Consider the following 144,179-nt stretch of genomic DNA (forward strand, 5'->3'; position numbering starts at 1 on the left):
ACCTTCCCCTCTGCGCCCTGCCTGCGCACTTCCCCCTCCTTTTCTTCCCGTCCAAGTCCCCTCCCTGCCACCACGGCCTTGTCTGCGAGCTTCTAGTCTGCCTGGCCACCAGACACATGTGGTGGTGCTCCACCTTCCCAGTGCGGCCAGTGAAACGGGCCAGCAGTGCGCCCTCGGCGGCTTGGAGAGGCCTGGGGATTCCACCTCAGCCGGTGGGCGAGCCGCCGTCCTTCACCTTCATTGTGCCACAAAAGCTTTTGTGTGAGCCCCTGACTCTGTGTCTCCCTTTGCCGCCCGGTTCCAACAGGCAGGCAGGATGGGTCCCACCTGGCTGCAATGGGTGGGATCTCTGGATCCCTCAGAGCCTCTCCCCCTCCTTCCACTCTGCTCACTTCTTCTACTGATAAGCCCTTCCCCTCCCCCTACTCATGCCTCTCTTCTCCTGTCAGTGCCTCACTGATCCCTCTTATCAGATAACTCACAGTTCCTTTGTTCTCTCAGGGAAGTAGCTGGTGCTGAAGGGATAGTCCGAGTGCACATCCCATAACTGAACCTAACTGGGACTGCATGAAAGCAGTTTCTTATAAGGTAGTTAACTTTGATAAACTGAAAGACATTACCCAGAACCCTGATGAAAATCCATCCTTATTTCTCAACCACCTTACAGACCCCTATCTGAGATCTGGTGAAAATGGCTCTTAAAGCAGGCTCCATTGCAGAAAAGAAGGTAACACCCCAAACTCAGGCCTTGACAGCAGCCCTGAGGCCTATATCTCCAGCAAAAGTTTCAGAGGGGAACCAGCATGCCTCTCCACCAGAGGCTTGCCTCAAATATGGATACGAAGGTCACTGGGCTCACCAATGCCCAAACCCACAGCCTCCTTCCAGGCCATGCCCCACCTGTAAGCAGACAGGACATTGGAAGATTGACTGCGCAGGGCTGGCCCTTCCTTGGCACTTCTACGCAGGGGGTATGACCAGTCAGGCAGTCCCCTCTCCTGAACTTTTGAGGTTTGCAGAAGACTGAAGAAGCCCAGTTTCAAAGACCCCCTCAGCCCTCTCCAAGCCCAGGGTAATGCTCCAGGCAGCAGGTAAGTCCATAACCTTCCTTGTGGACATGGGGGCTACCTATTCTGTCTTGCCTGCCCATTCTAGGCTTCTGTATCCTTCACAGGTCTCAGTTATAGAGATTGATAACAAACCCTTCTCCCCAAACAGAACTGTAAAGCTGGCCTGTGCCCTGGAGGGACACCCATTCACTCACTATTCTGGTCATTTCATCCTGTCAGTTCCTCTCCTAGGCAGAGATGTTCTCCAATTATTAGGAGCCACCCTCCAATTATACCCCAAGAATACTACCACCCATCTCCTTTGGCCTTTAACTCTTACCCTCTCTAATGACCTGACAGTACCTACTGTGCCATTGCCCCCTGATCCCTAGGTCTGAGACATCTCCATGCTGGTTATTGCCTCCCACCACAAGCCAGTCCATACCCAGCTGAAACACCAAACTAAACTTCCTTGTGTTCCCTATTTCCTATCTCCAAAACTCATAGGGAGGGATTTAAGCCCATTATACACCGGTTGCTGGCCCAGGGACTCCTTATTCCTACTGACTCCCCCTGCAACACCCCCATACTGCCGGTGCACAAACCCTCCGGAGCCTATCGCTTAGTCCGGGAACTCCGCCTAATTAATGAGGCAGTTATTCCCATCCACTCGGTGGTTTCCAACCCTCATGCTTTTCTTTCTCATATCCCCCTTCGACCATTCACTTTACTGTCCTGGATCTTAAAGCTGGCTTCTTTACAGTGCCTCTGCATCCTGACTCTTATTGCCTCTTTGCCTTCACATGGGAAGACCTTACATTCTTTAGGTTTCAACAGCTGACATGGACAGGCCTACCCCAAGGCTTCAGGGACAGTCCCTACCACTTTGGTCAGGCCTTGACACAGGATGTAACTGTTTGTAATTTGGGGATAGCACTCTCTTACAGTTGGATAGAAGCCTTCCCTACCTCCTAGGTTCAAACTTCCTGCCTCCATCCAGTCAGACAACGGTCCAGCCTTCACTTCTCAGATTGTTTAACTAGTTTCCAGAGGCCTTAACAGCACTTGGAGGCCCCACATCCCCCACTGACCCCAATCCTTGGGTAAGGTTGAGAGGCCTAATGGCATTCTCAAGGATCATCTCACTAAACCTGCTACTGAACTCAGACTGTCCTGGCCCGATATTTTGCCATTGGCACTCACCCAAATTCGAGCAACCCCTAGAGCCCCCTCAGGATTTTAGCCCCTTTGAGCTGTTCTATGGATGCCTTTCTTAATCAACTAAAACTTTCCTGTCACTCCTCCTCCCCTTGTGTCCTACCTGCCCTATCTCATGCTTCTATTCAAACTCCTAAGAGAACACGCAGACCGGTGTCTTCCTGCACCATCTGTTACTTCTGTTCCAGCACAATCGGGAATTAAATTGGACCCTCTTCAACCGGGTGATGCAGTTTTACTTCGAGAGCTACATTCTCAGTCATTGAAACCTTGCCGGACAGGACCCCATACAGTCATATTTCCACCATGCTGGGGCCCACCAAACTCAAAGTTTCTTGCCAACCCTCTCCTATTACTAATCATTAATCTCTTTCAAGCTTCTATCCCAACCCACAGATGGCACCTCTACATCCAAGCGACATGGCAACAGGATGGCACCATCCACTCTCAGTCTATGGGCCAAGGCAATTGGCCTTTCACTGACTGTAATCGGGCCCTTAATGTTACTGGATTCAACTGGGCCACCTCATCCCACTTGTGTTCAGCAATGCTATGCTTCATAGCAGATCAAACTGAGGAATCCTGTTGAAGCCATATCACCCTTTCACCCAACGCTCCATTATGGGAGCCTGAGGAGTCTAACCATACTGTGATTCCCCGGCGCTGCCTCCTGGGCTTGGGTGTCTCCCAGTCAAAGTTTTGCCACTCTAACATCACCTTTAACTTCACCTTCTATGCACCACCTGGCTCATTCTTCTGGTGTAATGGTTCTCTCATCACTATCTTATTCACCAACACCTCTACCCCATGTATACTGGTGACGCTTGTCCCACAATTGATTCTCTATATCCCAGCTGAAGTGCAGGCCCTCTTGTCTCCCCTAGCGAGGAATAAGCGGGCTGCTTCCCATCCAATACTGGTGGGTCTCTCACCGGCTGTATCTGCAGCAGGAGCCGGAATTTCTGGTGGAGCTCTAGGACACTCCTTATGGGCTGTACAGGACTTAAGTTCTGAACTTGAACAAGCGCTCACTTCTACGGCAGAATCTCTAGCATCTTTACGAAGGCAGGTCACATCCTTGGCTCAAGTTACTCTTCAAAATCGACAAGCTATAGACTTACTCACAGCCGAAAAAGGTGGAACCTGTCTTTTCTTGAGGGAAGAATGCTGTTACTACATCAACGTATCAGACCTTGTGGAAACTAATGTAGTCAAGCTCACCGACTTGGCTACCTCTTTGAAAAATCCACCAAACCAAAACCCATTTGCCACCTTCTTTTTAGCCCGCTTCCAATCATGGCTGTTGCCTCTCTTAGGGCCCATATGTCTTCTTTTCCTGATGTGTCTATTCCTGCCCTGTCTGCTTCGCTTCCTACGGGGCCAATTACAGAAGATCTCTAACCAAACTTTCAACCAGCTTCTGCTTAGGTACTACCAGCCTCTGATGACCAATGAACCCCCAACATCCTCAAGAGAACAGCTCACTCATTGCTGAAGCTCACTACCAGGCATGATGGAATGCAACGGACATCGGACAGTGGGAGACAACGAGCCCGGAGAACCTCTTAATCTGCCATCCTGGATTCTTGAGCCTTTATGTCCTTTTAAGCCTCCTCATGACCCTTGACCTCTTCTCTAACAGTCCCCCGACATGGAACTTCTACCAAAAACTGACATTTGCTTTAATTTTTATCTTCATCCTGCTTTTGTTTGCTCTGATTTTCTTCAGGTGCTGGTGACGCCATGTCAAGGCAACGCTTCCAATATTTCCTAGAGTCTCTGTTACAGGACCAGTGGCTGATACCAACAATCTCCTCCATCCAGGACTGGTTCGACGCCATCGATGACTTGTGGTTTCAGGGAACTTTCATAGACTTCACCCCTACGGAAGTAGCTGTCTATAGCCACTGGGTTTTATTTCTGGTTGCCATGATATCCCCAGACCTGCCCCCCCCCAACATTCCTCCACTTCCCCTTCTAGGCCCTATGCTGCCCCCGCAGAGCCGGAAGCAGCCAGATCTGACTAACAACGCCCCAATTCCTAAGAAAACAAAAAGGGAGGAATGTTGGGAAAACATATAACGGCGGCAGCACCCCAGAGAAAAACCCCAACATGTCGTCTAACGACCCTCTTTGTTTCTTTCACTGGTGTGAAATGTTCCCACCAGCGCCAATATTCAAACCCTGCTGGTGGGAAGCCTTAGCCCCAATTAGAATTAACTTCTTGGGCTCCGGAACTGACATATGGAAGAGCTTGCCAATAAACGGGCGACCCATTATCTACCTCAGCCCTGTGACCTCTCCTTAGACCTATATAAACACACAGCCTTTTGTAATAAAGTGGAACCTCTTTGGTGATCTGTGTTGTGTGGTGTGGCGTCTTCCAGTCTTACAGGTAGACCTAATTTTGGTGGAAGGGGTTCCTCAAAGTTGAGCCCTAGGCCAAGGAAAAGTTTGCTGGATGGCACTTCTGGGAAATGCCTTTAAATGGGGGCAGATAATATGCCTCTGGTATGTTCCATCATATCCTTCACCTTCTTTTTCTTTCTGGGAATGGAGGGGCCATCCTGGAAGCATTATTAGCCATCTTGCACCCAGAAGGCCACAAACACATGCTCAAGATGACTAAGAAAGACAGGAAGATCCTGAGTCTCTGATGACACAAACATGGGCCCTGTCCTTCCAGACTTCCCAGTACTTGAAAAACAAAATTTATCAAGTCACTGGTATTTGAGCCCTTGTCATTCCTATGCAGATGATCATTACTATGTATAATCACTATTTGATACAAAAATCAATGAACCTAATCACAATGTATGTAATTAGCAAGCCAAATTTTTACACTATCTTATTAGCAGTCAGATAACAACCACTACAATCCCTGTTTGAGTATGAATTCCCTGACACAGCACAAAATACACTGACATCATTATAGAAAGCTAAAAATTAAATACCAAATGATCAGGCTGGGGATGTGGCTCAAGCTGGGGATGTGGCGCTCACCTTGTAAAGGTTAAATTTAAGTTTTTTTCTCCTGTTAAGTTTAAGTTTTGCTTTTCTGTAAGTTTAAGTTCTGTTTTCCTAGAACCCGAAACTTATGTTAAAAACAGTTACTTATGTCAAAATGTACCCTGACCCAACACCCCCTGACAAAACGCATAATTATTCTGTAATGGTTACTTTGTAACAATCCCACTCTTGCACCCTAACTGCCATATGAGCTTCCCTGTTTAAACACTGTATAAAAACTCTGCTTAAGCTGTACTCGGGGCTTCAGTTTCTCTCAGGAGAACTCTGAGCCCCAGCATGCTGGTCCCCCCCCCCCCCCCCCCCCCCCCCCCCCCGCAATAAACCCTTTGCTTTTGCATGAGACAAGTCTCTTGGTGGTCTCTTCCTCCGACGTTTGCTCGACCCCAACAGCCTGGCATGCGTGCGGCCTGGGTTCGATCCTCAGCACCACATACAAAGATGTTGTGTCCACTGAAAACTAAAAAATAAATATTAAATTAAAAAATAAATAAATAAATACCAAATGATCTTTGGCTGTATCCCGTCCCAGTCCCCCTTGGTCTCACCAAAGCCTGGGACCCTCCTGGACCAATTTCCTCTTCTCAAGGTTAACTCTATCTGCCTAGTCCTTCCTACTGAAGCCAGATTTAAAGTTAGGTAGTCAGTGTAGTTAGGTAAATCGGGTCTAATATCGAGTAAGATCCCAAAAGGAGGCCATGTTGAGAATGAATTCCGGGAAAAGCAGAACAACTCTTGGAATGTTAATGTCCCCAAGGCCCAGAGCCCATCCCAAAGAAATGTTAATGAAGATTACTTCTTTGCCCCACCTGTGCCCCACCCTTCGGGCCTTCCCACCTACATTTCATCACTGAAAGAACTATAAAAAGGGGAAACAACCGCACTTCCAAGGATTCCACCTCTTGGGTCCCTTTCTTCCTCTGGGAGAAGTCTTTTCTGCTGTCCTTTAATAAACTTCTACTTTCAGCTCTGACCTTGCCTCAGCATGCTTCTCTGGTGTTATACTTCAACACTGGGGAAGCAAGGACTCGCCACAGGTCAACAGCAGTAACACTACCACCTCAATCACCAAACTCCTTCACAATGTAAATCAGTTTATCATTAAGATTCCAAGCCTAGCTCAGCCCCGATGGCGATGTCCTTTCTACCCTCAAAAGATATCTTGCTTATTAAAGACCATTTGTTCCCTGGAAGAAGACTGCTCTGTTAACTCAAACTACCATTTTCCTCTGCTGTATTTGTTACCTCAAAATGTTGAAGCTTCCTCAACCAGCTTTTAGCTCTTTATTGAAGTTCTTTTCATTTAATATTAGTGGAAAAGTTTAAACCACAAGGAAAACTCCTGATGGGAAAAAAAAAAAAAAGTGGAAGGATTGAGGTTTGGGGGTTTTTTGTTTTGTTTTGGTACCAGGGATTGAACTCAGGGGCACTCAACCACTGAGCCATATCCCCAACCCTATATTGTACTTTTTTTTTTTTTTTTTTAAATTTCGAAATAGGGTCTTGCTAAATTGCTGAGGCTGGCTTTTGAATTCTATCCTCCTGCCTCATCCTCTGGAGCTGCTGAGATTACAGGCATGCACCACTTCGCCCAGCCAGAATGACTGAGTTTAATCAAAGTCCTAGCAGTTTCTTAGTATTTTGTTTGCATAGCACAAATCACTTTTCTCAGTCTATAGAATATGCTAACTTATATTTATGTTATATGTGTTTGTACTCATATAAATTAAGTTGATGTGCAGTCCTGTTCAAGTATCAAATTCATATTATTGTAAGGAATCCAGAGACAAAAATGTTAGAATTATAAGCTGGTAGGAAGGTATTTTGAGCAGAAAGCCCTAGAGCCCCTGAGTTTCTAATATATAAGTTCCCTGTGCAGTGCTGGCTCTGGCTTCCACATACAATGAAGTATGGGGGAGCTGAGAAAGGTTTTGATGGAATCAGAGAGTGGTGAATATCCTAGCAAAAGCAGTGGATAAATTCTGGGTCTTGGTTCTTTTGTTTTTATTTAATTTTTATTTCTGTAATGCTGGGTATCAAACTGAGGGGCTTGTGCACGCTAGGCAAACACTGAATTGTAACAGGGCTTCACTGGATGTTTTGATTATATCCCTTGTAGCTTTGAAACTTACATGTTTTTTTCTTTTCCCCAATCTTCTTTTCCTCAAACTTCTCCTCCATGATCTTCTTTTCCCTGATTCTCTCCTCTCTAATCTCATTTTCCCTGAATCACCTCTCTAAAAACTCCCCTGTTGCTGATGGTGAGCAGAATCACAGCCTTTGGGACAGGAGTCCCCTGAGTTTTATCTTTGCTAAGCAAAGCAATAAGCCTTCTTTCTCCTTTTTTCTCAAGACCTTGTCTTTGTAATTAGATGGGCATGAGGACTGAGCTTTCTTTTGATTACAGTACCACTGAGCTACACCCAAGCTCTATGGTTCCTGAGAAAGAGCACAAGGTAGGTCTGTACATTTGCAAAGTTGTAGAGAATCTAAAAGAGAAATTGTGTAAACATTCCTTCCCAAGGCCACTTCATTACTGTGATTTGGATTTGGAATGTCCCCAAAGTTTCATGTGTTGAAGGCTTGATCCCCATGACAGCAATGTTCAGAGGGAGGTAACTGGGTCATGAAGACTCTGACCATATTGATGGGTTAATCCACTGAATGATTTGTACTAGAAGTTATGGAAACTGGACCAGTGGAAGTGGTGGAAACTGTAGGAGGTGGGACTTCAGTTGAAGGGAGTCAGTCCTATGGAGCAGGCCCTTTTGGGAGTCTCAGATGCCTATCTCTCTCTGATTCCCTCCCTCCCTCTCTGCTTCTAGGTTGCCATGAAAGGAACAGCTTTCCATCATGATGTTTTGGCCTCACTTCAAATCTAAAAGCAACGGAGCCAGCTGACCATGAACTGAAACTCTGAAACTATGTTTCCTCCTTTAACTTACTTTTCTCGGGTATTTTGTCATAGCAGTGAAAAGCTGCAAACACTCATTTTCTTATCTCTAACTCCCTGATTTTAATTGACCTCTTTCCTCTTTTGGCTTTGTCCACACAGGCCAAGATTCGATGTTATTATTTTTAAATTTTTATTTATTTATTTATTTTACAGGGGATTAAACCCAGGGCACTTAGCCACTGAGCCATATCCACAACCCATTTTCTTTTCTTTTTTTTTTTTTTTTTTTTGAGACGAGTTCTTGCTAAGTTGCTGAGGCTGGCTTTGAACTTGCAGCCCTCCTGCCTTAGTCTCCAGAGCCACTGGGATTACAGGTGTGTGTCAATGTGCCTATCCTCTCGTTTTTATTATATCCATAATATTATTATTCAAACATATAAAACACATTACCAAATTGTGAGGTTTTATATATACGCATATATGGCAAGATCTTCTTATTGGAATCTATATAGAATTACACAGAAGTAACTGTAAATTTTGTGAATGAGTTTGGGAGAAACAGTTTAACTGGAAGATCAATGAGAGTTTTTAGAATGTGAACGTTAACAGAAGTGTGGGTTTAAAATAGTATATTTCAAACTTTAACTACTCCAGTACCATCTGGATCTCAAGAATGTCCCTATTTCTGAGGATATTTTTAAAGCTCCATGATCTGCCTACCCCATACAACCAAAAAAAAAAAAAAAAAATTGGAGGAAAGTATAAAAATGTTCCCAGCCTTGCAGAGTCACCAACTTTAAATAAATTTAAACTATTAAATAGAACAGGCCTCTTTGTGGCCAGGCTGTGGCAAGGTATACAGCTGAACACAGATCAGAGGGAAATCAAGAAACATCCAGGGGGGCTGGGGATGTGGCTCAGTGGTAGAGTGCTTGCCTCACATGCACAGAAGCAGAGAACCTCAATCTCTGCCCCTACTCCCATTTCATTCCCCTCTCTACACTTCCTCAAGCCAAAGGAGAAAGCCACAGATAGAGACCACGCTAGCCTCATTGTGGAAATCAGCAGTGGCACAGTCAAAGGAAGGGGATCTTTTGCAGGAAACCCCTGATAAGCTTTGGTTCTGATTTTGGCAATGGCTCAGGGAAAGGAGGTAATTCAACATGGGACCCACCTCAGTAGGATCCCAGTTTAACCACTCATTAGTAGCTGTGAAGTCTTGAGCAAGTCCCTTAATTTCTCTGTACTTAATTTCATCTTCTAGAAAATGGGACTCACAATATCCTTCTTGTGAACTGCTTAGATGATTTTTAAAAAATATAACATATGGTGTGATTCTGTTGATAAACTAGACCAAGATAGTGGCTGTCATTGAGAGGAAGGGAGGCCATGCTCAGGAGAGACAGAGTGTGAGCCTCTGGGGTGTAAGAATGCTTGCAGACAGTGTTACTTTGTGTAATCCACTGATAATTTTTTTGGTTTTGTTTGGTTTGATATTTTTACTGTACTGAGAATTGAGTCAAGGGGCATTCTACCACAGAGCTACAACCCCAGCTTTTTTTATTTTTTTCACATTGAGGCAGGGTCATGCTTGGTCACTAAGTTGCCAAGCCTGGCCTTGAACTTGTAATCCTCCTGCCTCAGCCTCCTGAGTAGCTCACGGTGCCCTGCCACTCAGCTTTGTTGTTTTGTTTTGGTGTACTTACATATTCTTCTGTATATAAATAGTACTTGAATTTGTTAAAGTTGAAAAAATTAACACGTGCAATTAAAAAAATTAGCACTGTGCCTAACAGACTCCAGGTACTTGGTGAATGACAGTTTGCCTGCCATCCATTCTCGAAACCAAAGTCTGCTGAAAATGTGTAAACTGAGAAATCAATAAGAATAAAGTCCAATTTGAAAGCTCCCAAAGGTTTGTTTTTCTGACATGTTATTAGCAGCCTGAGAAATATTGCTTTTAGCCTCAGAGAAGGGTATAAGTGGAAGTTACACAAAGAAGGGGAGATCTTGCTGTTACATAGTACTCCTCCTAGTTCCTACATCCTATTGGAGATTTTTTCTCTCTAGTCTTCAGGCCACCCACCATGTAGGTCCACATTAAATTAGAATTGAGTTGTCATCAACTAAAAAACCAAGTTGTCCTATTGAAAATCTGGGGCAAACAAAGTCTTATGAATCTTGCCAAACCCTGAGTAGTGGCCCTGTTTTTTTTTTGCCTCACAGAGCTTTCTGTCCAGGCTGAAGACATTAAACATGAAATCCTCATCTAAATAAATTTTTTTTGGTCATTGTCCCAGCTTCCCAATTAGTTTAAGTGGAAGGTTTTATCCCTTTGGTGTAGAGAATCCTCAGAAATACACTTACCCTTGACTTTTGTGTAAGTCAGCTTTGCGTTGCTATGACCAATATACCCAAGAAGAATAAGTTAGAGGAGGCAAAGTTTCTTTTGGCTCATGGTTTCAGAGGTTCAGTCCATGGTCAGCAGACTTCATAGCTCTGGGCCTAAGGTGAGGCAGAACATCACAGCAGAAGGGCATGGTGGAGGAAAGCTGCTTAGTTCTTGATAGCCAAGAAGCAGAGAGAGAGCTCTACTCACCAGGGACAAATTATAAACCCCAAAGTCATGTCCCCAGTGACCTACTTCCTCCAGCCACACCCCATCTGCCTGTAGTTACCTCCTGGTATAGTAGTCTCTTTCAAATTATCAATCCATCCAACAGATTAATCCACTGAATAGGAGGATTAATAACTCATAATCTGATTATATCACCTCTGAACATTCCTGCATTGTCTCATACGTGACCTTTTGGGGGGACACCTCATATCTAAACCATAACAATGTTTTGTTGTTGTTGTTGTTGAGGTCCTGAGGATGGAATCCCGGTTGCTCCACCACTGAGCCACATCCCCAATCTTTTTTACTTTTTATTTTGAGACAGGGTCTCACTAAGTTGTCCAGGCTGGTGTTTGAACTTGAGATTCTTCTGCCTCAGCCTCCCAAGTCTCTGGGATTACAGGCTTGTGCCACTGTGCTTGCCTTGACCCTTGACTCTTAACTACTCTCGCCATACCTCAGTCCAAATTTTTTAGATTGACTCCTTCTATTGTGTCAAAATCACACTGAACATTTACCTATGGAAGATGAAAATAGACAGTTACAGAGGAGCAAAATGTATCATGAAATAGGATCTTAAAATGAGCTTAATTGGGCTTAGCCTAAACCCCAGTGAAAAAGTAAAAACTGGTCACTATTGCCAAGTGAAAAGAACTGATTAGAATAAACGGTTACACTTAAATAAATAAACAAAAAGAGATGATTCCTGGGGCTGGGACAAAAGGAAATTAGCGGAAAACAGCACTTCATGTTCCTGGTCTCACAGAAGTTTCCTAAGGCTCTTGAGAGGAGAGAACTGTTATTCCATTTTGTAGAAGAAACTGCATTTTACTTGCAGAATATCATGATTTGTTTGATTCCCAAATCTGAGCTAGACCACTCCACCCTTCTAGCACCCAATTGAAAAAAAAAAAAAAAGAGTCCTGTTATCAGTAAGGTTTCTTTCCAGGTATGGTACCCGTCTCCGCAGGGCAAGAATGAGGAGCTCCTTTCTGACCACTCACTGGCTCTGTAAGACCCTGGATTGACAGCCATGAGCCCAGCTGCTCACTGGATGCTTTGTCCACATATACTTGCCTACCACCTTTCACCTCATCTCTAGATCCCCCCGAATCAAGCCAAATTCTAATGGCTGCCCATTAGTGTCCATATTGTCATTGTCCATTTGTACTTTTGTCCAGAGGGATCTGCTTTTAGGAAATCTCCTCTCCCACTTCCCTTTCACAACTTCCCTGCTCTAAATACCAAAGAAAATTCATCTTCCTCAAGCATCCAATGTATTTCTATAACACACTGCCCATCCTAGGCACCTCGCAGAGAAGCAGGCCAAACCGTTGACATCCATGTGCAAAGTGAGTGACAATGATGACTGGGTAACCCTTTGTAAGTTGATTGTTCTTAATTATTTGCTCTCATCAAAATTAAAAGAGGGCCAGGGTGAGATTATAGCTCTGTGGTAGAGCATTTGCCTAGCATGTACAAGGCCCTGAGTTTGATACCCAACACTACAAAAGAAAAAAAAAATCAAGGACCTAACTATGTCATCAGCTAATAGATCATTTAAGATAATTTTTGATTACATATTTTTTCACATATAACTTGAAAGCAAGAGAAATAATAGAATTGCTAAAACTTCAGCTAATCCCATCTATTCAGTGCTTATATTTATAAAAACAAATTGAATACAATTGAATGGAATAGAATTATTTATGAATCTTCTTAGTCTCAGTCCAGCAATAAATAATATTCACTCAAGGCTACATGAATATAATGAGGAGAGCAGATGAGTTCTGCCATTAAGGAATTGATTTCCAACAATACTATTATTTAATAGTCATCAAATTTTGTGACATATATTTTGTTGTGGTACAAAATATACCACTAATAATGAAAATAAAACACAATCCAGAATAACTTAAATAATATCTGAGCTCTAGGTCATGGAAAATATTCCTTAAATTTGTGCACAAATTCCTTTTTTTTTTTAAGTACTGGGGACTAAATCCAGAGGCACACTACCACTACACCCCCAGTCCTATAAAAATGTATTATTATTATTTTTTTGAGACAGGGTTTCATTAAGTTGCCCAGGGCCTCTAACTTGCCTCAGTCTCCTGAGTAGCTGGAATTATAGGTGTGTGCCACCACACCCTGCTTTTATTGACAAATTATTTTCAGAGCCTAATCAGAGAAATTATCAGGGCTTTGGGAAAAGTTCTGTGGAAGGAACGTGAATGGAAATGCCAGTTTAGGAAGAAAAATGAAGAAAAGTGCTTACTAAATGATATGTATAATTAAATAATAGAGAAAACAAAGGGACATATTATTTTTATTCCTTTGACTGTTCTAAAAATATTCTTATACTTTGTTTTAAAGTCAATGTTTAAAAGAACTACAGGCTAAGGGTTAGCTCAGTAGTAGAACATATGCTTGGCATGCACAAGGTCCTGGTTCAATCCTAGCATCAAAGGTGGGCAGGGGGAAAAGACACTACAAATTATATCCTTTACAACTATTTAATCTTATAAAACTTGATTATCAGTCTAACAATGTGTGTGTGAAGCACAGGAGAGTTGGAAACACATAAATTTCAAAACTTCTTTAGGAGATACTTTAGCAAAAAATGTTTGTCAACAGCTTGTATGGAATTTGGAAGCCCTGGACCTACTCTCTGCAGTACGATAGTCTAGCTATATATTGTTGCTAAGCACCTGAAACATAGTCTGAATAAGATGTGCTATAGGTGAAAAATACATCCCAGGTTTCAAAAACTTAGGATTGAAGAAAAATAATATAAAATATTTCATCAATAATTTTATACTGATTGAATATTGAGTGCTAATATTTTGGATATATTAGGTTAAAGTATATTATTAAAAGCAATGTCACCTGTTTCTTTTTTAATGTAGCTTCTTGAAATTTTTAAATTATATAGATAGCTTGCATGGGTAGCTCACATGATACTTCCACTGGACAGCACTGTGCTTACACAAATGTTACCCAATACTCAGGAATCCTGGTATTCCTTTAAGATTTTTGTGATATGTGCTGATGGTATTCACTGATGGTATTCACTCACCTTTTAATTTAATTTTTAAAGAAATATATAGGCTGGGTGTATTGGCACATGCATGTAATCCCAGCAACCTGAAAAGCTGAGGAAGGAGGATTACAAGTTCAAGGTAGCTTCAGCAATTAGTGAGACCTTAGGCAACTTAGCAAGACCCTGTCTTGAATTCAACAATAAAAAAGAAATAAGGCTGGGAGATGTAAAGCACTCTTGGGTTCAATTCTAGTACTTCAAAAAAAGAAGAAAAGAAAAGGAATCTACAGATTTTAGTTCAATTTGTTAAAGTATATTAAATATATAACTCTTAAAAGAAAAAACAACTCTCTCTAATCTCTCAGCCAACCTCTGAAACCAGTAGTAAAAGGCCCACCACTGTGTACTAGGAAACCTGGCCTGCACTGAAAAAGAGAGGTTTGTGGGAATTTCTCTGGGTAGTAGAAACTTCTTGGCCACCAAAGGACTGGCCAGTTAGAGCCACGGCTTTGGGAACAGCTGTAAGGCAACTCTGTACTTCAGATCTGAGCTTCAGAGCTGTGATGGAATTGCCTGCCTTGGGGTAACTCAATGGTAATAAACAGAACTGCATAATAAAGACTTCTCTCTGTTTTCCAAAGCAGTCTCCAACTCCATCTTCTAGTGTAGTCCTCAAAGAAAAGATTGCCCCATCTTGACAAATAGGGATTGAGGTCAAGTAAATTTATTTAGAAAAATAATGACACTCTTACCCCAGGATTGTGGATGAAATTCAGACCCCTTAAACACCTCTGCAACATGGGTGCCATGATCCTCATGACTCCCCCAAGGTCATTCAGTAAACAAATGACATCTCACTGGTTCTGACCCTGGAAACCTCTTTACTCCCATTTACTCCTGTTTTGCACCAGCTATCGAGAGCACAACAGAGATGTGGTCCGGTCCTCCACATACTTGAACTGTAATTGAGACCTTAAATGTACACCACCACCCCCATTTATATTAGGAAAACACCAGAAACAGTTTTCACAGGTGTTAAATTCCATTCCCACAAATAGAATCTAGATCCATATTCAGCATCCTTCAGCCTCTACAAAGAAATTGCATGTTGTCTATCTTAATACTTTCCTTTGACCACAAGGATATGATCATTCAGCAGCTTCACTGATAAGAGCCCAGGCTCAAGTCCAACTTGACATGGATTTCAAATCCTAGCTCTTCTCTTTATTACATGACCTTGGGGAGATACTTAACCTCTCTGGGTTGTAGTTTTCTCACTTGTAGAAAGGGAAAAGTTGGCTGGAAAATTAGGAATCATGTATGCAAAAGGCCTTGGTAAGTGTATTATTAATAATAAATAGTAGGACAATCAGATCAAGTAACCATTCTTTAGTCTTCTCTTTCCTCAAAATCTTCTATCAGCTTTCAAAACAAGAGCAAACCTTTCATCTAAGGAGAAAAAAAAAAAAAGGCTAAGTGCTGTTTGTGTGGCTGCACCTGTCTATTCACTTACTTAGTGTCACCATTTCCAGGGAATCGATACGATTATTTGCCTCTGGACATAGTTTCCCAGCAACACACATCTTGAACCAATTCAGTTGAATCTCCTCTGTCATTTATGGTCACCTGGCTCTTGCTTCAAGTGGCTTTTTGTAAGCATCCATAAATATTAGTATTATGCCTGCTCAAGGGAAATGAGCAAATGTTATGTATATACACCATCTTCCTCCTGGGATTGTCTAATACCCAGCAAAGAACCAGCAGCAGGGGCTGCCACAGTCTTTTTGAAGCCTGTTGGTGTTTTTGTGCCATGCAAACAGAGCAGGACAGATTTATTCCCAGGATTTTCTGATCCTAAGGAAAAGGAGTAGTCTCTCCATGAATACTCAACAGTCATTTTTGGTAGTCAGTAGAGACCCAGGGAATATTCTGATTTTCCGGTATAAGGATCCACCCTGACATTTTCTCTTTCTTCCCAGTGGGAGCAGGCCGTCAAGCATCTTTAAGGCAAAATGACAGTCAAGTTATTGCCAAGCCATTTAGCAAACAGTATAGAAATTTTCCATGTTTTAAATGTAAATATTCTTCGCTTAAATTTCCCTGTATCCTTCCAAGTCTGATTAAAAAACAAAACAAAATTTAATGTTGTTTGAACCCCTACAGACAGGACCTATACTTGGTTATTCATTAAGTGAATTTTGGGGATTGCTAAGCAAGCTTACAATATTTTTAATAAAATAAAATTTTACTGGAAAAATAATGAGTACTACTTTTAATAGGATTAAAATCTCCCATAATCTTATCACAATGTTACAATCATTTTGCTCTACTTCTTTTTAGTCAATACAGTTGTGCTTTACTTTATACTGTTACCTGCCTTGTTGTGTTTTTTTACCACTATATTAATTTTTCCATGTTACAAAATTTTCAATCACTGTTTATTTTTAAAATATTTCATAAGGTAGCCACTTGGATTTTTTGTATCATTGAATTATTAATTTTAGATTAAATTTAGTTTTACCTGGTATATAAAAACATAAGTACATATGAATGGGGTAATGTGATGTTTCAATACATGTATACATTGTGTAATGTCTAAATCAGATTAAACATATCAATCTCCTCAAACATTTAGGGGCCCAGGTTTGGTCCCTAGCACTGAAAAAAACAAAACAACAACAACAACAAAAACCCATTCAGACTTCTTTCTGTTAGCATTTTTATGTACTATGCATTTATCTATAGTAACCCTATTGTACAATAATAAGCCAGACCTTCATGATCCTATCCAACAGTTACTTAGAACTCATTGATGAATCTCTCCACATACTCCCTCCCCACTCTCCCCAGCCTCAGGTAACCAGTTGTTCAACTCTCAACTTGTATGATATCAACATTTTTAGATCCCACACATGAGTGAGATCATGTGATACTTTTCTTTCTGCGCCTGGCTTATTTCACTTAACATAATGATTTCCAGTTCCAACCATCTCACAAATGGCAGTATTTCATCCTTCTGTATTGGCTGGATAGTATTTCACTGTAAGCATACACACCACAATTTCTTTATACAGCCACATTGAGAAAATGGTTTCTTACTATCCAGTTAATTTGATGAAGTATCTTATTAATAAGAGTTCTTCAACATTAATGATCACTCAAGGACAGTCACCAAGATGAGACAGGGCAATAAATCTGTACCAGCTATCGATAAGCAAATTAGTTTTGCTTTTGAGAGACTTTAATTTGTACTTATAAAAATCTGAAGCCCAGGCATATCACAAGTCATGTGACTTTAAGTAAATTATTTAGCCTCTCAAAATGAAGCCTCTTTTATGTATAAAATAAGGGATGACAATAATAGTTTAATGGTTCCAGTTCAAGAAGATCTGAGATCAGGGCCTCTCACATACTGAGCTGCTGATAAATGTGGTATATGCCTTAAATAAAATTCATTTCTAGTCAAAACAAGTGAAAAAGGAAATATTAGACTTGGACTTAGGAATTAGGTTATGTTCTTGGCCAGTGTGTTGTGGGGGCAGCCTAAAGATAGGCAAGTCATGTGCAGTTAATGGAAAATGTTATCTCCTGACCCAGTGGTGCCACGCTTGCCTTTGTCAGCTACTGCCAGCCTCTCTCCAGCAGAGCCACAAACAGGCGACAAGTGGTTCTCTGTGCCAGCCATGGCAGCTCAATGCCTCCAGGCAAGCTCAGCTAGCCTGCATCTCTCAACCATCAGGCAAATCTAGATGCTCTATCGGACAACACACTGTTTGCTAAAAAGAGCAGGACATTTTGCTTTTCTTTAGCCCTCCAATGTCTAAATGTTATTTATTCCAAGCAAAATTTTGTCATGGATCCTTCACTTTAAAGCAACTGTTTTTCAAAAACGCTGAAGTGCCTAATGTAGAGGAAAAGGAAAACGACTAGATTTTCCAGGAATTTTAAAAGAAATATTTAAATTTGTAATTTCTGATTTAAAAAAAAAGTTGAAAAAATAGTCTAAGAATCTCCATATACTGTAAACTTTAATCAAATACCCTAAATACTAATAGGCTTCATCATTTGTTCTCTCACTTTTTTTTTTTTTTTTTTTTTTGCGGAGGTACTGTGAATTGAACTCAGGGGCGCTTCACCACTGAGCCACATCCCCAGCCCTATTTTGAGTTTTTTAAATTTTATTTTGAGACAGGGTCTCATTGAGTTGCTTAGCACCTCTTCGTTACTGAGGCTGGCTTTGAACTCATGATTCTCCTATCTCAACCTCCAAAACTGCTGGGATTACAGGAATACACCACAGCGCCTGGCTTGCTCTCTTACTTTTTAAATCAACCATTTCTGTGTATAAATTCAGATTTTCTTCAGTGCTGGCGATTGGACCCAGGGGATCCCTACCACTGGGCTACACCCTCAGCCCTTTTTATTTTTTTGAGACCGGTCTCTCTTTACAATCCCCTGCCTCAGCCTTCAGAACAGTGGGGTTACAGGTCTGCACCACTGTGCCTGGTGAAGCTGCATCTGTATAAAAGATTCTGCAGACTGCTTGACCTTGGCTAACTACAATATCATGATTGTGGAGAGATGGAATGTTGAAGGTCAAAAGCCAAGATCATCTTGGGCTATCTTACACCCTTTAAGAGTCATTTATCAGCTGGTCACAGTGATATACATCTGTAATTCCACCTACTTGGAAGGCAAAGGCAGGGGCAGCACAAATTCAGGGCCAGCCTGGGCAATTTAGTGAGAACTTGTCTCAAAATAAAACATAAAAGAGGCTGGAATTGTAGCTCAGTACTTGCCTAGAATGTGCAAAGCCCTGGGTTCAATCCCCAGTACTGGGGGTAGGAAGTCATTAACCTGAACTTTTGTATCTAACTTTCTTCTGACAAAGACATAAACTTCCCCAATTGTATCACCAAGTTGAGCAGAAGCTAAGAATGCTGTAAGATAACATTGGAAATCTATAGAAGAGATTTCTCCACTTTGCTGTAGCTGCCTACCTAGTGTTCCCACCCACGAAACTGGTAAATTCTTGATTTATGCCTTTTTTTTCCGTTCTGTGACTAAAAAAGTTCATGTGACCTCTTCCATGATGGAACATATCATTCAGGGTAACTTGAATCCATATTGCCAAATTCATGATCACTCATGTTTGCTTCAGAATAAACCATTTTCTTATTTCTTTTAAAACAGAGTCACTATGTTACATCAACACCACCACTGAGATGGTCATAATTTCTTCATCTTACAAGACAGAAAATCATGTGGCCATGGGTCACTACAGAGCAAGCAGCATGCTAAGATTCCTTCTCCGCAGGGCCAGTATCATGATCATGAGGAGAATACTCCCCCATGTGAAACCAAAATGAGAATTTAAACATTAACTTCCATCAGATCCCTTAGTCAAATTCTCATATTTTCCCATGTTATTTTTTTTTGTGGGGGATACTAGGGATTGAACTCAGGGGCACTCAACCACTGATGCACATCTCCAGCCCTATTTTGTACTTTATTTAGAGACTCTCTGAGTTGCTTAGCATCTCACTGTTGCTGAGGCTGGCTTTGAACCTACAATCCTCCTGTCTCAGATTTCCAAATGGCTGGGATTTCAGGCATGCGCCACCGTGCCCAGCTGTTTTCCCCCATTTTCAAAATTTATTTTTATTTTTTAATTGTCAATGGATATTTATTTTATTTATTTATATGTGGTGCTGAGAATTGAACCCAGTGCCTCACACATGCTAGGCAAGTGCTCTACCACTGAGCCAAACTCCAGCACCCCCTGAACATTCTTAATATGACGGGATCAGTCCTCATCCTGGCAACCACCGTGACGTTTCACATGGGCTCCTCCTTCCTTGACAGACTTGTGAGCTTATAGGAATCCCTGAAAGGCTCTGGTTCTCTCTAGAAAACGTGTTCCTTTCTTTGAGAACAGAAGCCTTCTACGAGTTGCCAAGAATGAAAGGAAATCTCGATATTTTGATTTTTTAAAAATGATAAGAATGGACAGCCCTGGATCTTGGCAATAGTCAAGATGCAATCATTTTAGCTCCCTTCCTCTTACTTGAGTGGGCCCTGTGAGCTATGGGTTTTCAACTCCCGCAATGGAGAGCTGCAATACATCTCCTTGGCTCCAGCCCCACGCCTCACATCTCCAGCAGCATGAAGCCCCTCTCAGGTTCCACAGGGCACTGGTGATTCAACTGCCACTCACTCAACATGTGATCCACCAACCAGAAGAGCCCACCATGCAGCAATGCCTGGGAGTTTCTTAAAAACACAGAATTTTGTGCCAGACTCTTGTCCAACCAATCAGATTCTGCATTTTAACAAGTTCCCCAGTGAGTCCTATGCCCAAGAAGGTTTTGGATGGGTCTAGGCGGTTAGCTTATTTACTTTGGTTGGTTGGGGTTTTTTGTTTATCTTCCTAAATTTACCGAATTTTTTCATGTATGAATCTCCCCCAACCCCCTTCATGTCATTATTCATCATTGATTTTGCGGATTTATTTACTCTCTATTTTCAATTGTTTAATGGGATCTCTAGAGAGGGGAAGGTAAAATTTTGTAGGGTCAATAATTCAGCAAGTGATTCGTCAGTTTTGGGAATCCAGTCTTAAAACACTAGGGTAATAGAAAATTTTACCATGTCCTGTTTTTATTTTGTTTTATTTTTATTTTGTAGCTCTCCCCTCAAGTACACAGATGCAAAAGGGGATGACATGTTTATGATCTTAACGGAACAAGTCCTCATGCCAGGGTCTCCTGACGCCCTTTGGTTCATTTCTTTGCACCTGGAAAACACAGACAAGCTGCTGCCTGTAGGATCAGTGGCCACCATCCTGCCAGAAATACCAACATTCAACAAGCAAATGAGAAATTACAATCAAGACAAGGGGAATAAACAGCTCAGCAGAGTGGTGCAAAGCCATGGTTCTCTGTTGCTCTGGCTGTGTTTTTATTTTTAGAATCACAACTGCTACTGTACATTTGTCTCAGCCAGCCATCCAAGTATTTGTGGAAATTAACTTCGATGTTATGAATGTTTCACATATGGATGAATCAAAGGCGATAAGGGAAACAACCTGGCTCTGATCTTTTTCACCATGTGGGGGCCTTGAGTTTTATCTGGCTGAAAATAAGTAAGTTTCAAAAATAAACTATGCCATGTAGATTTTTTTGTTGTTGTTGTTAGAGATTGAATATTCGCTAAAAGTGGCTTACACCGGGGATTCTCAAAATTAACTGCACATGAAAATCACCAGGAAGCCCAGCTCCCATTTGGTGAGACCTGATTTCTTTGGTAGAGGGTGTGGTAGGGCTTTAAGTGTGATTCCCACCTGCTTCCCAGGCTGAGAACTGTGTTCACACACTCACTTCCCCACAAGTCTGGAGACGGCATCTCAGGCATGGGTTAAGCGTGCAGTAATGTCATCAAGGACTCCAGCTCTCGCCAGCTTCCTCCTTAGTCATTCTTAGACTGTTGCCAGTGTCTCTACTCAGACACAGGAGCTGGCATAGCTCTGAGGGTAAAGAGTTCATCATATACAGCAGAAAAAGTGCCAGGCGCTGTGGCACATGCCTGTAATCCCAATGGTTCAGAGACTGAGGCAGGAGGATCACAAGTTCAAAGCCAGCCTCAGCAAAAGCAAGGTGCTAAGCAACTCAGTGAGACCCTGTCTCTAAATAAAATACAAAATAGGGCTGGGGGTGTGGGTCAGTGGTTGAGTGCCCCTGAGTTCAATCCCCAGTAAAGACCCCGTCCCCAAATACAACAGAGAAAGTGAGATCAAAATCAATTCCCCATACAGGGAGTTAATAATAGAAATTATCTCCCATTCACTACAAATGCTAAATTAGGGGGTTTCATTGCCAACTGCAGGACATCCCTAATAGTTATTCCCACCATCCTCTCCCATTGTGAATATCTTACTCAACTGGACTATAATAATAATATCAAAACCAAGAAACTGACGTTGGTACAATTCATAGAACTTATTCAGATTTTACCATTTCAGTCTCATTTTTGAGTGTGTGGGTGTGTGTGGGGGGTAACATAATCACACATAGCCTGTGAAACCACCGCAGTAATCAAGCTACTCAACTGGACCATCCTTACATGGCTCCCTCTTGTCACTCCTTCAGAGCCATGTCTCTTCTCTCTTCAACTCCAATAACCATTAATCTGTTTTCTGTCACTGTAATTATGTTGTCATGAATATTGTATGAATGGAATGATGTAGTATATATCTTATTGAGATTGTCTTCTTCCACTCAGCATAGTTTCTTGAATAATCCAATTTGTACGTGTCAACGATGTATTTCTTTTTATTGCTGAGAAGCACATACTATGGCATGGATGTACCTGCCCTAGTGTTTAACCATTCACCCACTGAGAGACAGTTGGGTAGTTTCCTGCTTTGGAGTATTACAAAAAAAGCTACTATAAATTTATGAACAAACTCATGTATGAAAATAAGTTTTCATTTCTCTGGGATAAATGTTTAAGAAGGAAATTGCTGTGTCACATGGCAAGTATATTCTAATTATGAAGGAAACTGCCAAACTATTTTCTAGAGTGCCTGTACAATTTTACATTCCTACCAGTGATACATGAATGGGTCAATTTCTCTTCATCCTCACTAGTATTTGGTGTTACCTGTTTTTCATTTTGGCTTTCCTAGTAAATGTGTAGTGATATTATAGTTTTAACTTGCATTTCGGTAATGGCTAATGATATTGGGCATCATTATATGTGCTTCTTTTCCATCTGGCTTTCTTTTTTTTTAACCTTTATTTTATTTATTTGTTTTTATGTGGGTGATGGGGACCAAACCCAGTGCCTCACACATGCAAGGCAAATACTCTACCAACTGAGCTACAACCCCAGCCCCTCATCTGATTTTCTTCTTAGTGAACTGTGCATGACTTTTGCTCATTTTCTAATTGGATTGTATGTTTTTGTTTTGTTGTTTGTCAATGTTACATTTCGGAGACCTTTATGTATTCTAGATACACCCAACTACTATTTTTAATCAGCTGCTCTAACATTTCATTTGTGGAGGGTGGGGAATGATGTGATGGGGAGTCTCTATCTTATGAAACCACATTCCTGCTCCTCCCTCCAGAAAAAACTGTATCAATTCTAAGCCAGCCGTTTGCAGAGGGGCAGATTCAAGGCTGAGCAAAACATTTTATATGCCATTAGTCCCCTTTATACTGTTGTTTTAAGAATTAGAATGCCAGCTCTTCACCCTTTTTTCCTCTAGGTTTTTTTTTTTTGTTTGTTTTTTGTTTTTGTTGTTGTTGTTATTGAAACCACAACAGCAGTCATGATGATGGTGATGTGTTAAAATTTTTCTGTGTATTCTTAATTTTGCCCCTACTTTTCTGCTTTAACTAGATTGGTTTTCTCTGCTCATTGATGATTTCTCTGTATCCCTGCCACTTGAATTTTCCCTTTCCGTAGCTGTTGCTTTGATCATAAAGTTTTGTTCTTCAAATGAAATGATTCTGTTTCTGTGTCCAAATTTAAATATCTGGGAGACATATTAGCCTTCCCCCCCCCAACCAATAATGGGGTCAACTGTGCACTTTTAGCACATGGTAACCTGGGGAATGATGGCAAGTGATATGTGAGTTTTTCTTCTGGGTATGTGGACCATGCAGGTTGTCTGAGAATGATTTCTAAGCCGGAAATCTCTGTCCTCTTTCTAATAAAGGGTCATAAGAAATGGAAATTCGGGCTGGGGATGTGGCTCAGGCGGTAGCGCGCTCGCCTGGCATGCGTGCGGCCTGGGTTCGATCCTCAGCACCACATACCAACAAAGATGTTGTGTCCGCCAAGAACTAAAAAATAAATATTAAAAAAAAAATTCTCTCTCTCTCTCTCTCTCTCTCCTCTCTCACTCTCTCTTTAAAAAAAAAAAAAGAAATGGAAATTCAAAGAAGCGAAGTTTCCCTGAAATCGCTCCAGAATCCTAAACCCATCAAGCTCCAAACCTTGTACTGTGTCAACTAGGCCAACCACCCTGCCAACATAGTCTCTGCCCTCAAAAACCTGGGTTTGTGGTTGAAATAAACAAATAGATATCCACAATTACAAAAGAGACATAAAATTCTAAACAAAACATGCAAGGAGAAAACAAGATAGAGATTTATTAAATAAAATGTACGAGAAAAAGAACAATAGCATCAAACAAGTCTTACAGTAGTTTAAATCTTTGCTTGTACTATTTTCCTCTGCATAAAAATATTTCAGTGTGTTTTTATGAGCCCTTGAGTGAGATGGTTCAGTGACATACAAAGTTAATTCCACAAAGTGACAGAAATATACCAGAGTACATATATAAAGTACATATCTATGCAAAAACACTTTTAATTTTATCCTTGAATTAGCATAAACTGAGTTTCTAGTGTTAAACCAACTTTGTATTCATAGCTTTAAATCAACAGGGTAGCTAAAATATATTTTTTATACATTGTATTGGGGATCGGGCCTACTAAAATTTTACTTCAGATTTTTCAACTATATTCATGAATGAGATTGGTTTAATTTTCTTTCTTTTTTTTTGGTACTGGGGATTTGGGGATTGAAGCCAGGAACACTGAGCTATATCGCAATCACACTCCTTTTTATTTTGAGACATGGTCTCACTAAGTTGCCCAGGCTGGCCTTGAACTTATGACCCTACTGTGTGAGCCTCCTGAGTCACTCACTGCACCACCATACCTGGCTCTAATTTTCCTTCCTTCCTTTCTTTTTTCAGTACTGGAAATTGAACCAGGTGTGCTTTACCAGTGAGCTTTATCCGCAGGCCTTTTTTATTTTGACACAAGGTCTTGCTAAATTGCTTAGGGCTTCATTGAGTTGCCCAAACTGGTCTCAAACTTGCTTCCTCCTGCCCCAGCCTCCTGAGTTGCCAGAATCACAGGCATGTGCCACTGCACGCATTCAATTTTCCTTTCTTGAATTAATCTTGTTGGGTTTTGATATCAAGATTATGACAGCCACTATATTTAATACTTTAAAACTATAATTTTTACTTGACTGATGGAATTTTATTTTTAAATCATCTAGTTCAGGATTTTCTTTTTGAGAATTATAAATATGAACTAATTTTTTAAATTGGCTCTCAGCTATTCTTATTTTCTATTCTTTCTTGAGTCAGATTTTTGTTAATTAATTAATTTAAGAGACAGGGCCTGCCTCGCTGTTTCCCAGGCTAGCACTAATCGCCTGGATTCAAGTGATCCTCCTGCCTTAGTCTCCTGAGTAGCTGGGACTACAGGTGAGCACCACCATACTTGGCTTCTTTATGGTTTTGATTTGCCTTTTCCTGATGACTAAATATTTGGAACATCTTATCATGTGCTTCTTGGTCATTTTTTTTTTTTTTAATCTTCTTGGAGCAGTTGTCTATTCAAGTCCCATTTTAAAATTGGGTTGTCTTCTCATTATTGATTTGTGAGAGTATTCTATTGCTGAGGGCCATTGCCAAGTAGGATTGACGCATCGAAATTTCCTTGCCAGCGTACCCCATGTTGCTTAGAGGACATTCGCTGGGACATTGCATGTATGCTTTAGTAAGGTGACCTTGCTCAAGGACCAGGGCGGATCCCACCAAATGCCAATGTCTTGGCTTTCTATACAGTATAAATATACATGATCCTTATAAAATATGATTTGCAAATTCCCCCTACCCCAGTCTATGGGGTGTGTGTGTGTGTTACTGGGAATTGAACCCAGGGGCACTCTACCACTGAGCCACATCCCCAGCCCTTTTTAATTTTGAGACAGGATTTCACTAAATTGCTTAGGGCCTTGCTAGGTTGTTCAGGCTGGTCTCAAACTTGTGATCTTCCTGCCTCAGAGTCCCTGGAATTACAGGCATGCACTACTATGCCTGGCTTATGGTTTTTGTTTTGTTGTTTCTTTTTCAATCTCTTGATATTAGAGATTGAAAAAAATCAATCTTTTTTGATAGAAATTGCATTTTTTGATAGGATAATGGTTCTTTAAGGCACAAGTGTTTAATTTTTATGATGTTGACTTTGTTTTTTCCTTGTCATTTGTACTTCTGGTGTCACATCTAAGAAACTAATTCAAGGTTATAAGGATTTACACTTTGTTTTCTATGAATCTAATAGTTTTAGCTCTTACATGTAGGTCTTAATCTATTTATGATTCATTTTTGATAGAGTGTGAGATAAGGGTCCAACTTCATTCTTCTGAATCTATCTAGTTGTCCCAGAAACATCTTAGAAAATACTATTTATCATCTCCCCATTAAACTATCCCAACAACTTTAAAACATTGACTATAAATGTGAGGTTTATTTCTGGACTATTAATTTTGTTCTGTTTTTCTGTGTGTCTATCCTCATGCCAGTACTTGATCCCCATGCCACTATCTTGATTACTGTAGCTTTGTGGTAAGTATTGGAGTTGTGTCTAAGACTTTTTTTTTTTTTCAAGTAAAAAGAATTTTACTCAGTTGGTAGAGTGCTTGCCTCACATGTAAAGGCCCTGGGTTCAAACCCCAGCACCACAAAAAAAAAAAAAAAAGAATTTTAAAAATCCTTTTAAGATTGTGTTGCCTATTCTAGGTCCCTTGATTTCTCAAAAACAAACAAAAACCAAACAAAAAAGAAAGCCAACTGGGTTTTGATAGGAATTACATTGAATCTATACATAAAATTTGGCATTTATTGTCATCTTAACAGTATCAAGTCTTCTGATCCATAACCAGAGGATGTCTTTTAATTTATTTAGGTCTTTTTTTTTTTTTTGGTCTTTCAACAATGTTTTGTAGTTTTCAAAATGTAAGTTTTGCACTTATTTTCTAAAATTTATTCTTAAATTTTTATTTTTGTTGTTCTCTTGATTGTTTTAATAAGCTCTGTTTTCTTGTCCTTTTCCATTTCATCAGTTTCCCAACTTATTGTTTTAATTTATCACCTTAAGTCAGTCAGTATTCAACCAGAGAAAAAGAACTAGTATGTGTGTGTGTCTGTGTATGTTGGCTCTATTTGACTGATTTATATATAATGTTGACTAATATATATATGTATATATGTAAACATATATGCAGTATCTATGTAAACACAAACACACACATTCAGAAAGTATTACCATTCTAACAGTATTAAGTTTCTCAACCCATTACTGTAGCCCTATTGGGTAAAGGACAGTCTTTTTCAGATTTTACTCAGAGAGAGAGAGAGAGAGAGAGAGAGAGAGAGAGAGAAGGGAGAATATTATTGCAAAGAAAGAAACTGCTCATATGGTGCAGGCAAGTCTGCAATCCTGATTCTATGAGGGCATGAAATCTCCAGCTGAGTGTGGCCTACGTCAGTAAGGGCAGCTTGGAAATATTGGGCATGAGCAAATGCTGTTATCCACATGGTAAATCCTTCTTTGTCAGTGGGGCCTCATTTCTCCTCCTAAGGCCTTTTTAACTGATTGAATCAGGCCTATATATATTATCTAGAATAATCTCCCTTATTTAGAATTCCTTGATTATGAACTTTAATATGATGTATAAAATACCTTCATGATAACACACATGCGTTTGCATAAGGGCAACTGTAGCTGGCCTAGTTGATGCTAAAATTGACCACTACCAGCCTCTTCTTATCTGTACCATTTGTAGTTACTAAATTCCTTTCTATTTCTAAGATCACTTATTTTTTCTTTTTTTCTTGACTAATCTTGCCATAGATTTTTCTTATTAGTCTTTCAAAAAAACCTGAATGGGGGCCAGTGATACTATAAATTTATTAATAGGACTATCACATGTATTATCATATACACTATTGCCAGTGTTTGAGATAAGTGTTTACAGTCTGTGAGGACAGGAGCCTACTTTTGATTTACCCTTAAACTCAAGAGAAAGGTTAAAGGTACAGATCAGTAGTAGAGAACCTGCCTGGCATGTGTAAATCTCTGGGCTTAATCCCTGGCACTGCCAACAAAACAATAACCTCAGCAAGCCAGTTGTCCTTTAGGATCCTGACTTTATGAAGGGGAGAATTTTCTCTTATATACCTCACTATGGATGAGCCAGGGGCTGTCTCCTGCTGACTGTACTCCATGAGGCCATGAAATCTCCAGCTGAGTGTGGCAGTTTGTATTTTCTAAAGATGGGCACAACGACACATTCAATTCCACATGCTCTTCTTACACGTCAACATTCCTTCTTAGGAATGAACTAAGTTCCTTTCCCTTGAACATGAGCTAACCTTAAATGATTTGCTTCTAAGGAACACAATGAGGCAGAAGTGATCCTGCTGACCTCTAGAGGCTAGAATGGGAAAGGTGATACAAGGTCTGTCTTTTGGGGTGCCGTCATCCAAGTCACTACTTTGTGAGAAAGTCCAAATCAGGCCATGTAGAGACTACATGCAGAGGTCAAGATGAAAAGGATCCAACATCATTTGCCAGACACAGCTAAGGGAGAGTGACTTCATTAATCCCAGGCCCTGCTTTTCATTCCTGATAGCCAGAATTCTCCCTTGAATGTGTATCTACCTTCCTAAGTAAACCTCTGCCTGTACCTTTGACTCATGCTAAAATTCTTTTCTGTCACATATGCAAAGAACCCTGTTGGTCTTGAGTTGAGGTCCCCTTCTCCTCTGGGAACTCCTCGAATCCTTCTCTGGGGACATCTCTTCTCCCATGACATCTCTTGGTGACCCTGATGGGACTTAGAAAGCATTGATTTTGCTAAGGGTTCTCCAGTATTTTCTTTGTCTTGACTATGACTTGTTTGGTTAGTTCCTGTACCTATAACCTCTCTCTCTGCCTTCTCCCCTTTCAAAGACCAGAGAGCATAATCTCGATTGGCTCATTTGCCATGGCTCCTCTTTTGGATGGCTGGGAAATCCCTAAGCTGGGTAGACTCAAGTGGCAATAAGGTGAGCCATTCTAGGGATCTGGTAAGACTCTAAACAGTATTCTATAATTCAAATAAAGTTACTGAAAGGTTCTAAACTGGTCTTCTAGTGCTCTTGACTATAAACTCAATTATGATTTTAGTGAAAATCTCTACCCTTATATTTGAGCAATTGCCCAACAATGCTCTGCAAACTAACACAATGCCCTTTTGAAGAATGTAAAACTAAAATAACCTCCTTTGAGAAGCTTTTGTTTTGGGAGAATGAAATTAAGTATATAAAACTTTCTGTGCTATACAAAAAGCTCAAAATAGGGAATATTGTTGATATGATAATGGCTAATATATTAATTTATTTCCATTTTCTACTATCTCTTAGTTCTCTGGGAAAAAAAAAGAACTGGGGGAAAAAGAGATTTACTCTTTTATAGCAAAGAAATGAAGATGTTTTTTGGTTTCTTCTGATTTGTAAGTTAAACCAAATCAATATAAAAACCTCTTTCAACCAAAGAAAAGTAGATTTAAAAAACTTGCAAATCCTTGGTATTACTTGGTTCCTAAGGTTCTAAAATTTAACACTCATGGATTATATCCTATACTTTGAACAGTAAACAAGTTTGTTGGCAGCGGGGTCAGGTGGGGTGAATCCAGGGATACTATATCACTGAGCAATATCCCAAGCCTTTTCAAACTTTTGTAATTTGAGGCAGGGTCTTGCTAAATTGTCCAGGTTTGCCTCATGCTTGGATTCCTCCTGCCTTGGCCTCCCAAGTGGCACAATATGCAAGTTGAGGAAATGAAACCCATCTATAAACATGTTTTTCAAATATTAAAAAAAACCCTTTACTTCAGAAACTTGAAATTAAAAATTAGTTCATAAGTATTCAGAATCAAACTTGATTACAGCAAGATAAACTAAGCAATAGCATAGGAATAGCCAATACTTGTACAAAATATTACTGTGTCAGGAACTAAGTGCTTTTATCTCACTTAATTCTTAAAACCTGTGCTCCCAACCACTGTGCTTTATTTCTCTCCACATCAGCTACTGATCTAAAAATCAGATATGTAGCCTTCCTAACCTTACTCATGGTGGGATAAAAAGTATCCTTTGACTCCAGTTCACCTAAATCTATAAACTACTCTTAATTTTGAGTCACCTGATTTTATTTTGCCATTTCCCCAATCTATACTTTGCCATTATGTTGCTGCATTTAATCTCTGCTTAGAATAGTCAAAATGAAATAAATAATTCAAATTTGTTTGTTCAAAATAAAAGAGGAGTTAAACATTTTCCCTAACTCTACCCTTATTAAGCTTTTAAAGATTTGCTCAGCAAAGTATTGCTGATGGCTGATAATCAGTGCACTGGGCTGCAGTACTCTCAAACAATGCCTTCCAGTCTCTACTGTATAGACAATGCAGAGCTAGTGGTACAGGGGGTTTGGGGTATAGAAATTATGGTGGTAAATGTGTAATATATTTTCTAGAAGCATTTCCACTTCATGGAGATACAATATTAAGACCATAGCAAGCCACTTATGGAAAGTGAGAAAGTTTTATTTATCAAAAAAGCCTACACTATACAGAAAATTGAAAACTGTATATAAAGAAATTTCTAAAACAAAGTTTTATTTGTAAGATTATTTACATATCTGAGGTCCATATTTAAAAGGCATGCCCCCCCAGGTCTAATATAGACAAAAAAAAAAAAAAAGAGTCTATGCTAACATACTTGGGAAGAGGTCTACTGTGGTATTTCCCAGTACATGACATAAACCAACTGAAGAAACCCCTAGAAGATAACTTCCTTGTGCAGAAGTTTTATAATCTTGGTTTTGATGATTTTTGAAGGTAAGAAATAAAATCAAACTGACTTCTATTGGGATACAATATGGCCTGTAGTTAGTAATTACAATCATAATGCTTCTGCTCCATGTGGGGACAGAATAATTTGCACACATGCTGTTTCCTATATCAATATAATTACTACATTTTGTTTTTTTCTTTTTTTGTGCTGGAAATGGAGTCCAGGCCTTTCCTTTTGCTAGGAAAGTGCTCTACCACTGAGCTAACACCCCACTATCTTATTAAGAAAAACTGTTGTCTTTAAACCTTTAAAATATATAATAATCCATTTCCTCAATATTAAAAAAAAGTTCATATTTAAAGACGAGCAAAAAAATCCATAAGGTCACTTTCTTCCTTTACACCTACTTAAATGCAAATGCCGATAGCTTTTGATTTGTAGAAAGATCTAAGGGTTTTTGCTTTTTAGGCAAATTCAGATTCTCCTTTGCTGCTTCCTTCTGGTTTTCTGCTTCAAGACTTTCATCAGCTGCATGTTTTCGCTTCTTTCCTTCAGTTTCATCACTTGGAGTTCCTCCCTTGGCCTTGTTAGTCCATGCCTTTGGAAAATATTGGGGGAGAAAAGACTTTTTACTAATAACAAGGAAATAGGATGGGAGTTATTACTTTTCTAGGAACACTTACATATATGTATATGTATATACACACACACACATATATATATATATATATATATATATATAAAGTTGTCACTTGAATTGTTAAGTTAATCATTAAAGGTTCTAATTGTTAACAAATCTTTTATTCTCTGGGAGAAAATATTTGCAAACTGTCCACCTGACAAGGTGTGATATTCAGAATACTTAAAGAACTCAGAAAACTCAATAGCAAAAAACCCATTAAAAAATGGGCAATAGATTCTAAATAGACATTTCTCAAAAGAAGACATATAAATGGCAAACAGGCATACGAAAAAATGTTCAACATCACTAATCAGGAAAATTTAAATTAAAACTACAATGAGATATCACTTTACCCTAAGAAGAATGGCTATTATCAAAAAGACCAAGAATAACAAATGCTGGAGAGGCAGTGGAGATAAAGGAAAGCTTTTACACTGTTGGTGGGAATTTAAATTAGCACAATCACTACTGAAAACAGTATGGAGGTTTAAAAATAGAACTGCCACATGATCCAGTCATTCTGCTACTCAGTATATAAAGGAAATGAAATCAGTATATTGAAGAGATATCTGTACTCTCATATTCACTAAAGCATGATTCATAATAGCTAAGAAATAAAAACAAGTGAAGTGTCTGTGAATAAATAGATAAAGAAAATATAGTACATATACATACACAATGGAATACTACTGAACCATAAGAAAGAATAATAGCTGTCACTTGTGGCGACATGGTTGGAACTGAAGATCTTTTTTTCTCTTTGGTACCATGGATTCAACCTAGGGAGTGCTTAACCACTGAGCTACGTCCCAGCCCTTTTTGTTTCTATTTTGAGATAGGGTCTCTTTAAGTTGCTTAGGGCCTCACTAAGTTGCTGAGGCTGGCTTTGAACTTGGTTTCTACCTCCCTCAGACTCCTGATCAGCTGGGATTACAGGTGTCTGCCCAGCTGGGCACAGAAAGACAGGTACTGCAGAATATCATTCATATATGGAATTTAGAAAAGCTAGAAATGTAGATCAGTGGTAGAATGCTTGCCTAAAATTCATAAGGTCCTGGGTTTGATGCCCTGCACCACAAAAACAAAACAAATATATAAATACATTAAAATTTTAAAAAGCTGATCTCATAGAAGTTGAAAATGGAATGGTGATTACTGGAGGCCAGGAAGATTAGGGGCTGGGGAAAGAATAGGAAAATGTTTATCAATTGGTACTAAACTATAGATGGCTAGAAAAAAGGAGTACTCTTGAACAGGAGAGTAACTAGATACAATAATAATGTACTGTACATTTCAAAAAGCTCAAAGAAAGGATTTTGAAAGTTTTCTTCACAATTGATAAAAGAGATAAATGCTTAACCTGGTTTAAACACTACACAAGGCTTATATGTATTGAATCATCATGTCGTCCCATTAATATATAAGATTTTTGTTTTCATGCATCCCTTAAATCAATTTTATTTAAAAATTTAAAAACAAAACTCGATGGACATCATTACCCTAGGTAGATGTATGACTGCATGTGGTGCAATGCTACATCATGTACAACCAGAGAAATGAAAAGTTGTGCTTCAATTGTAAAAAATGAATCAAAATTCATTCTGCTCCTATATACCTAGTTAAAATAAATTTTTTTTAAAAAAAATTTTAATTGGAGAACACATTAAAAATTTTGCATTCTATTTCTGTTATTTCAATCTAAATTCTTCTTGTATTTAACCATATTAAATGCAAATAATAAAACTGCAGGAACTTTTTGAGATAATTGTGATTTACTTGGGATTATAGGAAAGATCCCAAGCAGCCTTTACCTAATTTTCCCAAGTGGTAACATCTTGCAAAACTACAGCACAATTAGCACAATCAGGGTGTTGACATTGATACAATCATCAGTTTTCCTTTTACTTATTTGTATGGGTATATCCATTTAATTTTATTGTAGGAATGTGCATTTTCCAAAGTCAAAATACAGAAGAGTTCTATCGCCACAAAGATCCCTCTTGTTTCCCACTCCACTAAATTTCTATACAGGTTCCAACCCCAAGCAACCACTATTCTGTTATACATCCCTATCACATTGCCAATTTACAAATGTTAAATAAATGAGTTATATAGTATGTATTATTTTATGATTGATTTTTAGTCACTCTGAAAAAGTCAAATAACATCCACATCTATGAAGTCTCATTTAATCTATAATAGTTCCTTTCCTCTTACTGTATTTTTCTGGCCATTTATTTCTTTGAATATAAAGGAGACATTTGACCTGTAGAATTTGCTACATTAATAAACTGGATTAAAGAGAACATTTAGCATTTACCTTAAAAATATTGACTACATCATGATCAAAATGGTTCAAGAAGAAAAAAAAATGTTGACTTCATTTTTAAATATTCAAAAACATAATCACAGGTGGGGATACAGCTCAGTGGCAGAGTATCTGTCTAGCATGTACAAGGCCCTGATCCCTGGCACTACAAAACACCCTACAAAAAACCAGAACTGATCACAACTTTTGCCCCATCTCTTCCCCTTTTGCAATAAAAGGTCTTATACATTCATCTGCTAATTTATCTAATCCTTGAGAATTTTAATCCCTTTATAATAGTTAACAAAAATAAGACACACAAAACTACTAAAGAAGTTCTAAATGAGGTTAGAAGTGATTAGACCAGTTTCTAGTTTCCTCATTAAACAATACCTTCATTCATAAAACCCAATTCATTAAAGCAAGTATCTGTCAGTAGGTGCCCATGTGGCACAATGCTTCCCTAGGGAAGTGAAGCCTGAGGATTCTTGGTATACCAGACACATTCCTTTCCTCGTTTCTTCACAGTGCAGCAATTCACAGGAGGTGTAAGCCACCAGACTTAATTTACAATGAAATGTATTTTCCTCCCATCAAAAGGAGAATACTCATGTGTAAGTAGATAGAATTTGTTAAAATTCTACTTGCAAGGACCCTGAGGTAGTAGTCTGAAAGTATGAGTTAACTTTGTATTCAATTTTCCAAACATAGAAAAAGGCATTTCTATAAGAATTTTTTAAGCCTGGAAAATTCAGTTAGATCTCAATCTCCAGGGTCTGGGATTATGGCTCAGTGGTAGAGCACTTGCCTAGCACTCGTGAGGCACTGGATTCCCAAGCATCAAATAACAAACTATATAAAATAAAGGTACTGTGTCCATCTACAACTAAAAAAATATTAAAAAAAAAAAATCGTCAATCTCAGCACAATTTTCCTTACCTTTCTTTCTTCAGTTGACAATACTCTAAACCGAATCATTCCTTCTTTTATTATGTCTGCTTCATCTGAAAAGTCAGGATTGTCAGTCAAAATATTACTTCTGTTTTCTTCCAGCCACATTTGGAACCCAGTCTTTGGCCTAAAATAGTAATTATGAAATAAATTTATGCTTGATATACAGCTTAAAGTACTTTATGGCTTTTTAAATTAGCAATTAACAATTCATTTTTTTGCAAACCTATATAAAGAGAGACAATTATCTCTGTTAATATTCATATTACTTCAAACTGACTGGAGACTGCTGGATTAATTAAATGACAAAATCTACTACAAGGCCAATTCAAAAGGATTACCCACATTTGTACTTTCTAAGTGCAGCAACAACCTTAATGTCATACTTGGAACTTTTTATGAATGCTGACAGGCTCAAGGTCTCCAAGCTCACTTAGCCCCTCTGGTATGATAAAACTCTTCCAACTGTCCTTAGAAGGCTCTTTCTCCATTTCCAACGACAGCTATTTGAAATCTTTCTGATTTCTCTCAAGCCCCTTTCCCATTGTCTCACCCTTGTGCTCACAGCTGACCTGGGTCCTCCCCTGTATTATCTTTATGTAAAGCATGGACAAAAATCACACTTGTAAATTTTACTAGATTCTGCTTGTGACACAGATTGTCTTTAGGTCTTAAATAAAAGTTTAATATAGCCATTTGATAATTTCTGTGCACTTATTTCTGCCAGTCATTGTTCTAAATGCTTTATGTGCACATTATCTCATTGATATAGCAACAACCCTATGAATACTTGGGAACAATTAGTTATTTCCATTCCACAGATGAGGAAATTGAGGCTTAGAGAGATGAAATAACTTACCCCACATTAGAGATAGTAAAAGTTAGACCTGAGACTCAAAAGCCAGGCAGTTTGACACCAGAGACCCCCCATTTAACCCAACAGCTATTTTATCTTTCACTATGCTGAAGCTGAATAGATTCTAAATGACGAGTTTAAATATACAACAAAGATACCAGTGTAAAATGTTAATGATAAAAATGTTGTGTCCCCCCCCACCCCACAATACTAAGGATTGAACCCAGGGGTGCACCACAGAGACACATCCAAAGCCCTTTTTTAAAATTTGAGACAGGGTCTAAGTTGCAGAAGCAAGCCTTGAACTTGCAATCCTTCTACCTCAGTTTCCTGAGTCACTGGATTACAGATGTGCACCACCATACCCAACAATACCAAGTTTAAAATACCAAATTATTTTAAAATATTAATATTAATTGGGTGACTATAACCATTTGTCCAATTTCTGAAAATATAGATCCCAAGTAATCTTTTAATGTAATTCTTTTTCCAGAAAAATAATACAAACAAAAATCAATGCTAAAATAAACGCTGAACAAAGATTCTTGAATTTGCAGAAAATAGTAAAGACTTATTTTAATTAAATTTGGAGAAATGTCACAAGTCTAATAATATACAATCATCTGCCTCTAAATAGAAGTTTTAATTTTTTTAAAAAAGTATTTCTCTTCTGATTTATTTTTTCAATATCTGTGACAGAATATTTGGTTAAAAATGGTAATGCCTTGGGGCTGGGGTTATAGCTCAGTGGTAGTGATTGCCTCTAATGCATGATGCCCTGAGTTTGATCCTCACCACCATATAAAAATAAATAAATAAAAATAAAGATGCTGCATCCATCTACAACAACAAAAAATATTCTTTAAAAAATGATAATGGCCTTAATGATATTCCAAAAGATATGTTTTCTGTGTAATCAGTTAATATGAAAAGATGAATTACTGGGGCTGGGGTTGTGGCTCAGTGGTAGAGCATTTGCCTATCATGTGTGAGGCCCTGGGTTCAATTCTCAGTACTACATATAAATAAATAAATACAATAAAGGTATTGTGTCAACTACAACTAAGAAATATTAAAAAAAAGATGAATTATCAAATTTTTTTTTGTGGTACAGAGGATTGAACCCAGTCATCCCATATACTAGGTACACATTCCACCACTGAGCTACATCCTCAACCCTGTCTCAACTTCCTTAAATAATAAAACTTTCACTATTTAAGATCTAAATCAAATTCAGAACAAAATGGGAAATAATCATGAATTAAAACCACAGGTACTATAAGATCCAATTATCCCAACACACTGAGGAGTATTTATCCAAAAGAATTAAAATCAGCATACTACAGTGATATATCCACATCAATGCTTACAGCAGAAAAATTCACAACAGCCAAGTTATCGGACCAGCTCAGATGTCTGTCATTAGATGAATGGATTAAGAAAATGTAGTATATATATATATACAATGGAATTATGCTCAGCCTTAAGAATGCAATTATGGCATTTGCTAGTAAATGAATGGAAAAGGAGAACATCATGCTAAGTGAAATAAGCCAGACTCAAGGTCAAATGTTTCTCTCATATGTGGAAGCTTCAGCAAAACAAAGGGAAAGGGGAGGAGGTGATCAGATATCATAAAGATATAGAAAAGATCAGTGGAACAGGAGATCAAGAGGGAGGGAGGAGAAAAGAAGGGTGAGAAAGGGGAGGAAATATATAATAAATTTAACGAAATTATCTTATGTGCATGTATAAATATACCAAGTGAATTCCACTTTTATGTAGGTCTATAAAGCACCAATCAAAAATAAACAAGTGAAAGGAAGACCAGTAGACTAAAGGAAGGAGAATAGGGGGAGGCAAAAGAGGGAGACACCAGGGATTGAAATGGAATTCCATGCATGTATGGTTTTGTCCAAATGAACCCAACTATTATTATTTTTTTTAGAGAGAGGGAGAGAGAGAGAGAGAGAGAGAGAGAATTTTTTTTAATATTTATTTTTTAGTTATTGGCAGGCACAACATCTTTGTTTATATGTGGTGCTGAGGATCGAACCCAGGCCGCATACATGCCAGGAGAGCGCGCTACCGCTTGAGCCACATCCCCAGCCCCCCAACTATTATTTATAATGATAATGTACTAATAAAAGAAGGAAAAAAAAAGAATTATCCCTGAAAAATACAAAAACAAGCTATTCCCTTTATTAAACTGGTTAATATAAAGTCATTAGAAAAATTAGATAATGCATTTAATCAATGCATTTAAAACAAATCGAGAAAGCAGAGATCAAAATATTTAGAAGGCCATGTGTCATGGTGTATGCCTGTAGTCCCCACTATTTGGGAGGCTGAGATAAGAGGATCACTTGGATCCAAGAGTTTGAGACCAGACTGAACAACACCGTGAGATCCCCTCTCAAAAAAAAAAAAAAAAAAAATTTAGTAACACACTGTGTTGATGAGTAAAGAAGATATGGGCAAACAGAAACACTTACATTAATAGTGGTATATAATAAGACATCATTGTAGAACAATTTTGCATTATCTATAAAATTATTAATATTAGTGCATATTAATTTGAACTATATTCGTTGCAATACTATTCATACTAGCAAAAGTCTAACAACCACTTTTCTGTCCACATGAAGAGATCTAAATGAATTAGGACTTATCTATTCAATGGATGTTAAAAATTAAAGAAGTTCTTTATGATCTGTAAAAGCTATTAAGTAAAAAAAAGTAAGGTCTGTTATCATTTGTGTAAAAATTTTAAAAAACAAACAAATGTATCTGCACATGCAAAGAATAATTTTGGAAAGCTACATAAGAAATGTGTTACAATGATTGTTTTTGGAAAGAGAAATGGGTGACTAGGAAAGAGATTTATTTTCCATGATTTATCTTTTTGTATCTTTTGCTGTCTACCTTCCAGTATAACTACATTATTAAAAAACAAATAAAACATGAATTATAAAATAGTGTCCCAATAAAATGAATGTGCAATTTAGAACTTAGAAGTTTATTAAGGCAAATTATAATAAGTAAACAGCCATTGGTCAATATTTTTTTATGTCACAAGTATTTAAATACCCACTATCGGTGATTATAATAATAGTTGTAAAAATTTGTACTTTGAATAATGGGTGCCTACTGTATGCTTTTTTTCTGGGATACTTAGAATACAAGTCTCCCTATTACTGACCTTTGATTTTCAGTGTTTTGGGGACAGATAGCTGGGGTTTCAGATGATTCATTTTTAGGATTTTCTTCTTTCACTTCCTCAGTCTTACTGGCTTGAGAAGTTCTTTTCTGGAAATAGGATGCTGCAGATGCCTATAAAAAAACAAACATCTTAAGTATCACATGTAGCATTTTATGTTACAAGAAAGTTCTGAAATATGTGAAGAAACATTTATAATTATTTATTATTTAGAAGTATTATACCAACAAATAAATCTTGAGTTCTCAGTTGAAATTAACATTTACACACATAAAATCAAGAAAAAAAAGTACTTTATTTCATGTTCTGTTTTTCAAATTACATGAAATGGAAAAGAAAAATAATGAATGTATTTAACTGATGAGAATTTTGGGGTGAAGCACATATGAGAGTGGACAGAGTCAGAATACAGAAGAAAGATTAGGTCCGTATACTAGAATAGTCATTAGTAAACAGGGATATGATTCAGAACCTCCTGGGAGGTATTTCTAAAATATAAGTAGATAGCTAAGTCCCTGGGGATAGGGATGTGTGTGTGTGTGTGTGTGTGTGTGTGTGTGTGAGAGAGAGAGAGAGAGAGAGAGAGAGAGAGAGAGAGAGAGAGAGAGAGAGAGAGAGAGAAACACACACACAATATTCTGGAACAAAACCATAATTAAATCCATTTCCATACTAGAATGATGAAAGACTGGTTCCTCCAATCCTATACCTGAAACAGCAAACAACGTTGAAGACAAACAGTTCACATGCACTTCACTGAAGATGTGGGGAGATGAAACACTACCTGCTTAGACTTTGGCTTTGGAATCAGAGGTTTTATAACTGGAGACCTTTCATTATTTGCTGCCCGATTAAGTGCAGAAGATTTCTTGGATGATTTGTTCATACTGTCCAAAATATTAGTTGAACGTGTTGAATTCAATGACACAGCTGGCTCTTTGGAACTGGCTAATACCTAAGAGCAAACTAATGTTAGCACTTTATGTTTAAAGAAGAAAACAAAAATTCTAAGAGGTTTATTTTTCCTTTAAATTTCTGTTAAGTTTACATTTTGGTCTCATCTTTGGAAATGAATACATATGATTCAAATTAAGATTGATGCATATATTCTCAAATAACATCTCAAAGAAAAACATCGAGTATCTTTTAAAACCATTGGTATATAATTAGAAAATATAATTGGTTCAGATGTGAACCAGGGCTGCTTTCTTCTTTGTTTTCATAAAGGTAAGTCTTCCGTGCTTCTAAAGAGGGTCATCTGATCATTTGGAAATATTTTTTGTATAGTCATGTATTTAACAGAAAATAATGCTGGAAAAAAATTTACCTTGAAGGGGTTTACTCGTCCTTGGTTGCTAGAGATAACTGCACCTTTCACAAGAAAGAAACCTTCACTTAATCATGGCAAAAACTAGATGACTTATGACTTTTAATACTAGAAGAAATATTTAAATCTGTATTATATGAAAGCAAAGGCACTTTGCAACTTTAAAACTTAGTAACAAATATGGATGACTTTTGTCCTACTTCCCCAGGCAAAATAATCTCAGATGGGAACTACCTAACTTGCCACTGTGAAATATACCTGATATGTACAGACCTATCCTTTTCTCCCATTACTATTACCTTATTTTAACTAAGGTTAGTAATCCCTTTATTCTGGATTCCACCCCCTCCTGCTTTGTCAAGAAACTTGACCTATCAATCCATTTTTCATCTTTGGCTTTTTCCTGTTATAGTATCCTCAAGTTTCTCAATAAACAAAAAAAGATACCCCACATTCCTTACAGCCACCACTTTCACTTTCCATCCTATCCAACCAAATTTTTCAAAAGTTGTCAGCACTGCTATTCCCATTTCCTCCCTGCTCTTATAACCTACCATATAATAATGTAGCTTTCAACCCTATAACCATACAGAATCTCTTCTTGCTAAGGCTCCCAAAAATCTCTGTATGATCAAATATGGTAGATACTTTTCAATCATCTTATTTGACCTCTCAGTGGTATTCCATAATCGTGGAATATTCCTTTCTTCTTCATACTTCCCTTGACTTCTGAGATATGACAACCCCTGAGTTAGCTCCTTTCTCCTTGGACCAATGTGCTCATTCTCTTTCAACAGTTCCCCCTATTCCTCTATTTGATGCTGACACGTTGGGGTTTTCCTAGGCCTAAGTTCATTTTTCTTCTTGTTTCATATACTCTCCCAAAGTGTGCTCACCCATGTCCTGGTTTAAATTGCTTTGCTACTCCCAGTTATTTTAATGTACATTATCTAAGCCAGACTACTTTCCTAAATTTCTGATCCAAATATCCAACTGTCTGTGTAACATTTTATGTATCTCATAATTCATCATCATACTATCTAAATCTGATTTTCCCTCATGTTTCCTGACTCAGTAAGTGGTATCACCATTCAATCAACTATTCAAGAAACAAGTCACCAGCTGCAGGGGCTCAGGCTGTGATCCCAGCGATTTGGGAGGCTGAGGTAGGAAGATTGTGAGTTTGAGGTCAGTCTCAGTAACTTAGTGAGACCCCGTCTTAAAGGACTAGAGATGTTGCTCAGTGGTAAAGTGATCCTGGGTTCAATCCCCAGTACCAGAAAAAACAAAATAAAAACAAAAATACCTAAGAGTCATTCTTACACTCTGAACTCCTGTACTCTCCACATCAGAAACACCTCTATGCTCTACCCATTCTTTCAACCAACACCATCACCACCCTAGTCCAAGCCACTATTCAATCTCACTTGGACTGCTTCAGCAGTTTTTGTAAACCCATTCCTCCTCCTCAGCTGTATGCCAGGCTATGCCCCTGCTTAAAACCTCTAACAGCCTCCCAGTGTCCTTATGATAAATATCAAAATCCTTAATATGGCCTACTATGCCTGCAGAATTTCTCTCCTGCCCAAACCCCTTCAGCACCACTTTCTCCTTGCTCCCTGCACTCTTTGTAACTTCCTCTACTCCTGCTCCTGTTCACCTTTGCCTGGCTGACATTCATCCCTCCAGTTTCTGCTTTAAACACTCCTTGAGACCTTCTTTGGGATCTCGACCACTGACTGGGTTATGGTCAACTGCTATATGTTCTTTTAATAATATATACATGTTTGTAAAGTTAATATTTTTACATAAGTTAATATATGTACACAATTTTAAAAGCATGAAATGTAAATAGTTTTAAAAGTCATATGGCAGTGGAAGTTTGTTTTTTTTTTTTTTTTGGGGGGGTGGTACTAGGGATTGAACTCAGGGGGGCTTGACCACAGAGACATATGACATATCCCCAATCCTATTTTATATTTTATTTAGAGACTGGGTCTCACTGAGTTGCTAAGGCTTCGCTTTTTCGGAGGCTGGCCTTGAACTCACGATCCTCCTGCCTTTGCCTCCCCAGCCACTGGGAGTACAGGCATCAGTATAAGTTTTAGATTAAAAAAAAAAAAAAACCCAGCAGTCCCCTATTCCAACCTTCCCTATCTCCCAGTCCCACTTCTCAAAGGCAACTACTTTCAACTGTTTCTCCAGCATCCTCAATGTCTCCTTAGTGATTTGCACATCTGTCTTCAACATGTTGTGCCAGCTAATCTGGAAAAGCATTAAGGCAGGGATCAACCATGCATGTCTGCTTGAGTCCTATACCATCATTTAGCAAAATATCTAGCACACAACAGACATTTTAATAAATGTGTTCAACGATCAGTTTCACAAACTTCTCTGATAAAAACAAAAACAAAGCAAGTTCTGAAAGGGAAGGTGTTTTGTGATTTAAAAAAAAAATCCTTTAAAAAACTATCTGTAAAATTTCCTTGACATTACAAATTTACAAATATTTCTCACCTGACTTAATAGCTGACACATCAGAGGAATTTGAACTTTTGGCAAATGAGTTCTGCACTATAATTAAAATAAAAAAATACAATATAAATGAGGAAAATAATCATACTTGATAGTCAACAATCAGACAACAAGGATGCCTTGAAAAAGTATGGGAATTCAATTTTTAGCCTAGAAAATATATCTCACCATGCTTATGTAGTTCTGGTTTTTCTTTTGTATCATCAGCTTCTTCCTTATCCTCAGCATCTTGTTCAATTTGATTTCTGGGCCTTGGCTGGCTCCACTCTGTAGCAGTATTACTGTAACTAAAGGCAACAATATTATTCAATAACAAGCTAGTCAGAGACCAACTTAATATTCAGAATGGTAAAGGAAAATTCAAATGATTAAGTAGATTTTACCCAGCATTCAGCTTTTCCCTGAAATCTTCTTCTTCCTCCTCTTCTGCCTGGGTTGCTGCCAATTCAGCTGCCTTCTCTACAGCAAGTTCGCTAAGTTTTTGGGCCAATAGTAATTTCCGAGAGCGAGAAGCATATTTAATGGCTAAATTCACAGCATTTTGAGTCATTAGATCAGCAAGTTCCACACAACGAAATTCTCGCTCCAGTTTACAGGAAAGCTAACCCAAAAGGGGGAAAATCACATTAGATTAAGCAGAACTTTTAAAACACACTGATACTACTAGCAAAACAGAGAAAAGAGTTTTCTAGATACCTTATCTCATTGATGTAAGATGCACACTTTTACATATTTTACATCTCTAAAATTGGAAAGCATTTTACAATAAATGGCTGCATTTTTCCCTTCTTTCTCAGTGGCTTAAATGAAGAAAATAATGTAAAAAAAATTTACAATTAAAAGCTTAGGTTTGATGAAATATAATTTTAAGTTGTGAATTGCAAGGAAAGTAAAAAAATTGCTTAAAATTTAAATGTGGCTCTCTTTAAGTTTATTTTCCATCAGCCACCCACCCAAATAGGGTAATAAGTTCAAAGAAAAAATAACTGTAAAAAGAATCCATCATTACTTTGCTCAGAACTAGCAAATAAATAATAGTAAGCATATTTGGTGGGAAGAAGTTCTATGATCTTCAATGATCAGAAACAATTATATAGCTTCTAAATTAACATTATTTCATTTTGTTTTATTTTTCATGCTTACAATATTAAAAAGAATATTCATGTAAAATGTCTTTAGAAAACACTGACTCTTCTCCATTTTTTGAATTTTCAAAATTTAAAGTAGGACAACTCTAGTTCAAAGTCAAGCACACTCTTGATACTTTGAAGACCCTCAAGGGTCTTGTAATTAGAAGAAGTTTATTACTTACATATCCCACATCTGATCTATTAGCATAGAAGCTCTAGAATGTCCTCAAGATTTCTGATATCATTTATCTGCAAAAAGTAATTCCTTTTTCTTCTCCCTTTTGTTTCTTTTGTACTAGGGATTGAACCCAGGAGCGCTTTACCACTGAGCTAGTTCCCAGCCCTTTTTATTTTTTATTTTGAGACAGGGAAACTATTTAAGTTTCTTAGGACCTCACTAAATTGCTGAGGCTGGTTTTGAACTTGTAATCCTTCTGCCTCAGCCTCCCAAGTTACAAGCATGCACCACTGCATCCAGATGTATGCAGTAATTCTTAAACCGAGTGGAACTCTGCCTCACAGTATTTGGAAAAGAAAGGAAGACATGGTCATTGCCCTCAAAGGCTGACAGTCTAGCCAAGTCCAGAAGAGGAAAAATATATATTCTTTCCCATAAACCAACGCGGAGGACATAATCATATGAACTTTAAGATACTTATACCAAAAACAAATATACTTAAAGTATACAATGCACCAAATCTGGCCACTGGCTATAGCAAACTTTTACTACATGTAGGTAACTCAAAGACAGTAATGGGCATAGCCAAAATACCACCCAACCCTGCAGATCTAAAACCAGCTCAAACCCAAAATGAAGTATGGTTTGTACAGGAACCAGAGCACAGGTTCTCAAACTTTATTAAGCTTCACAGTTACCTGGAGAGCCTGCTATAAAACACAGGTTGGTAAGTAAAAGCAAAAGGGATGTAGCATGAGCTACATCCAAAGTCTATGTCAGCCTGTGATCTCAGCCACAAAGTAATGTTTTTAAATATTTTAACTGAAACATCAAGTGGGAAACAGAATTTGTAAGGGAGAAAAACACCACCAGATAAAATTTGAGAATTCCTCTTAAGAAATTCAACATATAGAAAAGCATTAACTTTCATTTTTCAATATATTTATTGAACTCACCGCAAGCATTTTCATTAAAAGTTCCTGTTGCTCTTTTGTTGCTTGATTTTTAGTGCTCTCTTCATATTCATAACCATTTTTAGCTAAGTACTCAAGGTGGTTGTGAAATAAAACTGAACGCCAAAATTGTTCCTACAAAAATGGATAAAATTACTTAAAGCCAAACATTACTTTAACATCAGGCAAATGTTAAATACTTATCTCAAGATACCAGTTTTTGAATAAAATATTTTCCGAAATTCTTTCTTTATTTTATAATTCAAATTCCAATGCAATATTACAGCTTGACTTTATCTTTGGTTCTTAAAAATGGAGGATATATGTATATATATGGTACAGTACAGTGTTTTAATTAAATAGTTCCTAGCTATCATGGCTAATGATCTTTTTAGAAGATGATTTGCTTCTCACTTAAAATAACTAACTGCAAGATTTCAAATTATTTATTTATTTATTTATTTTTAATTGTAGACGGACACAATGACTTTATTTTATTTATTTATTTTTATGTGGTGCTGAGGATCAAATCCAGTGCCTCCCCAATGAGCCACACCCCAGCCCTAATTGCAAGATTTTAAATGGCATTTAATGACACAGCGCTAGGATCAAGATGGGGCAAACCAGGTGCTTATTGCACAAAATGTATGGAGGACTTGCCTAATCCTGAGAAGGAGGGCCTTACAAATGGTTATAACCATTTATCTTGTAGATAAAGTCCCTAAAAGCAAATTGAAGAGTACTAAATACTGAACACTAGACATCATAATAATTTAAAATTGTCTGTGTCACATAGATAGTGCACTGTCAAACTCAGAGTGACAAGGTAAGGCTTTCACATACCTCCATTTGTCCTTTCTCAGTTGCCATCTGACAGTATGGAATCTTAAAGGATAATATAGCTATAGCAGGGCGTGGAAGGGTGGGAGGAAACCGAGAACCTTTACAAGGGATGCACCTGTCAGTAAAGGAAAAGTTCTATCATAAAAAACTTCTAATATGTCACAAAAGCTGCTAGAGATACATAATTTTCAAAAGTCAGCAACTCACTTTAGCTTTATTAAATAACAATGACTCAAAATGAAATCAGTCCTCTTTATATTTTTCTTAGCAAACCACCCATTTTAAAAAATCTATGAACTGTGCCATAAATACATGTCATAGAGCTCATGTAATCAGCACTTTATCTTGGATATTCACTTGATCTCATTCATCTGTTACCCATGGCAGAAAAGGTCAAATAAGGGAACAAGATGATGAAATGTCCAAATACAGGTGTTTATTAGATATTGGTGAGAGTGGCACAGGAAATGCAATATCATAAAGTTTTAATCTAGACCCAACTCTGCTAAATCAAAGATTGCCTTTAGATGGTAACACACTTTGCCTAGTTTTTTTTCTGATAAGGCTACGTATAAGACATTTGAAGACACTCATTAGTAAGACTATTAAGGTTATTTAATTAAAAAGAATTCAATACACAGAATAATGTGTATATATGTATGACAATCTAACTTATGCACTCAAAATGATTTCATAAAGAATACCATGATTGTACACTCTACCACACACACATTTTCTATTTTCATAAAGTCATTTTAAAAAACAGTACTTTGGTCAATGCTTTCAAATAGTCATCCACTTAAATTATAGTAGAGGTTTTTTGTCAGAGCTTTAAGTCAAGGAATTCCTGAAGGCTTTTAAATGCAAAATAGAAATTAGGCCCCTGGGTGTAAGATTGTTTTCATAAACATCTCCTACTATTATTAAATGCCCAGTAAAGTAATTAAAAAATTAAGCAGCAGCTGAGTGTGGTGAGGAACACCTACAAACCCAATAATCAGAGGCTGAGGCAGGAGGATCACAAGTTCAAGGCCACCCTCAGCAGCTTAGTGAGACCCTGTATCAAAAAATATATTAAACTGGGCGCAGTGGCGCATGCCTATAATCCCAGTGGCTAGGGAGGCTGAGACAGGAGGACTGCAAGTTCAAAGCCAGGCTCAGCAACAGCAAGGCACTAAGCAACTCAGTTAGACCCTGTCTCTAAATAAAATACAAAATAGGGCTGGGGATGTGGCTCAGTGGTTGAATGCTCCTGAGTTCAATCCCCAGTACCTCCCAAAATAAATGAATGAATGAATGAATATTAAAAAGGCCAGAGATACAACTCAGTAGTAGAATGCCACTGAGTTCAATTTCTGGTATCTCACCTAAAAAAAGAAAAGAAAAGAAAAGGAAAAATAAAGTAAGCTCCAGGCGGGCATGGTGGCACATGCTCATAATTCCAGCAGCTTGGGAGGCCGAGGCCTTAAGTAACTCAGTGAGACCTTATCTCAAAATGAAATATAAAGAAGGGTTAGGGATGTGACTCTGTGGTTAAGCACCCCTGGGCTCAATATCCAATACCAAAAAACAAAAACAAAAAAGTAAGCTCCAGTACCCAGAAATGTTTTTTTTTTTTTTTTAATATTTACTTTTTAAAAGTTTTCGGCGGACACAACATCTTTGTTTGTATGTAGTGCTGAGGATTGAACCAAGGCCGCACGCTTGCCAGGTGAGCGCGCTAGCTTGAGCCACATCCCCAACCCCCCAGGAATGTTTTTGAAACTACACTGGAACTTCTTCTTATGAGACTTGAATACCTTTCCTTTTTTTATGTGACTATACAATAAAAATACAAATGTTTTCAAAGTTCCAATTTTTTTGACATATAATCTTATTTTCTTTCTACTTTCCTCCCTCTTATGATTTTATAGAAACCAGTGATTTTCAGAACAGAGTATAAGGTGGCAGCACAAACACCTTGATTTTGAAAAATTTCTGTATCAACTGCCATGCAACTATCCACAACAACACAACCACCACGGACTTAATGCTTGGGCCAAATATAGAAGAACATGTGCATTCACAAATGTAAGTATAATTACATACATACATATACATTAACAAAATTAAAAAGGTTGCTGATTTTTGTCTACATACTTTTTTTTATAACACGATAAATTTTGTTTTAAAACATTTTATAGCTCAAATACTCCATTAATTTATACACAGCAAACAATGATCACAAAAGATGCTGAGATTTTATTAACACTTTAACCCACATTTACATTAAAGCAGAGCACCAATTCATATTTCTTATAATTTTCTTAGCTTTAAAGACTTGAACTAAAGACTTTTTCTTCATTAAAAATCCCTCTGATGGAGAAAACAGAGGGAAAAAACACATTTTGATTGTTAATTTGATGGGTTTTGCCTACTATGAATGAATTTCTTAGAAACCATGTTCCTAAACCATTTGGAAGAGGAAATGTGAAAAAAATAAACCACTGTTACTAAGGAGACAAAATTACTTCAATTTCTTTGCAAAATAATCTCCAAATCTGTTTTCTTATTATATTAAAGGAAGAGTTAAAAAAAAAAAAAAAAACCAGCAGATTACAGAAAATTGGGGCCAATGTCCAAACCAATCTTCCCTAGTCAGAAAATTTTGCTTTCTATTCTGTGTTACAAAGAACTTTGTTCACAACTTTTTTTTTTTTTTTTTTCGACAATACTGGGGATTGAACCCAGGGAAGCTCCACCAGTGAGCTATAACCCCAGCTCTTTAATTTTCATTGAGACATAGTCTCATGAAGTTACTGAGGCTTGTGACCTCCTGCCTCAGCCTCCCCAGTAGCTGGGATTCACAGGCATGCACCACCACCCTTGGCTGTTCACATCTCTTTTAAAGCACTTCGTTCAGGATTAGCATAATGATTTTACAAACCTACCTCTTCAGGGTTGCAAAATTAATTTTTGTGTAGTATAATACATATAGTCAGTACTATACTATAACAAATGCTTGTTAAATGAACACAACTAAAAAAATCTGATATTCATGTTCAGAGTTTCTAAAAAGAAGAAAGGAAGATGGCTGTTTATATAGACCAAGTCAGACAGTAGCACAGCAAAATCAGTTACCTCTGTTATATATTAACCAGTTGCGATCATGACACAATAAATGCAGTTTTCCTAAACTGAAATTCAAGTAAAAGTGGGTAGAGGTGACAGATCTATAGATCAATAATTTCTTATTTCATAATTATAGAGAAATGTTTTGCACTGGCAAATGAATTTTTTAAAAATTACTTTTAACTAACTATACTCCCTTTTAAAAGATCCTGAACAAAAAGAAAAATTATGAATTGGGTTAGAAAATGCATGTAAAATGAAAAAACTAAAGAAACAAGTATCATTAACATGAACTACAAAGCCTTTTAGGAAGAAAACCACTGTTAAATTAATAGCTATCATTTAATGAACATTCACTAAGGGTGAGTGTTCTACAACTTCATCTTCATAGCAATTCTGTGAGAGGAGCACATTTTGATATTAGAAATGAGGAAAAGAAAAGAGGCTCAAAGAATGTAACCAGCATGGCCATGTCAAATAAAGAACAGAACAGTAGAGTAGTCATACCATACTGCAACTCGGAATCTGAACCTGGGACCACTAGGACATCTTGCTTTCCAGAGAAACACCAACACTAACAAACAGAAGCATCAGAAATTTAAATAAACAGAATAAATTTCTTGATAACAAGAACAGGTAAACACAGGACTAGACTACTGATGGTGGGTGTAGAATCTCTAGACTTTCTTGTATCTCTTTCCACAGGAAGGAAATCAATCATCTCTGAGTGTCTCTAAATATAAGACAGCTGGTATGAAAAGTACAATAGACCATACTGAGTAGTATAATTTCCAACCTTTGAAAATATGCAAGCCTATTTTTTTCCAGAATAAACCTGGAAAAAATGAAAACACCCTGAAATAAATCAATTTATTACAGTAGATAAAAATTAAATACAATTTCATAAGCAGACTTTTTAGGACATCTTCTCGGTGTTTCAAATGTCTGCTTTATAACACTCTCCTAAGAAATTCAACTATAATAGACTGATTTTTAAGAAGTAATGTACATATCAACTCAACTGCCATTGTTCCTTTATTTTGATACAAAACAATGGTTTTGTTTTGTTTTGCCATTAACTGTGTGATCCCAAATAAGTTACTTCATCTTTTTTGAACCCCAGTTTTGTCATATATAAAAACTGGGGGTAAATGCAAAGATGAAGGCAGGGGATGCAGGACCTGAACCAAAAGAAACCAGTAGTTGGGGCTAGGGTTGTGGCTCAGTGGTAGAGCGCTTGCTTACCATGTGTGACATGCTAAGTTTGAGTCTCAGCACCACATACAAACAAATAAAGGTCCATTGACAACTAAAAAAATAAAAAAATAAATCCCTGAAGGGCAATTGAGTTATTCACACAGGAATCGTGAATTATTCATAGACTCAACACAAAACATTTTCCACATTATGTATCAGAATTTTCATATGCATATAAATGCTATGATTTATAAATACAAATTTATATTAACATACAACTTTGAGCTGGATATGGTGATACACGCCTGTAATACCAGCAACCTGGGAAGCTGTGGCAGGAGGATCAAAAGTTCCAGCCAGTCTTGGCAATTTAGCGAAACTCTGCCTGAAAAAATAAAAACAAAGGGCTGGGGTGTAGCTTGGTGGTTGAGCACCCCTGGGTTCAATCCCCAGTACCAAATATTAGTTAATTAATTAATTAATATAGCACTTCTATAGGTCTATAGAAGCTTCTGTTATTATGAATTATCTACCAGCTGATTGTAGAACTACTACCATTTGGAGATCAAGAATGCCCAACACTTAAAAATGGCTCCTATATTTGAAAATGTCAGGAATCATTGGCACAGACAATTTCTAAAATCTTCCCAAGTCTAAAAGCTATAATTTTAAGTCCATTATTTCTTTATCCCATGTTAAATTTAACAGTTAAATGTTACCAGCTATAATTACCATGGATTCTAATGACAATTAAACTCTTTAAAATCTTAACAGAAAAGCAGGCAAGAAAAGACTTGTTGTATAAATACTAGGGGTTTAAAAATTGAGCTTCAAAAAAAAAAAAAAAAGCTTGATAATTTATAATATTAAATGAAAAACCAAAATTACTCATGGCAATTGAATAATTTCACATACCTCCTTAAGATAATAACATTTGGGCCGGGATTATGGCTTAGTGGTGGAGTGCTTAACTAGCATGCGTGAAGCACTGGGTTTGAAACCTGGCACCACATAAAAATAAAAACAAATAAAATAAAGGTATAGTGTCCATCTACAAAGAAAAAAATATTTTTTAAAAAAAATCTTTCTTAAAAAAAGATAATGAAATTCACTAACAAAAGGAATTATTAACTTAAAGAAAGGTTCAAATCTTAACTCTCTAATAAGATAGCACATAAGTTCTTTAATTCAAATTTCTAAGCAATATGATTCCTAGAAATGAACATGCAAAAAACTCCTAAGAACAAGCTATAGCCTAAGACTGTTAACTAATATAATCTTTCCTTATTTTTTGTACAGTACTGGGAATTGAACCCAAGGGTACTCTACTCCAGAGCTATGTCCCAGACCTTTTTATTTATGCTTTTTGAGACAGTCTTGCTAAGTTGCCCAGGCTGGTCTTGAACTTGTGAATCTCCTGAGTCACTGGAATTACAGGTGCCAGGATCTTTATAATGCTAAATGTCAATAATGTAATATCTGGAGACTCTGTAAAGACAAAACATTCATAAAGAACAATTCCTCTATAGTTCTCTATGAAGTTTTTGCATTTGTACCTATCTTTTTCCCTCTCATTACAAGTGATAAGATGTCTATCATTTAGATAGATAGTCTAAAATCTATCACCTTTCTTTTTCTTTATTAAAGATTTCATTCCTTTGGCTTTCTCATGTTCTTACATTGTCAATCTCACCCTCTTTATTAAATTCTGTGGCAAAAGATCATAAAAATGTTGTAAAGCTGGACACAGTGGTACACAGCTGTAATCCCAGCAACTCAGAAGGCTGAGGTAGGAAGATTGAAAGTTTGAGGGTAGCCCTAGCAACTTAACAAGATCCTAAGTAACTTAGTGAGACCCCGTCTAAAAAATAAAAGGACTGGAGATGTGGCTCACTGGGGACGTAAAAAGTCCCTGGGTTCAATCTTCAGTATTCCTCAAAAAAAAAAAAAAAAAAAAAAAAAAAAAAAAAAAAAAAGCTATAGAATCATCTAAGCTAAAGAATCCCCTGCTTGACTTTTTTTTTTTTTTAATATTTATTTTTTAGTTTTTGGCAGACACAACATCTTTGTATGTGGTGCTGAGGATTGAACCCAGGCCGCATGCATGCCAGGCGAGCGCGATATGGCTTGAGCCACATCCCCATCCCCTCTGCTTGACTTCTTATCCCCGTTTAGGTACCAAAATGTGCTCTTCTTCACAGCCAAACTTCTTGAAAAGTGTTGTTTACATATTCTACTTTCATTTCCTTACATCTCATGCCTTTCCTAATCTGGAATTTAGCATTTTATTATGCCACTAAGACCAATTTTATGAGTCACCAATAACCTCCATGAAGCCAAAAAGACAAGTTTTCTTGAACTTGACTTCTAGCCTTAAGCGATTCAGCTTATTGAATTGTTGCTTTCACTTTTTAAAAAGTTCAATTTATTTAACTTTTGAATAAGGAATACATTTATATGTTGAAAAAGTATAAAAGGAATATAGGTCCAGCACAGTGACACACGCCTGTAATCCCAGGTGCTCGGGAGGTGAGGCAAGAGGATGCCAAACTCAAAGCCAGCCTCAGCAATTTAGCAAAGTCCTAAGCAATTTAGTGAAATCCTATTTTAAAACTGGAATTTTTTTTTTTTTTAAAGAGAGAGTGAGAGAGGAGAGAGAGAGATAGAGAGAGAGAATTTTTAATATTTATTTTTTAGTTCTCGGCGGACACAACATCTTTGTATGTGGTGCTGAGGATCGAACCCAGGCCGCACGCATGCCAGGCGAGCGCGCTACCGCTTGAGCCACATCCCCAGCCCTGGAAAAAATTTTTAAAAATAAAATAAAAGGGCTGAAGATATGGCTCAAGTGATTAAGTGCCCCTGGTTTCAACCCATAGTACCAAAAAAAAAAAAAAAAGAAAGAAAGAAAAAATACAGAAGTCTCTTCTCTATATTATCCCACTGAACTTTTTTCTACCAATTAATGACTTTCCTTTCTAGAATTTCAAGAAATTCTTCAGCATATATAATTAAATAAAATTATGTATTCTTATGCTCTCCTCTCTTTCAAACAAAAGGTATTAATTTCACTGCAACACATCTTCCAGATCCTTCCACATCACCACAGTGTCCTTATCCTTTTCGTAAGTTTTACCGAGACATAATTAACACATTAGAGTTCACATGAAATGTACCTTAGTTGTGTCACACCACAGAGCATACAGGTCAGTAGTTTCCAGTAGATTCACAGAGTTGTACATCAATTATCAACTAAATGTAAAATATTTTCATCATCCCCAAAAGAAATCTCATACCCATTAAGTTACTCCCTATTCTGTGCTCCACTCTTCCTCCCAACTCTCTACCCTTTGGTAACCACTAATATATTTGTTTCTGGATGGCCTATTCTGGATACTTCATCTAAATGAAATCAAACAGTATATAGCCCTTTGTGTCTAGTTTCTTTTACTTAGCATAGTTTTCAAGGTTCATCTGTTGTAGTATTTATTTTTACTTTATCTTTTATAGTCCAATAATAGATTAACTTTTTACTTATCTATTTATCAGTTGATGGACATTTGCATTGTTTTTTTCAGCTATTACGAATAAATCTACTATGAACATTTACATGCAAGTTTTTGTATGAATGTGTATACACATTCTCTTAGTTACATAACTAGGAGTGAGTAGCTGGGTCATATGGTAACTCTACGTTTAACCTTTTGAGGAACTACCAAACTACCATTTTGTATCCTACCAGTAGTGCCAGTGGGTTCTGATTCTCTCACACTCTCATCAACACTTATTATTGTGCCTTTTCTGATTACAGTTATCCTAGTAGATATGTAGTAATATTTCTTGGCAGTTTTATTTTCATTTCCTTAATGACTGACAACAATGGATTTATTTTCATGAATATATTTGCATTCTTATCTGCCAGTGAATAGCTTTTTCTGGAGAAATAACTCCTCAAATCCTTTGCCTTTTTTTAAATTGGGTCTCTTTTTCTGAGTTATAAGAGTTCTTCACATATTCTGGGTACAAATTCCTCATTACATATATGATTTGCTTTACTTCTTTAAAAAGCGGTAGTATTCTAGGAGTCAGATATACAGAATGTATTTGGAAATTTAGGTTTCCAGTCTTCTGCTAATAACAACCCCATCTGTAGGATACCATTTTTGGGTATCACACCTCAGGTATAATAATAGTAGTAGCTTCCCAAACTTTCATGTGTACATGAATCACCTGGGATCTTGTTAAAGTACAGCTTCTGATTCAGTAGGTCTGACACAATCCCTCATATGCAGCATTTCTAACAAGCTCCCTGGTTAAGTTGATGCTGCTAGTCTGTGGATCACACTTCAACTAGCAAGTACTACTACTTCTGTAGGACAAATTCTAAAAGCAGAATTGATGGGTCAAGGAGCGTGTGCATTTCTAATTCTGGCAAATTGTTCTCCATGGCGATATTACCATCAGGAATGTATGAACATGATTACTTCCCCCAAATATTTACTAATGAAGAATATTACCAGGGGCTGGGGTTGTGGCTCAGTGGTAGAGCACTTGCCTGGCATGTGTGAAGAGCCTCAGCACTGCATATAAATAAATAAAAAATAAATAAAAAGATCCATTAACAACTAAAAAAAAAAAAAAAAGAATATTATCAAACTTTCAGATCTCTCTGATAAATGTTTAAAAATTCTTTAGTTTTGTATTTATGTTCAATGATATTAATTATCTTTTCATATATTTGAAAGCCATTTGTATTTTTCTTCCTGACTACTGTGTCTATTTCTTGAATTTGTCTCCCCTACAGCTTCTATGATTTGACTCCTTTTAAGTAATTTTTTCCTTACTTCTTGGTATCTCAATTTGGATATTTCTCAGGCATTTCAAACTTTTAACATCAAGAAAGAATTCCTTTCCATCTTAAATGGAAAACGGTTTGACATCCAGCTGTTAAAACAAAATCATTATTAATTCTTCTTTCCTATTTCGAACCCTTAATCTACTATCAAGTCTGATGTTTCCAAATCTGCTTCTCTTCATTTCCACTACATTCTAAAGAATAGTCACAGGAGTTGTTTTTTTTTTTTTTAAGAGAGAGAAAGAATTTTTTAATATTTATTTTTTAGTTTTTTTTCGGCAGACACAACATCTTTCTTTGTATGTGGTGCTGAGGATCGAACCCGGGCCGCACTCATGCCAGGCAAGCGCGCTACCAATTGAGCCACATCCCCAGCCCAGGAGTTGGGGTTTTGACTCAGTGGTAGAGCACTTGCCTAGCATGTGTGAGGCACTGGTTCAATTCTCAACACTGCATATAAATAAATAAACAAAATAAAGGCCTATCAATGTCTAAAAATATTTTAAAATATAAAAAATAAATTATAGTCAAGAGTTAGATGATTGCAAAAATCACCCTCAGTGTTTCTCGGTGAAGGCCCACACAACATTTGGGGAGGGACAAACTATAGTATGGAGCTGTCCTGAATACTACAGCATGTTTAACAACTCTGGCACCACGGCTCCAAATGCTAGGGTGGCTCCTGGTCACCACTATAAGAGTTAAAAATAATAGCCCACATTTCCAAATATTCCTGAAGGAGGGGCTAAATCCCCTCACTGAAAACCATCTCTCCAATTCCAGTCTTTTTGTTTCTGTACTGGGAATTGGACCCAGAGATGTTCTAACATTGAGCTATGTCCCCGGCCCCCCTTTTTAAAAAAAATTCGAGACAGAGTATCCCTAAGTTGCTGGGACTGACCTTGAACTTGCAATCCTCCTGACTCAGTCTCCTGAGTAGCTGGAATTGCAGGTGTATGCCACCATGTCCATCTGCACTTCCAGTCTTAACCCTTTCAATCCATTTACTACACATCTAGTTTTCTTTTTGTACCATAAATCAGATTACATGATTTCCCTGGACAAAGTCCTTGATTGTTTTCTGGAAAAATGACATAAAATACAAACTGCTGAAGTATGACCTATAATACAGCCTCTAACTTTCTGGTATCACCTTGGATTTATGACTCCATTATCCCTTGTTTCTTGTATCATAGCCACATTTAAATCTTTTCAATCCTTTTCTAACTTCAGAGCCTTTGTCCATGTTGCTTACTCTGCATGGACTACTTTTACTTCATTCTACAAAGAATGTAATCTCCTATAAAGACTCGTACCGCTGGCCAGAGTTTTTCATAATCACCCTTCCTGGAATATACCTTTTTATTAATTCTCCATCATGGGTCTGGTCAGATTAATTAGAATGTATCCAAAGCAGTAATAAATATTTTACTTATTTCTGTTATCTGTCTCTCCAATCAAACTATAAGCTCCATGAAAACAAAGATCTCTTAAGTCACCAAATACCTATAAAATGTCAATTGACATTCTTTGCGACTAAGACATCAAATGTCAAAAAAAGAGGACAATCTTCAATACAATACTGAGTTGAGTCTATATGAACTGAGAATTCTACATTTATAATAAACAAATTTCTACTAGCTCTATCCCCTACACATGATCATTAAGCAAAAACAAAACACAACAAAACAACAACAACAACAACAAAACATATATATCTCAAAAAGGAATAGAATTATACAAATTCCCAATTTAATGACTATGTGTTATGGTTTGGATGTGAGGAATCCCCCCAAAGCTCATGTGTGAGAGAGTGCAAGAAGGTTTAGAGGAGAAATAATTGGGTTATGAGAGCCTTAACCCAATCTGTGAATTAATCATGATGGGATTAACTGGATGGTAACTGAAAACAGATAGGGTATGGCTGGAGCAGAGAGGTCATTGGGGGCATGGCTTTGAGGTATATATTTTGTCTCCAGCAGTGGAGCCTCTCTGAATGGAGCCTGCTGTCTATGGATTGAGACCTCTGAAACTGTGAGCTACCAAATTAACTTTTCTTCCTCCATAATTGTTCTGGGGTCTTTTAGTTGCAGCAGCCAAAAAGCTGACCAAAACACTATGGAAAACAAGTAAATTCACTAAGATGAAAGATAAAGAGCCTTTAAGAAAGAATTCAAAGCACTTTTAAAATAATGGCCTACCTTAGCTGCTGGGGATTTTCATGGACACCAATCACCCAGTAGTGATCAGACTTTCCTTTGCAGTGTTCTCTCGTGTTACACACAGGAGTCCATGTATTACCAAGCCCTCTGTTAAGCATTCGAACACAGCCTTCAGAATCCACGTAGCAGGGGGTACCTATATTCCAACAAAAAAGAAATTACTTGGAGATATAGCACATATTTGCTAAATAAATCCTGTTTCAAAAAAAAATACATACCAAGGACTTAAGTTTTATATATATATATCTTTATTTTATTTATTTATTTTTATGTGGTACTGAGGATCGAACCCAGGGCCTCCCATGTGCTAGGCAAGCGCTCTACCACTGAGCCACAATCCCAGCCCCACCAGGATTTAACTTTTATTTCAAAAAGCAAAGTAAAAAAAGGAAAATAAACCAAGACTGCCTTCTGTGAAATTTCATGAAGCACACAGACTATGACCTAACAGAAGAAAAAAACTGCATGCGATGACTGAAATTTACCCATATAAAGAGAAAAAAACACAGTTTCAATGAAAACTCTGCCATCTGCTGGAACGTAACAGTAACTACTTTAAACCAATTACAGGGAAAAACAAGAAAAACATTAATGACAACAAAAAAACCCAACATCTGAAGGCTCCTTCCAGGTAAAGAGAGATTTGATAAAATGATTAGAAACTGATAGAAGGTAATGATATAAACAAATACCTTTGTTACTCTTTTCTTTCATAGCAAAAATGTTTCCTACTTACTATGCTCCCACCTCAGGAAGTGCATGACAAGTTATCTAATTAACCCTTTTCATACCTGTAGCTTCATACCTCTCTCACTCTGAAAACATGAATTTCCTCAGGGATTACATATGATCGGAACTTGGGAAAAGAAAAAGCTATATAAACGGGAACTATTATTATTAAAGCATAAATGACTAATAATATCCCAATAGAAAACAAATCCAAAAATGGTCAACACTTTAAAGACATATCAACCGGGCACAGTAGGGCATGCCTGTAATCCCAGGTACTTGGGAGGCTAAGGTAGGCCAGGTTTGAGGCCAGTCTGGGCAACTTAGCAAACCCCTGTCTCAAATAAAAAAATGAAAAAGGTTAGGTTTGAAGATAAGTAGAGCACCTCTGGGTTCAATCTCTGATACAGCAAAACAAACAAACAAACAAAAAAAAAAATTGAGGTTTTCAGTGATGTAAACAAAGACCATACATTGCTAATAACAAAAATATTTAAGCCTCAGAGAGGAATAACAAATGCTTTAAAATATGGTATTCTTTCCTGTCTTTCAAATCATATCATAAGCCACTATAAATGGGTCTAAAATACACCATCCAACAGAAACACGTGAGTCACAAATGTAATGTATATAACAAATACATACATATGTTACTTAATATATGTGTGTAAACACATTGCAAATTTATTATTTGCAGTACTAGACCAGGGCAATCACTGCCCATGTTAGGCAATTGCTCTACCACTAAGCTACTTCCTCAGCCCTACACAAATATTAATTTTTAATTCATAATGCCTCTTTTAAAAAAGGAGAGATAGTTAATTTTAATGTCTTATTTAATCCAATATATCCAAAATATCACCACTTAAAAATGTAACAACAGAAAAAAGATTAGAGTTTTTTACATTTTTCTTTAATATTAAATTTGGAGAATATACTTACAGAACATTAGCCACATTTTAAGTGTTCAATAGCCACATGTGGCCAGTAGTTAATTGCAATGGACAAGACAGTTCCAGAAAATTTTTAATTTTGTGTACAATCTGCTAGGAAAGATCCTACTTTACTGTTGATTTGTATTTCCTCCTTGTTGTCTAATAAATAAATATTAGGAAACCATTTCCATTAGTAAGTTTCTAATGTGAATTCTCATAAAAAGAAATCTTGTTCTTTACACATATTACTTTACCTAACAAGTGCAGTTTCAAATTCTGCCAACATGTTAAAATACAGAAATTAAATGTAAAATATAGACAACTTATCTTTAAAGAAATTAATTAAATTTATTAATGATTTTCTTCTTGAAAAGTGAGCTTAATAAAAGAAAAAAAATTAGCTTGCCTTCAGCTGAAAAACCAACCCAGACAAGGTAGGATTTCCTTGTAAGAGGAAGAGGATCACCATGTAAAATTTGTTTCTTCTTTTTCCCCAGCTCTAATAGTTGAACTCCAAGGCACTGATCCCCATCAAATCCTGTACCTAGTGAGAAAATGTAAATATAAATCAAGCATTGAAGGTTATTCAGCAATAATGCAATCTAAATTATTTTCTTGATTGATTTTATGTTTCAATTTTAGAATAACTAGTTCTATTTTTATAGACAACCCATGTGAGGCACCATTCAGGTAAATAGAAGTAGAATAACATGTTACATGGACTATTTATACAAAATGATTATAAATGATATTCACTTAATTAAGATTTATTTATAAAGAACTTATCATGTAACCCTAGGCACTGGTCTAGACAATGGGGCTACAATGGTAAACAGTTTTTTTTCCCTCCATGAAATTCATACTCAGGTTGAAAAAGAAATTTAAAAGATTCAAGAAGAGAAAAAAACGCTACCAAAGATTTGAAGCAAATATGTGCTAGAAAGAACTGAGAGATTAGTTTAGATTATAGTTAGAGGTGGCCTTTATGAGAAAGTAAAATTTAATCTGAGATATGAATTGCAAGTTGGGGCCAGCCATGCAAATGTTAAGGAAAGGAATACTACAAGAGAAAGAGGGAATCACTGATGGAAGGTCCTCGGGCAGCGGCAAGCTCACAGTGTTCAAAGTACACAAAGTAGAACATGGCAAAAAGAGAAAGTGGCAAGAGATGAGGCTACAGAGGGCAAAGGTCAGCTCGTGTAGGATCAGATCACCTTACCAGCTACAGTAAGAAGTCTGACTAAAAGTGAAAGAACCTCAGAGATATTTGAGCAGAAGAGAGAGATGATCTGATTTTCATGCTGCTGTGTGAAAAACAGACTGTGAAAGGCCAAGAATGAGAGCTGAAAGAATAGATAGGCTATTATGGCAGTCTGACATGACATACTGGTTGGTCCAGGGTATGAGTGGAGAACATGAAGAGACTGATTTGGAATCTGTTACTCCATAGAACTGACACAACTATATAGCTTTTCTAATAGAGCTGACTTGGGAAGTGAGGGAAAGAGAAGAATTGAGATGCCTACATAGAGGTTTCAAGTGAGCATACTATAAAAGATATAACTTTATTTTATTAACTTTTTTGTTTTTAATTTCAATAATATATGAAAATCTAGACATGCAATAAGGTACTACTAGTGATATCAATTTAGAAGTCACAAACACACAGGAACTTCAGAGAAGCCAAGAAAGTATATCTGATGGAATTGTTAAAGAAAAAAAAAAAAGTGCAAATTTATCAATGGTAATCTTGGTAAGACCAGTTTTAAGACCACAAAGTGGTGGGGACTGAAGACAACATGAAGTGAGGAAAAGGTGGCAGCAGCTTTTGAAAAGTCACATTTAAAGTTGTTTTCATCCTTTACACTAGGAGTGAGTTAATTTTTGAGTTTTTTTTTTTTTAATTATGAAAGTTCACTGATACGCTTGCCCAAAGATGCGATTTAGACATGTAAGTAATCAATCAGACTTGGAATTCTCTTGACAATACCACTTAAGTTCTATAAAGTTCTCATTTTCTTTGCTATTAGTACATACAACAAAATTCTCCACATTCAAAGATTACACTGATGCAAATACTAAATAAATGCAAAAGCAAGATAAAAAGTACCAAAAAAAGCTCAATAATTTCCATATTACTGCAGGTCATAATATAATTTATGAAAGACTGAAAAATCTACCTCTGTGATAAATAATGAACAGCTGTTCTCCATGTCCTGCCATTGACACCACAGGTCCAGGAAGGCTGAAGACCTCTTTTTGAACACCTCCAATAGTAAATAATCGAAGGAGCAAGGCACTAGTGGCAGCAGCAGCCCATCCCTGACCCAGACATATGGCTTCAATATCCTCATTCTGAGGCATGTCTACTATCCACTCTTTGCTTGAATCCCAAGAACTAAAGTGCAGGCAGTGAAGTTTGCTAAAAAATAAAAAATAAAAAAAAAGAGAGAGAGAGAGACAACCCAACTTTTTTGAGATGTTTTACATATACAACTAATCATGAAACCCAATAACAAAAGTTTATTAAGAATATTCAGATACAGGAAAATGCTCTACAATATAATGTTAATTAACTAAAAAGGCAAGCTAAAACCATTAAATGTGATTCTATGTTGCAAATGTAAAAAAAAAAAACCACAACTAAGATTTTTTTATATTGATTTTTTTAGTTGTAGTTGGACACAATAACCTCATTTATTTTTTATTTATTTATATGTGGTGCTGAGGATCGAACTCAGGGCCCTGCACATGCTAGGCAAGTGCTCTATCGCTGAGCTACAACCCCAGGCCCACAACTAAGATTTTTAAAGATAGGAAGTATGAAAATATTAAGCAACAGTTCTCTTACAAAAAAAAGTAACCAAAAGAGAAAAAAGAAAAATTATTACACATAGTAGAATCAGAGACTACCAATCACTGCCAAAAATTTCATGTTTCAGTTTTTTTCCTTTGAGCATACATATATAAATGTTAAGTTCTTTTTTTTTTAAAGAGAGAGAGAGAGAGAGAGAGAGAGAGAGAGAGAAAGAGAGAGAATTTTAATATTTTTTTAGTTCTTGGCGGACACAACATCTTTGTTTGTATGTGGTGCTAAGGATCGAACCCAGGCCGCACGCATGCCAGGCAATCGCGCTACCGCTTGAGCCACATCCCCAGCCCAAATGTAAGTTATTCTTTAAGCTTCAGAATACAGATACCATAAGTATTTGGAATCACAAACTGCAGTGACATTCTGAACAATAATTTTAATATCTAATCTTATAAAAAAGGTAATATTGTATAGGGTTGTGAAATATATTTAAGGAGAACAAAAAGGATATCTAAAATCAAAACTGCACATGGAAATATATGTTCTAATTATGCAAGATATTCTGTGTTGGAGTCACTTACTCAAGAGTATTTTTGTATTTTTGAGGTTGTTTTTGTGGTGCTAGGGATCAAATCCAGGGCCTTGCGCATGCTAGCCAAGTATTCTACCTCTGAGCTATATCCCAGGCCTGTGATTATTTGAATAACCTGATTTAACTCAGTAATAAATGAAGTATTGAATTAATTTTATAATGTGTAAATTAGCACACTAATCAAAATGTTAAAATGACCTAATACAGCATTCACTGGATTTTAATTAATGTATTCAGTCCCATGAGGATCTCTTTAAAATGCAGATTCTGATTCAGAGGGTCTGGGTGAGATCTGAGATTCTGGGTTTTCAACAAATTCCAGGTGACCCACAAAGCTAGGTTGTGAGCTATACTTTGAGCACAATAAGCAATTATGTATCATTAGAAGCATTTAATTTCAAATCACCTAGGAGAAGTAAAATCCATCCATCAAGTATATCAAGAGTATCAATAAAAGAGATCAAGAAAGACTAATCTGGCTATAATATTTAAAAAAGAGAAAGAAAAAAATATTTTTCCTTAAAAATAAAAAAACCCTCAAAAACAGCTGCATCTAAGTCCTTATCGTGATTTTTTCCTAGCTACCTGCGTATTAACTACTATCAAACATGTAAAGACCAAAATATATTAAAAATAGCAAATTAATGAACAGTACTTTTGTTTTCCTTATTCATACAAAATAGGGCTCGTAATGTGGCTCAATGGTCGATTGCCCCTGAGTTCAATCCATGGTACCCAAAAAAAAGAAAGAAAAACAAAACAAAACAAAAACATATAAATAGTTGTAGTAGTAATTACATATTTGTCAAACCATCATATCATATACCTAAAATAGGAACACTTACTATACGTAAATTACACTTCAACAAGGTAAATTTTAAAAGGAGGGTTCATACTGATACTTTCATTTTCTAAAAATTCTGTACTTTTTTCCACTAATGAATATATGTTACCCTTATAACAACACCAACAGCGTAAAAATTAATCCCATCTTTCTTAAGCTACAAATTTTGTCGTGTCATTTTGTTTGATATGTACTTAAGAGAATGTAATTCGGAGATAATTAGAGCAAAATCAGACACATGTTCTGAAGTATTATATGTAAGCCAGTACTTGTACCAAATGCTTTTATCTGAAATTTCATACTATAAAAGATATAACTTTATTTTATTAACTTTTTGTTTTTAATTTTAATAATATATCTAGCAGCTCACAGGTGCCAAATTCTTCCTAATAATCTTGAATTTACCTTGCTAGTTCATCAGTGCTTTCACATGCCAACAAAATAGCTTCATGGGATAGATCTGCTACTGTATAATTCAAAGCATTTGACAAGTGTGTTGCATGGTGTATTGAGGTATCGTGGAACTCCACATCTATGGCATTGTCATGTTCATCATTATAGCAGCGAATAATTCCAATTGAGTTCCACACCTACAAATATATAAGATAAAATACAAGTCTGAGGAAAACTGGAAATAAAAAAATCAGTAGGCTACAGGAGTATGAATTAACAATACTGTAACTCAATCTGTATCAAGGTTTAAGTTATAGAAGCTATCACATCTCATCTAACTCTAGTTTCAGGTAGCAGTAGCAGTATCAGAACTATAATTACTAATTATTCTTTTCTTCCTGAATTATAAGCATATTTATTAACAAGTTGAGTATTTAACGTTTAAAAATAAATTACATGACTTTTTAAAAACCTCAAAAGAAACATTTCAAAACTTTAATTTATTTATGCTATGTCTACAAACAAAAAAATTTTTTTTCTGTTCCAACTAACTGGTTTACATTATAGGATAAATAATATATTTTAATAATATATGGCAACATAAATTGACAGCATTTGGAAAACTAATCTTCCACTAATGTCACTACAGGCTCACACTATGCCCTAGTATTTCTAATAAAATTATCGCCAATACTTAATTATATAGTCATTTTGAATATACCTATGTATTTATAACTATAAATAAAACTATATATACTTAACTAAATAATTATACATAAAGTATTGACATTAGTAAGAAAAGATATTACTTGATGATTACTGATGGTAGTAGTTTTGTGAATATTAAACATCACCATTTTTATTTACAAAAAAAATTATGCCAGGTCTTTATCTTTCAAAAAGACAATAGGTAAAATTCCTCAGAGAATAAAACCTCAAATATCCAATAAACAGGATACTAAACTTCTTAAGCTCTCAAACTTGAAGCAAAAAATAATAGTTCATCAATTCAAAAAGTATATATTTAATGCCTACTGTGCAATATCTTGTTTTAAATGCTATCAGTTTAAAAAAACAGGGTTGGGGGTATAGTGCAGTGGAGAGCACTTACCCAGCATGCTAGAGGATCTGTGTCCAATCCCCTACCACCACACACACACACACACACACACACACACACACACACACACAGAAACAAAAACCAGAAAAATCTCTATCCTTGCAGAGTTTACATTCCAGGAAAGTAGGGTGAAGAAAAGGGGCAGATTCCCCATCTCCATTAGTACTTATCACTCTCTAATACATTACTAGGAATCACCATCTAAAAAGTATCTTCTAACTAGTAGTTTGGAATCAGAATAATCTTCTACATAATAAATACACGAGAAACAAGGTTTGGACATCCAGCCATGAAGTATTTCAAGATATATAGTCATATTTATTTAGGTTCATTATGTCATTTTGCAAAACAGAATTTTTTCACATAATTTTCAATAATGTTGAAATAAGAGTAAAACTGAGTTAATCATAAAATAAATCAACCACAAAATTATAATCAACCAAAGTGTTCCAATCCATTTAATCAAGGTTTTGAAAAAAATGTTTTTTTTAAAAATCCAACACAATAAACTATCATTAGAAAAAAATGCTGAGAAATTATTTTAAAAGTTAAATGTAGATCCAAGGCTTACCATGAATCTGTGAGTGAGATGTAAGGGTGTAGAGCCTGACTGGAATGGCTTTTGCCGGGGAGTTGGAATGGGCCCATCATAAAATGGCCTTTGGGATGTTATAAGTGGTAGATTGTGAATGCTACCTGCCTGATCTTCCTCCTCCTCTTTGAGAAGACCAGTTTTTAGCATTGTAACATCTGCAATACAAAGAATATAATGAAAAGAATCATAAATACCAATAATCTTGGAAAAGAAAAGCATTATGGAATCTAAAAACCTTTCTATTCATACTTAAAAGTATGATGGTTGCCTTAAAGTTTTTTGGAAACTATTTAATGTTTAAAAATAAATGATAAACATCAGCTAACATACGGTTATGCAGACATGAATATGTGGCAAACATTTTCTTGGAAAGGGTGAAGTGAGACTGTCATTTAAGAAAAATAACTGACAGAATTTGTTGCCAGTGATTAAAACTGAGAAAATCAAAATATTGGAAAACTTATATTTGCTACTATAAGCCTGACAACTTCCTAATATTTAAAAACTTCTAGTGAGGATTGGGGATATATATAGCTCACTGGTAAAATGCTTGCCTAGCATACATGAGGCCCTAAGTAGTCCCCAGTACTACAAAACACAAACAAAAACTTCTGATGAGATTGGTTATGATATTAACAAATATATTTTATTTATTTATTTGTTGGTGCCAGGGATTGAACTCAGGGGCACTCAGCCACTGAGCCACATCCCCAGTCCTAATTTGGATTTTTTAAATTTAGAGACAGGTTTCACTGAGTTGTTTTTCCTTACTTTTGCTAAGACTGGCTTTGAACTTGGGATTCTCCTGCATCAGCCTCTCTAGCCTCTGGGATTACAGGTGTGCACCACATGCCCAGCTATATAATTTTTAATGTGCCAATGAGGAAGGTCTATAAACCTCAGTGAACCATTATTTTCCAAATTACAAAGCATGTGTTAAAAGTTAAATATGGTTTAAAAAACAAACAAACCATTCAAAGTTCAAGTTAATGATTTTATTTTTTAATATTTATTTTTAAATATTTATTTTTTAGTTATAGGTGGACACATATTCGTATGTGGTGCTGGAGATCAAACCCAGTGCCTCACGCATGGTAGGCGAGCACTCTACCACTGAGCCACAGCCCCAACCCTAACTAATGGATTTTAATAATAACAGAGCTGAAAATCAGTTCACTGAAGCTTCCAGATTCCACACTGAAAATAATCTTTAAGACTATCATGTAGGCTGGGGATGGAGCTCAGTGGTAGAGCACATGCATATCACATGAGGTTCTGGGTCTGATCTACAGCACTACAAATAAATAAATCACACACACACACACACACACACACAGTATCAAAAACTATCTATAACTCTTTCAACAGGCTAATAAAATACTTCTCCCTTCACATATTACATCTTTTGAGTGAGATAAAATTTTCTTCATCCCACATACTTCAAGTACAAGCAATACATGGCAATAAATTTAGTCCAGGAGCAGATGAGAGAATCTCTCTTCTACGTTAGATACCACAAAGATTGTGATGCCACCATTCTTTCTCTACTTTTTTAATTAACAAAAATTTATTCACAAGGGGGCTGGGGATGTAGTACCATGCTTGGTACAATGCTTGCCTTGCATGCACAAAGCCCTGAGTTCAATCCCTAGCTTTGTCTCCCCACCATTCCCCCCCTCCGCCCCCTCACAGGGCACAGTGGCACATGCCTATAATCCCAATGACTCAGGAAGCTGAGGCAGGAGGATCATGAGTTCAAAGCCAGCCTCAGCAACTTCATGAGATTCTATGTCTAAATAAAATATTAAAAAAAAAGGATGGGGATATGGCTCAGTAGGAAAGTGCACCTGGATTCAATCCCTGGTACCCGCCCCACGTTTACACTTAATAAATTTATTAATGCTATTTTAAAATTTGTTTTTATGTCCAGTATGGTAAATAAAAATAGACATAACCCCCATAAACAAATGTTCTTTAGAGATCTTCAAGATTTTTTTAGAATGTAAAGTGCTCCTGAGTCCAAAACTTATAAAGACTGCTATTCTATAAATATTATATGACTTAAATGCAGGAAAATTCGCCACTGTACATTGGCATTTTACTAGTTATGTTCAAATGTATTATTTTAGTATACAAGTTGTTGCAACAGGCACTTTATTTGAAGGTGTTAAATTATAATCTCAATTTATTTAACAGACATAATAGTATTCAGTTTAGCTACTTGAATTAGCTTAGTAGTTTGCATCTTTCAAAAAACTTATTTATCTAAGTTGTGGAATTTATGAGCACAAAGTTTCATACTATCTTCAAAATCTTATTTGGTTGTATTTTATACTTTTAATGAACCTCAATTTGAATAAGCCATATTTTGAGACTGGGGATATAGCTCAGTAGTAGAGCAATTACCCAGCATGCATGAAGCTCTCAGATCAATCCTCAGTCACACACACACACACACACACACACACACACACACGCTAGCCATATTTTAAGTGCTCAACAGCCACACATGGCTAGCATCTACCATAGTGGATAGTATAAGACTATAGGTAATACCTATGTTAACTATTCCTTGTTCATTTCTTATATTAATAATTTGTCTTCTCTTTCTTGATCAGTCATGATATACAGTTTTCTATTTTATTGACAGTTTCAAAGAAGTAGGTTTTAGTTTCAGTAATTTTATGGTTTTTCTGTTCTCAGTTTCACTGGATTCTGCTCATTATTTCCTCCCTTCCTCTTTGGTGTTTAATTTCTTCTTTTTCTAGTTCACTAAAGCAGAGGCTTAGATCACTGATTTGAAACACTTTTTTTAACATAAGGATTTGTTGCCCTACATTCCACAAATTTACTTTATCGGCTTTAATAAAAAACTGAAAAATTAAACAAGGTGGATTATCACATGCACAAGTCAAACTCATACCAACTGAATTTTCATCATCTTCTAGAACATGACTTCGTTGTCTAGCATGACTGGAAGCCAGCATGAGGTCATCTTCATCGTCATCATTTATAGCCCCTCTTGAAAAAGACGGCATCTCAACTGCATTATCATTTAGAAAATCATCAGCATTACTTGTATTATCACCATCAAAAAGATCGTTGTAATCCTCTTCCACTCTGCTAGATACCTTGAATAAATTAATATAAATTAGAATGCATTAGTGAATTATTTGGGGAAAATTACTCAAAAGGCACTTTTTTTTTTTTTTTAGTGCTAGGGATTGAACCCAGAGCCTCATTCACACTAGGCAAGTGCTCTACCACTGAATTATATCCCCAGATCCCAAAGGCAATCTTCCAATATGTACTTATAAACCACGGTAACTAAGCAAATGCCTGAAATATAAGCATATTATACTCCTTAGTTAAGATATATTTGTTTTAAACAACCTCAACTAAAGTGGTAAAATTAAAGAAAAACAAAGGAGGCAAAGATATCCAACATATTTAATCATATTTCCTAGAATTATGAACATACCATTGCAGGTTGGATGCCACTGTAAACAAGTTTTTACATCACTTTACACAAAGTAAAATAACAAGCAGATTCGTGGAAAGAGTTTACAAGTTACTCCTACAGGATAAAAGAAACTGCACAAGAACTTCTAAATATATTTAAGCATATAATTTGATGAGTAATTAATAACTAAATGTTATATTTAACTATTCCAGCTACAGTCTTAAAAGTTTATGTACTAAAGTTGGCCAAAAACTTTTTAAAAAATTTTTCTTATTGGAAATTGAGGGTTGTGCCTTATATTTATGATGAAGGCTATAAAATATTAATAGGTGTTGTGACAGAAATATGTGAAGAGTGAAAGCAAAAAGGAGAGTGGTCAATTCTAGATAGCAGGATTTAAACATTTTATAAGAGGTAACCTTGGAATTAAAAATTTTTTTCTTAATTAAAATTTTGTTTTTATTAATGTTATACATGCTTATGTACTAGTCAGTTTTATAGTTTAATAAATAATATCCTAGTATTATTTTTTAATCATATATAATAGATCCTATTAATTTCTTTCTACAGAAAATGAAGATTTGGTGGCCTTTTACAGCCACCAAGTTCATTCATGTACATTATTTTCCTATCCTAATCCTCCCAATACAGACAGGTTCTGATCTTCATGTAATCGATGCATAGTATTTATATTATTAAAATCATGCGAGTGAATAGAAGGAAGACTAATAGAGTATGGGAAGGGAATCAGAGAGAGGGAGAACAGAAAAGAAAGAGGACATGATGGGGATTAAAATAAAGAAAACTATATTCATTTATGACTATGTCAAAATGAACTCCACTATTATGTATAACTATAATGGACGAATAAAAACTAAATAAATTTTTAAAAATTATATAAATGCTATTCATGGCTGAATAATAACAGCCAATTCTTACAAAGTGTTCTAGATACTCTTCTAATCTACATATTCGTTTCATCCTCATAATAACGCTAAAAGGTAGGCACTATTCCTATCTTCCTTTTAGAGATGTAATATATTAGAATTGCTTTTCCTTTCTTTTACAACTTGTTGTCTTCCCTGTAATTAAGAATCTCTTGCCAGGCTCAGTGGTACACACCTGTAATCCCAGAAACTTGGGAGATTGTGGCAGGAGGATTTCGAGTTCAAAGCCAGTCTCAGCAAAATCAAGATGCTAAGCATCTTGTGAGACCCTGTGTCTAAATAAAATACAAAATAGGGCTGGGGATGTGGCTCAGTGGCTGAGTGCCACTGAGTTCAATTCCCCATTACCTGCTCCCCCCAAATCCTTTGTCTCTTTAGGTATTTTTTTTCTCATTTTTTTGTGTACAGATTTTTTTGGTACAGATTTCCAAAGAAGATTCTTCCAATCTCCTGCCTGAAAAGCATAAGACTGGCTGACAATATTTTGAGAGTCAATTAGAAGTGATCAGGGAATTTCGGCATCCAAGTACCTACACTTTGATTTAAGTCTGTGTTTTCAGTACAGTATTCCCTATTCCTCCTTTCATCCAATGCTGCTCAACTGTACTCAGTATTCCTGAACCAAGGAACTTCTCTTGTTACTTTTTCCAAAGAACAAACACATCTCTAACATTCTGCCAGAATATATGTGGGGAGGGCAGTTACCCAGCTGTGCACAATGATATTGAGGCTGAAAGGATCTTTTTATTAAATTAACCCTGTTGTCAGTCCCACTTTTAGAAGTCCCTATTGCTACCAAGATATGCCAGGGAATTTAGTCAGGCACTCCAAAAGTTTTACCTCAGTTTCTACCCATTGAGGTCTTAGAATCGAACTTTTTGAGAACCTAAAGGTAGTTTCTTCCGAGATCAGACACGTTCATGGTGGTATGGCAGTAGACATAAAGTAGTTTCTAATCATCCTTCTATCTTATAGCTTCCCAAATTCTGTTTAACTGTTTTTTTTTTTTGTTGTTGTTTGTTTGTTTTTTGTTTTGTAAACCTCAAGAGATTATTCATTTCAAAAGCATTCTTTTCACACAGGTCAAGAACTTTGTATGTTCTGGCTATACTAAATACACTCACCTACCTTGTAGATCAAGACATCACCTCCTTCAACTCAGTATGGACCAAAAGAATGACCAGAAGACAACATTCTTTAAACAAATAGCAGTCAGGGGTACAAGATGTATTTCAGCAACCATCTACCAAGAAGTGGAAAACTACCTAGGGTCCAACTACTTATTCCAACTGTGGGACACAAGGGGAAGTTTCAGCATCTGGTTCTTGATTTTCTTGTACCATTATTTACATGGTCTCTGTGTCTAGCCTATTGGACTTACTGCTATACATATGTTATTGGGTGGCCCAGTCTTAAAAGGTGCTTTGTGAAGTTTGGACTCATACTAAGAAACCCACAGAAAAGCACTATCCATGTAGGATTAGAAATTTCCTACTCAAGACTGTTTCAGAGAAATCTGCTAAGGCTTCCTATATTTACTTGGGACTGTTCAAACTGTCTTTTCTATCCTTTTAGAATCAGATTGTCGTCATATATGTGCAAAATGCACTCCTTCTACCTTAGGGTTAAGAGCAGTATACCAGGAAATTTAAGCTAATAATTTTATATAATTTGAAACTAAATTACTATTTTATTACCAAAGTCAAAATTTTATATTCCCATTCATTATTTCTAATTACATTTGACATAGAAATGACAAGACAAGTTTGCTTATTTTTTAATGTTTTGCATTTCTGGTTGGAGTCAACTTTTCTAAATGAAAATACTTTTTGATCCATTTATGTGTGTGCGTCAAGAAATTAGGGAATCACACATTAGAATTTTTAGCAAAATACTAGATAATAAAATATGAAAAGCTGAAAAAATTTTTCTTTATTGTAGTTTTAATGAAGGCTTCAGGAGAAGCGGAGATAAATGGATGCATTTAGTCTGCAACTAACTGGAGGTCTAAATTAAGACTTGAAATATGAAAAGGTATATTTGTCACATGGGGTGAATAATGAATAAAGGCAAGGAAATATAAAACAAGGTGGCTTATTTAAAGCACTGCAGCAAAGCTATATGACTAAGCAGAAGAGCTGTAGAGGAAACTGTAGGCTAATTCAGAGTAGAAAAAGTTTACAAACCAAAATGAGACCTGTTACAACTCTTAAGTTTTAGCTATAAAACATTTACCTAACAATCCTCAGAATACAGTATTATTAAAATAGTATTTAACAAAGAAAATCCCTTGGGAAGACATACAGAGGGAAACAATTTCTAATACATTTGGAAAACATTAGGTTACACAAGTTGAAATGGTTACATAAGCTTAATTATTATTAAACACTAATAATAATGTTATTACTGAGCATCTAAGTTAGTAACTGAATGGTACTTTTATAATAAAGTACGATAATTTGTGATGTCTTCCAAAGCTCCAAAAACACTTTGAAGAAACTGTTTGACCATATTACTTATTACCTTCCTGCTTGACATCTTTCCACTGGAGTCACATACATTTTCCAGGAGTCCAAGGTTTCCCTCTGCATCAGTATAAGATATTTGACCACAGGTAGGATGCCAGGCCAGGCCACAGATTGCATAACCTTTCTCATGTTTCACCCTAAAAACAAATAAAGTGGGCTCTTAAAAACTGTCAAGAAAACATAAACTATACAGTTATTTACATAATTTTAATTAGAAAGGGTGAAATGACTTTTAACAATCTAAAAGCCACTATCTTCATTCTCATTAATAATTAAAACTTTAAAATGTTTCAAAATAAAACAAAATATATAAATGAATAAAAGCAATATGTACTGAATCATACCTTTCCATGCAGTCTTTGGTTTCCACATTCCAAACTATAATTAAACCATTAATACTACCTGCAGCTAAGTATTGCCCACAGGGAGACCAGGTTACTATATTGAGGGTCTATAAAAAAAAGAGTTAATAAATAAATAACAATTGTATATAACTTGAAACTAAATTATTACTTTATTACCAAATTTAAATTTTTATATTCCTATTCAATATTATTTCTAATTTGACATAGAAATGACAATATCAAGTTTGCTTTTTTTGGTGGGGGGAAACCATGGATTAAACTCATGGGTACTTAGCCACTGAGCCATATCCCCAGCCCTATTTAGAGACAGGGTCTCAGTGAGTTGCTTAGCACCTCACCATTGTCGAGGCTAGCTATGAACTCAAGATCCTCCTACCTCATCCTCCAGGGCCACTGGGATTACAGATGTGCTCCACAGAGCACAGCTTCAAGTTTGTTTATTTTCAAACTTTCTTTTTCAATAATATTCAACTATTGCTAGCAGTTATTACCTTGTTTATCATGAGCAAACTATACTGAAACAATTTTAAAAGTAAAATCTAAAAAATTATTACATTAAAAAAAAATACCAAGTATCTTCTTAGCATTCACCATCAAGATAAGGAATTTTATAAGCCATTGCTGACCTATTGGGGCCTATGCTTCCTTCATTGCAAAATATTTGTATGCATGCTTGTGTGTTCGAAAGAGAGAGTGAGAGATAATATAGATCAATAACCTTTGCTCTAAAATTTCAGAGACTATGATCACAAGTCTCAATGAAACTCACTTAACAATAAAAGCCAATCAATGATAATTCAAGAATAACTTGTTATAATTCTCTGCTAGCATTAAATTTAACTTCTTATAAATTAAAAGATTTTCTTATCAAATCTCACAAAGGATAAAGGTAAGATAAGACCTATATATATCCAGTTATTGATAGATTGAAAAAAAGTTCAGGGGATAGAAGGTAGACACAGACACAGCAGACTGTAGCTGTTCTTCACTTCCAATATTTAACTGCTACTGTATTTTGTGAAGTTTTCAATAAAAACTCTCTGTAGCCTACTTAAGAGTATCAATTACAAAACCTACCTGAGAGATGAAACTGTCTGAAAGATCAAATTGATTATTCCAAGTGTCTCTTCTATATAATTTTACAGATTTTTCCACAGGAACTGCCAATAACTATTAGAAAAGATAATTTAAACAAAAGTTTGTATTAAATTCAATGTGAAGGGGAGCAAAAAGGCATATAATTCATCCAGATAAATTTATAAGGTGTATAAGCAAATTTATTCAATCCCCAGTACCAGGGGTAAAGTTCATGAGACACCAAAGGGTATGCTGAAAGCCTCCCTCCTGTCCCTAAATTCTATTTCTACACCTCAATGGCAATTAAGCATAGATTACACAAGAATGTGTACATATATTTAAGTATATATACAAATATTTAAATATATACACACACTCCCACTTTTTTTAGTTAGTAAACATTTAAATATATACACACACTCCCACTCTTTTTAGGTAGTAAAGAGTAGCATCATACATATACCTACTATTCTACAACTTGATGTGTTTTACTTAATATATCTTAAAGATTATTCCATTGAAGGACATAAAGATACACCTCATTCTAACAATTAGAGAAACTCACTTTCAGAACTACCATAATTGATTTTACCAATTCTTGTAAATAAACATTCAGAATGTTTCCAATCTTCTATTACTAACAACAGTGGTGCAACATTTTTTTTAGTACATACTTTTAGTGCATGCTATGAACATGCTCATAATATATGCCCTTAGAATTGTTAAGTCATCTATTCTGATAGAAACTACTGAATCTTCTTCCACACTGTATCCAAATAAATTTTTCATTTTTGACCATCTCTGATAAATAAAAATAATGTAGTCCATTATTTTAATTAGTACTTCTGCTAGTATTAAAGGCTGCATATATTTTTAACTTTAAAACCTATCTGTGGGCTGGGGTTGTGGCTCAAAGGTAAAGCATTTGCCTCACATGTGTGAGGTACTGGGATCGATTCTCAACACCACATGTAAATAAATAAATAAAATAAAGGTCCATCAACAACTAAAAAAATATTAAAAAACAAAACAAAACAAAAAAACCAAAAAACTATCTGTATGGGGTTGGGAATGTAGCTCAGTGGTACAGTGCTTGCCTAGCCAACCTGAGGTCCTGGGTTCAATCCCTAGTACCCATCTCTTTACTAAACACTAAATTCTCACATATACTTTTGTCTATTTCTGTTTAATATGTATGTGACTACTCATGAGTCAATAATGAACTTCTAATTCTCATAGTATGTTTTAATATCTGATTGGTTTAGAAGCTTTCATCACTTTTCTTTTCAATGATTTACTTTCCACATGGACTTGAAAATAAACTGTCTTATCCTGCCAAACACCTAACTGATATTTTATATTTGAATGCTTTCAAAATTATGAATTAATTTAGGGAGGAACTAACATCTTTATGTATATAAAAAATTCCCTTCTAAGAATAGAATTTGTTTTCTCTGCTCTTAAAAGCATGTTGAAGTTTTCTTTACATACATCTTTCACATTTCATGGTATTTTAACCTGGCTACTTTATCATTTTTGGTTTAACAGTAAAGGAACTATTTACTTTCATTATGTTTTCTAAGTGGCTACTGTTTGTATAAAAGACAGTTATTGGTTTTTATATTAATTATGCTTCCAGTTACCTTACTGAATTTTCCTTCTCCTTCCTCTTTTTTTTTTTCCCACCAGTGCTGACGACTGAACCCAGGGCTCCTTGTACACACCAGGGAAGTGCTCTACCACTGAATTGTCCCTGGCCCCTGAATCTTATTATTAGAAAGTTTTCACTCTCAGTTGATTTTTCTTGGGATTTCCTCATACACAGCCTCTCATTTTAAAAAAACAAACATTGTCTTTCTTTCTTTCAAACTTCCCTTAACATTAAATACTACCAATAAGAGTGGACATAACAAGACTGTTTCTATAGTTCTTCTATTAAACAGAATGTAAAGAAAAATATGCAATTAATTCAGGCAAAACATATACTTCAAAAACAAACTCCAAAAAATTTAAATGTTTCTTAAAGTATTTCAATATTTTTTGGCATATGGCTCAAAAATCTACAATCTAAATGAAACAGTTGAAATTTAAAAAACTATTCTTACATTGAAAGTTGACAAGGATCAAAGAAATGATTCAAAAACTGAAAACTAAGAGTAATTTACCTTCCCATTTTTTGGCTGCCAAGCAAGTCTGCAGATGGATTTTGCATTTATCATATCGTTGCATTTTTGTAGGAGTGGCCAACTAATAGCACATGTCTGAGTTTAGAAAAAAGAAAATTTATTTCCCCTTATGCAAATTTCCCCAAAATATATGCAGAACTGAGTATAATTAATAGGTGGCTTCTTCAAATTGATATATATTTCAAAAAACAAAGCAACTTAATGAACTTTAATTCAATTATAATGCCTCATTAACCTATACTGTTTTAAGTTCTTCAGAGGTATGAAGAGTACAAATTTTTAAATTAGTATTTTTTATGTCTAATGAGTAAATAACATACTGAATGAATAAACACACATACACAAATCCTCAGTATGCTAAAATCTTAATGTGTCTCAAAGAATAAATAAAATTTGAAATGTCTACCCTAAAATATCAAGGTGTTAAAGTCAGACCAATGGGAAGAAACTAAGGCATACCTATTGGGAATATTTTTCCCATTAGCCATATGTTATTTCTAGGAATGTCAAGTCCATTTTGATTGTTTAAGGAAAACTTAACTGTTCCTTCTGCCAATTTGGAAAGCATTTTTCATAAGGCCTTTAAAGCCTTTATCAGGCTAAGTTGGAATAAGTTGTACATGTGACTCTTCAAATCAAGCATAGCTCATGCATTATTTATTTTTGTCTCCTCAACTTCTAATACTAGGCGCAACACATGGTATTATCTATAAAAATATGATTAAATCTTTTTTATTTACAAAGCTTTAAAGTGAAATATAAACTATAATTCCTCTTGTGATTGACAACAAAAACAATAAGTCTTTAACATATATATTCATTTTACATTAGAATATTCTGAAACTTGATCACAAAAACGATACTTAATGCTACTTAAAGAAACAACTATAGGAGCTGGGGTTGTGGTAAAACACTTGCCTAGCCCATGAGAGGCACTAGGTTCAATCCTCAGCACCACATAAAAACAAACAAACAAACAAACAAATAAATAAATAAAGATACTGTGTCCATTAAAAAAGAAAGAAACAACTACAGTCGAGCCGGGTTTGTGGCTCAGTGGTAGGGCACTTGCCTAGCATGTGTGAGGCACTGAGTTTGAATCTCAGCACCACTATTAAGTAAATAAATAAAAGGTCCATAGGCAACCAAAAGAAAATTTTTTAAAAAAGAAAGAACTACAGTTGGCTGTGGTGGTACATGCCTCTAATCCAGCAACTTAAGAGGCTGTAAATTTGAGGTCTCAACAACTTATGATCCTGCCTCAAAACAAAAAATAAAAAGAGTTGGGGCAGGAGACAAACAATAAAGAAAAATAACTACTAATTTGGCCCAACAATACAATATGTAATACCCACATTATAGAAATGGTCCAAAAGTTTTAAATTCAAATTGATGAGTTTACCTGATCTGAAATTTCCCAAACTCTGACAGATCCATCACAACTAGCTGATGCCTGCAAGGATAAACAAGATTTCTTGTTGTAGCTAGAATATTACATGAAACTGATTCAACTCATTCACTCAAATGATTTTTTTGCCAACTGGGTGAAATTTTCCACTAATTTTAAACACATTCAAGAAAGCCACAAAAAGAGAGGAAGGAAAATTAATTACCAGGAAGACACCCTTAGGGTCAAAAGAAAGACTTAAGACAGGGGCATCATGTCCTCGAAATGTCTTCTGTTGGCTGCTATCCATCACATCCACAATTTTGATGAGAAAATCACTATACACAATAGAATAATGCACATGAGTAAATGCCAATACAAACCCTCTCCTAAAAGCTATACTCAAATATTTCAAAATCACAAGAATGAATGCTGTATTTTCTGTACTGCAACTTGCAAAATTTGACAGCCAAATATAATTTACCTTTTAGTTTTGCGCTATAAAGATATCAAGATTTGGGGCTGGGGATGTGGCTCAAGCAGTAGCGCGCTCGCCTGGCATGCGCGGGGCGCTGGGTTTGATCCTCAGCACAACATAAAAATAAAAAATAAAGATTTTTTGTCCACCGAAAACTAAAAAATAAATATTAAAAAATTCTCTCTCTCTCAAAAAAAAAGATATCAAGATTTCCCATTATGATAAAATACAAACACTTCCTAAATGGCTCCTTCTCCTTTGTTACATCCTAAGTTTTCATTATTTGCTAATAACAGCCACATGCATTTTAGAAGGTACGACATCTTTACTAAATCTCACAAGTGTAACAATTACATATTTTCCCTATGACAAATAAACTTCAAGAGATCTACAGAATACCTAAAATAATTTTGTAAAATTTGTTTCAAGCTATCTCCTTTCTCCAGTCTTTTGCACCATTTACTCAATAGGCTACCTGCAAAGCAATATATGTCAATTCACAAAATACTACAAGTTTGTCTTCAAAAACCTCCACTAAATAGAAGACTTGCATATAAAAGTAAAATAACAATAAAAAACAATAAGCTAACAGGGTCCTGGAAATATTAGCCTAAAACAAATGAGGCTTTTCTTCTAACATTATTTCCTTTCTCTGATGTCAAAAGAGTCTTACCTTGATCCAGCAGCAATTTTAGTGCCATCCTCATTAAAGACCACATGATTTGCATTTGTAGTGAAGCGAGTCAATATACCATCTGGAACTCCTTCAGGAAATGTGTGAACTTGAACAGTATTATTAGAAACTGCAGTGACCAATTTTCCATTCTGAAAGAAAAATAAAGGTAAGAAACACTGACATAACAAATTCAAATCAGTTGGGAATGTCTTCATAGATAAAAATCCTGTGAAAGGCAAAAACTTAATAATTATAGTTTACATCAAGAGAAAAATTACCACTCAATGTTCAACTTCCCCGAAATGTATATTAGTAAATTTTGTATTCTGTAAGAAACATTTCAGTAGTATTTTTATGGACCCCAAATGTCATAAAAATGAAGGAGACTCCAGAACTTTTTGGAAAATACACAATTTCAATGAGGAAAGAGCACATCAGAAGGCACAGCCCAATGGCCACTATAGAGGTGCCCTATGTTTCCATAATAAGTTCATTGTATCTTTCTGGAGTGGGATAAAAATCTAACCACTGAATCCATGGGAGAGATTAGAATGATGTGTCTACAAGTCAGAGAACACCAAGGACTATCACAATCTTTGGAACAGAAGACAAGCATGGAATGGATACTCCCTTGGAGCCTGGGAAGAACCAAGCCTACTGACATGACACCTTGATTTCAGTCATCTTGCTTCCTGAACTGTTGGGCAATAATGTCCTAACGTTTTAAGACAGTAAGTTTGTGGCAATTTGTTACAACGCACTACAAACTAATACAAAAGTTCTTACTTTTTTCTTCCTTACAGTCTTTTTCATACACAAAAGCGACACATGCTTACTATAGGAGAAAAAAATCTGAAGGTGACATGAGGAAAGAACGAGTTTCCTTACTCTTTTAAAGTAATTGCCACTAACATCCTGGTATTTTTAGTATTTTTCTATACTCATGAAAATACAGTAATAATAATATGGGTGTATATATGTGTGCATAGACATATAATTTTAGCAAACAACACTATACTATAGAATGTTCTGCAACTTTCTCATTTTCAACTTCTAGCAAAATCTTTTTCAGATGAGGGCATATAAAACGATATATCTTTTCTTTTTTTAGTGGTTGCACTATATTCCATTGTATAGCTTTATCAAATGCATTAACCAACTTCTTTTTTTTTTTTTTTTTAAATATTTATTTTTTAGTTTTCGGCGGACACAACATCTTTGTTGGTATGTGGTGCTGAGGATCGAACCCGGGCCGCACGCATGCCAGGCGAGCGCGCTACCGCTTGAGCCACATCCCCAGCCCCAACTTCTTTTTTTTTTTTTAAAGATAGAGTGAGTGAGAGGAGAGAGAGAGAGAGAGAATTTTTAATATTTATTTTTTAGTTCTCGGTGGACACAACATCTTTGTTGGTATGTGGTGCTGAGGATCGAACTCGGGCCGCACGCATGCCAGGCGAGCGCGCTACCACTTGAGCCACATCCCCAGCCCCGTTTAACCAACTTCTTGATTAATGGAAACATCAATTTTTTTATCTGTTGCTATTTTGAAAGTTGATATTTCAAAAATAACGTGTTTTTTACTAATCCTTGTCCACATAAACTAGAAAGTATATATTTTCCTAGAAAACTAATCAGAAATGACTGTGAATATTTTAATTTTAATATATAGTATCAATTTAAGTATTCTAATTTTGATACAGTGTATCAATTTCTCTTTTTAAAAAGTGTCTTATTGCCAGCTCCCTGGCTCATGACTGTAATCCCAGTAGCTAGGGAGATTTAGGCAGGAGGATTGCAAATTCAAAGCCAGGTTTGGCAACCTGAGCAACTCAGTGAGGTCCTGTCTCAAAATAAAAAATAAACCTATAATCCCAGCAGCTTGGGAGGCTGAGGAAAGAGGAGTGCAAGTTCAAAGCCAGCCTTAGCAACTCAGTGAGGCCCTAAACAATTTAGTGAAACCCTGTCCCTAAATAAAACATGAAAAAGGGCCCAATGGTTAAGTGCCCCTGAGTTCAATTCCCAATACCAAACAAACCAACTAACTGGTTGGGGGGTTGAGTACCCAAGGGTTCAATCTCCTGTACCAAAAAAAAAAAAAAAAAAAAGCCAGTCCTGATGGCACATGGCTATGGCTGTAATCCCAATGACTCAGGATACTGAGACAGCATCAACCCAAGTTCAACATCAGCCTTTCAGAAACTTAATGAAAACCTGTTTGTATGGGGATACAAAGAGGGCATGGGAGGTACCAGGGATTGTAGCTCAGGGGTAAAGCACTCCTAGATTCTATCACCTTTAAAAGTACTGCAAAAAATTTTAAAATTGAACAATTATATTTCCAGAAACTAAATATATTCATACTTCTTTAAGCCTTCACTGTTACTGGGGATTAGCAATATATTTTATCCTTGCCAATCTTTTTTTTTTTTTTTTGGCACCAGATATTGAATCCAGAGGGACAGGGACTTAAATATTAAGCCTCATCCCTAACACTTTTTATTTTAGTTTTTTATTTGGAGATATGGTCTCACTAAACTGCTTAGGGCCTCACTAAGTTTCTGAGGCTAGCTTTGAGCTTGTGATACTGCTGCCTCAGCCTCCCAAATTGCTGGGATTACAGGCATGCACCACCATGCCCAGCTTCCTTGCTGATCTTATGGGGGGGGGGGAACCTGACTGTTTAATTTGCACTTCTTTGCTTATTAGTGACAGCTCATATTTAATATACATTGGTCATTTATATTTACTCTTATGGAATGTATCTTCTACTATATATGACCTATTAAAAAGAATATATAAAATGTTTTAAGACCATCTCCTCTACTTTAATGAGTCTGAGTTTGGAAAGATATTTTTCTTTTACCCAAACACAATATACCCAAATTAAAATTCATCACAATAAAAATTTTAGTGGTTTTTAGATTCTTAATTTTCTGAAAATATGTCTTCACTCTCTTAGTAATCTATATCACATTTTCTTATTTATCTCACACAAGACATTGGAAACATGTGAAATGTGCATACATTGAAAGTTAGTGAAACATTATTATTTTCTTTAATAACTTCTTAAATTATCTGAGTTAGTGAGTGTCTGAATCCATTTTGTGCTGCTATAACCATATCACAGACTGGTAATTTATAATGAACAGAAATTTACTGGCTCATAATTTTGGAAGCTGAGAAGTCCAAAATCAAGAGATTTGCATTTAGTCAAATTATATTATTACACTGTGTGCATGTATGAACATGTAACAAATCCCATCATTATGTACAACCATAGTGCACTAATAAAAAATGTGGAAGAAAAAAAGAGAGATTCGCATTCAGTGAATGCCTTCTTGATGTGTCATCCCATGACAGAAGAGCAAAGAGAGAGCAAGTAAGAGGACCCAACTCACCCTTTTAAAATTAACTAAGTTCTGCAATGACAAATTCACTCCCACAGTAATAGCATTGAACTATTCATGAGGGCAGAATCCTTGTGACCTAATCATCTTTCATTAGGCCCCACAACCAACTAATGTGGTGTTGGGGAGTAAGTTTGCAACATAAGCTTTCTGAGGGACAATCAAATCATAGCAGTAAGCCAAACATCCCATTGATGTTCCTCTCAAATAATAAAAGGGAACACTTTAACTTTTCTTAAAAGCGCAATTCTCTTGTAAATATCTTAATTTGTTCATCATTAATACTCATTAATCATCTTCAAAAAACCATTCCCATTTTACCCTTAAAATTTTGGGGCAATCTGTGGCATTATTATGCATAACTTCATAAGAGAAAAAAACAAAAAGGTTCATCAGAGAAAAAAACAAAAAGGTTCATCTACATTTAAAACTTCTATAAAAAAGATTTTCACTCAAGTAGAACTATCACATGCCAGTATCATTCACATCAGTTGATGTGACTGTTTACTACCTTCAAAGCACATGAATATGCCTTTTCTCCAACATTAATGGACTTAGGATCATCATCATCCAAGTCTTCCCAAATTCTCACATCACCATCACTTCCACAAGTCACAATACAACTGTAAAGGAAACACATAGTAAAAAGTCACCCAGTTTCAGGCATATTGATTTTTTTTAATGGTACCTTTCTATGTAATTTTAAAAAAAAATTAAGGTATTAGCCAATATTTTCCCCCCATTTTATACAAACAAACCTCAGTAACAAACATTGATAACTTCCCATCCTATAAAAGGAAGGTGAGTTTAATATTCTCCACAGTTCTTCCTTGGCATAAAATTATCCCTTTTGCCATAACATTAAAAAAAAAAAAAAAGTTGAGTGTACAATCTTTGCAACAGGGACCATTTATCTTGCTCATTATTGTATCTCCAGCACCAAGCAGTCTCTGACACAAAGAAACTTTAATAAATAAATGTTTACTGAATGAATAAATGGATTAATATATGAGTTGTTATCCAAAGGTGATTATCCTAATGGCTACCTGTATATTGTTTTTTGTTTGTCTTTGCAGTGCTGGAAATGGAATTTGGGGTTTTACACATGCTAGGCAAGCACTACACAGCTGAAGTACACCCCTGCCTCATAAGTCATTTTAAACCTCTAATCTTCCCAGTGCTTTTATTTTTCCAATGTATGTCCAACCTGGACATACAAAAAGTAAACAAAATTAAAGTATATATAATTTTGATTATAAAATTAATATATGGCAAAAAAGAAGCCATATAAAGAACTGCAGGGGCTGGGGATGTGGCTCAAGCGGTAGCGCGCTCGCCTGGCATGCGAGCGGCCCGGGTTCGATCCTCAGCACCACATACTAACAAAGATGTTGTGTCCGCTGAGAACTAAAAAAAATAAATAAATATTAAAAATTCAAAAAAAAAAAAAAAAAGAACTGCAAATTTCAGAAGATTAATTCCTACAGAAGAAAAATGGTGTTGAGGAGTCTAATGTCACGTGATTTAGGCAAGTAATAAATTTTCTGTTCTTTTTCCCAGAGAGAGAGACAGAGAAGTGGCAATTATATTGGGAAGTCAAAAGGACAAGTAGGTTACCCAAAAAGGAGTGCTCCTGTATATCCTGTCTGCCCCTTATTTTTTACTCAATGAAACAACCTGGAAAACACTCCACATATGCAAAAATCTTAACTTTCAATGGTATAGATAGCCCAAAGTTGGAACTAATCAAATGATGGACATTCAGGCTATTTCTGAACTTCATTTCTTAACAATATTCCTGTATTGAATAGCTCTGGGAATCTATTTTCTTGCAAATGTACATTCAATGTTCAGTCCTGCAAGAAATATTGCTTTATCAATGGCTATTTTTTTTCATAATTTCAAATAATAAAGCCCAATTCACTGGAAAAAAAAAAAAAAAGGACAAGTAGGATTTACGCCTGTAAATCTGGCACTCAAGAGGTTGAGGCAGGAGGATCATGAGTTCAAAGACAGCCTCAGCAACTTGGTGAGGCCCAAGCAACTTAGTGAGATTCCCTCTAAAAAAATAAAAAGGGCTCAGAATGTGACTAGTAGTTAAGCGCCCCTGGGTTCAATCCCCAGTACCAAAACAAAAAAAAAGGAGGATGTTAAACCAAAAAGAAGTGCGGACTACTGAATTTGGCAAGCTAGCAATATCAAGTGATCTGACATTATTCATAATGTGAGATGCTGAGAAAATAAAAATATGGGCAAGAATACGGGCTAGCATCTTTCCAACTCCTTTGGAAATAAGATTTTAATTTTTCTCGTGGACTAAATAGTAAAGTCCTAATATTTACACCTAAAAACATTCTTTTTCTCCAAGAAGCTTACCTTCCAGTATCATCAAAACAGACGTCTGTGTGTCCTTCTGTATGTCCATATCTCATCGGCTTCTGTGTTGCAGGCATGTTTTCTTTTCCCTACCCGAAAATGTCTTATAAAGATGGTCTATTTTCAAGGCGAGGAAAGCGGGGAGTGGGAGGGGAAAAGAAAGGTTGGTCTCCTCCCGAGCACACTCTCCACAGCCCCGATTCCTCCAAGCGACGCAAGTGGGTGCAGCAGAAGGTCTGTCACACAACAAGCCGGGAAGGGGACACACTTCTCCGCTGGCGCTAGCAAGGCGGGCGAGGACTCACCGTGGCGATGAAGGCTCCGCGACTGAACCGAGAAAACCCAGCGCCCGCGCAGACCGGCTTCCCGCGCTCCAGCGCGCTCCGCACGCTGCGCCTGCGCGGCCCGCCCACGCCCAGCGCAGGTCTCGACCGAGGTCGCTGATGGTGGCGTCAGCTGCGCGCCGGCCGCGAGGCAAAGAACCGGCTGCTGGGACAGTGAGCGTGGAAAAGAGGGAGCTGAACGCGGAAGTGGTGGCAGCTCCCGGGTAGCCGGCGGAGGCGGTGACCGTGAAGTCTGAGACGGGAACCGGTCGTCGAGGGGAGGGGCACGGGATTGGCAGGAAGGCAACCGCCTGGTAGGATCCACCGGAGGTGCGAGGAGTGGCTGGGCCTTCTTTCTCCACTTGAACGTGCGCTGAGAGCCAAGGCTATGGTGATGGCGGCAATTACTCGGTCAGCCCCAGTTAAACTGCCCTTTGGGAGGTGAGTGGGGGAAGGGTGGCCTCTGCCAGGCTTTGCGGCCGGGGTCGTGTTCTTTCCTTCCTGGCTGTCCTCCCATGCGACGGATCCAGCCCCTCCTTGGAACACAGTTAGAGACAGATCTTTTAATTTCTTCTCTAGAAAAGAATAAAGCGAGGTCCTTTAATCTTTCGTACCCTCATCTTCTGTAGAGATGAAGAATTAATACTTATTTCTTGAGACTCTATCCAGGGATCCCTTTTAAAAAGTATCTTCTGTTTCCCGATTCATATCCCACTAAAGTTCACTGAAGTGTATGTTTAGATCTAAAAAAAGAGTTAAAATTAAACGACCTATTGTTGTAGGCTTCATTTGATCTTGACCATCAAGTTTATGCTTTTCTTGTCTTCACGTTTTCCGTATTGATAGACTGGTCTGTGATGAATATCTTCACAATGACAATCTCTCGTTAGTATTTATCTTTGAGAATTTTTTTTTTATGGTACCCAGCTTTCAATTTCAGTCAGACCTTTTTTTTTTTTTTTTTACCTCAGTGAGACGTCTTTCCGTTGCAGAGATTTCCCTATTTTCCAATCTATCTTTTGTGGAAAGTTGAGAGCGCAGTTAGACAAATTGGTGTTCTTGCCTTGGTGGCATCATAAGAGGGGTTGTTTTTAGTACTAGGGCTCCAAATAGGCTTGCTAGACACCAAGGTTTGTGTATGAATGAAAAGGATGAGTGATTGGCTCAAATACAACTTGGAATTGTGGGGAAATACCTACTGTTCATTTCCCACAAGAGCAAACGTACCTGAGATGCTGCTCTCTAAGTGAATTAATTTTATTTAGAGATCATGAATCCGACTGATTCATAATTTTTTGTGCAAGTAATTTAATATCTTTAGATAGAGTGGGTGGTTCAAGATGAACTCATAATATTCATCTCTATGTTGAATAAATCATGAGATTTCAGAGTAGTACTTTCAGAGCTCAGCATAAGAAGAATCTGCAAATTGAAACAAGAGTTATAGCTATAAAATGTTTTAAATGGAGTATCTATAAGTCTGTCCATTTTTTTGTGCCTTAGCAATCAAGCCATTTGATTCACAGATTAAAGAAAATTCTCCTTTGTAGATTTCACATGTATGAATGAGATTCAGCTTTAGAATTGAACAATCCAAGGTTTTAATTTTACTCTTGACACATTGTGTGACCTTGAGTATGGTTCTCTCCCGAAGTCAAATTCCTAGTCTCTGAAATGGAGATGGTACTTAGTAGCACCCAATTAGAGTACATAGGAGATACTAATGGATATATAAAATTCATTATTATTAATGTCTTGTGTTATTAATGGGATACTTTGGGTGAGTGTGTAGTAGTTTTGTTTAAAGTGGATTTAAATCATTATCCAGTAAAATGTTTTAAATATTAAAAGATTTATTCCTGCTTTTGATAGTATGTTTTCATAATTCCATTTGCTTAAGTCAGTGCCTTTAGTGAGTTCATGATTCTGTTGAGGGAAATAGATAACTGAAACAACATATACAAGATGATAGTGCATTTATGAAACCTATGTAAATTAAATACTGTATTAGTAAAATTGTTTGGTAATTTGAGATAATATAGCTGTTTAAAAAGAAACCAATTTAGCTGTGTCAGTGATATAGGTGTCAAAATTTTCCAAAGGAATGTGTTCATCCGTATTAACATGCATATCTCATAGGAGTAGGTAACTGAATGAACTAGCTGAAAATTAAGCCAAGGTCGAAAATTCATTTGCCGTGAAGGTTAGTCTGCTATGTTGTCAGGACTTCAGTACCCTCAGGCTTACAGATACTGTTGGTCTCAAGGGCAGTAGGGTGAGAAAACCGATGTATCACCATTCTACCAATGGTAATATTATCTAAATCTTAACAATTTATCCAAGAGGATATATTGGTATTGCCTTATGGAAGGAGTTTTAAAAATGCCTTTTCAATAAAATATGTACTCCGTGTAAAAATTAGGAATCCTTTGAAAGATAAGACTAGAAGAGAAGATAACCAGAGCTCAGGAGAACAAAGTATTGAAAAAATAACATTGAAGGCAGATTAGAAGTCTGAAAATTTCTATCTCCGAATGTATCCTGAAAATTACTAACCTACTTATTTTGGTAGTAGATATTATTGCACATGTATAAACTTAGTAAGGTGTAAAATGGTATGATACAGTAAAAGTCACCTTATTCCAAATACCCAATTCTGGCAAAAACAAAACAAAACAACAACAAAAAAAACACAAACAAACAGTATTTAAATCTCATGTTGACATTACTAGGTTTATTTTTACCACAGCAAGACAGATATAATAAATATTTCATAAATGAAAAACTTAAGAGTTGGAAAGATCATGGTTTATCTAAAATCACACACCTAATAGGGGTGGTAGTACATGCCTGTAATTCCAGGAAGTTGAGGCAGGAAGATTGCAAGTTCAAAGCCAGCCTCAGCAACTTAAAAAAGGCCCTAGCAACTTAAGGAGACCCTTTCTCAAAAATAAAACATAAAAAGGGTTGGGGATGTGGCTCAGCCCCTGGGTTCAATGCCCTGTCAGAGCATAGGTCTTTTATCTAATCCAAGATATTCTACCACAGTCTCTCCAAATAATAGTTATTGCCATGAAACTTAGAATTTAAAAACATCAGGACATAAAAACGAATTTTATTTAAATCTAGATTTCCCTTTTACTAGTTTGTAGGTGAAACTTGTTACTCAACCTTACATGTAAGTAAGCATATGTAATTGTAAAGTAGTGAAAAGAATAATCTATAATCAGTTAAAAAAAAAAAAGCAACTTGCTTGTTATTTCAGTACCACTACTATTAGTACTATTAGTTAGCTTACATGAAACTACAATTTTTGCATCATTAAAAGCTTGTGATTTTCACCCATGTTATTTTTAAGTAATTTAAAAGTGTAAAACTTTTTTAATGGACTATAATATTAGGAGTAATAGAAAAGGTTTGATGACATTTCAGAAATTCTGGAATCTCCTAAATTCAGATTTTTAAGTATGTTTTTGTTCAGATTTTCTGCCTTATATATAGCCTTTATTTCCTCTCTTTCCTTTTTCCTTGATTTTGGCACTTTTATCATGTCATTTTTAGAAAACTTCTGAGTAATAACATTTTCATTAATCTCAGTATGTTTTTTTCATATGTTTTAATCCTGGCAGTTAAAACATGTCCAGATTTTACAGTGAGAAAAGTGAAGCCAAGAAGTTTGTTTGTTTCCCCTCCCTGCTAGAGATTAAACCCAGGGCTTCACACGTGCCAGGCAAATATCTTACCACTAAATATATTCCCAGCATTTACCACTAAATATATTCCCAGCACTTACCACTAAATATATTCCCAGAGATTTTTTTTTAAAGGAGGTAACATATCTATGAATGGCAAGGTCTGAGTTTACCTACCATTTTACAATTTAGCAACTCATGCTGTTTCATCTGCACTGTGGTGATTTTAAATATGGGATAGTGAATAACTGTAGGTTCTTAATTTTTATGGGTTTTTAATTTTTTAAAATTTCCTTTTTAGACTAAATTGGTCTTATAGAAAGAAAGAGTTCAGGGAAATAGGCCAAAATGTCAGAATTGCTTACTTCCAGGTACTTGAATTATAACCTTTTTTTGCACCTTCTCAATTTTTTTCTGAACATTTCTGTTTTTTGAGGTTTTTTTTTTTTTTTGTAGATGGAAACAATACCCCTTTTATTTATTTATTTATTTTTATGTGGTGCTGAGGATTAAACCCATTAAGCAAGATTAAACATTAAGCAAGTACTCTACCACTGAGCTACAACCCCAGCCCTGAACATTGATTTACTACTTACTGAGTATATGTCGTTTTTATAATTAAAAATTATAAATTTTTAAGGGAAAAATACATCTTTCCAATTTATTCCATAAAATGTTTTAATAGTACAACTTTTATATTCGGCTCTCTAAGATACTATTGTCCTTCTTCTTTTAGAAGTCCATGTATTGCCAGCTCTTAGTTTTCTACTTTCTTCATTCCACATTAACCTTCTTTAACAATAGGTTACTAGACATTTCAACTTATTCTTAGTAAGCTTGGGAAACATACATTCGTTTTAATAATTTCCCCAAAATTTATTCCACAAAAAATGTTTGTGGAGAGTTAAATATAGGAAACCTTGGCATAAACAGGTTTCTTTACTGAAGTACCTCCTAGAGCTTTTTGTTAAGTATGTATTATAATCTTGCAGAGGAGAAGCATTTTCCAAATGTATTTGAAAGGGGACCTCTTTTTCCCCAGAATATGAATTTTTTTTAGTGTCAATCATTAATTATTTGTTTGGTTTTTAAAAATATTTTTTTAGTTGTAGATGGACACAATATCTTTATTTTATTTGTTTATTTTTATATAGTGCTGGGGATCAAACCCAGTGCCTCACATATGCTAGGCAAGCAGTCTGCCACTGAGACACAACCCTGGCCCTTAATTATTTGTTTTTAATGAACAAATAATTATATGTAATTATGTGATACAGTGTGACTTTTTAATTTTTATTTTCTAATTTTATGTTTTTGGTGGTGCTGGGGACTGAACACAGTGGTTCTCTACCACTCAACTACATCCCCAGCTTTTTTTATTTTTTATTTTGAGACAGTGGCTAAGTTGTCCAGACTGGCTTCAAACTTTGTAATCCTCCTGTTGAGCTCAGCCTCTCTAGTAGCTAGAATTCATGTACACCACTGCTCCTGGCTCAATGTGATGTTTTAATCAAAGTATTTTTTAATAGAATGCTTCAGTTAAGCTGATTAGCATATCTTTTACCTCACTGATGTAGCTTTTGTGGTGACAACATTAAAAATTTTAGCAATTTTGAAATATACATTTTTATTAACTGGTTACCATGCAATGTGAAAAAGCACTAAAACCTACTTCTCTGCAGAATATGTATTAGCATCTTTCAGAAATAGTGTTTACTAGATTTAGAAACACTGGCATAATCAAACTGTAATTGGGAAAGAAAGTAGAAGAGGTAGAAGGCCAGGCACAGTGGTGCATGCCTGTGATCCCAGCAACTCAGGAGGTTGAAACAGAAGGATCCCAAATTTAAAGTCAGCCTCAGCAACTTATCAAGACCCTGTCCCTGTCTCAAAGGAAAAAACAAAAACATGGGCTGGGGATGTGGCTCAGTGTTTAAGCTCCCCTGGGTTCAATCCCTGGCACTAAAGAAAAGGGGGAAAGAGGTAAGGGAGGGTACAAAGGTACTAAACCAATGATTACTTTTTTTTTAAATTACCATCCAGTAAAGTCTCTTGAGACCTAGGTATCTGTTTAAAGGGAGATATTTATGGGAAAATTAACCTGTATTGCTTTTGTAATGAGAAAATTTTTTTTAGTTCAAATATTTTTCTCATGTGAACAAACTCATTTTCATATTTTTTTCTGTAAAAAATATTTCAAGGAATTCATCTGTTGTCTGCTATCCAGTAAATTCCGCAAATTCTATTTGCAGAGCCTAAATATTTCTCCAGTATCTAATGCAAATATTACAGACTATGATCAGAATGCTTTCAAGGAGTTTTTGGGCACATGATAGCAGGTAAACTTGGAATCATGAATTTAGTAGGCAAAGTCCCAGGCTGAAATACTACCCTGAATTTATGAATTCTTTATGTAGTATACTGAATTATTCTTTATAGGATCAATTTATTTCAATCTAGTATTTATGGGAATTCTGATCTTAGATGTAGATCAGCATTTTAGATATAGGTAGTTAAGTGAAAAAAAATTAATACATAATGTTGTTATCCAGTATTCTAAAGAATACAGAATAATTTTCCAGAGAAAGTTTAACTTCTTAATTATTATATTTTAATAGTTTTCTATAGAAATCTTTAACTAAAATCTCTTTCCTAGTCTTATTGAGTAGAACTAAATATTATTTAATTTATTAATGAAAGTGCCACAGTGGGCATTGATTTTGTTATCCCTGTCATTGCAGTTGGTGGTAGAACCTGGGACCGAATGGAGAGTGAATCTGGGAACTTGCTTTTTTTTTTTTTAAAGAATTTATTTTTTACTTTTTTAGTTGTAGATGGACACAGTAGCTTTATTTTATTCATTTATTTTTATGTGGTGCTCAAGATTGAACCCAGTACCTCACATTTGCTAGGCAAGCGCTCTGCCACTGAGCCAAAACCCCCTCCCCAGAATTTGCTTTCTTGACAGAGCATTTATTATATAAACTCTCTCTTTAAACATGTGCCTCTTGCTCACTAAGAAATAATGATTTTTTAAAATGTCACAGTTTACTCCCCAGGGCAGTGTAACATATCTCCCTCATAAGAAATTAATTATTGAATGAGGGATTCTTTTGCCTTCATTAAACAAACAAACAAACAAACAAAAAAAAAAAAAAACGCTGGGATTACAAACGTGCAATCTCAGTGACTCAGGATACTGAGACCAGAGAATCTCAAGTTCAAAGCCAGCCTCAGCAAAAGCAAGGCACAAAGCTACTTGGTGAGATCCTGTCTCTAAATAAAATACAAAATAGGACTGGGGATATGGCTCAGTGGTTCAGGTATGAATATGTAACAACAAATCCCTTGAGTTCAATCCCTGGTACCAAAAAAAGAAAAAAAAAAAAAGGTCTTTGCAACCACTAACAAAGATCTTCGATTTCAGTATGCCTACTTACCTGGGTTTAGTTCTCAGCACTGCAAAAAGTACATAGACAATTTGTCAGACTCTTTCAAGCTATTATCTTTGATGTCTATCACAAATTGGTAGTAAAGCCATCATTTCGAAATATATCATTTTAATCTCCTACTTCGTTTATGCAGAGATTATTAAAATTCTAAGAATTGGGCTCAGGATGTAGTTTAGTAGCAGAGCACTTGCCTGACATACAAGAGGCCCAGGTTCAATCCCCAGCACCATAAAAAATGTAATTAAAATAAAATCTCAAGAATTAATCTCATTTTGATTCAGAATTCTACACTTTCTTTTTACATTTGGAGTTTACATATATAGGCAAACACCAAAGCACCTCTCTTAAAAATTTTTTGGTCTTTGTAATAAATAAAAATAATTTTATCTTTATTGAGAGCAGTATGATTGAATTTTGTATTTTTAAGAATTTTGAGTTAGTGAAACTTCTGCAAGAGGTTAGAAAATTTTCTTTCCCCATAGGCAAGTGTAAAGAAATAAGAGTTTCATTATTGTTTTGTCTTTTTGTAACAAAATCAAATAACAAAGAAGGAAATTCTGAGTATCTTTTTTCCTAATAAGATGTCTTCATAGCAAATGTTGGTTTTTTTTGTTTGTTTTGGTTTGGTTTTGGTACTGAGGATTGAATCCAGGGATGCCTTTACCACAGAGTTACATCCTCAGCTCTTTTTATTTTTTATTTTGAGACAGGGCCTTGCTAAATTGCTGAGGCTATTCTTGAACTTGTGATCCTCCTGCCTCAGCCTCCCAAGTTGCTAGGATTACAGATGTGACCACTGCATCTGGCACATAAATGCAGAAAATTTACTGCCTCAGTAATTGTTAAGAGGTTACCTATAAATAGCACAGTTCACAATAACCAAACTATGGAACCGGCTTAGGTGTCCATCAACAAATGAACTGATAAAGAAAATACGGTATATATACACAATGGAGTTTTTATTCAGCCATAAAGAAAAATGAAATTATGGCATTTGCAGAAAGATGGATGGAACCAAACACCATGATGTTAAGCAAAATCGGACAAACTCAGAGGGTTATATTTTCTCTCCTATGCAGAAGCTGGAGAGGAAAAAGAAAAACAATGGTGGGGCTTGATCTCCTAAAAATCAAAGGGAAATCAATAGAAAAAAAAGGACCAAGGGTTGAGGGGGAGGGAGGGAGGGGGGAAATGCTGAAGAGTGATATTGACTAAGTTATATTGTTACATTGAGTACTAGTATGAATATGTAACAACAAATCCCATCAATATGTACAACTATAATGTACCACTAAAAAGTGGCGGGGGGGATAAAAATGAAGTGCTTTGCTCAGCTCCTGGTGCTGCTGATATTCTATATCCGTGGTGAGTCCAGAGGAAGATGAGAAAGAATAGGGAGGGAGGTGAGCTCTGGGGCCCCACATCTGCCACCTGTATGTTTGGTTTACATGTGATAAGTGCAGGTCTTGGTCTCTAAAATGAAGCAGATGAGGTTGAGCTCTGTGAAAGTGACAAAGATTCCAGAAGGAGAAAGGATATGTTCTCTGGTAAAGACTCATACACAGAAAGAGGAATATTGCATGGATGAATTCTAGAAATTATTGCTTGCTAATGCAGAGTTCATTTTTAATATTGAAAAATTTTGGAATATAAATTGAAAACATACCCTGAAGTAATCAGTCACAGAAAAACTATGAAGAGTTTACTTATATTATGACATTACTGATGAAATGCATGGATGTTTTCAAAATATACCTATTTGCTAAATACCTTCTGAGAATCTTAGTAAAGGTCTTAAATTTGGAGCACTTGTCATTTTGTGGAAGAAAAATGCTTAAAAGCTCAACAAGTTATGTAAGTACTTTGCCTTGAATTAACTAGCAAGTTTTGTGTGTAGTAAGATTTCTATGGTTATATCTTATTACAAAGTATTGTAAAGTTTCTTTTAAAATAATACAGTCCTAGGCTGGGGCTGAGGCTCAGTGGTAGCACACTTGCCTGGCATGTGTGAGGCACTGGGTTCAATTCACAGCACCACATATAAATAAATAACAAAAAGGTCTATCAACAACTAAAAAAAATTTAAATAATAATAAAATAATAATATAGTCCACAAATCTAATCTAGATCATGTGCAACAGTTGCAGTACTCTGATAGTGAGTAAAGTAAGGAGGACTGCCTTGTCAGCTCTTGGGACTCCCACTCTTCCCTCTAAAGCTTCATACCATCAGATAAGTGAACATATGACAATGAGGGATGGTAACATTGTCAGCCATATATTCAATTTAATCTTAATTTTTTTTTTACTTTTTAGACAAATATAATTAGAAATTAAATTTTCTTCCTACTTTGAAAACTATAATAATTCAGTGACATTCTGGACTGTCTCACAACTAAACAGTCAAGGTCACTCCAGGTGAACTGGGCTGCACAAAATAATCACACAAGAAACAGAGATACCTTTTTCTTTGGGTCCTCTGATGGCTTCTCTGATCTTAGGAGTCCATGGAAAGAGAGAGAACATGTGCTGAACCCTTTTATTGGGGAGAAGCCATTCAAATGAGGCAAGAGGTCAGGTTTGGGCGGGGTGTTGAGTCTAACTTCATGATGTCTGCTGTCTGCAGATTGACATCTGGGAAGGCCACACCCAAAGGCAGAGCAAGAGAAGGGGACACACAAAGGGATTTTCCATGGAACATTCTATCCCAAATAGGGCAAAGGGGTAGAATTACAAAAGAATAGATGAGTGTAGCTCAACCCGAGGGGTATACCTTTTCAGAAGACTGGGCTTGCTATCTGAGTGGGGGAAAAAACTTGAGTCAGGAATCATGGCACTATCACGCCAGACTACAGTGATCTTACAGTTCCCTGTGGTGCATCAGGATTGGAAGGCATGGTAACTCAATGTAGCTCCCCACACTGGACCATATATAAGATAAGGGAGAACAACATTTTACAAAAGTGATTTTGAGCATGAACTCATAGTTTTCTAGCAAAATAATAGCTAGGAAAATTTTATGTGAAACTCTAATAGTTTTTTTTAGTACTCAGGATCAAACTCAGAGGCCTCACTTTTTTTTTCCTCAGTTTTTTTTTCCCTTGTCTCCATGTTTGTTGCATTTATTTTATCTGCATTGCTTTACGAAGTGATAACAAATCAAAGGAATATGTCTTAATACTGAAGGCTGTCAATCTTGACAATTTTCAAGTAGGGCCAGCCCATTATTAATGGTCCTAGTTCAAAGCACTTGACAATCCGATTTGGAAATATATTGTTAATTTATAAATAAAAATATTTATAGATTTATAACATACACAAGATCATGCAACATAGTTGCCATCATTAATTATATTTCTACTACCAAGATAGATGAGTTATTGTTATAAGTTTTGAATCATCAAAGTCACTTTAAACATAGTAACCAACAATGCCTAATTCAAGTCCTGTGAAACTTATTAAAGGTTTATCCTTTGAGATCTGAACAGATTTTTATACACTTTAAGTGAAGTTTCTTTTGAAAGGGAATATTTTAAATACTTGTGGCATAGCAAAATTTAGTCTGTTTTTCTCTAATTTCAAGTTACATTTTCATTTTCAACCAAGTATCTGTACATGAAAAGCTAAGCAGAATATGTAACCTGAGACAGATGCTGCTACTGGGATTAAATTAGAGATTTTTAAAATTTGTTCTTTTATATATACATGATAGAAGAGTGTATTTTGACATGTTATACATACATGGAGTATAACTTATTTAATTAAGATCTCATTCTTGTGGTTGTACAAGATGTGGAATTATACTGGTCGTTTATTAGGGGCCTCACTTTCAAGGCTATAATTCTGAGATGAATACAAAACAGAAGAAAATTTTCACTCTGAAGTGTGTGAAAATGTTTGGAATACTCGGCCTAAAACAATGGTATTTTTCACTTTCTTTTATGGACATCTGCAGCATTAGCACAGGTAAGAAGTTCACCTAAAACCCATAGATAGTCCATCAATTGGTACCTATTACTTAAAATTTGGTAAGCCTTAAAGTAAACTTGTGTAGAGAAAGTCTGGAGATTAGTTCTCTGGGGGTAAATGACAAATTTTCCCATAGCTTTGTGGTCTATTGAATTTCAGCTGTTATCTGGCATGTTGGTCTTTCACTTTAAAACACTGGGTTTTCTCCTCACAATTATACTTAGAAAAATTTTTTTATAATTAAGTATTGGAATAGAGATATTCTGTGATTTCTTCATTATGAACTTTCTGTAAAACTGACTTAGTTACTTTAACAAAACAATATCTGTTTTATAAATACATGAAAGTATTCTTTTAAGTATTTATTTTTTAATTGTATTTGGACACAATACCTTTATTTGTTTTTATGTGGTGCTTAGGATCGAACCAAGAGCCCGCACATGCTAGGTGAGTCCTCTATCGCTGAGCCACAACCCTAGCCCCAAAAAAGTATATTTTAACATTTATTTAACTTAATGCATTTCCATGGTTAAACTGATTACTTTATGTAAATTATTTCATCCCCAGTACCCCGATGAAATAGCATCCATTTTGCAGTTGGATGCATTGAGGTGTCTAGATCATACACATAGTACAAAACAGGATTGGACTCAAACCGTGTTTCTAATACCTGCCATCTCTGTGCTATGAAACCACATTCTTGCCATATATGTGTATAAAGATACTGAAAATGTTAAAACAGATACTGCCAGTTGATGAGATTATGATAGTTGTCACTTGGTTCTACTTTCAAATATTTTAACTCTTTGATTTTTTTACCTTCATCTTTCTAAATAGTATATTTATGCTTTTTGTGATTCAGCAATTTTTACACGTTGTATTCAATTCCTCTTTTGGTGAATAGGAATTTACTTCTATCCTCTCTCTCTTTGCCATCCTCACATTAGTTATATCATAATTTTGATGAATATTTAAATAACATGCACTGCTGAGCAGGTGGTTTTTATGTTTCTTCTCCCCCCCCCTTATTGGTGATGCTGGATATCTAATCCAGAGCTTTACACTTGCTTGCCAAGCCTTCTACCACACAGCTATACCTGTAGCTCCTATTTTCTTGGATAACTTTCTTATTTTTCTGTAATGATTTGTTACATAATCCTTTTTCCATTTGCTTTCGCACTCTAAATTTTCTAAAAGTTAATCTATTTTCTCCTCAAGATCCTTCACCTTGGAGCCTTTGTCCTTGTGTGGTTATTTGGGCTGATTACCCTCTAACAGCTCTAAACCCTGCCCTGCACACACACCCCCTCAAGAGATTCCCTTCTTGCTCCCCAGAACTCACATTTCTTTTTCCCTATCACACATCTTCCTTGGGTTAGAGTTTACAGGAAGAATATATTATCTAATATGGGTTAAAATTTGCATGTCTGACAATTTATTTTAACCTCATATTTTACTGATAGTTAGACTGATTATCTCTTCAAGGTAGGAAACTAATTTCTAGCTTCCAGTTTTGTTGAGAAAACAAATACCATTTTATTTGTAGTCCTTTGATTATAACTCTTTCCTTCTCAGGAAGTCTTCAGCACAGGTTCAGTGTTCCCTAGGATGAGAATTATTTCCCATTTCAGATTTTGGAATATTTACATGTACATAATGAAATATCTTTGGGATGGGGTTTAAGTCTAAACATATAAACTTTATACATATAAGGTAATTTTACACAGTATTTTTATGGGCCTGTATTTTGACTGTGATGTAATCACATGAAGTCAGGTATGGAATTTTCTACTTGTGGCATCATATTTATGCTCAAAAAGTTTCCGATTTTGGAGCATTTCAGATTTTCATATTAGGGCTACTCAGTCTGTGTACTTAGATGCTCAGTAGGCTCTTTCATTATGGAAACTCATGTCCTTTAGGTATGCGTTTTTTGTTTTTTTTTTTTTTTTTTTGTGGGGAGGGCTATCTTCCAGATCTTAATTGGCTTAATACAACCTAGAATTGAGCAGCAACCATAGTGGTTCAATATGTTCACTAGGAAAATTTCCAGTATTGTTTCTTTGGTAATTTCACCTCTCCATTTTATTATTATTTTCTCTGAAATACCTATATTGATCCTCTAATTTTTTCCCTGCCTATTTAACCATTATTTTTTCTATTTCTTCAACTTATCCTCCAAATTTTTCTCAGCAATCATTTTTAATTTCCAATTGTCCTCACCTCCTTCTTATGTCTTATTCATAGTTGTAATAACTTCTCTTAACTTGGAAGAAACCAGTATTTATTTATTTATTTGTTTGTTTGTTTGTTTATTTTTGTGGTGCTGTTGATGGAACACGGGCCTCCCTCCTGCAAAGTGCCACTTTACCACTGAGGCTCAGAAATCTATTTTTATTGTCTAATCCTTCCACAGTTTAGTGTTTTTTCAAACTTTATGTTTTGGTCTGTCATTTATGTTAGAAGTTTTCCTAAAACCTGATCATCTGTGAGTAGAGCACAACTATGCTTCCTGGATTGTGTGTGTGTGTGTGTGTGTGTGTGTGTGTGTGTGTGTGTGTGTGTGTGTGTGTGTGTGTAGGCGGGGCTGTGTAGAGGTGAACTTCAGGGCATGCTTGTGTGGCCTTCTGACTTTTTATTAGTGGTTTCCCAGCTCTCAGCATCTATGTCTTTTCTCTTTGACCACTTTGTTTCCTAGCAAAGTATGTTCTCCTGGGCTGGGATTGTAGCTCAGTAGTAGAGTGCTTCCCAGCACAGGTGAGGCCATGGGTTCAATCCTTAGCACCACATAAAACAAATAACTAGAGGCTAGATTCTTAAAAAATAGAAAAGAAAAGAAAAAAGTATGTTCTCTTGTTCTAGTAGGGAAGTGTAAGCTTGCTCACCAGAGTTCTGGGAGCTACGTGGAAGAAGGGAATAAAAAAACTTTTTATTTAGTCCTTCTATTTTTAGTCCCCAGCTTCCCCTCTGCACTTTCCTATGTCTGGTATCCAAAGTCCTGAACCTCTGGTTTAGTTTGTCAAATAATAAATGTCTCTAAGTATGGGAGTAAAAACCTAAGAAATCTAACAGTTCTTAGACAAATTTTCAAATACCTTTCCATTTTCCTTCCTTTTCTTTGCCCACACTTTCTGTAGCACGTCGTGCCTAAAGGTCCTGAACTTTGCCTGCTCTGTTGGCTTCCTTTTTGTCCATGTCACCTCTACACCCAGCTCTCTGCCACTGAGTCAGTTATTGCTCTTCTGTTTTCTCAGGTTATAGATTATCTGATAGTTTGTTGGAGATGAGGTTTGTGGACTTTTTTCCCTTGGCAACCAGAGCCTCGCACTTGCTAAGTGAGCGTTCTACCACCGAGCTACACCTCTAGCCCTAGGTTTGTGATTTTACTTTTTATCTTCTCTTATTGTTTTGGGCTGACTTCTGAGGAAGGAATAATTCACTCAGCCATTTTCAAACTTTACAATTATTTTTTGTATAATTGGGGAAAAAACAAAAAACTATTTTCATTTTGAGGGGAAATCCAATTTCCTACTCATTAGGAAATTTTTAAGGAAGCATTAAAATCAAGATGTTATAAGGAGAGTTTGGTGAATTTTGAAGACAATAAAGAATTAAGAAAGAAATACTGAAGCAGGACCCTGGTAAAGGTGGGAATATTATCAAGAATAGAAGATATAAAAAGAAGAATTGTCATAATTAAGAGGCAGCAAGGAGGCAAGATTAAGAAATTCACCCAGTCCAGTAAAGTTGGTCATACAGCTAATAAACTGCTATTCTGATACAAACCTTAGTGAATTTTCATATTCTATAGCTAGCTTTGTTGCTTCTGCTTATTGTTTGTTCAGTGGAATTTAGTCAATAAATAAGCAAAGTTATTGTTGAATATAATTTTGGGTCTGCTAAGTGAAGGTATATCTTTGACAATTAGATTAGAAACATTTTTCCCTAAGGATTTTAAATTATTATATATCAGTGGACTCATTATATAAAAATAATAAGTCTAATCACCAAAAGAGGAATACTCTATTTGGAAAGTCTGTATAATTTATTCACACTTTTAAGCACTTATAAATTATTTTGTTTGCTAGTATGTTCAATCATATAATATGATTGTTTCAAAACCTACTTTAAAAGTGGATTCAAGGGCTGGGGATGTATGTAGCTCAGTTGGTAGAATGCTTGCCTCCCATGCACAGGACCCTGGGTTTAATCCCAAGTGCCATTTAAAAAAAAAAAAAAAAAAGCATTCAAGTGCCTGAGAGTTACTTGACTTGGAATTTTTAATGTTCTTGCCTTGTCAGAAACGTAATCATAATCAGAATGTTGCATAACTGTTTTTCCCAGTCTCAAAATTCATGTGCAGGGCTGGGGATATGGCTCAAGCGGTAGCGCGCTCTCCTGGCATGCGTGCGGCCCGGGTTCGATCCTCACCACCACATACCAACAAAGATGTTGTGTCCGCCGAGAACTAAAAAAAATAAATATTAAAAATTCTCTCTCTCTCCTCTCTCACTCTCTCTTTCAAAAAAAAAAAATTCATGTGCAATATATTTGGGATTATAGAACTTCTTCCCTTAGTTTCTGACTTAAAATCTTATTTCACTGAAAAATACTTTAATTCTACTTATGACCAATCATTGCCATGAGTCTTTGTGAAACTCAGTATTTTACAATGTAAATACTATCCTGTCTACCCAACTTTATAGGAGAGGTAATATCCTATAGAAATCTACTTGTTTTCAAGAAATGTTCAAGAGGGCAGGGGATGTGGCTCAAGCGGTAGCGTGCTCGCCTGGCATGCTTGCGGCCCAGGTTCCATCCTCAGCACCACATACAAACAAAGATGTTGTGTCCGCCAAAAACTAAGAAATAAATATTAAAAATAAAATTCTCTCTCTCTCCCTCTCTCTCACCTCTCTCTTAAAAAGAAATGTTCAAGAATAAAAAAGTCTAATTCCATATTTCTAGAAAGCTGCATAAATTAGTAGTAAAGTTGACATGTGTTGACAAAACTATATTCCTACTGCTTGGTGGTAATTATTTATTTAATACTTTCTTAACTTTGCAGCTTAAAATTGTTCATATTTTAATCAGTAGGAACAGAAACAAGAAGAAGGAAGTAAAGGAACAGTATAGGGTAGACAGCATATAAGACTTGTAATTCTTACAATTCACTGATGTAGGGCTGGGGATGTGGCTCAGTGGTAGAGTGTCTGCCTAGCATGCATTAGACCCTGGGTTCGATCCCCAGCACCACAAAAACAAACAAACAAACAAAAAAATTCGCTGATCTGTTGTGAAATTTTAAAATAAAATGAAAAGAAAGAGGCAGGAAATACACTTCAAGACTAGAAATTATTCAGATTTAAGCCTATGTTATAGCTGAGAGAGCAGACATGGCTTTTTCTGATACATATTGGAAATGAGCTATGGAACAGAACCTTAGACTCTTGACTGTGGAAATCCAAGATTACATTTAGTGGGAACAAAACACTTGGGACTGCTTTCAACATAGCCGGTACTCATCTTTTTCATGTACTAATTATGTTTTCATCTGTGTCTAATTGGGGCTTTATATTATAAATAAAAGGTGGGTAACACATCGCTAATGACTTTTTTTCCCCTCCTTTAGATACATCCGGAAAGTGCTCAGAAGAAACATCCTGTCAGAAAAACTGAAAAAGCAGTATTTATAACACTGGAATCTGTGGATAAATTTGTTAAAATGGCAGAAAGTAGTGAAAATAATAGTAAAAATATAGATGTAAGACCCAAAACTAGTCGAAGTAGAAGTGCTGACAGAAAGGATGGTTATGTGTGGAGTGGAAAGAAGTTGTCTTGGTCCAAAAAGAGTGAGAGTTGTTCAGATGCTGAAACAGTGGATACTATAGAGAAAACTGAAGTTCCTTTAAGGAGCCAAGAAAGAAATCACAGCTGTTCATCCATTGAGTTGGACTTAGATCATTCCTGTGGTCATAGATTTTTAGGCCGATCTCTTAAACAAAAATTGCAAGATGCTGTGGGGCAGTGTTTTCCAATAAAGAATTGTAGTAGTCGACACTCTTCCGGGCTTCCATCTAAAAGAAAAATTCATATCAGTGAACTAATGTTAGATAAGTGTCCTTTTCCACCTCGATCAGATTTAGCCTTCAGATGGCATTTTATTAAACGACACACTGCTCCTATAAGTCCCAAATCAGATGAATGGGTAAGCACAGACTTGTCTCAGAGTGAATTGAGGGATGGTCAGCTAAAACGAAGAAACTTGGAAGATGTAAACTGTTTCTCTCATACCAATGTTCAACCTTGTGTTGTAACTACCAACAATGCTTCATGTAGAGGTGGTCCCATGACTGGCTCTATGATGAATCTAGGTCCAAATAACAGTATAGAAGATAGTGATATGGATTCAGATGATGAAATTATAACACTTTGCACAAGTTCCAGAAAAAGAAACAAACCCAAATGGGAAATGGATGATGATATCCTACAGTTGGAAACACCTCCTAAGTACCACACCCAGATTGATTATGTTCACTGTCTTGTACCAGACCTCCTTCAGATCAATAACAATCCATGTTACTGGGGAGTTATGGATAAATATGCAGCTGAAGCTCTACTAGAAGGAAAACCAGAAGGTACCTTTTTACTTCGAGACTCAGCACAGGAAGACTATTTATTCTCTGTTAGTTTTAGACGCTATAGTCGTTCTCTCCATGCTAGAATTGAACAATGGAATCACAACTTTAGCTTTGATGCACATGATCCTTGTGTCTTCCATTCTCCTGATATTACTGGACTCCTGGAACATTATAAGGACCCAAGCGCCTGTATGTTCTTTGAACCACTTTTATCCACTCCTTTAATTCGGACTTTCCCCTTTTCCCTGCAGCATATTTGCAGAACAGTTATTTGTAATTGTACAACTTATGATGGTATTGATGCCCTTCCAATTCCTACTTCTATGAAATTATATTTGAAGGAGTATCATTATAAATCAAAAGTTAGAGTACTCAGGATTGATGCGCCAGAACAACAATGCTAGGAAAAGGGTAGTAACATGGGAATAATTGCATATGTATTTTCATTTAATATTTTTTTTTTTTTTTGTTATTCCTCTTTGAATTTTTCTGCAAAGGCAGTTGTAATCAAAAATAAGCCTCTGCTGGATCTGTTTATTTTTTATGCTACACTGATTGTTGGATGTTAACATATATTTTTAACCATGTATGTTCAGTTTGGGTTTTTATTGTGTAAATTGTATACTTAAAATTTTCTTTCCTTAACTTATAGATGGTCCAGGCATATTTGAAATTTGGTAGGCATTACAAATACATTTGGATATTCTGTATTTTTCTTTAATAATAAATTTATGTTCTTTTCTACATGTATAATATTTTTAACCTATGTTATCAGTGTTCCTATACATAAAATATAGTTTCCTCATCCCCTTTTTGTTGAACTTTAAAATTCTTCAGTAAAGATGAGTGCTACAATTCATCCATACTAGTGTAATTGACTTTTATAATTTACTATAGGAATGTTACAGGTAACAAAATGGCTTAAAGTCAAACTTTCTGTGTTTTTAATTTAAATATTAACTGTAAAACAGGATTAATCCAAATCAATGAGCATCAAATGAAAACATGACATTCTGGAGGTGCATTTATTCTACAATATGGCATGGTCATTTGCTATTCCTAAATAGGTGGTCTTCTCCACCTGGAAGAGTTAAATCATCCTCATGTGTACATGTGTGTACACATATGCAAACCTTGGCCCTTACCCGTGATAGTCATGTGCTATACCACTGAACTAAAACCCCCACCTGAGTTAAACCATCTTTAAAACATAAACTTTATTTCTCAATGAAAACTTTAAAAATAATAACAATATTAATACTTAGTAATTAAAGCAACTAGGGTTTTTCTGTATTCATTTATGAACTGTTGATTCTACTTAGCTATTTTTTAGAAGCTCTGAGCCTGTTACTTTCAGGAATTTCCATAGATTATAAACAACCACAGATTTCTACTGGTTAACCAAAGAGGACCTAAGTAGTTTTTCATTATTTTCAGTTGACTTGAATAAAGATTCAAGAAGTATACATGGAGATCAATATTCAGGAAGCTTTGTGTTATTTTTTGATCTTCAAGTTCCAAATAATTATTATTATCTTCAGAATTAACTTTGGTTTTTAATGTGACTTCAAAAAAGGAAAGCTATCTGGCATACATTATACTGATCAGAACAAAAAAAATGATCATGTTTCAAATTTACTATCCCAAGAAGAGGGCAGCATTTTTAGAAACATTAGCCCAGTGTAACTAATAAAATGAAATGATATCCTATTCTTTTTTAAAAGAGTGACTAATAAGTCTAGAAAGATTCCACAGTTTTCCTTTTGGTGAACTGTCTGCCCCTTTGTACAAATTGGCATTTTTTAATATAGCCATTGATACCTTGATGCTAGTTTAGCTGTATTAGGAAACTTCTATTTGGATTGAATTTTATTTTGACCTACAAAATTTCCAAGGTAGAGCAAATGTTTTATTTATTGTTGCTTTTATGTTGAAATGCCATTTCCTATCTTGCAGTTCTGCTATTCACATAAAAATAGCATTTTTCAATAATAGCTTTAAAGTAAACTTTTAGCAATTACAAAATTAAACCAGGAAAATCTGTTACCATTATCTTCTAGCATTTTCTTCTCAGTGGTCTCAAGATTGTCTTGATCTCCACAAAAGGTAGCTACTCAAGTGGCACCTCTTCTAGAAGTGATGAGACTCAGGATTATCATAACATCAGTGTCAGGATAAATATCACTTCTAAAGATGATATTTACCTTTTACAAAGGTAGAAAAGTCTCATACTACCTCATCTTTATTGTGGAACTTTTATAGATCACTGAGAAGCTTATCTTATTAATATAACACTTCCTAAATAACCATCTTTGGTGAAAGAAAATAGCGTGGTAAGACTCTACCCATGATTATAGTTTTTTATCAGAATTTGATAAGACTTTCTGTTTCTGTGAAACAATTATTTTAAATATTTTTCTTTTAAAAATAACTTTTTATCAGTACTGAAAACCTAGGGAATGACTAGCCTATGAATATTCTGTTAAAGGGTAGTTTTATAAAGAAAAATGAAATATAATTATGTTATCTTTTATAGTGGTAAAAATTAGTGTTTCTATGAAAGTCAAGATCTAAATAACTTTTCATATAATTCAAACTGATTACTTGTGGTATATTTTCTCTGGGCTTTTTTTATTTTTTTCAATTCAAAGTATTAACACCTCTTAACATTTTCAAAGTACTGCCATATGTGCATCCTTGAAGTATCTACTACATGAGAACAGCCAGGCAATTCATTTACTCTGAAATGATTTGTATTTTCCCTTTGGTATTTGCTACAATGAAAAGAAATTTGGAAAGTAGACATACATAAAGACTTGAGGAGGGAATTATTTATCATGAATGGAAAAGAGTAAAAACTTAAATTTTTAAAAAATTAAGGGATTAGAATATTAAAAGATTATCCCCTTTCTCTATGTTTTTGTGAGAGTACACATGGAAGAACATCAGTATTATATAAGTCATCAAAAATGTATTTATTGGACTGTAACTAAAATGAGTAAATTTTGAACTAGGCATGGTGGCTGCTGTAAGTTTAGCTATTTGGGTGGCTGAGACAGGAGGTTTGCAAGGTCGAGACCAACCTGGCAACTTAGCAAGCCAGTCTCAAAATAAAATAAGGACTGGAGATGTAGCTCAGAAGTAGAGTTCTTGCCTCATGTGAGCAAGGCCCTAGTACTGCAGAAATAAAACAATAAAATGAGTAAATTTTGAGAATAAAAATGTGAAAAGATACAAAATTTCTATTTAGAATCATTTCTAGCACTAGACTAAACATTATAAACATTTGAAAAGTAGAAATCCAGAGTTGAGAAAGAATTCAGCATGGTGGAAATATGTAGAGCTTACCGGTGAAAGAGAATGGAGCTAAAAGAAAATAAGATATTAAGAATTTAGGCATTACCTCAGGGAAAAGACTTGACAGTGAAAGGGAACTACTTAATAGCTAATAGCTTGTCTGGACCAGGCACTTAGCTGTGCTTTGGGAATTATCTTGTGCTAATCAGGAAATAAACTTCACTTTTCTATTTTTCTCTCAAGCTTTTCAGGATATATATCCGCTCTTTGAACACGTTCCCCCCCCCCCACTACCTTTTTAATCTATAGCATCTTAATTCATGCTGTAATTCTTGGAATATGCTGAATGGGTTTTTTTTTTTTTAGGTTCCTTTAGCATTTTGTATGAAAAGTCATATGTAATCTTTCTATAACCATGCATTCACCTAAATAATTCATAGAGGGAATGGTTTAATTTAAAGGAAGAACTAATAGGAAGATTAAAGGAAGCTTTTAGTCAGCCTGAGGCTAGATTTATTGATTTGGTGATCAAACCCTGTGTTCTTTCCTGAATTTCAGCTAATGGCCAACTGTGGTCAAAAAAACAGCTTTCAGTTAAAGTTTTGACTTCTTATAAATAATATAAAGAATGCTTTAGTAATTAAAAATCCTTTAAGAAGAAGAACAAATGTGGCAATAGGACTCATAAATTACACTTCTTTAGATAAGAAAAAACAAAATTTTATCATTTATTCATGAGCCAAAGCCATTAAGATAAATCAAGTTATCAACTTCCTGTGTTTGAAGTTTGGATCATTTTATAGATCCATGTCTTAGAGCACTTATTTCCTATGAAACAAAAACCTTGAGATCTAACTCTTGTTTTCATTAAAAATATTTCTCATCACATTTAGCTATATTCAGAATCCAATAGACATGTCATTTTGTATTTTGACTTTTGTAGAGCAAATTTTACAGGAAAGTAGACTTAGTTATAACACATTCCTGCAGACAAAATAATGTAAAATAGCCTACTATATAATGTTAAGTAGTTTATTTGAGAAATGTTAAGTAATGCCCACATAAGTAAAAGATTTTTTAGTCAAGGAATCTTGTTTCTATTTTAGGAAAAAAATATTTTAACCATTTTTGTTTTAACATAATCAGTTTTACATTCACTTGTATTTCTAAAGAAAGAACAAAGCACAAAATTTTTCTTTATTGATGACATACTAGAAACAAGCAGCACTACAAATCTTTACTAAGACATTGAACACAAAAAAATTGAGGTAACTTAAAAATATATTGGCTTGTAAGCAACATATAGACTGCTTATAATACAATGGAAAGAGGGTTAGCTCATAAATCCTATCTCAAAGCTATTCTTTTGCTTTGTAATTTTGAATATCTTACTCAATCTCAACATCTTCCTTTGCCTTCATTTCCTATAAAGTGTAGGTAATAATACTTTTCACTTCACTTCCTGAAGGTTAATCCTTTGGTAAGAAGTGACCCATGGAGCATACTTGAAAATAATTGCTGTACACCCATAAAGTAATAATGTGATGGTAGGTTTTCAAAATATTTCTTTAGTAGACCCTGCAGAGTCACATTCACTTTTTGTAGTCTGTAATAGGCTTTCTTGGCTTGATGCGACAATAGAAAACAGTACAATTTGAATTTATGGTTTAGACTGCAATTAAATGAACAATTGCAATTTCCTCTTGCCCTTCATAAGGTCAAATTGATGTTTGTCTTTTTAAGTTGATTACATTTGCAATAAAAATGATAATCACTTTGCCATGGTTATGATCAAATCTAAGCTTTTAGCCTTGAGAGCTGATTTTGCTAGAATTGAATAAAATCTGTATTAGCCAAGTACAAAATATATACTTGAATATACAGAGTTTTAAATAGTAATTTCACAAAACTACTCGTCAATCAGGCTTGTATGATCCACACCATATCCCCCAAAGTAGTCTATTTCCACTTTTATTTCTAATTTTGATGTTGATTGTTTGTTCTTGGATGTGAGTTTAAACAATTTGATCCGAATAATTTTTCACTTAATTAAATCTTCACATGTGAAACCCAAAGACTTTGTGTTTTGTTTTTAAAATGTCCTTACCTCACACATTCAACTCGGAATTTGAAAAGGAACACTTTTGAAAAGTCCGCATCCTTACACACCGTCCGTTTGTATACACTTTTAGTTTTTATCAGTTTGGGGGCTTCCAGAAACAGGCCAGGATGCAATTATACCTTGTGGTGAAACTAAGATTAAAAGGGAAAAGGGAACATAAGGTAGGAAAGTCTTCCTATCACATTGCAGATCTGACAACTGTAAAGAATTGAAAGAACTGGACAGATCAGTTGAAAAAGTGTTAGATGGGGAGTTTGTAACTAAGCAAATGTTTCCTGTAGACATGTAATTCCTATAGAACCTCCAGCGTGCTCCGTTACTGGTCCTTGGCAGGCAAGGAAAAGCTTTGAATACCCAAGGTCAGGACTAAGGTGAGGTGAGGGAGGCACACCAATTGGGTATAACTTTTTTTAATCAAAAGAAGGTAACATTATGATGCAAATATTTTAGATTTGATTCAAAAAATGAGAGCAAGATCAAAATTTGCATTTAAGACCAGACCATATTATTTTCTGTTACGCCAGGCTTTAATGACTCCATAAGTCACTGCTGATTCGCTGTCTCTTTTGAGGACAGGATAGGTCCTCCATACTGGTAGTGTAATTTTCCGAAACTGCCTTCATCCCAACTAGGACTACCCCAAGTCTTACGCATCCAAATTTCCTGTTACTCCTTTTCCGTTAAAAACTGTACTGGAGAGTAGGTCCACTTGTTGTCTTTAAAGAGGTTTTTAGTCACCCACTAATGGCTTACACGTAACTACATACATTTTTATATAAAAATAATGTATGTTCCGGTATATGTTTTTATGCCCACATCCCTCGTATAACATCATTACTACCCAACAGATTCCTTGGCTGGGTCCATGTGTCCACCTCCTGGGCCCCACTATATGGTACCTAATGTTTATTCAAAAATGAACATGTGAGGAGAGGCGTGAATTGGGAGAAGTCTGCAGACAACCGTTAGCAAATACTGGTCAAACCATTTACACACATTTGTTTCCTACAATGACCTTTTAGTCAGCTCTCTTCAATTCTGTCCGGAGGGTCCGGGCCTTCGGTCCAGCCAGACCGCGTCCCACACCCAAAATGCGTGGAGTCGAGAGTGGGGATCCAGAATCTGCCCTCAAGTCAAAGTCAACAAGTGGCACTATCCATGAGGCTACCTTGAACATCGCCGACCACAGGCGATGCTCTGAGTCCTTGGGAGGTTGGAAAATTCGGAAGCTTTCCCGCGGCCCTCAAAGAGAAAACGGCAGCCCGCGGCCGGCGCCTAGGCGCAGTCCCGCCGGCGCCCCGCAGGGGGCGAACGCGGCCCGGTCAAGGGGCGGGGGCGGTGCGCTCGGCGCTTCCTGTTCCGGCGCCAGGAGGAGCCGCGCGTTGGTGCCGCTGCTGCCTCTGCTGTTGCTGCTGGTGCTGCCTCCGCTGCCGTCAGTCAGGCTCCGCCTGGTTCTTCCTCGCCCATTTCCCTCTAAACCATCGCCGCTGCTACGTCCTGCTGCGGGCTCGGATCTTGCCAGGTGAGGCTGCTTCGGCGCTCGTGAGGGTTGCGGAGGGGGCTGGGAGCTGCGATGGCGCGGCAACCGGGAGACGGGCGCGGTAACCGAGGTGCCTTGAGTCATCTCCACTGCTTGGGCCGTGAGCATCCTGGGGAGACGGAGCCAAGCGTTCTGTTCCCCTCCCCTCGCGCCACGGCCCCCTCCCCCCGCCGCCCCCTAGGAGAAGGCGTCGGGGAACGCTGACGTCGCGCTCCGTGGGCTTCTCGGCGCTTGACGTCAGGCCTGGCTGGGGGCGGGGCGGAGCGGGAGCTGGCCGACCCGACCCCCTCCCCCCCTTCCCGGGCGGCGCGACCCGCTCCGTGGCCGGTTCGCTCCGGTTGATCCCGGACTCCCTTTGTTCGCTTGGCCCTTCTGGGCTTCCGGCCGTGTGCCCCTTTGCCATGACCCCCAACACCCCATTCATTAATTTCTGATGAAAAGGGAGAGAAAGGCCGGAATCGATTCTTACAAGAGTCTCTGAGCTTATGATCAACCGCTCAACTAGAGTTGCTCACAGATGCATTAGATACTTCCCCTGACAAACTACAAGTGCAAAGTTCTTTTTACATTCGTTTTAGGATTTAGAAGCACGTATTATGCATGGTCGCCTGTAAATGCCTGAACCGTTTTTTCTTTTTACCTTGAAAACGGCGTGCTTTTAATAGATGATACTTCTAATGTCGAAGCATCAAATCAAATTGAACCAAAAAAATATTACAGCCTTACTACTGGAGAAACACTTGTACACCTGAAGGTTGTAAAGGCCTGTGTTGAAACCGAATCCTCATTATGGGCATAGTCCTCAGAAGTTTTTCATAAGTTCTTTGTTCAATAGTACTCTTTGGGCAGGAATAATAGAAATATTTCTAGTTATTGGTGTCTTTGAGCCTCCTATGCAAAACTTAACTTGCTTTAGAAACTTATGAGTTGTAATTGTTGGAATATTAGTTTTCTTTCCAGGAGTAATGGTATATGCCTATCTCCAGTCTGCCAGTATATTTTGGGATCCAGAAATTCTTATTTTATATTTTAGAAAGACTGGTCTATATAAATGAGGTAACACCCCCAGCAGAATCGGGGTAGCACCCCATAATCTAACATTAATATTTATGCAGGGTCTGGGATCGCACCTCATTGGCAGAGTGTTTGCCTGGCATGTGCAGAGTCCTTGATTCTATCCTGGGCTCTGAAAATAGATTGTACAGCAGTGGGTGTGAATATTCAATCTAAGTGGGAATTAGTAAAAACTATGAATAGCTTCATGTCAGATTTTGCCATCAAATAAGTTTTGTGCCAAACTTGGGAAAATTATTTTCAAATGTTTCTGGATTGAGAACAGCAGATAAAGGTTTATGGAAGACAGAAGTTGTAAAAGCTAGTGTTAGTTGAGATTTTGTTCTATACCAGGTAGAGATTTGTTAATTTATTTTATATAAATCACATAGAAAATCTGTGAGATGAATGCTATTCCTATCTCCCTTTACCTTTGAAATTGGGAAAGTTCTACTTGGCCAGAGTCCAGCCAACTCGGGAAGAGCAGGCAATGTACTCTTCTAATTTTATACTATATTGTTCATATACAAAGGAAGACAAGAGAATTTGATATTTGTTTTCTACCTACTATTTTCCAAACATGATTTTAGAACTTGATCCAAGAGTCCCATTTAGTCTCCATATAATTTTATTGGTTCATTTTATATTGATGAAGAAACAAGTCCATTCAGGTAAACTGACTTTTAAGTGAAATGATTCAAACACTTGTCTAAGAATTTTCTCCTTTTTTTGCTTTCTATAGTCTAGCTAAACTGCAGAAACACCACTTCTCAGGAATATTCATACCATAGTACTAATTTTCCCACAGCCCAACAGTGCCTATCACATATTTTCCAGAAAGTAACTAAATAAATGTAAATGGTATTACTGCGAATTTTAAGTGCTCAAAACTTTTTCATCACAATTTCTTGAATTATCCAGTGTAAAAAATGGAATACAATTTTATAAATTTGCTAATAAAAAATTAGCACATATTCTAATTCAAATTTTGTTTTCAATACAATACTCACAGTCTTGCCCATGCTTAACAAATGAACACAAAAATTATGATTTACCTTAGCTCCTTTTTTTAAAGTACTGGGAATTGAACCCTGGAGTGTCCTGCCATTGAGCTACATCCCCAGCCCTTTTTTGATTTTGAGAGACAGGTATTGCTTAGTTGCAGTGCTGGCCTTGAACTTGTGATCTTTTTGCCTCAGCCTCTGGAGTGTCTGGGATTATAGTCATGTGCCAACACACTTGGTTTAGCTTCTCTGAATAAATATTGTATGGCACTTTATATAAATAATTATTTTTTAATTATCTGTGAGGTAGCTAGGTGTCAGAAGTGGCTCTGGAAATATATACCCTTAAGTCATTTAGGAATTCTGTGTTTTATAGATAAGAAAATGATCTCTTGTTTGAAAATTTGCGTTTGTTAAAAGGATTGATATCCAGGTCTCCTAGTATATTTTATACTATTTATCACTCCATCACAATTTGATTTTTTGAATTATTACTTGTCCGATGTTGCTAGGAATTCAGCTTTCTTAACTTCTGATAATTAAATTGTCATTCCCTCTAAAGGCCTTAGGTGTCAGTGAAATGTTTTTATTTTTCTAGTGTATGTTAAAGACATTTTGTACTCTGTTTGAAATTACTGTTCTTGCTGCTCAGAAATTAAGTGTTTTTCAGGTAATGGGTAGATTGTGTCATAAAGTTGTAATGGAAATTGTTAAAAGTAATAGCTTTAAATTAGACCAAAAAGGAAGAATGAAAACATTTATTGATTATAAGCTTTTTTTTTGACATTCATGTTTACACTTGCCTCATTTTAATAATTATTGTAGTTCAACTCTTTTAGAATAGCTGTTTAGAAAATTGAGATGTTTTTACATTCTGTAAATTTACTGATGTCCCAACTCTTTTTTTCAATCTATTTTTACATGAAAATATAGCCTAAAAAGCAAATTGGAATGCTTCCAATTAACATGAACAATGTTTATTTTAAGCATGGAGAGCAGGTCGATTTACTAAGGCAGTGAGGAAGAACAGGAAGTGACCTATTACTGATTCCTTTGGTCAGGGCTTCATTATTTCAACACTTGATTTAAAAACTTTAAAGCCAGAGTTGTGTATTAGTTTGAGTTTGTTATATAATTTATATTTATGAAATTCTTTAACTAGTCAATTGAATATCATGTTTTTCAAAAACTAAGAGTGAAGGAAAAATTCTGAAAACCTGACCAACAAGACCATATGAAATTGAATGGGTCACTTTAGTAAGATTCTTTGCTCCAGAATTAATGTGAGTCTTTTGGGAGGAAGGTATACTGGTGATTGAACTCAGAGGCACTTAATCACTGATCTCTTTTTTGAATTTTATTTAGAGACAGGGTCTCATTGAATTTTGCTTAGCATTTTGCTTTTGCTGAAGGTGGCTTTGAACTCTCCATCCTCCTGCTTCAGCCTCCTGAGCCATAGGGATTAAAGGCATGAGCCACCACATCCAGCAATGTGAATCTTGATGTAGAACTATTTTCTGTATTTGAACAGTATGCCAGTCTTATATAGACTTCAAACATATCGTACATTGACAGTTTCATCTAACATTGATCCTTATGAGTATTATTGTGTAATGTGATTTTAGTGGAACACAGACCTTCATGTTTAAATGAATGGATAATTATGTTTGCAATACATTCAAGGTGTGGTTTTGATATTTTGAATAAAAAGCAAGGAGATTATTCCTCATGATAAATTATAATTAAAAATAAAACTCTTAAGAATGCAAGATGGCTCAATACTAATAAGTATTCATGTGCTTAAAATAGGAATAAATAAGTATAGTAACAGGCAGAAATAAAATCTCACTGTAATTTTTTAAAATCTAAAACTAAAAATGAAACTCATACTTAATAATTTCCAGGAGAGTTGGGAACAAGATCACTGTGTTCCTGACATCATTTGACATTTCATTGTTTAAATCCTAACTGAGGCAAAAGAGAAAAGAGCCGTAAATATTGGAAAGAGAATATAAAATTATTATCTGGAAACCCCAAAGAATCAACTGAAAAATATTTAGGAATAAGATAATTCAGTGATGTCACTGCTTATGAAAATAATATACTAAAATTTTAAAAGCCTTTCCCATTTATATAATTAACCAATTAGAAAATATAATGGAGGAGAGCCTATTTACAACCACGAAAAAAGAGCTTGTAGAAATCTCTTTTGTAAGAAATATGTAAGAGATATGATCAAGAAAACGAACTAAACCAGGTTAGCTGGCACATGCATGTAGTCCCAGCTAATGGAGGCTGAGACAAGTGAGCACACTAGTTCAACATAGGAAGACCCTGTCTCAAAGAGAAAAAAATGGCATATTTTGAAAGAAAGACACATTTTGTTCTCAAATAAGGTTTGACATTTTAAATATCTCATATGTCCCTTTGATTAATCTGTAAATTTAAAGCATTTCCAATGAGAACACCAACAATTTCTTTAATTTTTTACAAAATAACATGGAAAAAATAAACATGAGAATATTCAGGAACACCTGGGAAAAACAGTAGGGTAGCTGACACTAAAATTTGTTTTAAAAATGCTAAGTACGGGGCTGGTGGAGTGCTCGCCTTGCACATGTGAGGCCCTGGGTTCAGTCCTTTTGCGCTGCATTAGAAATTAATTAATTAATTAAAGGTTTAAAAAGATGCTAAGTACAAATCAGTAGAAAATAATAGAGTCCACCAGATCTGCAGGGAAGTGATTGAGGATCTGTAGCCTGCTTGAGGCTCTGAGGTCAGATTGTATGTGGGTTTGAACCCTTGCTCTACTTGTCATTAGCTCTAAGACTTTAAAGAAAGTAACTTGCTAAGTTTCCTTTTTTCCATCTGTAAACTGGGGATGACAATTGAATTTGCATTAGAGAAGTAGAGACCTTGAGCATTCAATGATAATCATTCCACAAATAATAGTTGTAGCAGCAATGAAGTCTTGAGGGTAGTTTAATTGCTTGATAAACCTAGGTTATTTGGTAATAATTTCTTGGAAGAATTTAAATTATTAAACAATTTAAACCATAAACATATAATTTTCTTTTTAATCTTGGAGTGTAGAAGGCCTTCATACATACATCACAAAATCCAGAAGTCATACATAGGGAAAAAATTAAAATTTTTATACCAAAAAATATCATTTAAGGGATCTATAGTTGAAAAGATCTAAGTAGAAAAAAAAAGTCTCATAAATGACAGCTGATTTCTTAGTATCTTACAAAGCAGAGGGGAGAAGAGAATGATGGTACTACTAAGTAGTGAAATTCTCAAAGGCACAAAGAGAACCTGCTTTCTTATTCTATTCATACAAAGTTAAAGAACAAGCAAAAGTAACTCAGAAGTGATGATAGGGAACAGGTGATTGGGAAAAGAACACGAATAAATTTCCTGAAGTGATAGAAAACATTCTATATCTTATTTGGGTTGGTTACAGGGAATATACAGTATATTCTTGTTAACCTGAATACTGAAGATCTTTGTATTTTATTGAGTGTTAATTATATTTCAGTTCTAAAATGGTGGGACTAGAGTGTATAGCTCAGTGGTGGAATTCTTGCCTAGAAGCCCCGGATTCAATCCCTAGCACTGCAAAAAGGTTTTAAAAATTTAAAAACTGCTAAATGTGGTCCAAGATGACAGTAAATTCACAGAAAAAGAAATGTAAATTAAGTATTAAAAAGTTATTCTTACAGGGCATTGTGGCACTCACCTATAATCCTAGCTGCCCCGCAGGCTGAGGCAGGAGGATTGCAAGTTCAGAGCTAGCCTCAGCAACTCAGCAAGACCCTGTCTCAAACACAATAAAAAGGGCTGGGGATGTGGCTTGATGGTTAAGTGTCCCTGGGTTCAAGCTCTAGTACCAAAAAAAGTTATTTTACCTTCCACTTATGTAAATTAAAATGTGATGCCAATTTTTAATCTGTCATGATTTTAAATGATTTCTAGCCAGGTATGGTGTTAATCCAAGGGATTCGGGAGGCTGAGGCAGGAGGATCACAAGTTCAGTGCCAGCCTCAGCAAAGTAGTGAGACCCTGTCAGAAAATAAAAAGGACTGGGAAAGTTCTAGTGGAACAACCCTGAGTTTAATCCCCAGTACCACACAAAATGAAATAAAATGACATAAAAATTTAATAATATCCAGAAAAAAAGGGTGACAATGTAAATTAATATGTGTTTCTCAAATAGTTAGCGGTAGACTCTATGAATTCCACTCATGGTACTTTTTCACACATGAGCAGAGTTAAGTATTCAGAGATGTTCACTACACTATTGTTACAACCTAAACTGCCACAGAAATCAGAACTTTAAAGTGTGGATCAGGCTGGGCTTTGTGGTATGTACTTGTTGTCCCAGCTACTTGGGAGGCAGACCTGGAGGGCTGCTTGGGTCTGAGAGTTGGAGGAGAACAGCCTGGGCAACACAGGGAAACTACTTTGCTATATAGTCATTATTACATGGTATGTAGCCATTAAAAGGGATGAAGTTGATAGAGCTATATTAACTTCTGTCAAAATTTTCCTATAAAGAAAAACACAAAATAAAATGATAATTCCCTTTAAGTAAAAATAATACATTTATAAAATTTCCATTGTTTATAAAAGAAATAATAAATACTAACTTTGAAATTTTCTTTCTTTCTTTAGGAAAATGTCTGATGAATTTTCGGTAAGTTGATGTTTATCCTTGGTGAGTTATTTTTGGTTCTTAAGGAAAACATGGTCCTGTCTAAAAAGATGTTTTTTGTGATGCTTGGATTTTTTGACATGTGACTTTAATAGGTCATTTACCTTTATTTACATAAATAACTGCATGTTTCAAAATGTATCCAGAAGTGTTTATTAATCTCTAAATGAAGTTTTTTGTGTTGCTTCTCTTGCTCTCTTTCACACTTTCTAGTAGTGATAATCCCAACATTTACTGAAACTTATTTTATAGCAGGCACTATGTTTATTCTATTACATATAGTATCTTAAGTTAACTGTACCTCAAGTTAACTGTTTTTGAAAATGAGAAATTTATGGGAGTTCATAACCCACTTGAATCAAATATATGAAATATGATATGTCAAGAGCTTTGTAATGTTTTGAACAACTAATAATTTAAAAAAGTTAAAAAAAATGAGAAATCTCATCAGTTATATTTAGAGAAGTTGAGCTTCTGAAAAAAATTGCACTGATAATCAAGGTAACACTTCAAGTTTTATATTAAATACATATTAGCTTTTGAAGATGCTATTGAGGTTTGTAATCCCTCACTCTGATGGTTTACTAATCTATTTGAGTATATAATCATGTTGACTTTTCCTGGATAAGACAAATAAGACATGTCTGTTTTGTATTCCAGTTGGCAGATGCACTACCTGAACACTCCCCTGCCAAAACCCCTGCTGTGAGCAATACCAAACCTGGTCAACCTCCTCAAGGCTGGCCAGGTTCCAACCCTTGGAATAACCCAAGTGCTCCACCTTCTGTGCCATCTGGACTCCCACCAAGTGCAACACCCTCCACTGTGCCTTTTGGACCAGCACCAACAGGAATGTATCCCTCTGTGCCTCCCACCGGACCACCTCCAGGACCCCCAGCACCCTTTCCTCCTTCTGGACCATCATGTCCCCCACCTGGTGGTCCTTATCCAGCCCCATCTGTGCCAGGCCCTGGCCCCACAGGGCCCTATCCTACACCAAATATGCCCTTTCCAGAGCTACCTAGACCATATGGTGCACCCACAGATCCATCTGCAGCTGGTCCTTTAGGTCCATGGGGATCCATGTCTTCTGGACCTTGGGCACCAGGAATGGGAGGGCAGTATCCTACTCCTAATATGCCATATCCATCTCCAGGGCCATATCCCACTCCTCCTCCTCCCCAGGCACCAGGGGCAGCACCACCTGTTCCATGGGGCACTGTGCCACCAGGAGCCTGGGGACCACCAGCTCCATATCCTGCCCCTGCAGGATCATATCCCACACCAGGACTCTATCCTACTCCCAATAATCCTTTTCAAGTGCCTTCAGGACCTTCTGGTGCTCCACCAATGCCTGGTGGCCCCCATGTGAGTGTTCAATTTGTTACTTCACATGCACTAATAGTTACATAAGCACAACTGAAAGATTGTTTCTTCCCAGTTCTGGATGGAAGATTATAGAGTCTTTGAAATCTTTTTTAATTTTGCAAATACATAAAATTAGTAAATTTGAAAATTTAGATACAGCATTTAAAAAGATAAGAGCAAAAGTATTCCGGGTACTAATAATAGAAAAAATTTCCCAAAGATCTCTAAAGGTTTTATAACAGTGAATAATGTTCTCAACAGCATCCTTTGGTAGACTCTTGAGATGCATTTAATTGGACTATTTTGTTGTGAGTTTTTTTATGTCTCTCAATATTATTTTTATAGCATCACACTAAAGCATAGTTTAATAAAAGCAGTTTCTTCCTATCTGACTTGATACGGAGGGAGAGTTTTTGAGAACTTAAGACAATGAGTATGTTGCTCATCTTTCAGGGAACTCCCCCTAGTGCTTCTCAGCCAAAGTTTTGTTCAATTCTTAGTAGCGTTGAGCTTGAGATTATACTGCTATTCCTGATTGTGAGTTAAATGTAATTTTTCTTGCTTTACTGTCAAGTCAGACTAGAATAGAGCTGATATTTTAGTTGAGGAGTCTATTAGGTATATGACTGAAAAAAAAAAAAAAAGTAAGATAAGCCAAGTGAGTATCCAGAGTCAAGATTCTCCTTACAGGAAGGGAAAAGAAAAAAGATTTGTTAATCCACAAGATAAACTAACCAGAACTCCAGCTAATAAATGCCCATCTCGGCTGTATCTGCTATATATATATTCTCTAAAAATCTTTTTTTTTTTTTTTTTTTTTTGCTAGCTGTATGCCAGAGTAAATGAGTTGACTTGCTGTTTGGGTTTATTAAACAATAAATTTATTGTAAGCCACAGCAAGGAGTTAAAAACTCCATTTATAAAATCTAGAAGTTGACTTTTTCTTTTTTCTATTGCAGTCTTACCATTAAGTTAACAGTGGATGAAGAGATGGCGCTTTGCTTTTTGAAGTACATATATATGCAAATGAATGCATATATAAAAATTGCTGGTTTCACTATTCTTAGAGGGCATTCATGAAAGAACAACTCTTGCACCTCTCAGAAGATATCTGCCTCTTGGATGTGTAGTACAAAACATAGAAGATAAAAACATAAAAGTAAATCATTCAGGTGTGATTTTATTTGGTTTTCATGGGGGGGAAATGATTAAATTGAATAGCTCTTTGATACAATTTGTTTGAATTATGAAACTACACATTTAAAAATCTAAGATGATATGGATTATTGTTAAAATATTTTGCCAATGAAGTTGCAGATTTTAAGTATTTTTCTATAATCACTCCCCTCTCCCAAATAAACTTCAAAAACAATCACATTATAATTTAAACAAATGATGCCTCTGAACATTTTGAGCTGCTCTCCTATGTGATAAATAAACCTGGTCCTCTTATGGTTTTATTTTGGATACACCTTTTTTTTAAACTAATTACTATCAGATGTTCATTATCCAGCCAGTGTTCATTTTTATTCTCAGATTTTTAGTAAAAAACTTAGATTTGTTTTATTTTTGCCATATGAATTATATAGCTCAGCTCTAAAATTTGCCATTTATGAAAAATTAGTCTTATTTTGCAGTGCCAGGAACAGAACCTAGGGCCTCACACATGCTAGATTGCCACTAAGCTACACCCATAGCCCTAACTTTTTTCTTTTTAATCCATTCAGAGATGTATAAATCATATTCTTGGAGAACGGATATCTGTTTGTATTACTTTAGAATGGATTATAAGATATGCATATTGCTTTGGGAAGAGCTCAAGGAAAAAAATGTTTTGTTTTAAACCTCAAACTAGATAAACCCTAGAAATTGCTTCATTTCCACGAAACCAGAGGTTTATTTTCTGCCCAGACCATTCCCTGGAGTCACCCTCCACCCCCCAGTTCTTTAGAGGGAACACATCTTTTGATGACTCCCTTGTATAGAAGACTAGCACACAATGTGGGGTTTGTTATCAGAACATACAGAATATATAGCAGTTATGTTTGGAGAACTTTATAAGGACTATTCTCTTTGTACAAGTGTGAATCAAAAATGTTTCTGTCTTTCAGAGTCTGGTTAAGCTATGTCATTGTCTCCTGCATAGTTTCCTGAATCTGTAAAGTATTTATGGCTATTAAGTTCTGTATTTGTTGACAGGCAGATAAGTGGAATTGAGTACCATCTTTGAAAACATTATCTTTTACAGTGAAAATAATAAATTGTAGCTCTTTGCACCTGAGTTTAAAGCAGTGTGACTATGTTGTTAAATATTGAGTATTGTTTATAACTACCAAAACAGCTTTGGTTGCTTTTTGGCACCTTGCCTTTAAATCAGTCTTAGATTTGGGGTAGATCTGATCTTATTTATCAATAATGATTTGAAAATTTGAATGTATCCATTGGGTTACTAAAATGTGTTGTGGATTTCTCAGATAATTATAGAAAACATTTATGCTGGAGCTGTTTTTTCTTTTAAATAAAATATTCAGTAGTTTATTTCTCCAGTAATTAAAATGTCAAGAATGCCTAGTGCTGCCAGTTTAATGATTTGATAGCTACCTCCTTTTAAGAAAAGAATATGGTCACCTTTGAGAGGAACATCAGCATTTAAACGTCCCTTATTTTAAGCAGGTGATAGATTCAAGCTTTCAGAATTGGCAAAGGTAGAAACTAATTTATTTAAGTATCTTCAGACTGGGAAAGGTTCTTAGCTCTTACATAGTGGCAAAAGTATTCTTTTGTTGTTGTTTCAGTTCTTTTTAAGAACAGATAGTAACTATATCTACCTTACTCTAAGGACTCTAGTCAAAGTAGTCTCCAGTCTGCAAAATAGGTAACTTTATGTATCATAGTATAAATTTATCAGTCAGTATTAAGCTGTCATTTAACTGGAAGGATAAGATAGGAAAATGAGAAAGCAAAGATACCTCTATTTATAGTTAGTGACTGTTCTAAATTGAGATAACTCTAGCTTTAGATGAAATGTTTAACATAACACCACTAAAAGAGGTAGCAAGTGTGAAGATCTATAATTGTGGAGTCCATTTATTATGGGAAAAAAATATTTTACTAAACAATTTGAAGGGCTATAAGGCCAAGATTTGAAATTATTACTCCTAAAAGTATTTGCCAGTGACCCAGACTGCCATTTTAACTTTTTTTCCCCCAAGAACCTTACAACTGGTACTTGTATCTTTGTAGAGTTCATTTCTCTAATTGTCTAGGGTTTGCAGTGGGGATGTCTCAATTCTTGCGGGTACTCTGGGCCAAAAGATATTAGGTTTAGGGTGGAAATAAGAAAAGCAAAAGTTTCAGTAAACAGATGAGGAAAAGCATATGGGAAGGGTTTTACTCTTTGTAGGGGAATAATGCTTTTCAAACAAGTTATGCCAAGTGTGAAGGCACGTAACTGTAACTCCAGTGACTCAGGAGGCTGGGTCAGGAGCATCACAAGTTTGAAGCCAGCCTCAGCAACTTAAACCCTATCTCAAAAAGGGCTGGGGATGTAGCTCAATGGTCAAGGACCCTGAGTTCAATCCTCAGTACCAAAAATAAATAAAACAAGTCAGGCTAGGCTGAGGTTGGTTTATGGAAGGACATTGCCAAGCATATTTGGTCTTAAGGGATACACACTATCAAATATGCTTACATTTAGGCTTCAAACAAGAATTTCTAAATAAATTTGCTAAAAATAATTACAATATGTTCAGAAACATTGGTGTTCTGGAGTTGGAATCTTTTTCAAGTTTTAAAATGCCAAACCCACAAATAATGAAAAATGGAAACCTAGACCGTAGATTCTCATTCACAGAGTTGTTAAAATTCAGTGCTCCTTAAAGGAGGACTTCATCCAGGCATGATGTCACATTCCTGTAGTAGGAGAATCACAAGTTCAAAGCCAACCTAAGCAATTTAGTTAGATCCTGTCTCAAAACATAAAAGGGGCAGGGGATATGGCTCAGTGGTTAAGTGCCCCTGGATTCAGTCCCCAGTACCTAAATAATAAATAAAGGACGACTTACAAATACTTGGACTTGTCCAGGTCTTACCTGCCTCCTTTTTATGCTTTTGAAGATGCTATTTACAGCTCTGATTTATTGTGTAAAGTAATATATTGGTTATTCAGGAATAAACGTTTTTTAATTAAACGAGGACCATCTTATTTCTCCATTTTGCTATTGTTTGTTTTCAGTAAAGAATAATAGTTCAGAAAAGAAAAGGGCCTGAGTCACAACTACAATGAAATATTTTCTAGAAATCATTTGCCCATGATATATATTACCTCAAAAATAATTAATTAGGGCTGCCTTTTGACCTCAAATATACAGTTTTTAAGCTTGGTATAGGTGAAAATAGCTCTACTTAAAGTTTCCATTAAAAGACTGGTTTGCATATTAGTCCTTGCCTGCACTTCTAAACAGTACCACTGTCTTCCTCACCCCGAGTGAGGTAGAACCAGCTTCATGAAATGCCAGGTTATAAATTCCAGAAGTTAAGCACAGACTTTCAAGTATTACCATTAATTTGAAAACCATAAGGCTAAACTCAGAAGAATCATTAATAAAATGCTTAGAAAATGATGGGCATCTTTCAAGGGAAGACTATAATCTTAGTAAAGCAATATTATCAAAAGACACTGTTCTTTCTATTTTCAGAATTCTGTCAAGGGAAACACTGCCAATAAAATAATCAGTATTAAAATGCCATGCAGACTTCTGGCTATAGAAAACATGTGAGGTCTGTGTTCATTCAATAATCACATATTGTGATAAGGTGCTATGCCAGAGGTCGGAGAAAGCAAATCCCTATCCTTGAGGGGCTCCTAGTCTAGGGATGACTTTACATAATTCATTAGTACACCTATTATTAGTTACCCATTATAAGAGTATTTTAGAAGAGCTGCTAGTAGAAATTACAAACCAGTTTTGGAGCATTTTAAAGGGCGGTGTGTGATGCCCTTTTTTTTTCTTTCTTTTTTTTTTTTAAAGTAAGAAAATATGTTTCAAGAAGTTAGTGTTGATTATTGCAGCTATTCAAGTGTACAAAGTAATAGGATGTTTTTCCCTCTCACACTACTCCTGGTTAAAGGTACTTTTGACTGCCCATCATTGATAAGCAGGTACAGATTTGTTGCCATTAAGCAAACTTGATTTATGTGTGCTCTACAAAGGTTTTTTGTAACTTCTTAAAATTGTGATTTTTCTTCATTGACTTAATGACAAACTTAATGTATGTAATTGTCTATGCATTTTAAGTTAAACTGCCTAAAATGTGATTTAAGACATATACATTTGTTTGTATTATGAACTGTAAGCAATCCGAGATGTTAGGTTTTATCACCTGCTGCTGTATCTGTAAACAAAGAAATGTTGCTTTAAGAAGTAATTATAATTAGGAATAGGCTATGGATGTGATACTTGATATTTTTTAAGATAAACTTGTTTGCTTTTGTGTATTATACCTGAAAGCTTTTTTTAAAAAATGTATTTTCATGGTTTTGCAGTTTTCCCATGTATTTATTCTCCAGGCCCAATTCTGGGCTTCCCTGAAAAGTCTTGAGTCTAACTGCATATTTATTGTCAAAGAAAACAAGGCTTTTAGATGCCTGTGTGTGTGACCTGCGTTCACTTAGGAATTGTCTGTTTTGGAAAGAGCCCTTCCTCCAAAAACCCCTTTTAGAAACAGTGTCCACATAACAGTACCTTTCCTCCCTTCGAGGCTTGGCTGTTCTTTGTAACCAGATTATCTCTGCAAAGTCATGTGACCTTCCCACTCTGCCCCAGTTGCCACTACCCTGCTTGCTGTTAAAAACAAGAGCTACTATGGCTACAACTTCTGCACGTTTAGTAAAGGTCATATTAAGCCTGGAATAATTGGCCATTTCCCACAAGAGTTTCTTGGAACTCCAGTGTGAGGATTAACAAATAATTTGTAGTCCATTCTACTATTAGCAGAGATTTCTTTTCTTTTTACCTTGTAACTGAACAAAAAGGCTATCCTGTATGACCTGACCCAGGCAGGTCCATTTTTACTACCATATAATACTCCTACTATCAGGCCTCTTGCAACATGTCTAAATTAGAATTGAATCCCATTAGCTACCTATTTCAAAAAAGACATGCAATAGTGCCAGAATAGAATTAGGGCTGTCCCATGGAGTTTATTCCTGTGGCATTTAAACCTTTTCCCTCATTTGGACAAATTCAGTAATCTCTTTTCACACTTGGAGAGCTCTGGGGTTCCAGAACCGAGGAGAATACCAAATTAGTAAAGCTTAGTCTCTCCCTCTGCATTTGCTAGAACAATTCCACTTTTATGTATTTTACTCACTGATAAATTGTTTGGAGTGGAAGTAAAATCAAAAACGGCTATTGAAGATGACCATGGCTCCTAGTTGAGGTTTGCTTAAATAATTTATAGTCACAGGTTCCCAAGTATAGTAGAATCTGAGGCCATCTTGGATTCTAAGCCATACTTAAGTGTTAGTGACACACAAGAAAAAAAAATTTTAATTTAAGCTCTTTCTATGGTGGTTTTATGTCAGACCTCATTTTATTTAATGGTTATTTTTATAGTAATTTTAAAGTAGCCTCTTTAGAGATAAGAAACCAACTTTAAAAGAGGCAAAGTAAATTCCCAATGTCATATCATGTAATATGACATTAGGAATAATAGAGCAATAGAGCCAGCCTCCTTGTCATTGAGAACATGTCCACTACATTAACATTATGCACAGGCAAGCAGTACCTATTTGTGCAGTTCCTGGGTCAGTCTAGACCCTTCCCTTTTCTCTTCCACAAGACATCCTGACTTGTTTCTTGTCCTCTTATAAGGCACCACTGAGCAGGTATCAAAGCTGTGGGGGAACTTCTCCAAGGTAACACTGGTTAATTTTCTAGATGAGGAAGCTAAAATCAATTGAGCTTCATAAATTGTCCTACTTCTCAACTGGCTTCATATCCTGGAAGCTAAGGATAACTCCTCTGTAGGCTATTTGTACTACTGCTCATGTTGCTCAACACCCTACGACAAATACCTACCAGTTTACACACACTATCCCATTTAAGTCTCACAACAAAAGAGCAAGTACAATTCTTATCCTCATTTTATTGGTGATGTATCCAAGAGGTTGTAGAGATCACATAGTTCCTGTGTGGAATTGGGATTAAAGTCCTGGATGTGACTTTTATCAAAGCCTTTTTCCTAACAGGAGGAAACTATTCCTGAGAACAGTTCCCATATAATGTGCCTTAGTGTGATGCTTCCAAAACTGTACCCAGAAAGTCAGATCCATAACATTGAAGGTTATATATAGCACACCTTCCATGTATTTTGTCTCAAGTTTTATTGGCTATTCACTGAAAAAACAAAAACAAAAAAAGCTGGTGTTTGAAATGCACAGTGAATAATCACAATTCTTAAAAGCACCAATTTAGAACTTTAAAAATGTATTTTTATAAAAGAAAATAATGTTCAAAGGTGTAGCAGTTAGGAGATTTAAGATACAGATATGAGAATTTTAAAAGGTAGCAAATGGTCAAACCACTAGCTCCCATAAGTAGGCAGTCACTGGAGACATGAGCCATCCAGCTGTGGTAACGACTAGACCCTGGGTGGCAGAGTGGTGAACAGAAGAGGGTTCTGTTAGCAGCAGCTGTGCAGCCAAGATGCACATGAACTGGACAGAGGGTGGGAGAGTTAGAGGGAGGTTCTGCCAACTGTGGCTTGACAGTCCTTTTTTTAAACTTGCCAATGGAGGACAGGCTGAGTTAAACCATCTTCACTGTTGGTTACTGCAACATACAAAATCCCAAGTATTAAATGAATACCTGGATCCTTTCTTGAAGGTCCAAAGAAATCTGTACCAAAAGAGAAAAACCACTGAACTATTTAACTTAAAAATGATTAGGATTGACTTGAGCTGGTTCCCCCCACCCCTTAATAGATGTAAGATGAAGAAGGTTAATGTTAACTAGGAAAAGCCACTTAAACTTCACAGATTTCTTATCAGAAAAAGTGGTGATAGGTCTTCATGTATGGTGGATCTATAATTTTAAAAAAAGATGAAATTCTACAAGGCAGACCATTATGGTTCAGTGAAAAAAAGTGTTGGGAATGCACAGAGTAGTTTTTATGTTGAGCTTTGAGTTGAGTTCTGGACTGTGAGTTGGGATAGTTGGCTAGCTTCCTGTGCTCGCAGAACCATTAGAGGAAGAAGTGGAACATTGTTTGCTCTAACCTAAGAGGTCTTTGTGGTCTATCAGTATAGCTGAAAGAATGCACATTTAATATGGTGCATAATATTAACTTACCATTTTAAAATCAGATCTTTAAACTTGAGGGTTAAAAGTGACATGGCGAGGGGCTGGGATTGTGGCTTAGTGATAGAGTGCTTGCCTACCATGCATGAGGCAATGGGTTCGCTCCTCAGCGCCACATAGACGTAAAATAAAGATATTGTGTCCACCTAAAACTAAATAAAATATATTTTTAAAAAGTGACATGGCGAAGCAGGGCACGGTGGTACACACCTATAATCCCAGCATTTTGGGAGGCTGAAGCAGGAGGATTGCAAGTTTGAGAACATCCTCAGCGATTTAGCAAGACCCTGTCTCAAAATTTTAAAAAATGTCTGGGGTTTGTGGCTTAGTGGTTAGGTGCCCCTGGGTTCAATTCCCAATACCAAAAAAAAAAAAAAAAAGTGACATAGTGAGATGAAGATATTTTTGAACACCAAGATTGCACTATAAATAATCAGGCTTCCCAGTTTGTCTAGAACAATTCTGGTTTGTTTTTCAGGCATAATTATTTATAATATTCCCTTACCTTTTAAAAATGCCCTGGTTTTTCAAGAATAAGCTATGTCGTTATCTTAAATATTGCAAAAATTGGGCCTGGGATTATATATAGCTCAATGGTAGAGAATGCTTGCCTTCCATGTGTGAGGCCCTGGATTCAATCCTCAGCACAATGTAAAACTAACAAAGTTATTGTGTTCATCTACAAATAAGAATATTTAATATATGTGTATACCTACAATACGTAGCAAAAATAATAAGTTCTAGTGAAGAGTGTCTATTTCCTTAGAGAAAAAACTTGTCCTAAAAAACACGTTTTAGCATAGAAGCTAATCTTCAATTCATATGCATTATTTAGGGTATTACTTATTCTGACTCTTATGAAAGTAAAGAAAAATATCCAAGTCATTTAATTACAACCACATTATCTTCAGTAAATCTCAATGGCAAGTTGAGAGCCCCTTTCGGTCCTAGATCCGGAAGCCAGGTATTTCTAGGACAGAGAAGCTAGAGAAAGATGGGAATAAGGTTTCCAAATTTTCTGGGCATCCCTCCAAGATTGTGCCTTAGGGCCTCAATTGTCTTTTTCTCCAAAGTCAAATTACCCCTAACAGCTCCAAATTTTTTCTCAACTTAATCCCCACACAAACTGAGTAACTCCTAAAATTATGTCCAATTTTCCTGGTCTCAGTGGCTGCTGCATACATGAACATTACTAAACCCATGGTAGAAGTGCAGTTCATTTCCTCCATCCCTGTGTGAGTTTCTAATTCACAGTAAGGAAGAAAAAAGGAGAGCAGCAAAGTTATTATTTTGTAGGGTGTTTCAACAGCAGGGAATAAATGGCAAAAACTTGTTAAACCACTTAAATATTAATTGGCTGGACTCATCATTGTCAACTTTTTGGTGTTGGAGAGGTTTTTTTTTTCTTTTTTTTTTAAAGAGAGAGTGAGAGAGAGAGGGGGAAAGAGAGAATTTTAATATTTATTTTTTAATTCTTGGCGGACACAACATCTTTGTTGGTATGTGGTGCTGAGGATCAAACCTGGGCCACACGCATGCCAGGCGAGCGCGCTACTGCTTGAGCCACATCCCCAGCCCCAAGGTTCTTGTTTTGTTGTTGTGTTCTTGTTTTGAGACCAGTGTTGCTGTATTGCCCAGGCTGGTCTCAAACTCTTGGGCTCAAGCAGTCCTCCTACCTCAGCTGGGACTACAGGCATCACTGTTGGAGGCACATTTTTGTGTACTAGAGTACGTGACCCTCTTGAGCCAGGCACAGTGGCACACACTTGTAATCCCAGCAGCTCGGGAAGCTGAGGCAGAAGGATCGAGAGTTCAAAACCAGTCTCAGTAACTTAGTGAGGCCCTAAGCAACTCAGTGAAACTGTCTAAATAAAATATTTTAAAGGGATGGGGATGTAGCTCAGTAGTCTAGCACCCCTGGGTTCAATTCCCAGTACCAAATAATAATAATAATTATTATTTGTGACCCTCCTATAAGTATTAAATGCCTCAGGGATTATCAAACTAGTTTTTTAATCATCAGGCAGTTTGGGGTGGAATATCTACTGCCCTGACCAGATTCTCTCGAATAATGGCAAAGTTCTTGCTCAGCAATTTAGGCCCTGAGCAACTTGGGGAGATCCTGTCTCAAAATAAAAAATTTTTAAAATGAGAATTTTAACTCAATGGTAAAGTACCCTTGTGTTCCATTCCCAATACAAAACAAAAAACATACAGGGTCTTTCCAGCAGTCCACTTGGCCTCATGTCCAGTCAGACAATGGCACCAAGGGATATTTTGTGAAAGAGCATAATCAGGTCATAAATCCAGCACTAGTCAAATGAAGAGGCGATTGTTAAGAGATTCCGTTCTGTAAGCCATTGTGTTGATCCTGTCTAAAGAGAATTGCAGAATAAACAGAATCCCACAATCAAAAGAGACAATAGGGGTGGTATTTCTCATTGTGATATTAAGGTAAGTGGAGAAAAAATTAATGAGCACAGGTTCTGAAACCTGGTTAGCTATGTTTAAATCCCACTGCTTTCCTAGACATAGCCCATTGGATGAGTTACTTAACCTCTCAGTGCATTCATTTATGTAACTATAAAACAAGAATTGCAGTTAATACCTAACTCCATAAGGTTAGGAGAATTAATGAAGTAATCCATGCAATGCACTGAGTGCCTGGCATCATATGTGAGCTTATCATGGGATCTGGAAGATGTTTTCTAGATATTTGGTTTTGTAAGAGTGTTAAGAGTCTAGCAGAGAAAACAAAAGCAAGCAGAGCTCTTTCATCCATTGTGAAATTACTGATGCAGGAGACACAGATTACTCTGTAATGCCCAAGATGCACCTAACAGATAAACAGCTACATTTATGGAACACTAATGATGTATCAACAGAATCCCAAGGGCATTAATCACATTCTCACCTGTTCCTCACAATAGCATCAAACAGGGGTAAAATTCAATGTCTGCCCAGTGGCTCCAGAGGCCGAGGCAAGAGGATTGGGAGTTCAAAGCCAGCCTCAGCAAAAGCAAGGCACTAAGCAACCCAGTGAGTCCCTATCTCTAAATAAAATACAAAATAGAGCTGGGAATGTGGCTCAGTGGTTGGGTGCTCCTGATTTCAATCCTCGGTACTAAAAAAAATTCAAGGTCTTTAGAGTGCAAAAGTCTTTTCCCTCTATGATACAGGACTCTGTTAGTGCTTCAAGGCAATTCAGAAAAACCTGTCTTAGAGGAAGGGATTCCAAGAGGAAGTCTGTCCTCATCTCAAGCTACATAGTCCCTGGCCATATTTTCTGAACCAAATCCATACCCTGTTTGAAAATAGCTCATTTGTAGGCTTTCAGGTATGTGCATTTATGGAAGAGATGAGGGACAGGCAAGTTCTTTGTTCAGGGAGGAACCAAGTCCAGAGAAGTAATTCAACCTTTGAGTGGGAGTGTTCCCAACATTCCAGAGAATTGCTCCACCCTGGAACAGCTTTCCATACGTTATCCCCAATGACGTCTGCCATGTCCCAACAAACAGAACTTGCTTCTTGGCTGCCTGCAGCTGTACCATTCCTTCTTGCTGGTCTTGGGAGTACACATGAGCTATTCATTAGTCTCAGGCTCTGAACACCTCATTTTTAAAAGAACACTACTTTCCTCAGGCACATTTGCTCCAGATTTCTTGAGACTGTTCAGTGATGTCAGCTATTACTCTAATGCAGGTATAGATAGGAGGCATTTATTGGCATGAGCAGAGGACGATCTCATCCACGGATAAAGGGAGTTGAGAAGATTCTGATTTAAGACAAAAGAAAGAGAACAGCCCTAAGATAAATTAACAACAGTCTCTAAACCATTTGTGGATGAATCAGTGTCAGCACTGTGCTGTTTAATTGAATAATCCGATTGGCTCCTGTCCCCTAGTAACTTGAATTTCCCTATTTGTCTTTTTTTGGGGGTGGGGTGGGGGATTATACCCAGGACCTCAGACATGCTAGGCAAATGCACTACCACTGACTCAGCCCCAGCTGTCTGTCTTGCTTCTTGTTTTAGTTTTTTTTTTTTCCCTTTATCCTAAACCAGGAGAGTGGAATGTTTATATCTTATTAAACATACACAAGGGAATTTCAGTTCAGCTGCTCAGTCTAGCTGCCATAGTAAACATCTACACTTCCCAGCACCCTTTCAGTCTTTGCACAGAGCTGTTCCCATGGCAGCACTTCCTCCAATGTGTTCTGTAGAACACTGTTCCTGGGTATGCACTTTTGAGTGCAGTGTACCATGGGTCAGCCCACTTTTGAGGACCTGTGTGCTATCTACCCAGGAAGAGATGCTACCACAGTAGTGTATGAAGGTTTTTGCAAGCTCTAAAGTAAAGAAACCAAACAGGATCCCTTGTTTGAGTAACTGCATTCGTATGTCAAGATTATCTAAGGGCTTTACTTATTTTTTATTTAACATTTATTCAATACTATGTGCAAAGTGTATCTCCCAGATGAAGGAGAGTTTAACATGCATTGGATATATAGTTTCACAATATTCAATTCTGCTATAAAAGAAATGAGATGGATGAACTGATTAGAGTCATCAAGCACAGATCAGTGGCTAGTATGTAGAGAATACATAGGTGGGTTAAACATAGGCAAAAAAAAGCTGGAAGAACCAATAATATGTGTGACAATAAACATGCATAAGGAGCACCTGGGCACTGACTATTCGATGGTGCATTAAATATCAAAAACCACAAGTCTTTAATCAGGCCACCCATTGGCTCCACACTCTGCCTAAGGAACAAAAACCCATGGGTATTCAACTACAACTATGACAAACTGCATCTGTCTGGTAGAGCAAGTGTGTATCATTGACCCAGGACTCCCTTGCTTGAACCTCACCCTTGGCCTGGCAGTCCCTTAAAAGGTTAAACAAAAATTAGATAGCCAGCAATTGTACTCCTAGTTGAATAGCCAAAAGAAATGAAAGTATATCCACTCAAACACTTGTACATGAATGTTTGTAGCAGCTTTACTCATAACAGCCAAAAAGTGGAAATACAGCTGTCCATCAACTGATGAAAGGATAAACAGAATGTCATATGCCCATATAATGGAATATTATTCAACCACAAAAGGGAATGAAATTCTGGGGCTAGGGTTGTGGCTCAGTGGTAGACTGCTTGATTAGCATGTGTGAGGCACTGGGTTGAATTCTTAGCACCACATATAAATAAATAAAGGTCCATCGACATCTAATAAAATATATTTTTAAAAAAAGGAATGAAATTCGGATACATGCGTCCTTGAAAATATTATGCTAAGTGAAAGAAGATAGTCACAAAATACTGAAAAAAGTACAATACTATGTATATATAAAATGCTCAGAATAGGTAAACCCATAGAGGTAGATTGGTAGTCTCTGGGCCTAGAAAGAAGGGGAAATGGGGAATGACTCCTAATGAGCAACAGAGTTTCTTTTCAGGTTAGTGAAACTGTTAATGAGATTTGACGGGGTGACAGGTGCATAACTCTGAATGTTGTAAAAATCACTGATATGTACACTTTAAGAGGTGAATTTTATGCTACATGAATTCTACTTAATAAAGTTGTTTTAATCTAGCAATTCATATTATAGACTAAAAAAGAAAACAATAATGTCAGTACATGTGGAAAACATTTGAAAAAATTCAATGACAATTTTGATTTAAAAACAAAACAACCTCTTAGCAAACTAGGGAATAGAAGGACACTTTTTTAGACTGTGAAAGAGCATTTAGTAGCTAGCATCATACTAAATTACAGACTGAACGCTTTCATCCTAAAATCAGGAATAAGGCAAAGTTGTCTGTTTTCTCCCTTCTATAAGCGAGTGCTGTACTGGCTTGAGTCAGTACAAGAAAGAAAGAAAAAGAAAAAAGACAACCATATTAGAAAGGAATTAGTAATGGAAGTAGTCATGTTCATAGTTGACATGATTATCTATGCAGAGAAACCCCATGACAACTACAAAAATAGTTAACTAGAATTAATACATGAGTACCTGGCATGGTGGTGCACACCTGTAATCCCAGCGGCCTGGGAGGCTGAGGCAGGATTGCAAGTTCAAAACCAGCCTCAGCAACAAGGCACTAATCAACTCAGTGAGACCCTGCCTCTAAATAAGATATAAAATAGGGCTGGAGATGTGGCTCAGTGCCCCTAAGTTCAACCCCCAGTACCCATCCCCAGAAAAGAACTAATACATGAGTTCAGCAAATTTGTTAGATATAAATTGATATACAAAAGTTAATTGTACTTTTTGGGGGTACTGGGGATTAAACCCAGGGGCACTTAACCGAAAAGCCACATACCAGTCCCGCCCCCCCTGCCTTTTTTTCCTTTTTGTGGTGCTGGAGATTGCATTCAGGACCTTGTGCATTCGAGGCAAGCACTCTACCAACTGAACTATATCCCAGCCCTTTGTTTTGAGACAGGGTCTCACTAAGCTGCTTAGGGTCTTGCCAAATTGCTGAGGCTGGTTTTGCACTCAGATCCCCTTGCCTCAGCCTCCCAAATCTCTGGGATTAGAGGTGTGCATTACTACACCTAGCAGTTAATTGTATTTCTAAGGGCTATAGCTATGGCTTGGTGGTAGAGCACTTGCCTAGCATATGTGAGGAGGTCCTGAGTTCAATCCCCATTACTACAAAAAAAATGTAGTTCTATATACTAGCCAATATCTGGGAATTGAAATGTTTTAAAATACCATTTACACTAATACCAAAAATGTCAAATGAATAACAATGAAATTAACAAGATGTACAAATTCTATACACTGAGAAATATAAAACATAGCTATGAGAAATTAAAGAAGACCTCAAAAATGAAGAGATATTCCCTATTTATGGATCAGAAGATTCGACATTGTTAAAATGGCAATTCCCCTCCAACTTACATATGAATTCGATGCTATCCTAATCAAAACCTCAGGAAATTTGTGTGTGTGTGTGTGTGTGTGTGTGTGTGTGTGTGTGTGAGAGAGAGAGAGAGAGAGAGAGAGAGAGAGACCAATCAACAAGCTAATTCTAAAATTCATTGAAAATGCAAAAAGAGGAGCTGAGGTGGCTCAGTGATAGCGCGCTTGCCTAGCATGTGTGACACCATATACAGCACCATATACAAATAAATAAAATAAAGATCCATCAAAAACTAAAAAATATTTTTTAAAAAACTAGAATAGCTAGATACCTTTGGAAAAGAAATAGTTTTAAATACTTTAAAAAATGTTTTGAATTCAGGAAATATAAGTTATCAAGACAATGTGGTATTGGCATAAAGATAGACAAATAAATCTAGAAAAAGAGTATGGAAATAGACCCATAAATATGATAGATTGATTTTCTACAAAAGTGTAAAAGTAATTTTGTAGAAAAAAGATAGGATTGTTTTTAATATTTATTTTTAGTTTTTTTTTTTAAGGAGGACACAATATCTTTATTTTCATGTGGTGCTGAGAATCGAACCCAGTGCCTCACGCATGCTAGGCGAACGAGCTACCACTTGAACCACATCCCCAGCTCGACAGGATTTTTTATACCTTTATTTTATTTATCTTTATGTGGTGCTGAGGATCAAACCCAGTGCCTCACATGTGCTAGGTGAGCACTGTACCACTGAGCCACAACCCCAGCCCAGTTTTTTAAATAATGCTAAAACACTGGCTATCCATAAATAAGAAAAACACCTTTGATTTATGCCATATGCAAAAACTAAAAGTAGATTATAGACCTAAAAGTAAAACCTAAAACTTCTGGAAGAAAACTTAGGAAACTCTTTGTGATCTTAGAACACCAAAAGCACACTCCATAAAAGAAAGTTGATGATGAACTGAACTTCATTGTAATTAAGAAAGTTCTATTCTGTGAAAGATATTGTCAACAGAATAAGACAATTTACAAAGTGGCAAAAAGTATTTGTAAATCACATATCTAATATGGGACTTGTTCAGAATAAAAAAGTCTTAAAACTCAACAAGAAAAAAAAAATGCTCCAGTTTTAAAAAGGGACAAGTGATTTAAACAGACATTTCTTCAAAAATATATGGATGGCAAAGAAGCACATTACAAATGCTCATCGTTAGTCATGAGGGAAATTAAAATTAAAATCATAAAGAGACACTATTACACACTTAATAGAATGCCTAAAATCAAAAACTCTGACCATATCCACACTGACTGGAACTATCAGGGAACACTAGTGGAAATGTAAAATGTACAACCACTGGGAAAATAATTCAGCAGTTTCTTAAAAAGTTTGAAAACATACCTTACATCCTATTCATTCTCCCAGGAGAAATACAGGTCCATACAAATACTCATATACAAATGTTCATGTAAGTTTTATTTCTAACTTCCCCAAACTGGAAACAGGCCAAATGCTCACCAAAAGGGAAATGGATAAACAAATTGTGGTATGTCCATACAGTGGAATGCTACTTAGCAATCAATACACTCAACATCATGATGACTCTCATAATAATGCTAAATGAAAGAAGCCACAGAATGCTTATGATAGGACTCCAGATATATAGAATTCTAGAAAATATAAGCTTTTCTATAAGAAGTAGGTAGTAATTACCTGAGAACAAGGAAAGGGATTAAAAGAGTATGAGAAATCTTTGGGGGTTGTGGTATGATCACAAATGTGATTATAGTGATGTTTCATGTGTATATACATGTCAAAATGTATTATATTATATACTTTAAACATGTTCAGGCCAGGTGTGGTGGTGCATGCATGTAATCCCAGCAGCTAGGGAGGCTAACGCAAGGAGGATCACAAATTCAAAGCCAGCCTCAGCAATTTACCAAAACCCTGTCTCAAAATAAAGCATAAAAAGGGGTGGGGATGTAGCTCATTGGTTAAGCACCCTTGGGTTCAATCTCTGGTGCCCCCCCACAAAAAGTTCAGTTTATAGTGTATGCCAATTACTTTAAATTTCTTTTTTGAAACTCAGAAGTTTCCCCAAATAAATAGAGCGCCTAAGTTTTACCATATGCCAAGACCTATGCTTGTTGAGAGTTATTGCTTCCTTTCATCTTCCCACTAACCTTATGAAGAGAGTGTTTTCATTAAATTACTCACCCAAGAACGCACTCAAACCACACAGGCCAATGAGATACAAAGCCAAAAATCAAGCCTAGGATGGTTTGATTTCACTACCCATAATCAAAACCATGATATAACCTAGTTTCATTAGGTTTTCAAGGAAGTTACAGTCCAGCAGAGACAAACAAGAGAATAAATGGAGGTGAGAGGGGAAAATGTAATGAAGATGAACCTAATCTCTCACTTGCTCTCAAGCTGGGACATTGACCCAAAGCAAGGATAATGTTTCAGACAAAGTCCTGGTGCTGCCATCAGGAAACTAGACAAGGAGAAAGAAGGGAAGATCTATCTAAAAAGTATCATAATAACTCTATATGTCTAATAAGAATTGTAATGCATTCCACTGTCATATATAAATAAAAAATAATTTAAAAATAAATAAATAAATAACCCCAAAAGTGCACTGCCGCAGTCTGGCTGGGCATGAATAACCGAGCCGCCACAAAGCCTTGTAGGTTCAAACAGCAACTACTTTATTTCAACTCTTACTGGCACTGCACGAGCGCTTTTCCACCAACGCCACCCAAGCGGCCTTCTCCCGGGACACACCACACACCAACCAGAAAATCCCTCCTCCAGAAATCCCTCCTCCGGCACTTCCCCAACCAATGGGAACTCTCCAGGAGTTCCCGCGAGAACTCCAAAGTAGCGGGTGCCCAAGCCAGCAAGAGCCGCCCCATTGCCGGACAGTAAAGGTCAAATATACAACTCAATCAATCCAGCATCACAGCAATTATATACAGCTTAACTCAAATCATCATCTCAATGGTTCGCTGGCATCACCTTTCAAACATTCCCTCTGGCAAATGCCAGGTGTCATTCTGACCAGCCGTGACTCCCAACAGTGCACCTCACATCTAGGAGGAAAAAAAGTATCATAATAAGCACACCTATTTCAGGTAACTCCATCATTTAGGGCTCCTCTTTTTCTGTCCAAGGTATAGACATTCAGAAGCAACCTAGAAGACATTTCATACTTCCAAGGGAGTTTTTAGTAGAAGAGTCTAAAGTTTAGAAACTAAAGTGAGTCATTTTGCTGCTTGGTGTTCTATTTCCTCATCTCTTCGATGGGGAATGGGAAGAAGGCATTGCTGTACTTCCTCCCAGGTTGCACACGCTCTGTCTTGCTGATGTTGATGGTTTTCCCAAAGGGTACTTTACAACTTTGGTGAGCAATGGGAAACATTTAGAAGGGTGGCTTAACTTCTCTCAGCAGCTCTGCTGACGACAAGGAAATGTGCAGATGTTACAAAGCAGCATCATTAAATAATTAAAAAAGAAAATTGTTAACTGAATGCTTTTATGTTAAGAGTTATTTTTTATTATAAAGTTAATGCAGATTAATTATAGACAGTTTAGGAAATGCAGACTCTGAGGAAAGAGTTAACACAGCAGGTTGGGTTGCTTACACATTCCATGACTCTAAGGGTTCCATGAGCAACCCTTGGCTACCCACTGGGAACTATTTTAGAGTGTTCTTTATCTCAGTGATTGATGACTTTATTATAGACACCTGGAGCAATGGACCATGTCGTGCTGGTTTGTCAGGTTGCTTTCTACAAACATCAAGTTTGATGATGTGCACCTGGTTTCATATGTTAGTTCTGAATTTGTATAGCAGACTATAACTATGAAACAGTGCCCCATAAAAGCCTTAGACTCTGAGACTTGAACAGGCTCCATGGGCAAGGACATTCCACAACTGTCCCTGGAGTCAATTGCTAGAGAGTTCTCCTGTGTGGCTTCACACAAGGTAGGGCATTGGAAGCCTGTATTAAACCTCCCTGGCCCCAATGGATGTTAACTTTTTCCTGCTGTTTTGGCTACACATACATGACTATATTAAGTCCTAGAAGTGAGTATATAACCTGTGATTAAGACTTGTAGGTATTTCTAGAAAATCACTGAATGATATATATATATATATATATATATATATATATATATATATATATATATATATATATATATATATGAAACAAAATCTCTCCATCTAGAGATAACCATTAGGCTAGCTTTAAAAACATGATTTGCTCAACCTAATTGTCTTGAAAAATCCTTCTAAATCCTTCTTAATTAAAATGGTAATTAAGTTTGTAAAAAGTTGTATTATGGAATAAAATTAAATTTTATAGAAGTCCTCTTTTATTTTAATTTTATCATAGATTCTACATTTTTAAAACATTTTTTACTTGTTCTTTTTAGATATATATGACAGTAGAGTGTATTTTGACATATTATACCTACTTGGAGTATAACTTCCTATTCTTGTGGTTGTATAAGACGTGGCATTTCACTGGTGGCATATTCATACATGAACACAGGAAAGTTAAATCCCATTCATTCTACTGTCTTTCCTCTTCCCATCCTCCCTCTCTTCATTCTGCTTTGTCTAATTCAATTGATTTCTATTCTTCCCTATCCCCTTCCACTGCCTTATTGTGTGTTAGCATCCACATATTAGAAAGAACATTTGGCCTTCGTTTTTTGGGAGGATTGGTTTATTTCACATAGCATGATAATCTCCAGTCCCATCCATTTACTAGCAAATGCCATAATTTCATTCTTTTTTATGGCTGAGTAATATCCCATTGTGTATATATATCACATTTTCTATCTCCATTTATCTGTTAAAGGGCACCAAGGTTGGCTCCATAGCTTAGCTATTACAAATTGAGCTGCTATTAACATTGATATGGCCACATCACTGTAGTATGCTGATTTTAAGTCCTTTGGGTATATGCTGAGGAATGGAGATAACTGGGTCAAATGATGGTTCCATTCCAAGTTTTCTGAGGAATCCCACACTGCTTATGGAAGTCCTATTTTAAGACTTAAGGGAAATATTTACTACTTTAAATGACTTACTGAATTTTGCTTTTGTGACATTATCATGGCTTCATTTGCAATTTGGTCCTTAATTTGGAACCTAACTTAATGTTGATCGGTTCCTATGGAAAGAGGCAAGACACACATTTTTTTAATTAGTTCACTTCCTCAGTTGTGGGGGCTGGTAAATTTGGAATCTGTAGGACAGGCCAGCATGCTGGAAATTCAGAGAAGAGTTCACACTGCTACTGTGAGCCTCAAAGCTAAGCCTGGAAACAGGTAGAGTTTCTATATTGCAATCCTAAGAGTGAATTGATGCTCTTCAGGAAGCCTTGCTCTTCGTTCTTTAAGGCCTTCAACTTATTGAACAAAGTCAATCCACATTATGGAGGATAATCTACTTTACTTGAAGTCTATAGATTTAAATATTAATCACGTATCAAAGAGAACCTTTGTTTTCTTTTAATAAATGTTACCTTTTATCTCAACTTTTAAGTATGCATTTATAATGGCAGTTCTTCTTTATCATAAGGAAATAAACTATTTGATAGTAGATTAATAATCTGAAAGGGAGTAGAAAAAAATTTATGATTAGACACTTAGACTGGCTGCTGCTTGATCGAATAGCTGGGCATCTTAACACATAAATAGACTAGCCACATTAACACATAAAATTAACCTCCACAGGCTTGCTTTTTCTTGTTTGAAGAGGGAAGGGCAGACAGAACCCTAAAACCGATTCATTAGAGATGATAATAACCCCTAAATGGGCTTGCCCCAAGTGAACACAAAAAGTGCCATGAGTTGGCAGTCCCCTTGGCCACGTGCAAGTGTGGCATTAGCCAGGAGAGGGCACTGCCTCCCACCTGTGCAGCTATCTGCATGGGAACCAACCTGATGGATGAGATTTTTGACACTACTTTCCAATTATTTTTTAAAGTCCCTGATTTAGCTTAGCGCAACCTTTAGTAGCATGTATGTGAACTTTTCATTTCTTGACGGGACCAAAGTACCTCATTGACAATACTCAGGCTTCAGGTTCAAGAATGCAAGAAGAAGCCAGGCATGGTGGCACATGCCTGTAATCCCAGCGATTAGGGAGGCTGAGGTAGGAGGATTGTGAGGCCAGCCTCAGCAACTCAGTGAGACACTTGCAATTCAGTGGGACCCTATCTCTAAATAAAATATTAAAAAGGAATGGGTAGGGATGTGTCTCAGTACTTAACCACCCTTGTGTAAATTCCTAGTACCAAAAAACAAAAAAAAAAAAGAAAGAAAGAAAAAGAAAAAGAAAGAAAGAATTCAAGAAGGTATGGAATGATTTTGTCCTTTGCCTTTTCTAGTGAGTCACAGCTAGTCCAACCAGGCAGAGCCCAACCAATTTTTCCAGAAGAGGCAAACTCAAGCTGATTCTGAAGGGTAGGGTGTGGGGAGAAGGAGGCTGGGATATTTGGCAAGTGAGAAGAAACTGGGAGGAACCCTGGACCTCCAGGCAGCTGAGGAATCTTCTAGCAAAATACAGAAGATAAATGTGGGAAGTTGTTCATAATACCTGGGTTTGAATACTGCAGGCCCCTCTAGCAGTACAACTCTGCCTAGCAGAGCAGTCAAATCTAATCTGGATTCATAATTAGAAATGGAAACTCACCTAAGTATAGTTATTCTTTATTATTCATTAATAATTAAAAGCTCTCTCCCTCTCCTTCCATTTTAATGACAGCTTACATTTGTGCAGTGTGAGTCTTTTCAGAGGGCTTTCCCATCCCACAGTAATAGAGAAGGTACTAATTATTTCCAATTTACAGTTGAGGAAACATGGAGAGTAAGTGGTTAGCTTTGGCTTCCCTCTAAGCCAAGTCTGGAGGGAGGGGCCTGACTGGAAGCCTGGGACCTGATTTTAGCTCTGTGTTCTTACACTTATCAAAAATAAATTCCTCTCATATACTGCTATTTCCAGAATCCATTAAAACTGAATGTAGACATACATTGTGACCCAGAAATTCCACTTGTAGTCATGTACCCCAGAGTAATGCAGGCATATAAGCCACCAAAGACATGCACAACAAGATGGCTCACAACAGCATAATGAGTGAAAGCCAAAGCCAAAAATAAGCCAGAATTCCATCAACATAGAATGGGTAATTGTGGTACATCTGTATAGAGGCATACCAAATAGTAATGAGAATAAATGAACAAGATCAACACATGATGTAAATAAACTTCACAAACACCAAATTCAAAAACAGGCAAAATGAATATCAGCTGTTGGAAGTCAGGTTAGTGGTTATACTCCCACAGCATTAGTAGCTGGGAGGGGATGACAGGGTCTTCTGGGGTGCCACTAATGTTCTACTTCTCAACCTAGGGAGTGGTTACCTAGGCAACACAGATGTGCTCACTTTATGTAAAATTTATCAAGCTGTAACCCTTGTGGTGTATGCAGATTTCTGCACACATGTTATATTTAAAAAAAAGTTTATTTAATCCTGATTTGTATAATTTCTTACATGAGTAAACTATACTACTGCCCAAACTTAGCTCATCCCTGATTAAAGGAGATTTGTTTATTGTTCTGTTCTGATAGAGCCCACACCGCCATTCCCCAGAGTTTCTAAAGGGTTGAGAGAGCAGGTCACCATCTGCCTTCGCATCTGTGAGTGCAAGAATACATTTCAGGAAAGCTGCCACACAGGAAGTTCCTCTCCTATCAGCAATAATACAAACATATGCTCTTTTTGTGTATCCAGAAAGTAAGGAAGAAGGCAACACCCAAGTGGGCTAGGCCAAAAGCAGCAAACATTGCAACCAAATGGCAAAACTCCCCTGCCTGCCCCATTTTTAACAGACTTGATGAAACTAGTACTGTCTTGCAAGAAAATAAGAAACCCAACTCTTTCACTCCAAGCATACAGATGGCACCTCCAGACAAGAGAGAGGTGGGGCATGGAGCAACAAACTGATGCTGCTCAAATTTGCATGGCGTGGTCCTCACAAAGTCATAAATGGAAACAGATTCCCAATTTCCCAGAGTACACCTGTTCCTCATTAGTTCTTATTACTTATTGCAGGACCAGGGTGTTGGAAAAATCTTAAAGGACAACAGTACATGTGAGATCAAGTGTTGGCTATCCCCATAGGCCAAAAACATTTGCATTTGGTCTAGAACTTCTCTTCTCTCTCTCTCTCTCTGTGCTGGGGATTAAAATCAGGGGTGATGTCAAGAGCTTTGTAATGTTTTGAACAACCAAAAAAACAAAACAAAACAAAACAACAACAACAACAAAAAAAAAACCCAGGGGTGCTTTATCACTGAGCTACATTCCCAGCCCTTTTATTTTTATATTTTCAAAGTTTGAGATAGGGTCTAAGTTGCTTAGGGCCTTACTAAATTGCTGAGGCTGGCCTCAAAAGTGCACCCCTCCTACCTCTTCCTCCAGAATCATTGGGATTACAGGCGTGGCCCCCACCATCCCCACTATCCCCACCACCCCCACCACCCCCACCACTTCCACCACCTCCACCACCTCCACTACCCCCTGCCCTGCTTTCTCTTTCTCTCTCTTAAAAGAAAAGTTTCTTAAACGAATTAAACTTAGTAGAGTTTGAATAGAGAAAAAAAAAGTGATTTCAAATCAGGCAGCTCCAAGATTCAGAGCAGGTTCTAAGAACTCCAACCAACAACATGATCAGACAGCATTTATAGAAAAATAGGGGGAGGCATAGAAAACAACTAAACTGGCTCCAGCCTAGTCAATCAGCCAATTGGTTACAGCTTAACAAGTTAGTTATTTACAGCTCACATGGGTACAGGGCCTCCTGCAACCACACAAAGCTCAGCTCAGTGCAGGTGTCCAGTTCAAAACCATGTCCTCCTGCAACTTTTATTTAACAACAGACACACTTCTTGATTCCCTCTGCTGCTTTTGAGAGCTTCTTCCATCATACCATACAGCTTGAGCCCCTATATCTTTTGTATCAGTGATTCTCTGGGGCTTCAGTCCCAAATTCCAACCTTCAGGCAAAAGAAGTGAGAACTCTGAAAAACACTTTGCATAGATATCTACTTTCATGCTTTCTCCAGCTAGATCGCAGTTGGAGGAGTCAGCCCTCTTTTTCCTCCCAATGGTCAGAAGGACATGGGAGTACATGACTGCACATTTTGCCCCTTTTCATGATGTGATGGGGTTGGCAGAACTCTGGCCAGCTACAGCCACACAGAGTGGAAGCAATGGCCTGGACTGAGTCACGAGGTTGTTCCTCCAGCATCTAAAGGAATCCTGGCAGCAACAGAGGTACTTCAGGATCTGATTGAATAGTTGGAGCCAACCTCAAGAGTTTTCCAGCAGTGGAAATCTCAAAGCCAGGTAGATGGTACAGATATACACACAAAGATGGTCATTATGGCATTGTAGTTAAGAGAAAAACAGGAAACAACTGAAGCTTCCAGCAACAGGAAGAGTTAAGTTATGGATTACTGCACAGCTAGGAAAAAGAATGAGGCAGCTCTGTATTAACTAACATGAAGAGAGGTCCATGTTGTATTATTAAGTGATAAAGGCAAGTTTGGAGGAAATTATATATGGCCTAATTCAACCTATGGATTAAAACATCTGTATACACACACACACACACACACACACACACACACACACACAGTCCCAACTGCTAGAGTTCATAAACTGATAGTGAGAAACTGACTTCATTTTTGAAAATAGCTTCTACCTCAAGGCCTGTCCAGAGGGAGGGGGCATGACCCTTGTCCTTGGAAAAACCCACAGAGCACTCCTAGGCAGATAGCCACCCTGCTGAGTTGTTTGTGTGTAAATAACTGGAGAGATCTGCGCCACCAGGTGGCCCTGACTCTGTTAGGCTAGGTGAGGACCCATAGCAACCCCCTAGCAACCACCAATCAGCATGAGACAAAGAAAATACCTGGGATACCAGATGAACCCCCAGTAGTCTGGGTGTTTGATAACATGTTAGGAAACCATGTAGTTTAGCACGCACACCCCTCATGGATTAAACCAATCAGTTCAAAGAAATCCTCCTCTTGTACTAACCAATCACCCCTACCCAACTTGTTCCCGCCAGTGAATGTGCTAATTAATGTTAAGAGTTGTTTGACTTTCCCTCGGTATGAAATGATTTGCTGTGTGATGTTATGACGCATAGAGTATCCCCCCCAAACCTATAAAATCTCACTGAACAAAGGACTCACTCCCTGGGACCGCTGCGTCGGAAATGATTGTGAGTCCTGGTTGAAGCTTGCAATAAAGACTCTTGTGTGCTTGCATTGGATTTGGTTCCTGGAGGTCTATTGGGGTCCCACAAATCTGGCATTACGATAGGAGAAGGCCTAGAAAGATACAAACTAAACTTTTGTCAAGTTATCTTTGGGCAAGGCAGTGGAGGTGTGGGTGCTGCTAAGGGGGAACTTCCCAATTGTGCCATAGTTGTGTCTATATTATTTACAAGGCACCAGTATTTCTTCCCCACAAGGGCTGTGGGGGTGGTGGGTGGGGGAGGCTCATTCCTGGAGAAGTATCAGCATAGCCAGAGGCTCCAGTGAGTCAGGACCACAGGCTGGAAGGAGACTCTGAGAATTGGCAGAGCGGCTGTAAGCTCCTGATTATGCACAACTGGTCCTTTTTTTCCCCTCCTTTTCCCTCTTTGGAATCCTGTGCTCTCAGTCTCCGTTGGGTGACTTCCAATCTCAGGAAACTACAGAAAAAGAGTCCCTACCTAGCAAAGTCCCAGGAGGATGGCTGGGGTCAGCTTGGCTCTAGACTTTGGGAAGAAACCTCTTCTTCTCCTTGGTGCTTTCCTTGAGATTCTTTTCCACGGCTTTTTTCTTCTATAAGAGCAAAAATCCCTCAGGGGATGGAGAAGGGAGGTCACCAAGATTGATTGACTTTGGGGGAAGCCTACTACTAATCTTCATCCAGCTTCCCCTTAGAATAGCCTAGAGAGCTTTTCAAAACCTCAAAGAGATAAATCCAAGTTAAGTATAGATGTTGTGTTAGCAAATATCCATTGCTGGACAAATACAAATTTTCATTTATTCTAGAACAAGTGTAAATGGATTAAGAACCTTTTGAAAAGCAATTTGATAATATCAAAAGTCTACAATATTTTAATATCTTTTTATTCAGCAATAAAACTTCTGGGAACTTCTCTGAATAAAATATAAAAACCTTAAATAAGGAAAAACTTATGTGACAACTGCTCTCTGTGGCTCCTTTTAGAATAGCTAAAAATCCAAACATTCAAATGGCCAGTGAATGGTTAAGTGTGTGTGCTCACTCCGTGGAACATTTTGCAACAATTAAAATTGTAATGGAATTTTGAAATAATATGTAAAAATGTGCTGATGCTGAATTTATAACTTTTTTGGACTTAAGTCCTTTTATACTTACATAAAACTCATTTCAGAAGAAAGAATAAACATGCTTAGGCCTTATCCCAGTCTGGTTAAGTCAGAAACTCAGGGGGTGGGGACTGGCTTTTTTTTTTTTTTTTTTAAGTTTCCCAGATGCGGTAACTGAGGCCAAGGTTGAGAAAGAACCATTAGCCTTGGATTCAAATGAGACTTCCCAGATCCACTGTGGCTCAGTCCAGCTCCTTTGGATTGAGTTCTACAGGGGGTCTAAGTTGTCTGTTTCCTTCATCTTGCCCTCTGCATATCTCTCTCAGAGACTATTGGATCAGGTGGTGGCTCCAGCAGGAGTGTGATCATAAATTTGGGATAGTGGCCAAATAGCTTTACATGTTACCACAGCCAGCAGCAGGTGGACTCATTAGGAGAGAGATAGTTAAAATAATCTTGGTAGGACTGAGTAAGGGCTGGAAACTAG

The 144,179-nt window shown here is 36.6% G+C and overlaps 3 protein-coding genes and 1 non-coding gene across 8 annotated transcripts; 3 read left to right on the forward strand and 1 right to left on the reverse strand.

Moving 5' to 3' along the window:
• Positions 1–30,287: 30,287 nt before the first annotated feature.
• Positions 30,288–84,231, reverse strand: Wdhd1 (WD repeat and HMG-box DNA binding protein 1). Of its 4 annotated transcripts, none has more exons than XM_078049933.1 (26): positions 84,142–84,220; positions 83,837–83,953; positions 81,972–82,083; positions 78,051–78,202; positions 77,126–77,237; positions 76,915–76,965; positions 75,492–75,587; positions 73,327–73,419; positions 72,229–72,335; positions 71,880–72,021; positions 67,870–68,077; positions 64,923–65,101; positions 63,244–63,428; positions 60,771–61,012; positions 58,997–59,134; positions 56,906–57,062; positions 45,542–45,656; positions 44,702–44,833; positions 42,821–43,038; positions 42,606–42,724; positions 42,420–42,476; positions 39,903–39,946; positions 39,360–39,530; positions 38,558–38,688; positions 34,488–34,626; positions 30,288–31,156 (listed from the first exon to the last, which is right to left on the reverse strand). In XM_078049933.1, exons 2-26 carry the CDS (start codon positions 83,911–83,913, stop codon positions 30,962–30,964), a joined length of 3,372 nt encoding a protein of 1,123 aa, XP_077906059.1. In that variant the 5' UTR covers positions 83,914–83,953; positions 84,142–84,220; the 3' UTR covers positions 30,288–30,961. The 4 variants fall into 4 exon arrangements, with proteins under 4 accessions (XP_077906059.1, XP_077906061.1, XP_021590730.1 ...); XM_078049935.1 differs by having other exon boundaries at positions 83,837–83,925; positions 84,142–84,218; XM_021735055.3 differs by having other exon boundaries at positions 39,903–39,940; positions 83,837–84,231.
• A 9-nt stretch (positions 84,232–84,240) lies between these two features.
• Socs4 (suppressor of cytokine signaling 4) lies at positions 84,241–107,284 on the forward strand. Of its 2 annotated transcripts, none has more exons than XM_005337952.5 (2): positions 84,241–84,570; positions 100,904–107,284. In XM_005337952.5, exon 2 carries the CDS (start codon positions 100,997–100,999, stop codon positions 102,314–102,316), a length of 1,320 nt encoding a protein of 439 aa, XP_005338009.1. In that variant the 5' UTR covers positions 84,241–84,570; positions 100,904–100,996; the 3' UTR covers positions 102,317–107,284. The 2 variants fall into 2 exon arrangements, with proteins under 2 accessions (XP_005338009.1, XP_005338008.1); XM_005337951.5 differs by having other exon boundaries at positions 84,242–84,600.
• Positions 100,458–100,530, forward strand: Trnaa-agc (transfer RNA alanine (anticodon AGC)). Its single transcript has one exon. It is a non-coding gene; the product is annotated as a tRNA-Ala (tRNA).
• Positions 107,285–108,720: 1,436 nt separating the features above from the next.
• Positions 108,721–122,513, forward strand: Mapk1ip1l (mitogen-activated protein kinase 1 interacting protein 1 like). Its single transcript, XM_005337950.5, has 4 exons — positions 108,721–108,853; positions 115,606–115,627; positions 116,306–117,013; positions 117,973–122,513. Exons 2-4 carry the CDS (start codon positions 115,610–115,612, stop codon positions 117,982–117,984), a joined length of 738 nt encoding a protein of 245 aa, XP_005338007.2. The 5' UTR covers positions 108,721–108,853; positions 115,606–115,609; the 3' UTR covers positions 117,985–122,513.
• The last annotated feature ends 21,666 nt before the right edge of the window (positions 122,514–144,179 follow it).

Source organism: Ictidomys tridecemlineatus, chromosome 5, assembly GCF_052094955.1.
Source record: "Ictidomys tridecemlineatus isolate mIctTri1 chromosome 5, mIctTri1.hap1, whole genome shotgun sequence".
In the NCBI taxonomy this organism is placed as follows: Eukaryota; Metazoa; Chordata; class Mammalia; order Rodentia; family Sciuridae; genus Ictidomys; species Ictidomys tridecemlineatus.

Excerpts from the sequence above, each read along its gene's own strand:
- Wdhd1 (XM_078049933.1), bottom strand. The coding sequence starts at position 83,913 with ATGCCTGCAACACAGAAGCCGATGAGATATGGACATACAGAAGGACAC. Across the intron at positions 72,022-72,228 it reads ACCAAAGACTGCATGGAAAG|GGTGAAACATGAGAAAGGTT; the intron begins GTATGATTCAGT and ends ATTTGTTTTTAG. Across the intron at positions 63,429-64,922 it reads ATCTCACTCACAGATTCATG|GTGTGGAACTCAATTGGAAT; the intron begins GTAAGCCTTGGA and ends ATATATTTGTAG.
- Socs4 (XM_005337952.5), top strand. The coding sequence starts at position 100,997 with ATGGCAGAAAGTAGTGAAAATAATAGTAAAAATATAGATGTAAGACCC.